General features: G+C 47.3%; 3 protein-coding genes and 1 long non-coding RNA gene across 4 annotated transcripts; 3 read left to right on the forward strand and 1 right to left on the reverse strand.

Annotated features, from left to right (window-relative positions):
* Nucleotides 1-19,008: 19,008 nt before the first annotated feature.
* NPR1 (natriuretic peptide receptor 1) lies at nt 19,009-53,466 on the forward strand. Its single transcript, XM_075192311.1, has 22 exons — nt 19,009-19,716; nt 32,350-32,549; nt 33,365-33,475; nt 34,423-34,558; nt 41,069-41,160; nt 41,260-41,395; nt 41,572-41,656; nt 42,406-42,526; nt 45,117-45,191; nt 45,426-45,503; nt 47,259-47,363; nt 47,862-47,933; nt 49,017-49,176; nt 49,757-49,912; nt 50,001-50,169; nt 50,938-51,084; nt 51,230-51,353; nt 51,755-51,823; nt 51,920-52,094; nt 52,219-52,317; nt 52,472-52,563; nt 52,659-53,466. Exons 1-22 carry the CDS (start codon nt 19,014-19,016, stop codon nt 52,719-52,721), a joined length of 3,168 nt encoding a protein of 1,055 aa, XP_075048412.1. The 5' UTR covers nt 19,009-19,013; the 3' UTR covers nt 52,722-53,466.
* On the reverse strand, nt 46,115-69,719 carry LOC142108612 (uncharacterized). The gene is made up of 3 exons (XR_012680185.1): nt 69,321-69,719; nt 64,413-64,528; nt 46,115-46,208 (listed from the first exon to the last, which is right to left on the reverse strand). It is a non-coding gene; the product is annotated as an uncharacterized LOC142108612 (long non-coding RNA).
* Nucleotides 69,720-69,757: 38 nt separating this feature from the next.
* On the forward strand, nt 69,758-110,197 carry INTS3 (integrator complex subunit 3). Its single transcript, XM_075192313.1, has 30 exons — nt 69,758-70,489; nt 79,163-79,246; nt 79,966-80,049; nt 85,592-85,705; nt 87,103-87,187; nt 87,406-87,472; nt 89,470-89,614; nt 89,962-90,091; nt 91,524-91,621; nt 93,068-93,259; nt 93,618-93,705; nt 95,684-95,763; nt 96,568-96,659; nt 98,476-98,582; nt 99,274-99,405; nt 99,547-99,676; nt 99,875-99,929; nt 100,019-100,122; nt 100,461-100,505; nt 100,621-100,740; nt 101,598-101,751; nt 101,957-102,025; nt 102,633-102,708; nt 104,002-104,115; nt 104,431-104,479; nt 107,240-107,407; nt 108,291-108,391; nt 109,074-109,146; nt 109,424-109,577; nt 109,752-110,197. The coding sequence occupies exons 1-30, from the start codon at nt 70,421-70,423 to the stop codon at nt 109,827-109,829; spliced, it is 3,057 nt and encodes a 1,018-aa protein (XP_075048414.1). The 5' UTR covers nt 69,758-70,420; the 3' UTR covers nt 109,830-110,197.
* Nucleotides 110,198-125,829: 15,632 nt separating this feature from the next.
* On the forward strand, nt 125,830-143,322 carry SLC27A3 (solute carrier family 27 member 3). Its single transcript, XM_075193146.1, has 9 exons — nt 125,830-126,326; nt 139,529-139,897; nt 140,007-140,131; nt 140,290-140,484; nt 140,734-140,824; nt 140,929-141,127; nt 141,204-141,301; nt 141,400-141,530; nt 142,405-143,322. The coding sequence occupies exons 1-9, from the start codon at nt 125,855-125,857 to the stop codon at nt 142,579-142,581; spliced, it is 1,857 nt and encodes a 618-aa protein (XP_075049247.1). The 5' UTR covers nt 125,830-125,854; the 3' UTR covers nt 142,582-143,322.
* The last annotated feature ends 857 nt before the right edge of the window (nt 143,323-144,179 follow it).

Genomic DNA, 144,179 nt, shown 5'->3' on the forward strand with positions numbered 1-144,179 from the left:
TTGCTAAGATAGACAGTATCACAAAAAATGATTATAATGATCTTTAATTTATATTATAGCGACAGCATATTTCACAGGATATGAACTTACAATAACAATTAAGGATCTGCACTAAAAGAGAAATGAAAGGGGCCTTGTCATGGGAGCTCACAATCTAAAGTCCAGTGTCCTGATTTAGATTTACACGTCTCTTGCACTTGCGTGGAGAAGGGGGGGACTGGCATCTCAACGCGCAGTATTGGCGCTAGAAGATGAATTGGACATTGCTGCCTTTTCCTGGGTATGGTCCGGTTCTGCGTATGCGCACAATACGCAACGCTTCGCCATTTGCGCTGCTTAATGAATCAGGCCCACGGTGAGCGACGCGTCATGTTATACAAAAGGTGATTGAATAGTTTACGATTTCCCCTAACGGAGATGCCAGCTAGAGATATCCTGGAGTATAAATCATTGCGACATGTTTATAACCACAATACAGCTGGGTAATTGCAGCTTCCATGTGACTCACGTGGGAACCGCTTGCATGCCACAGGTGTGTGAATATGCATGTTACTGGAGTGCGTGTAATGGGGTTTACCTAATGTACAGCAGCTATAAAATGTTGTAGCAGTTCTGTATTTCAGCGCAACGCTGTGAACAGAACAATTAGCAAACAATGGAAAAGGTTCTCCGTTGAGACATGCATCTGGTGGCGCTTCAGATGCTGGGGAACTACAATTCCCAGCATGGCTGTAGGTTGTCTAACCTTCGTCTCTCATTGGCTCCAGTTTTCACAGGACAGTATCATTCCCCCCGTTGGTGATCTTTACTTTGCAATGTCATTTTTCCTACAATTTGGATTTTTATCTGGATAATTAAAACTACTCAGAATAGAATCCTGTGACAATCACTCCAGTCACTGAACTGCACAAACGTCCCGCTCATCCTATGTGCCCAGGTTTGTCTCAGTTGTGTTCATTTCAACTTGAGCAGCTGTTGACATAGGGATCACTAGTCCCTGTATTAAACGCACTGTCAGTACACACTGAAAAGTTTAACAAACAGTTGACGGACCAGTAATGTAAGTTGTTGTCATGTTTTGTGTGTCAGGCATTCAGAAAAGCGTGTTTGAAAGGAGATGAGGAATGCTATGGGTCTCAGTTACGTGTATGAGAGATGAGGAGGGCTGAGGGTCTCAGTTACGTATAATAGAGGAGATGTAGGCAATGAGTCTGTTACGTGTAGGAGAGATGAGGAGAGCTGAGGGTCTCAGTTACGTGTAGGAGAGGAAAAGAGGAGGACTGGGGGTCTCAGTTATGTGTAGGAGATGAGGAGGGCTGAGGGTCTCACGTGCAATAGAGGAGATGTAGGCGGTGGGTCTCAGTTACTTGTATGAGAGGAGATGAGGATTGAGGGTCTCAGTTACGTGTATGATAGGAGATGAGGAGTAGTGAGTGTCTTAGTTATGTGTATGAGAGGAGACGAGGAGGGCTGAGGGTCTCAGTTACGTGTATGAGAGGAGATGAGGAGGACTGAGGGTCTCAGTTACGTGTATGATAAGAGATGAGGAGTACTGAGTGTCTTAGTTATGTGTATGAGAGGAGATGAGGAGGAGTGAGGGTCTCAGTTACATGTATGAGAGGAGATGAGGAGGGCTGAGGGTCTCCGTTATGTGTATGAGAGGAGAGGAGGAGGGCTGCGTGCCTCAGTTACATGTATGAGAGGAGATGAGGAGGGCTGAGTGTCTCAGTTGCGTGTAGGAGAGGAGATGAAGAGGGCTAAGGGTCTCAGTTACATGTAATAGAGATGGAGGCGATGAGTCTCAGTTATGTGTAGATGAGGAGGGCTGAGGGTCTCAGTTACGTGTAATAGAGGAGATGTAGGCAATGAGTCTCAGTTACGTGTATGAGAGGAGATAAGGAGGGCTGAGGGTCTAAGTTACGTGTCGAAGAGTAGATGTAGGTGGTGGGTCTCAGTTACATGTAGGAGAGGAGATGAGGAGGACAAGGGGTCTCAGTTATGTGTAGGAGAGGAGATGAGAAGAGCTGATTGTCTCAGTTACGTGTAATTCAGGAGATGTAGGCGATGGGTCTCAGTTACGTGTTTAAGAGGAAATGAGGGCTGAGGGTCTCAGTTATGTGTCGAAGACTAGATGTAGGTGGTGGGTCTCAGTTACTTGTATGAGAGGAGATGAGGGCTGAGGGTCTCGGCTACAAATATGAGAGGCGATGAGGAGGGCTGAGGGTCTCAGTTATGTGTAGGAGTGGAGATGAGGAGGACTGAGGGTCTCAGTTCCGTGTATTAGAGGAGATGAGGAGGGCTGATGCTCTCAGTTATGTGTATGAGAGGAGTTGAGGAGGGCTGAGGGTCTCAGTTACGTGTATGAGAGGAGATGAGGGCTGAGAGTCTCAGTTACGTGTATGAGAGGAGATGAGGAGGGCTGAGTGTCTTAGTTATGTGTATGAGAGGAGATGAGGAGGGCTGAGGGTCTCAGTTAAGTGTAATAGAGGAGATGGAGGTGATGAGTCTCAGTTTCATGTAGGAGAGGAGATGAGGAGGGCTGAGGGTCTCAGTTACGTGTAGGAGAGGAAAAGAGGAGGACTGGGGGTCTCAGTTATGTGTAGGAGAGGAGATGAGGAGGGCTGAGGGTCTCACGTGCAATAGAGGAGATGTAGGCGGTGGGTCTCAGTTACTTGTATGAGAGGAGATGAGGATTGAGGGTCTCAGTTACGTGTATGATAGGAGATGAGGAGTAGTGAGTGTCTTAGTTATGTGTATGAGAGGAGACGAGGAGGGCTGAGGGTCTCACTAACGTGTATGAGAGGAGACGAGGAGGGCTGAGGGTCTCACTAACGTGTATGAGAGGAGACAAGGAGGGCTGAGGGTCTCACTAACGTGTATGAGAGGAGACGAGGAGGGCTGAGGGTCTCAGTTGCGTGTCAGAGAGTAGATGTAGGCGGTGGGTCTCAGTTACGTGTAGGAGAAGAGATGAGGAGGGGTGAGGGTCTCAGTAACGTGTATGAGAGGAGACGAGGAGGGCTGAGGGTCTCAGTTACGTGTCAGAGAGTAGATGTAGGCGGTGGGTCTCAGTTACGTGTAGGAGAAGAGATGAGGAGGGGTGAGGGTCTCAGTAACGTGTATGAGAGGAGACGAGGAGGGCTGAGGGTCTCAGTTACGTGTCAGAGAGTAGATGTAGGCGGTGGGTCTCAGTTACGTGTAGGGGAGACGTATGTGGGGTTAGACGTGTGTGATTTCTGCACTAAGTGGGATTTTCTCACAAAGTGGACGAAAATGCACAGTTAGACAACACAGCAACTAATCCTCATCTTTCTCTTCTCTTTTCATCTTCAGGTATGTTCATCCATGCTGCTACTACTACTACTCTGATCATTATTCTGTGAATTTCATCCCTGCAATCTGTGTTTAAGTATGTTCATCCATGCTGCTACTACTACTACTCTGATCATTATTCTGTGAATTTCATCCCTGCAATCTGTGTTTAAGTATGTTCATCCATGCTGCTACTACTACTACTCTGATCATTATTCTGTGAATTTCATCCCTGCAATCTGTGTTTAAGTATGTTCATCCATGCTGCTACTACTACTACTCTGATCATTATTCTGTGAATTTCATCCCTGCAATCTGTGTTTAAGTATGTTATAGGAAACTGTTATCTGTTTAAACTTAGGTTGGCACAGTCTTTTATTGCTGCCTAATTTATGATAGGTATCTGGCCTCTATCCTTTCCCACAAATGTTTTCTTTTCCTTTGATTAGCTGACCAATTAGCACATCTGTAGTGTATTCCTAAATTAGACTGACTACATCTTAGCTTCATTCTATGGGGAGACGTATGTGGGGTTAGACGTGTGTGATTTCTGCACTAAGTGGGATTTTCTCACAAAGTGGACGAAAATGCACAGTTAGACAACACAGGTGGACAAACATTGGACTACATTTGACTTGCTTTTACTCCCAGCAATAAGCAACATCTGCCACAGCCTATTTCTGCACTACTTGTCTATTTATATGGAATACTGCTAAGAGGTAATTCTTAAAATACCCTTGCTTTTTGCTTTTACCCCTTTTATCACAATGTTTCACAAATTGCTTTTCTTAGTCTCATTTCATGGCATGATCTTTAGGACTGTGTCATCTTTCACCCCTCCACCAACACACAAATTTGTTCATATTGCACCTGCATTACTCCACTCACCTCTATTTAACACCCATGAACTGTTGTCCTATTTATTATCTCTAACAAGTACAGCCTCCACCTGTCGCCAGAAAATAAAAGGCCACACATCTTACAATCCCCTTGCCTATCTTTCGCTCACTCTGCTTCTATTAGCTGGTGATATATCACCTAATCCAGGTCCCCCACACTCCTCACACACACATACATCAGAACACTACCGTTCTATAGCAAACCTCAAACACATCACCTGTCTACACTCTCTTCCCAAGTCCTTTAAATGTGCCCTTTGGAATGCACGATCTGTTTGTAACAAACTTACCTCCGTTCATGATCTCTTCCTCTCAAAAAACCTCAACCTTCTGGCAATAACAGAAACATGGCTCATGCAATCAGACACTGCCTCACCTGCAGCACTTTCACATGGTGGCCTCCATCTCACCCACACCTCCAGACCTGAAGGCAGACAAGGAGGTGGGGTTGGACTACTTCTCTCCCCACAGTGCACATACACCGTTCTACCAAATGTCCCATCACTCACGTTCACATCTTTTGAAGTACATGCTATTCGCATTTTTAATCCATTCTCCCTACGTGTTGCGGTGATCTATCGTCCCCCTGGAGCACACCAACAATTTATTGAGGATTTCTCTGCATGGCTCCCTCACTTCTTATCTTCAGACATCCCCACCATCATCATGGGTGACTTCAACATCCCCATTGATAACCCACCTTCCAAAGCTGCTTCCAAACTACTCTCTCTAACATCCTCACTTGACCTCTCCCAGTGGATTGAATCATCTACTCATAAGGATGGCCACTGCCTTGATCTTGTTTTCTCTAGACTATGCTCAGTTTCTAATTTTATTAATACACCCTTCCCCCTCTCGGATCATCACCTTATCAGCTACACTCTCACCCCCACTGCTCTAACCTCTCTACTGTCTAACTCTACCAAGCCTCCTCATACTCGTAGAAATCTTAATTCTATTAATCTTCAACAATTTTCCACCTCTCTCCAACACCTTCTCTCCCCTATCTCTACATTCTCATCCCCTGAGATGGCAGTACCTCATTTTCACCTAACCTTAGCAACGGCCCTTGATCAAGTGGCTCCAGCGACACTTCATACTACACGTCGACTTCGATGTCAACCGTGGCACACCAAAGCAACACGAAATCTTCAAAAACTGTCCCGTAAAGCAGAACGTCACTGGCGTAAATCTCGAAGCTCTAATGACTTCTTCACATATACTTCTGTCTACCACTCCTATCGAAATGCTCTGGACACTGCAAAACAAACATACTTTCAATCTCTTATCTATGCTCAGGCTTCTAACCCCAAACGCCTTTTCAATACATTTAATCATCTTCTCAATCCTCCCACCCCGAACCCTCCATCTACTATCAGTGCTCAGGATCTTGCTTCCTACTTCAAGGACAAGATTGACAAGATCAGACTAGAAATGGTATCCTCCTCCTCAACAAGCCATCAGCTCATTTCCTTCCCACTACCCTCTGACACCCTTTCTTCATTTGACCCCACAAATGAAGAGGAAATTTCTACGCTCTTCTTATCTTCCTACTCTACCTCCTGTCCTCTTGATCCTATTCCCTCGCAAATTGGTAGATCCCTGTCTTCTGTGCTCATTTCACCTCTAACTCAAATCTGTAATCTCTCACTCTCTACTGGCATCTTTCCATCACTATACAAGCATGCAGTGATTACTCCTATTCTAAAAAAACAAAACTCCGACCCAAACTCTCTCTCAAATTACCGTCCCATCTCTCAGCTCCCTTGCCCCTCCAAGCTTCTAGAGAGACTTGCCTACACTCGCCTCACACGCTTTCTTTCCGCAAACAACCTGTTGGATCCTCTTCAGTCTGGCTTTCGTTCTCAACACTCCACAGAGACTGCGCTGACCAAGGTTGTTAATGATCTGATCACTGCTAAGACTGAACGCCATTACTCTCTCCTAATTCTCCTTGATCTCTCGGCTGCATTTGACACCGTTGACCACTCTCTTCTCATACAAACGCTGCAATCCTTAGGTCTTCAAGACACAGTTCTATCCTGGTTCTCATCTTACCTCTCTAATCGCTCTTTCACTGTTAATTTCTCTGGAGCCACATCTGCTCCGCTTCCCCTATCAGTTGGAGTACCACAAGGCTCGGTGCTAGGTCCTCTGCTGTTCTCTATCTATACCGCTTCTCTTGGAAATCTAATAAGTTCCTTTGGCTTTCAGTATCATCTCTATGCGGATGATACCCAAATCTATCTATCCTCTCCTGATATCTCGACATCTGTGTTGTCCCGTGTAACTGACTGTCTTTCTGCCATTTCATCTTGGATGTCCTCTCGTCAACTCAAACTTAATCTTTCTAAAACAGAGTTAATAATATTCCCACCCGCCAACAAGAGCATACCTGACATTTCTATCTCTGTTGATAACATGACCATAAATCCCACCCCACAAGCTCGCTGCCTAGGTGTAATCCTTGATTCACGCCTATCCTTTGTTCCCCACATTGACTCTATATCTAAATCATGTTACATACATCTAAAGAACATTTCCAGAATCCGCACATATCTCACACAAGACACTGCTAAAACCTTAATTCATGCACTAATCATCTCCCGCATTGACTATTGCAATTCCCTCCTTACTGGTCTTCCCAAAAACAGACTCAAACCCCTAAAATCTATTTTGCATGCTTCGGCAAGACTGATTTTCCTTGCAAATAGCTATTCCTCTGTTGAATCACTCTGTATGTCTCTACACTGGCTGCCTGTCTTCTACCGAATCCAATATAAAATACTTTTACTAACCTACAAGGCCATCAACAAAGCTGCACCAACATACATCTCCTCTCTTGTCTCAAAATATCTCCCAACTCGGCAACTCCGTTCTGCAAAAGATCTGCGTCTCTCATCCACCCTCATTACATCCTCCCATTCCCGGTTACAGGACTTTTTTCGGGCTGCACCCACTCTATGGAACTCTCTCCCTCGCACAATAAGACTCTCCTCTGTTCTACAAACTTTCAAGCGTTCTCTGAAAACCTACCTATTCAGACAAGCTTATAATATTCCTCAACCACCATCTTAACCTCACTACCTTTAGCCTGTTACACAATTTCACACAAGACAACTACCCCCGGACCAACATTGTTGTGTGACAGGATCATTTAGCTTATGAGTCACCCTACCTTTGCAGTCTGGCTGGGCCAAGATGCAAAATGTATACTTAACCTCATGTGTCAATCTCCCATTGTCCCATAGATTGTAAGCTTGCGAGCAGGGCCTTCTCACCTCTTTGTCTGTTTTACCCAGTTTGTTTATTAGTTTATTACGTTTGTCCCCAATTGTAAAGCGCTACGGAATATGTTGGCGCTATATAAATAAATGATGATGATGATGATGATGATGAGAAGAGATGAGGAGGGGTGAGGGTCTCAGTAACGTGTATGAGAGGAGACGAGGAGGGCTGAGGGTCTCACTAACGTGTATGAGAGGAGACGAGGAGGGCTGAGGGTCTCAGTTGCGTGTCAGAGAGTAGATGTAGGCGGTGGGTCTCAGTTACGTGTAGGAGAAGAGATGAGGAGGGGTGAGGGTCTCAGTAACGTGTATGAGAGGAGACGAGGAGGGCTGAGGGTCTCAGTTACGTGTCAGAGAGTAGATGTAGGCGGTGGGTCTCAGTTAAGCATATGAAAGCAGATGTGATCTCTGCATACTGGGCTGTGTTTCATGTAGGCTTTTAGTACAAATATAAACACACATTTCAAGGTTACAAATAACACACATTCTGACAGACACTGGGTGCACCCACCACAGCATTCATCCAGTAATCCCCTTGTAAGTAACAATGACCAATATTTAATGTATTACTAATACTAGCATCTGTCATTACTTTAATTCCCCCTCACTCTCCCTTTAATACTCAAATTTTTCATACTGTCTATTTATTTCCCCCACTCTCTTCATCTTTAAAACTCCATCTCTCTCTCACTCTCTCTCTCTTTTTAATACTCCCCACCTCTCTTATTCTCCCTTTAATACTCCCCATCTCTCTCACTCTTTTTAATACTCCCCATCTCTCTCTCTTTTTTCATACTCCCCATCTCTCTCACTCTTCCTTTAATACTCCCCATCTCTCTCTCTCTCTCTCTTTTTTTTTTCATACTCTACATCTCTCTCTCTTTTTAATACTCCCCATCTCTCTCACTCTTCCTTTAATACTCCCTATCTCTCTCACTCTATCTTCAATACTCCCCATCTCTCTCTCTCTCTCTCTTTTTTTCATACTCCCCATTTCTCTCTCTTTTTAATACTCCCCATCTCTCTCACTCTCTCTTCAATACTCCCCATCTCCCTCTCTCTCTTTTTCATACTCCCCATCTCTCTCTCTTTTTAATACTCCCCATCTCTCTCTCTTTTTTCATACTCCCCATCTCTCTCACTCTTCCTTTAATACTCCCCATCTCTCTCTCTCTCTCTCTTTTTTTTTTCATACTCTACATCTCTCTCTCTCTTTTTAATACTCCCCATCTCTCTCACTCTTCCTTTAATACTCCCTATCTCTCTCACTCTATCTTCAATACTCCCCATCTCTCTCTCTCTCTCTCTTTTTTTCATACTCCCCATTTCTCTCTCTTTTTAATACTCCCCATCTCTCTCACTCTTTTTCATACTCCCCATCTCCCTCACTCTTTCTTTAATACTCCCCATCTCTCTCACTCTCTCTTCAATACTCCCCATCTCCCTCTCTCTCTTTTTCATACTCCCCATCTCTCTCTCTTTTTAATACTCCCCATCTGTCTCACTCTTTAATACTCCCCATCTGTCTCTCTTTTTAATACTCCCCATCTCTCTCACTCTTCCTTTAATACTCCCCATCTCTCTCACTCTCTCTTCAATACTTCCCAACTCTCTCTCTTTTCATACTTCCCATCTCTCTCTCTTTTAATACTCCCCATCTCTCTCACTCTTTTTCATACTCCCCATCTCTCTCACTCTTCCTTTAATACTCCCCATCTCTCTTTTTAATACTCCCCATCTCTCTCTCTCTCTCTTTTCATACTCCTCATCTCTCTCTCTTTCTTTTCATACTCACATCTCTCTCTCTTTTTCATACTCCCCATCTCTCTCTTTTTAATACTCCCCATCTCTCTCTCCCTTTAATACTCCCCATCTGTCTCACTCTTCCTTTAATAATCCCTATCTCTCTCACTCTCTCTTCAATACTCCCCATCTCTCTCTTTTTAATACTCCCCATCTCTCGCTCTTTTTTCATACTCCCCATCTCTCTCACTCTTCCTTTAATACTCCCAATCTCTCTCACTCTATCTTCAATACTCCCCATCTCTCTCTCTCTCTCTCTCTCTTTAATACTCCCCATCTCTCTCACTCTTTCTTTAATACTCCACATCTCTCTCACTCTCTCTTCAATACTCCCCATCTCTCTCTCTCTTTTTTCATACTCCCCATCTCTCTCTCTTTTTAATACTCCCCATCTCTTTCTCCCTTTAATACTCCCAATCTGTCTCAGTCTTTAATACTCGCCATTTCTCTCACTCTTTTTCATACTCCCCATCTCTCTCTCTCTCTCTCTTTTTAATACTCCCCATCTCTCTCTCTCTCTTTTCATACTCCTCATCTCTCTCTCTTTCTTTTCATACTCCCATCTCTATCTCTTTCTTTTCATACTCCCCATCTCTCTCAATCTTTTTCATACACCCAATGTCTCTCACTCTCCCTTTAATACTTCCCATCTCTCTCACTCTCTCAATACTCCCCATCTCTCTCTCTCTCTCTTTTATCATACTCCCCATCTCTCTCTTTTTTTAATACTCCCCATCTCTCTCCCTTTAATACTCCCCATCTGTCTCACTCTTTAATACTCCCCATCTCTCTCACTCTCCTTTTAATACTCCCTATCTCTTGCTCTCTTTAGTACTCCCCATCTCTCTCTCTCTCTCTCTCCCTTTAATACTCCCCATCTGTCTCACTCTATCTTTTTAATACTCCCCATCTCTCTCACTTTCTCCCTTTAATACTTCCCATCTCTCTAACTCTCTCTCTTTAATACTCCCCATCTCTCTACCTATCCCTTTAATACTCCCCACCTCTCTCATTCGCCTTTTAATACTCCCCATCTCTTGCTCTCTTTAGTACTCCCCATCTCTCTCACTCTTTTTCATACTCCCCATCTCTCTCTCTTTTTAATACTCCCCATCTCTCTCTCTCTCTCTCTTTTCATACTCCTCATCTCTCTCTCTTTCTTTTCATACTCACATCTCTCTCTTTTTCATACTCCCCATCTCTCTCTCTTTTTAATACTCCCCATCTCTCTCTCCCTTTAATACTCCCCATCTGTCTCACTCTTTCTTTAATACTCCCCATCTCTCTCACTCTCTCTTCAATACTCCCCATCTCTCTCTCTCTTTAATACTCCCCATCTCTCTCACTCTTTGTTTAATACTCCACATCTCTCTCACTCTCACTCTCTCTTCAATACTCCCCATCTCTCTCTCTCTCTTTTTTCATACTCCCCATCTCTCTCTCTTTTTAATACTCCCCATCTCTCTCTCTCTCTTTTCATACTCCTCATTTCTCTCTCTTTCTTTTCATACTCACATCTCTCTCTTTTTCATACTCCCCATCTCTCTCTTTTTAATACTCCCCATCTCTCTCTCTCTTTAATACTCCCCATCTGTCTCACTCTTCCTTTAATAATCCCTATCTCTCTCACTCTCTCTTCAATACTCCCCATCTCTCTCTTTTTAATACTCCCCATCTCTCGCTCTTTTTTCATACTCCCCATCTCTCTCACTCTCTCTTCAATACTCCCCATCTCTCTCTCTCTCTCTTTAATACTCCCCATCTCTCTCACTCTTTCTTTAATACTCCACATCTCTCTCACTCTCTCTTCAATACTCCCCATCTCTCTCTCTCTTTTTTCATACTCCCCATCTCTCTCTCTTTTTAATACTCCCCATCTCTTTCTCCCTTTAATACTCCCAATCTGTCTCAGTCTTCAATACTCCCCATCTCTCTCTCTCTCTCTCTCTCTCTCTCTCTCTCTCTCTCTTTAATACTCCCCATCTCTCTCACTCTTTCTTTAATACTCCACATCTCTCTCACTCTCTCTTCAATACTCCCCATCTCTCTCTCTCTTTTTTCATACTCCCCATCTCTCTCTCTTTTTAATACTCCCCATCTCTTTCTCCCTTTAATACTCCCAATCTGTCTCAGTCTTTAATACTCGCCATTTCTCTCACTCTTTTTCATACTCCCCATCTCTCTCTCTCTCTCTCTTTTTAATACTCCCCATCTCTCTCTCTCTCTTTTCATACTCCTCATCTCTCTCTCTTTCTTTTCATACTCCCATCTCTATCTCTTTCTTTTCATACTCCCCATCTCTCTCAATCTTTTTCATACACCCAATGTCTCTCACTCTCCCTTTAATACTTCCCATCTCTCTCACTCTCTCAATACTCCCCATCTCTCTCTCTCTCTTTTATCATACTCCCCATCTCTCTCTTTTTTTAATACTCCCCATCTCTCTCCCTTTAATACTCCCCATCTGTCTCACTCTTTAATACTCCCCATCTCTCTCACTCTCCTTTTAATACTCCCTATCTCTTGCTCTCTTTAGTACTCCCCATCTCTCTCTCTCTCTCCCTTTAATACTCCCCATCTGTCTCACTCTATCTTTTTAATACTCCCCATCTCTCTCACTTTCTCCCTTTAATACTTCCCATCTCTCTAACTCTCTCTCTTTAATACTCCCCATCTCTCTACCTATCCCTTTAATACTCCCCACCTCTCTCATTCGCCTTTTAATACTCCCCATCTCTTGCTCTCTTTAGTACTCCCCATCTCTCTCACTCTTTTTCATACTCCCCATCTCTCTCTCTTTTTAATACTCCCCATCTCTCTCTCTCTCTCTTTTCATACTCCTCATCTCTCTCTCTTTCTTTTCATACTCACATCTCTCTCTTTTTCATACTCCCCATCTCTCTCTCTTTTTAATACTCCCCATCTCTCTCTCCCTTTAATACTCCCCATCTGTCTCACTCTTTCTTTAATACTCCCCATCTCTCTCACTCTCTCTTCAATACTCCCCATCTCTCTCTCTCTTTAATACTCCCCATCTCTCTCACTCTTTGTTTAATACTCCACATCTCTCTCACTCTCTCTTCAATACTCCCCATCTCTCTCTCTCTCTTTTTTCATACTCCCCATCTCTCTCTCTTTTTAATACTCCCCATCTCTCTCTCTCTCTTTTCATACTCCTCATCTCTCTCTCTTTCTTTTCATACTCACATCTCTCTCTTTTTCATACTCCCCATCTCTCTCTTTTTAATACTCCCCATCTCTCTCTCTCTTTAATACTCCCCATCTGTCTCACTCTTCCTTTAATAATCCCTATCTCTCTCACTCTCTCTTCAATACTCCCCATCTCTCTCTTTTTAATACTCCCCATCTCTCGCTCTTTTTTCATACTCCCCATCTCTCTCACTCTCTCTTCAATACTCCCCATCTCTCTCTCTCTCTCTTTAATACTCCCCATCTCTCTCACTCTTTCTTTAATACTCCACATCTCTCTCACTCTCTCTTCAATACTCCCCATCTCTCTCTCTCTTTTTTCATACTCCCCATCTCTCTCTCTTTTTAATACTCCCCATCTCTTTCTCCCTTTAATACTCCCAATCTGTCTCAGTCTTTAATACTCGCCATCTCTCTCACTCTTTTTCATACTCCCCATCTCTCTCTCTCTCTTTTTAATACTCCCCATCTCTCTCTCTCTTTTCATACTCCTCATCTCTCTCTCTTTCTTTTCATACTCCCATCTCTCTCTCTTTCTTTTCATACTCCCCATCTCTCTCAATCTTTTTCATACACCCAATGTCTCTCACTCTCCCTTTAATACTTCCCATCTCTCTCACTCTCTCAATACTCCCCATCTCTCTCTCTCTCTTTTATCATACTCCCCATCTCTCTCTCTTTTTAATACTCCCCATCTCTCTCCCTTTAATACTCCCCATCTGTCTCACTCTTTAATACTCCCCATCTCTCTCACTCTCCTTTTAATACTCCCTATCTCTTGCTCTCTTTAGTACTCCCCATCTCTCTCTCTCCCTTTAATACTCCCCATCTGTCTCACTCTATCTTTAATACTCCCCATCTCTCTCACTTTCTCCCTTTAATACTTCCCATCTCTCTAACTCTCTCTCTTTAATACTCCCCATCTCTCTACCTCTCCCTTTAATACTCCCCACCTCTCTCATTCGCCTTTTAATACTCCCCATCTCTTGCTCTCTTTAGTACTCCCCATCTCTCTCACTCTTTTTCATACTCCCCATCTCTCTCTCTTTTTAATACTCCCCATCTCTCTCTCTCTCTCTTTTCATACTCCTCATCTCTCTCTCTTTCTTTTCATACTCACATCTCTCTCTCTTTTTCATACTCCCCATCTCTCTCTCTTTTTAATACTCCCCATCTCTCTCTCCCTTTAATACTCCCCATCTGTCTCACTCTTCCTTTAATACTCCCCATCTCTCTCACTCTCTCTTCAATACGCCCCATCTCTCTCTCTCTCTCTTTTTTCATACTCCCCATCTCTCTCTCTTTTTAATACTCCCCATCTCTCTCTCTCTCTTTTTTCATACTCCCCATCTCTCTCTCTTTTTAATACTCCCCATCTCTCTCTCTCTCTTTTCATACTCCTCATCTCTCTCTCTTTCTTTTCATACTCACATCTCTCTCTTTTTCATACTCCCCATCTCTCTCTTTTTAATACTCCCCATCTCTCTCTCTCTTTAATACTCCCCATCTGTCTCACTCTTCCTTTAATAATCCCTATCTCTCTCACTCTCTCTTCAATACTCCCCATCTCTCTCTTTTTAATACTCCCCATCTCTCGCTCTTTTTTCATACTCCCCATCTCTCTCACTCTCTCTTCAATACTCCCCATCTCTCTCTCTCTCTCTTTAATACTCCCCATCTCTCTCACTCTTTCTTTAATACTCCACATCTCTCTCACTCTCTCTTCAATACTCCCCATCTCTCTCTCTCTTTTTTCATACTCCCCATCTCTCTCTCTTTTTAATACTCCCCATCTCTTTCTCCCTTTAATACTCCCAATCTGTCTCAGTCTTTAATACTCGCCATCTCTCTCACTCTTTTTCATACTCCCCATCTCTCTCTCTCTCTTTTTAATACTCCCCATCTCTCTCTCTCTTTTCATACTCCTCATCTCTCTCTCTTTCTTTTCATACTCCCATCTCTCTCTCTTTCTTTTCATACTCCCCATCTCTCTCAATCTTTTTCATACACCCAATGTCTCTCACTCTCCCTTTAATACTTCCCATCTCTCTCACTCTCTCAATACTCCCCATCTCTCTCTCTCTCTCTTTTATCATACTCCCCATCTCTCTCTCTTTTTAATACTCCCCATCTCTCTCCCTTTAATACTCCCCATCTGTCTCACTCTTTAATACTCCCCATCTCTCTCACTCTCCTTTTAATACTCCCTATCTCTTGCTCTCTTTAGTACTCCCCATCTCTCTCTCTCCCTTTAATACTCCCCATCTGTCTCACTCTATCTTTAATACTCCCCATCTCTCTCACTTTCTCCCTTTAATACTTCCCATCTCTCTAACTCTCTCTCTTTAATACTCCCCATCTCTCTACCTCTCCCTTTAATACTCCCCACCTCTCTCATTCGCCTTTTAATACTCCCCATCTCTTGCTCTCTTTAGTACTCCCCATCTCTCTCACTCTTTTTCATACTCCCCATCTCTCTCTCTTTTTAATACTCCCCATCTCTCTCTCTCTCTCTTTTCATACTCCTCATCTCTCTCTCTTTCTTTTCATACTCACATCTCTCTCTCTTTTTCATACTCCCCATCTCTCTCTCTTTTTAATACTCCCCATCTCTCTCTCCCTTTAATACTCCCCATCTGTCTCACTCTTCCTTTAATACTCCCCATCTCTCTCACTCTCTCTTCAATACGCCCCATCTCTCTCTCTCTCTCTTTTTTCATACTCCCCATCTCTCTCTCTTTTTAATACTCCCCATCTCTCTCTCCCTTTAATACTCCCCATCTCTCTCACTCTCCTTTTAATACTCCCCATCTCTTGCTCTCTTTAGTACTCCCCATCTCTCTCGCTCTCTCTTTTTCATACTCCCCATATCTCTCTCTCTCTCTCCCTTTAATACTCCCCATCTCTCTCACTCTTTCTCTTTTTTCATACTCCCCATCTCTCTCTTCAATACTCCCCATCTCTCACAATCTTTTTCATATTCCCAATGTCTCTCACTCTCTATTTAATACTCCCCATCTCTCTCTCTCTCCTTTTAATGCTCCCCATCTCTCTCTCTCTCTCCTTTTAATACTCCCCATCTCTCTCTCTCTCTCATTTTAATACTCCCCATCTCTCTCATCTCTTCCTATTCTAAACTCCCCTCATTAATGCTGCCTTCCCCTCCCCCATGCCATTTCTCATTAATACTTCCTTTCCCAGCTCTCTCTTTAATACTCCGGTTCTCTCTCATTACTACTTTCATTCCGTGTTCCAGAGCTGCCTTCACTGTCTCAGTTCTCCTCTTTCTTTTTAATATTTGTCCCATTCTCTCCTGAGTACTCTTTCCGTCACTGATACTCTCCTTCTTTTTAATTACTACTCACTTCAATATCTTATTAAAAATCTCAATCAACCCCCAGGCATTTATTAATACAATATTATCTCTATAACCATTGTTACCCTCCTGATGTTCTGTCCCTCAGTATAACCCGTCTGCCTCATATGCCCACCCTCCGTATCCTCATTGGAAGTATTCTGCCTTCCTTATATCGATATATATCTCCCAGCCATCCCCCCTCCGCTCTCTCTCCCCATTCATTCCCTACCAGGATACCTGTCTCACTCGTACTCTCTACTCTCCCTCTCTTCTTGTCTTCTCTCACACTAATTGTCACTTTCCCTGCTCCCACAGACTCACCTCTCACTGCACCCCACCTGATCTCCTGCTCCCACAGACTGTCACCTCTCACTGCACCCCACCTGATCTCCTGCTCCCACAGACTCACCTCTCACTGCACCTCATCTGATCTGCTCCCACAGACTCACCTCTCACTGCACCCCACCTGATCTCCTGCTCCCACAGACTGTCACCTCTCACTGCACCCCACCTGATCTCCTGCTCCCACAGACTCACCTCTCACTGCACCTCATCTGATCTGCTCCCACAGACTCACCTCTCACTGCACCCCACCTGATCTCCTGCTCCCACAGACTCTCACCTCTCACTGTACCCCACCTGATCTCCTGCTCCCACAGACTCACCTCTCACTGCACCCCACCTGATCTCCTGCTCCCACAGACTGTCACCTCTCACTGCACCCCACCTGATCTCCTGCTCCCACAGACTCACCTCTCACTGCACCTCATCTGATCTCCTGCTCCCACAGACTCTCACCTCTCACTGCACCCCATCTGATATCCTGCTCCCACAGACTCACGCGTCACTGCACCCCATCTGATCTCCTGCTTCCACAGACTCTCACCTCTCACTGCACCCCATCCGATCTCCTGCTCAGACAGACTCTCACCTCTCACTGCACCCCATCTGATCTCCTGCTCCCACAGACTCACCTCTCACTGCTCCCCATCTGATCTCCTGCTTCCACAGACTCTCACCTCTCACTGCACCCCATCTGATCTCCTGCTTCCACAGACTCACCCGTCACTGCACCCCATCTGTTCTCCTGCTCTCACAGACTCACCTATCATTGCACCCCATCTGATCTTTTGCTCCCACAGACTCTCACCTCTTACTGCACCCCATCTGATCTCCTGCTCCCACAGACTCTCACCTCTCACTACACCCCATCTGATCTCCTGCTCCCACAGACTCTCACCTCTCACTGCACCCCATCTGATCTACTGCTCCCACAGACTCTCACTGCACCCCATCTGATCTCCTGCTCCCACAGACTCACTGCACCCCATCTGTTCTCCTGCTTCCACAGACTCACTTCTTACTGCACCCCATCTGTTCTCCTGCTCCCACAGACTCTCACCTCTCACTACACCCCATCTGATATCCTGCTCCCACAGACTCACGCGTCACTGCACCCCATCTGATCTCCTGCTTCCACAGATTCTCACCTCTCACTGCACCCCATCCGATCTCCTGCTCAGACAGACTCTCACCTCTCACTGCACCCCATCTGATCTCCTGCTCCCACAGACTCACCTCTCACTGCTCCCCATCTGATCTCCTGCTTCCACAGACTCTCACCTCTCACTGCACCCCATCTGATCTCCTGCTTCCACAGACTCACCCGTCACTGCACCCCATCTGTTCTCCTGCTCCCACAGACTCACCTCTCACTGCACCCCACCTGATCTCCTGCTCCCACAGACTCTCACCTCTCACTGCACCCCATCGGATCTCTTGCTCCCACAGACTCTCACCTCTCACTGCACCCCATCTGATCTCCTGCTTCCACAGACTCACCCGTCACTGCACCCCATCTGATCTCCTGCTCCCACAGACTCACCTCTCACTGCACCCCATCTGATCTCCTGCTCCCACAGACTCACCTCTCACTGCACCCCATCTGATCTCCTGCTCCCACAGACTCACCTCTCACTGCACCCCATCTGATCTCCTGCTCCCACAGACTCTCACCTCTCACTGCACCCCATCGGATCTCTTGCTCCCACAGACTCTCACCTCTCACTGCACCCCATCGGATCTCTTGCTCCCACAGACTCTCACCTCTCACTGCACCCCATCTGATCTCCTGCTTCCACAGACTCACCCGTCACTGCACCCCATCTGATCTCCTGCTCCCACAGACTCACCTCTCACTGCACCCCATCTGATCTCCTGCCCCCACAGACTCACCCGTCACTGCACCCCATTTGTTCTCCTGCTCCCACAGACTCTCACTGCACCCCATCTGATCTCCTGCTCCCACAGACTCTCACCTCTCACTGCACCCATCTGATCTCCTGCTCCCACAGACTCACCTGTCACTGCACCCCATCTGATCTCCTGCTCCCACAGACTCACCTCTCACTGCACCCCATCTGATCTCTTGCTGCCATATACAATGACCCTGTATGTTCTTTAATCCCCTATCCTGTAGTCCCCCATTACCTGATGCTATGCTAGAGAACTTTCAGCGCTCCCACCCTGGGGAACCCTCTTTCATGGATTGATTAAACATTTATTTGCTTTTTCTAAAATCCCCGGTAACTGGATAAATATTTGTTGCACAAGAAAAGGCAAATCTCTGGGTTCTGTTTTCCAATTGATTCTGGGAGCCCTCCAAGTTTCAGGGTTGGAGCGAACACCTCCCCCCCCTGAGTCTCTACTAACAGACCCCTCTGTGGATTTAGGGGCTGTGTGATCCACTTGGATGGGGATCACAAGGTTGTGGCTCTCCCACTCTTTGACATCCAGCCCATGAGGGGTTAAAAAGCCGGGCTTATGATAACAACCCTTTTGTCATTGAGTCAGGGGAAGGAAAAGAAGGAACCCAGCCTCCAGATAATAGGAATCCTGTTCTCCAGTCACTTCCAGCAGCGGGAATCTAATGGCTGTGTGCGAGTCTCTCTCTCTCTCTCTCTCACACAGACGGAGAGAGATGATTAACAGGAGCCTGTATGTATCTCAGTATCAGCAATAAGCTTTTGTGACTCAAGTGCTGAGCACCAGAAGGAAGAGGGTGGTCGAAGTGCTGAGGGAGGACCCAGACCTTTCCTGAGTTACCTGTCTTCTGGGGAACATGAGGTCCCTCTGAAAAAGGGTGACATGGTGGCGAAGTGGGCGCTGGTGTTTCTTGCCGGTTTGGCCATCTGTCGCGGTTCTCAAGTGGACGGCAAACTGCAGAACCTGACCATAGCAGTGGTGCTACCCAAAACCAACACCATCTATCCGTGGGCTTGGCCGAGAGTGGGACCGGCCATCCATCTGGCCATCGATCGGATCAATTATGATTCCAATCTACTTCCCGACCTCAAACTCTGGGTTCTCGTTGGAAACAGCGAAGACAGGCACCGGAAGTGTTCGGACGCGGCTGCCCCGCTTGTGGCAGTGGACTTACAGTTCAACTACCACCCAGAAGTCTTTGTGGGTCCTGGGTGTATGTATTCTGCAGCCCCTGTGGGTCGCTTCACGGGCCATTGGAAGGTCCCTCTTATCACCGCCGGAGCTCCTGCTTATGGATTTGGTGAGAAAGTCGAGGGCTACGAGTTCACCACCAGGACTGGGCTCGTCCATATCAAGCTGGGGCAGTTTGTTGTTCACCTCCACCAACAGTACAACTGGAGCAGACGTGCGATGCTTCTGTATGCCGACGACAAGCGAGACGATCGCCCTTGCTATTTCACCATGGAGGGTCCATTCGTGGAATTGCCTAAGTACAACAACATGACGGTGGTCGATATGAACTTAAAAGAAACAGAACTGACCAACTACACCGCCATCATCCAGGACATTAAGCAGAAAGGACGGAGTAAGTAAATCCCTAAAAATCTCCTATTACAGCAGGTGGCAGGGAGAGGGTGGGGTGATAAGGGGTAATAAGAGCAGTCAGCTTGACACTTTCACCTTTTTGTTCTCCTTGTAAAGCTGTATAGCTGTAAGATTGCCTCCTAACCAAATTAATATTGAAGGAAAGTTTTCAAAAACAAATTAACTTCGGCAGTTAATATGGCATTAATGTTTAATGGCAGCTAGTCCCCGCTACCTTCGTTTAAGCGTATTCAAAAAGGGCAACTGAGTCTTGAACGACGAGTTTCATCCAGATGAGGTGACGTTTGTCACATTAACATGAATTTCCACCCTAAGAGGTTAAATCGTAAAGGAAGCGATGGTAAGGGACAGAACTGGCATTAATGAGTTTTAAGACCGACTGGAGGAGTTTCGGGATCAGCAAAATTCCTCACTGACAGGCTGCAGAGTAGAGCAGTGCCGAGTATGCATCCCTAATGGTCTGTTTCTGTATGTAGGGTATTTGCAGGGGTGTGGAGGCTGCAGACAGCATGCTGTAAGGTAGGATTCAGTAACACATGGCTCCCCAGAGGCTGTGGAACTACAAGTTGCAGCAATGCTCTCCCAGGAGTGGAGGCTGCAGTATTTCCTACACAAAGGCAGGGTTAGCCAACCTGTAGGCTTGTAAGCTGTCGTACAACTACAAGTCCCAGCATGCACCGTCAGCGCCTGTAGGTCAGGTCATGCTGAGACTTGTAGTTCTGCAATAGCAACAGCGCTGCCTCTGTTATAAAGAGCTGGTGTTAAGCAGGGGATATATCCCATGTTTTGGGGCATTGTTTAGCCGGTGGACATCCCCCCCCACTTCCTCACAGTCTCTGACTCTCTTTAATCCTGTGAAAGAGTTAAGTGCTAGTTTTGGGGGGGAGTAAACTGGTTACAGATTCAGTAAATGAATAACCAGTTACCATCACCAGAAGCTGTGAACCAGTCAGACAGCCATTTTCTAGCTTACGTTGATAAGGTGGGAGGGGGGGGGGGCATCAGGGGGTGACTGGCATAGAAGCTTCCTGTGACTGCGGGCACCGTGCCAGAGCTGGAGTTAGACTTATTGTTACCAAACAAACAGCCCCAACTTCATCTCCCCCACCCCAGTCCTGAGCACAGAGCTTTGTATGTGTGATCCTAGTTATAATACTGCTTCCCCTCACAGGTCTCTTCTTCATGTGTCCTGCGTTATATAAACCTCAGATGTCTCTTCTTTATATGTCCTGTGCTATATAAACCTCACAGGTCTCTTCTTCATGTGTCCTGTGCTATATAAACCTCACAGGTCTCTTCTTCATGTGTCCTGTGTTATATAAACCTCACAGGTCTCCTCTTCATATGTCCAGCACTATATAACCCTCACAGGTCTCTTCTTCATATGTACAGAATGATAGACCTGTATAAAACCTTATAACATCCACGTTCTGTAACTTGCTGCCATTTCCCCTGTGCCTGAACAATAGATGTTTATGTGACGCTCGCAGCAGATGGAGAGAGAGAGAAACTGAAGTTAATTTTAAAAGTCTCGGTACCTCATCTCTGTCAGATGAGCCAGTTTAGCGCCTACAGTAATGACACGGGTACAACCTACACATGTAAACACAGACTGTAATATAACCTATATAATGAGATAACACACACATTGCTATGGTAACTAATGCTGTATGTGCAGAACCGTATCTGGAAATGTTAGCTCCTGGGTCAAGAAAGAGAACTGACAGACCCGTGCCTGAACCTGTAACGGTCGTTCTCCTGCGCCCCCCGTCAGCGTCACGCCCTGGGCGGCTGCCTCATGCGCCATGTTTATATATATATCTGTCATCACGGTGATAACCTGACAGATATCCCCTCTCACACGTATGTACAAGAACACGTCAAAACATACAACCTCTCACACATCTTATCAACATAGAACCGCTGACATACACACAGGAAGGAAGCCGCACTCGGGATAATTACCTCCCTGACAGCGGCTTCCACCCCTCATCCTGGGGAAGTATTCAGGGCAGTAAGAGGAAGCTGCCCCCTCCCCCTGCACATTCCTCAGGGTTTAACCCCTGCCCTGCTGTCATCTGTACTCTACCTACCCCGCTGTCATCTATACACTACCTACACCTACCTCTCTGTCATCTATACACTACCTACCTCTGTCATCTGTACACCACCTACCTCTGTCATCTGTACTCTAACTACCTCTGCCCCGCTGTCATCTGTACACTACCTACCTCTCTCACCTGTACACTACCTACCTCTGTCACCTGTACACTACCTACCCCTGCCCCTCTGTCATCTGTACACTACATACACCTACCTCTCTGTCATCTATACACTACCTACCTCTGTCATCTGTACACCATCTACCTCTGTCATCTGTACACCACCTACCTCTGTCATCTGTACACCACCTACCCCTGCCCCTCTGTCATCTGTACACTACATACACCTACCTCTCTGTCATCTATACACTACCTACCTCTGTCATCTGTACACCATCTACCTCTGTCACCTGTACACTACCTACCCCTGCCCCTCTGTCATCTGTACACTACATACACCTACCTCTCTGTCATCTATACACTACCTACCTCTGTCATCTGTACACCATCTACCTCTGTCATCTGTACACCACCTACCTCTGTCATCTGTACACCACCTACCTCTGTCATCTGTACTCTACCTACCTCTGTCATCTGTACACCACCTACCTCTGTCATCTGTACACCACCTACCTCTGTCATCTGTACTCTAACTACCTCTGCCCCGCTGTCATCTGTACACTACCTACCTCTCTCACCTGTACACTACCTACCTCTGTCATCTGTACACTACCTACCTCTGTCACCTGTACACTACCTACCCCTGCCCCTCTGTCATCTGTACACTACATACACCTACCTCTCTGTCATCTATACACTGCCTACCTCTGTCATCTATACACTACCTACACCTACCTCTCTGTCATCTATACACTGCCTACCTCTGTCATCTATACACTACCTACACCTACCTCTCTGTCATCTGTACACCACCTACCTCTCTCACCTGTACACTACCTACCTCTGTCATCTGTACACTACCTACCCCTGCCCCTCTGTCATCTGTACACTACCTACCTCTGTCATCTGTACACTACCTACCTCTGTCATCTATACACTGCCTACCTCTGTCATCTGTACACCATCTACCTCTGTCATCTGTACACCACCTACCTCTGTCATCTGTACACCACCTACCTCTGTCATCTGTACACTACCTACCTCTCTGTCATCTATACACTACCTACCTCTGTCATCTGTACACTACCTACCTCTCTGTCATCTATACACTACCTACCTCTGTCATCTGTACACCATCTACCTCTGTCATCTGTACACCACCTACCTCTGTCATCTGTACACCACCTACCTCTGTCATCTGTACTCTACCTACCTCTGTCATCTGTACACCACCTACCTCTGTCATCTGTACACCACCTACCTCTGTCATCTGTACTCTAACTACCTCTGCCCCGCTGTCATCTGTACACTACCTACCTCTCTCACCTGTACACTACCTACCTCTGTCATCTGTACACTACCTACCTCTGTCACCTGTACACTACCTACCCCTGCCCCTCTGTCATCTGTACACTACATACACCTACCTCTCTGTCATCTATACACTGCCTACCTCTGTCATCTATACACTACCTACACCTACCTCTCTGTCATCTATACACTGCCTACCTCTGTCATCTATACACTACCTACACCTACCTCTCTGTCATCTGTACACCACCTACCTCTCTCACCTGTACACTACCTACCTCTGTCATCTGTACACTACCTACCCCTGCCCCTCTGTCATCTGTACACTACCTACCTCTGTCATCTGTACACTACCTACCTCTGTCATCTATACACTGCCTACCTCTGTCATCTATACACTACCTACACCTACCTCTCTGTCATCTGTACACCACCTACCTCTCTCACCTGTACACCACCTACCTTTGTCATCTGTACTCTATCTACCTCTGCCCCGCTGTCATCTATACACTACCTACCTCTCTCACCTGTACACTACCTACCTCTGTCATCTGTACTCTACCTACCTCTGCCCCTCTGTCATCTGTACTCTACCTACCTCTGCCCCTTTGTCATCTGTACACTACCTACCTCTGTCATCTGTACTCTACCTACCTCTGCCCCGCTGTCATCTGTACACTACCTACCTCTGTCATCTATACACTACCTACCTCTGCCCCTTTGTCATCTGTACACTACCTACCTCTGTCATCTGTACACCACCTACCTCTGTCATCTGTACTCTACCTACCTCTGCCCCTCTGTCAACTGTACACTACCTACCCCTGCTCCTCTGTCATCTGTACACTACCTACCTCTGTCATCTATACACTACCTACCCCTGCCCCTCTGTACACTACCTACCCCTGTCATCTGTACACCACCTACCTCTGTCATCTGTACTCTACCTACCTCTGCCCCTCTGTCAACTGTACTCTACCTACCTCTGCCCCTCTGTCATCTGTACACTACCTACCTCTGTCATCTATACACTACCTACCCCTGCCCCTCTGTACACTACCTACCTCTGTCCTCTGTACACTACCTACCCCTCTGTCATCTGTACACTACCTACCTCTGCCATCTGTACACTACCTACCCCTCTGCCATCTGTACACTACCTACCTCTGTCCTGCTGTCATCTGTACACTACCTACCTCTGTCCTCTGTACACTACCTACCCCTCTGCCATCTGTACACTACCTACCTCTGCCCTGCTGTCATCTGTACACTACCTACCTCTGTCCTCTGTACACTACCTACCCCTCTGCCATCTGTACACTACCTACCTCTGCCCTGCTGTCATCTGTACACTACCTACCTCTGTCCTCTGTACACTACCTACCCCTCTGCCATCTGTACACTACCTACCTCTGCCCCGCTGTCATCTGTACACTACCTACCTCTGCCCCGCTGTCATCTGTACACTACGTACCCCTATATACACAGTACTTGCTTACTGCTGTATTTTGTGTAGTTCTCTGGGATCCCCACCAGAGCCGGCCTTTCTCCGCTCTCCCACCCATTTCTTAGTCAAGTTGGCCGGACGGGGGTATTAGTGATGCGTTTCGCCTCGCCACAGGAGGAAGGGGGTGGTTATAGTCAAAATTAGGCGATTTTTGACTCCATTCCCCCTTGCACATTTTTTTTTAAGTGTGCAAGTACCACAGTGGTTATCTATAGGTACAACACCAACATAATCTGCAGCGCCCCCCACTATAAGCGTACAAGAGAGAGAAGGTGACATTGATGCAAGAAATGTAGAATTATGGCCCCAATAGCTGTAAATAATTGATAAGAGAAGAAACAGGAACCTTTGCTTGTCTCTACGTATATCCCTTACGTATCCTACCCGCTCAGCGCACGTACTGATCCCCCCGCTGGTTATCTGCTCGGTGTCTTCATGAAACGCGTCACTCGTGTCACACTATGCCCTATGGGGGTCCCCGGCTACCACAGAACAGCTGGGCAGAGACGGGGAGGGGGGGGGGGGTGTCATCTCTATGTGCCCAGAAGCCATACAGACAGATTGTACACTATATATCATAGTGATATTAACCCATCGCTGGCTGGACAGCTAAATAATAATAAATAATATATTATAATAAAACATTGAGGGCCTCATTCATTAAGGCACACAAAATGAACGTTTTGTGCAATTTATTTAAAAAAAACCAAAACGCAGGTAGTTCTGGCACAGACATGTTCGCAGAACACACAGAAAATAAAATAACATAATTAAGTGTTGTATACACATGAATGAATATTGCCTGGACAGTTCTTAATAAATGAAAAGTCACATGACCAATATAAAATATAATGAAATAAGCAATTCTGCGCTTCTGTTGTTTAGTCCGTTAAAAAGCAAATGGGAAACGTCTTTTTTTCTGCAGTTGTCTAAATGGAACTGTCAATTGGGTAATGTGAATAGACGACGGCAACTTCATATAAAATAGCCTCCATGGTAATGAATTAATTGGTTGGAGGAGTCAGGATGAAATCAGCCCCCCCGAAAAGTGCCTTTATAGATCTGCTAGAAGTCATCATTACAAGAGACTTGGGCCCTAAAAGACATGGGGCTAGATTTACTAAGCTGCGGGTTTGAAAAAGTGGGGATGTTGCCTATAGCAACCAATCAGATTCTAGCTTTCATTTATTTAGTACCTTCTACAATATGACAGCTAGAATCTGATTGGTTGCTATAGGCAACATCCCCACTTTTTCAAACCCGCAGCTTAGTAAATCTAGCCCATGGTCTATTTCATTTCACATTTTTTTAATGTGTCATTTTGGAGACTCTCCTCAATGGACAACTCATCGTCAGAATCATCTGCAACTGGTGAATGTTTTGGAAAAGAGGCATTTTTTCCTGTGGCACAATGAGCCCACGCCGTTTCCTTAGCGCTGCCACCTTGTTCTCACTTGTTCCCTCGTTGTGCTCACTCGCCAGAGTCCGGTTGACCGTCTACTGTCTCTCGTTTTCTCTGCTCGGGGCAGGATCTCGGCCATTTGTGTATGTCTCTGTTTGATCACCTGGATTTGTGCTCATCTTAGAGATGACCAATTCCTCCACTTGATCACGCGGTTTCTCGTTGTCTTTCTGTAATTCAACCCTGAGCTCCAAAGACTCCTCCAGGGAACGGCCCAAGGTCAGAGCTTGAGAGTCTTTATCTGCTAACTACTCAGTCACGTTTTCCTGGAGAACTAGGTGTCTTATCACCCAATAACTATTCCAACTGCTGCTTTCTTGTAGAGATTTATTCTGATAGTTTCATCTCACTAAATTGTTACATTATGATCTGTCTCTAACTCACGCTCCACAAATCTCACTTGTAAGGAATTAATGAAAATATTCTCATCCTTCTAACATCAGAGTTTGATTGGCCACATTTTCCAGTGCACTCTCTGTTTCGTTCTGATGTTCCTTTATGTACTTTTAACCATTTCTATAGAGAGTCAGCACGATCCTGTAGAGACGTTAGCTTAACGTGTTCCATATTTTTTGCAAGCTGTTGGTTTCCCTTCTCTTGTTGGCTCCGCATCTCAGAGTTTTACAATATGAAGGTCCCTGTTCTGCTGATACTGGAGCTGTAACTTATCAGGTTCCTCTTTCAGAGTCTCTACAGCCATTGTCTGTGTTCCTTAACGTACAGCTCACCCTGTATCTTCTGCAAGTCAGCCCTTTCTCAGGACGTTATAGGACTTTCTCAAGAATAGTTCTCCCTGCGCTTTATTCTCCAGGTTTATTGCTCCCTGTTTGTTACCGACTTATCCTTTCAGAGTTACAATCTCTTTCTCCTTTTCTATCAGTTCAGCTGACAGGGTTTTACACTTCCCTATTTGCAGCCCTAACACAACATGGTTTTATATAATAAATCTACTTCATATTGACATAGTTCACTCCAGGTAGCGCCAGGCATCTTCACTGACCAAAACTCTTTAGTTTCCTGTTGTACTTTCAATGTCTTGGTCCTGGATTAAGTGGTGGAAGTGGGGAGCATACAGAGGTATGTCACTTCCCCTACTGCTACATTGTAACACTATCACATTCCAGTCACTTTAATTTTATACATATATGTATATTTCTATATCTATATGTATTAGAGCTGTTCACTGACCCCCTTGTTTTGATTTTTGGTTTTGGATCTGGATTAACTTCGTGTTTTGGTTTTGGCAAAACCGTCTTCGTGTGCTTTGGTTTTGGATCCCTTTTTTTTATTCTAAAATCACATAATTTGGCTCTTTTTTTGCCCCTACATTATTATTAACCTCAATAACATTAATTTCCAGTCATTTCCACTCAAGTGACAAGAACACTGCTACCCCTCCTGTTTCTGTGTGAGCAATGGCACTGAGCAATGTCACTGGAGACTGGAGAGTGACAAGAACACTGCTACCCCTGTTTCTGTGCTGGATCTCCTGGGGAGGGAGGTACTTATGGAATTCAAAATCCGCAAGATCCGACAAAGCGACAATGACGCTTTGCCTCGATTCAGATCCGAGGATGCGCGAAAGTATCCCCTAAGTTCGGGTAGGCTCGGTTTTCAGAAAACCAAGCCCGAGCATCTCTAATATGTATATATATATCTCTATCTATCTATCTATCTATCTATCTATCTATCTATCTATCTATCTACATATATATACACAGTGGTGAAGGTGGGGGGTATACAGTGGCATCATACCCACAATTCTCCTACTGCATTGCCCGTGTGCCCCACAGCAAGAAACGTACCCCAAAATATCCCCTGTCCGCCCCTTTATCTCGTTTCAGTAATCTTGATCCACATATCTGGTTTTTGCTGCACATACTCCACCCTCTCCCCCACTCCTCCCGTTGCCCATTACACCCCCTGCTCCCCCACTGCCACCTTGCTCTATAAGAGGATTTTGCGACCGTCTTATGTTTCCTATACAGGACCCAGTGTGCTGTTTGCAGATGCAGCTTCCTTAGTTAATAATGAATCACTTCTATGTCTAGAAGAACTTGGGAATCCAGGTCAAGAGCTGACAGCTGCCACTAGTGCCCGTCATGGAGAGCTCCCATCAAACACGTCCGCGCACTCCAGCCCTGACACTGTGGCTCTAAAAAGCCCACAGGTACCCAATCCACTACTGAGTGCCTCTGGCGCAGTCCCTGAGGGCTCAATCAAGTGTAAATACATTGTACACATGTATCACATCACATGACGGGATTGCTGAGACCCGGGAACGGAATCTTGTGCAATCTGGCATTAATCGCCCAAATGTCAAATGAAATTAGCAGCTCGCAAGAAAATTGTGCAACATTAGAACACAGGAGAATACTGTCAAGCTGGTTTCAGATATTTTTTTATTTAAGGAGGATTTATACCCTATTCATATTATCCATCTGTTTTTCTATAAATGTCCAGTAAATCATATTGTCATGAGATATTCTCTGTCTGTTTGTATTTATTAATACGATTAGAGGCAGACATCTTATTTACTCCGATGAGCCAATTCAAAATAATATCCTAAAACTCTAATACAGTGCTTACCAACACTGCCCCCCCTTAATCCAACAGTCCAGGTCTTAAGGATATCCATGTTTAAGTAGAGGCGATTTAATTAGTGCCTCAGTCATTTTGCTTTAATCAAATGCTCTCAAGCATGGCTATCCCTAAAACCTGGACCGCTGGGAGGCGGCCAATCCACTTTCTGTAAGAATGGTCAGATTTGTACAAACATAAACGCATGACGTCACAAACCAGCAAAGACATTTTTCATACGTTTGACCTCTGCTGTCTCTTCCTAAGAGCCTGATTATTCAGTAGCTATCTATGGTACTGAAGGCGAGAGATCGCTCGTCATGGCATCACCTGAGATACTGACATTAAACCCTGCTGCCGCCCGTAGGCACCAGCGTGAGTAGTTAGATAAGTGTACATAATGAGGGGGGGTTGTGACACATCCATTATTCATAAGGTAAACATTATGTTCACTATTAGCATTTTAAACACACATCAACCCTGGAGACTCGGAAGGAAAGATGCTGCTGTGCCACCCTAGGGGTGCAGCTGGCGCCTGTTGTGTTTATCCTCCCTGTAGTTCCTTATCGTGTATCTCTCCGCTAATCCGTCACCAGATTATCAGCAGTCACCTGTCTCTGAATCTTCTCTCTTCTGTGTCTGCTATAGACCTAGCTCTTCTGCTGGTGCCTGTTTGGGTCTCTATTTTGGAGTCATGCCTTGTTGGGTCTCTGCCCTCTTCTGTGTCTAGCTGGCTGAACTGTATTTTTTTATGGATGGCAGAATTGTGTGTAATCACTGAATGGCAGAGTTGTGTTCATGTGTATGGTTGGCAACATTGTGTCGGGTCTGTGGATGGCAGCTGTGTGTTGGGTCTGTGGATGGCAGCGGTGTGTTGGGTCTGTGGATGGCAGCGGTGTGTTGGGATCTGTGCATGGCAGCTGTGTGTTGGGTCTGTGGATGGCAGCTGTGTGTTGGGTCTGTGGATGGCAGCGGTGTGTTGGGTCTGTGGATGGCAGCGGTGTGTCGGGTCTGTGGATGGCAGCAGTGTGTCGGGTCTGTGGATGGCATCGGTGTGTGGGGTCTGTGGATGGCAGCGGTGTGTTGGGTCTGTGGATGGCAGCGGTGTGTTGGGTCTGTGGATGGCAGCGGTGTGTTGGGTCTGTGGATGGCAGCGGTGTGTTGGGTCTGTGGATGGCAGCGGTGTGTCGGGTCTGTGGATGGCAGCGGTGTGTTGGGTCTGTGGATGGTAGCGGTGAATAGGGTCTGTGGATGGCAGCGGTGTGTCAGGTCTGTAGATGGCAGCTGTGTGTTGGGTCTGTGGATGGCAGCGGTGTGTTGGGATCTGTGCATGGCAGCTGTGTGTTGGGATCTGTGCATGGCAGCTGTGTGTTGGGTCTGTGGATGGCAGCGGTGTGTTGGGTCTGTGGATGGCAGCGGTGTGTTGGGTCTGTGGATGGCAGCGGTGTGTCGGGTCTGTGGATGGCAGCGGTGTGTTGGGTCTGTGGATGGTAGCGGTGAATAGGGTCTGTGGATGGCAACGGTGTGTTGGGTCTGTGGATGGCAGCAGTGTTTTTGGTCTGTGGATGGCAGCGGTGTGTTGGGTCTGTGGATGGCAGCGGTGTGTCAGGTCTGTAGATGGCAGCTGTGTGTTGGGTCTGTGGATGGCAGCGGTGTGTTGGGTCTGTGGATGGCAGCGGTGTGTTGGGTCTGTGGATGGCAGCGGAGTGTGTTGGGTCTGTGGATGGCAGCGGAGTGTGTTGGGTCTGTGGATGGCAGCGGTGTGTTGGGTCTGTGGATGGCAGTGGTGTGTTGGGTCTGTGGATGGCAGTGGTGTGTTGGGTCTGTGGATGGCAGTGGTGTGTTGGGTCTGTGGATGGCAGCGGTGTGTTGGGTCTGTGGATGGCAGAGCAGCTCTGGAGAATCTCTGCCTTGCTGTAGGGAAGGGGGTAGTGTTATGCATTTGTCTGGTTCTTAGCTGAGGTCTAGTCACAGGTTCTCTTGCATGTCTCAGTGCATGTATAAACTGTCTCTTCAGTGGGTTGTGCCCATGTCCACCTATCTTGGCACGTCCATGTAAATGCAAGTTGGCAAGCTGATGCCCACAAATTTGTACCTAAATGCCTGTGTTTACCCATCATAGTACTACCATCTAGATGTACCACTGTGTGTTCCAGCACAGCTATATTCTCAGTATTGCCCATAGCCAGGATTCATTACTTGTTCCAAACTATTCCTTGTAAATGTTGTACCTGGTTTTGACCTGTTGGATTTCCTTGTTGCTGTAATCTCCTCCCTCTGCCTGTGGCTGTCTGATTTCTCCAAGGTGTCGCAACTCTAGACCTGGTAGCTGCAGTCTATCCTGAAATTATGTAAAGGAAAAAAGGGATAATTGTAGGTGTAACATTGCAGGGAATCTCCATAGTGTAATATCACTGGCAGAGGTTACATCTGAGCATTCGCTCATTATTACCAAATAAAACCTTACAACCCCATTAATCCAAGAGATTTCTAACCCCTTGCTTTTTCAGACCTTAGAACAATGAGAGACTGGAACTGAGAGAGTTGTTACTGTATCCTTGTTGGGTCACTGCCCTCTTCTGTGTCTAGCTGGCTGTGTCTACTGTATCCTGGTATGGGTTAGCTCTGCCACGCCGTGCCAGTGTCTTGGCTTTGGCCAAGATGCAATCTACATGGAGTTTGTACGTTCTCCCACGTTTGCATAGGTTACTTCCAGTTGATCCAATTTTCTTTTACGTCCAAAGCCATAATGGCAGGTTAACTGGCGTCTAACTAAATAGACCCTGGTGTGTTTCCCTGTCCTGTTTAGCTCAACTGGGACATGGACTGAATGGCAGAGTTCTGTTCGTATGTATGGTTGGCAACATTGTGTTGGGTCTGTGGATGGCATCGGTGTGTTGGGTCTGTGGATGGCATCAGTGTGTCGGGTCTGTGGATGGCAGCTGTGTGTCGGGTCTGTGGATGGCAGCAATGTGTCGGGTCTGTGGATGGCAGTGGTGTATCGGGTCTGTGGATGGTGGCGGTGTGTTGACTGTCCTGCGGAAAATGCTGGCTCTGTATAAATAAGGGATATGTATATATCTGAATCATTTTCTGATGCGTTGGTAACCACCAGTGAGTGGCAGTCTCTTGTTCTGATGCGTTGGTAACCACCAGTGACTGGCAGTCTCCTGTTCTGATGTGTTGGTAATCACCAGTGACTGGCAGTCTCCTGTTCTGATGCGTTGGTAATCACCAGTGAGTGGCAGTCTCTTGTTCTGATGCGTTGGTAACCACCAGTGAGTGGCAGTCTCTTGTTCTGATGCGTTGGTAATCACCAGTGACTGGCAGTCTCCTGTTCTGATGCGTTGGTAATCACCAGTGAGTGGCAGTCTCTTGTTCTGATGCGTTGGTAACCACCAGTGAGTGGCAGTCTCCTGTTCTGATGCGTTGGTAACCACCAGTGAGTGGCAGTCTCTTGTTCTGATGCGTTGGTAACCACCAGTGAGTGGCAGTCTCCTGTTCTCAGGCTTGTTCTTCTTCCTTCACCAGTCATCTACACGTGCTGCTCTCCGGACATCTTTCGACAACTCATGCTGCACGCTCTACAGCACGGCCTCTGCTCTGGCGACTACGTTTTCTTCTACATTGATATGTACGGTGCCAGCCTCCAGGGCTCCACTTTCCCAGACTACCAGCAGCCCTGGTATAGAGGAGACAAGCATGACGACCGTGCCAAGGAGGCGTTTAAGGTAAGCACATATCTCCATCTTCTCCCAATAACCTTAAAATCTATGTAACTTACTGAGGACTTGGTTTGGGAATGTTGTGAGGGCACATTGTGTACACTGCTGGGAGGCTATTAGCCGTCTTTCTTCAGTGCTTCTCGATGTTTCTCTGTATCGGGCCCAAGCGTTCTCATATTCACACTTTGGTCCTCACTCATTCTGACAGAAGATGCAGCTTATTCTCCTGTGTCAGGGAAGCGTAGAGGACAGAACAGAGGGGATACTAGGAGGCAGGAGGTGTAACGGTGGGCAATTGGGTAGGGTGAGAACGTCAATAGAGAGGAATTGGATAGAGAGTGCAGACAGAAGGGAGAAGAATTAGTGTTATGAGAAACATAAAAAAGTGGCGAAGAAGATTGAACAAAAACAGAAGCAATAATAGAGAGGTGGTAATAAGAGAGAGGACATGAGAATGAGTTGATTGAGGTTCCCAGATGTACAACATTGCAGCCGCCATAAACATACGCTGACCTGCAGCATCTTATGGCCCTTGACGTCTGAGACGTTGGCAGATGTCGTGGCATCCCGTGTGTGACTTGTCACTCAGGATTACTACATGCCCAAGCATTGACACATAAAACTCATTGAGCTGCATGGTATGTGTTGCCAGCCCCCCCCCCCCCCCCCCCCACCTTGCAATAAAATTTCAGGAAGGGGTTAAATAGATGCTTGTATGATCTGTGAAGCCCCCTTGCCCAATAATAGCGCTCGCTGCTGAGCACTGAGTATCTGTACAGATCCTATGAAAGAGTTACTGATATGTTGTCTCTCCTGGTCAGGCAGTGATGATTATCACATACAAAGAGCCAGAAACCCCGGAATATAAAGAGTTCCTGCACGACGTGGAAAGTTACGCTCATAATTTCAACTTCACAATGGAGAGCACCCTGGTGAGTGGGGATCTGGGGGAGAGTGCCCTGGTTAGTGGGGATCTGGGGGAGAGTGCCCTGGTGAGTGTGGATCTGAGGGAGAGTGCCCTGGTGAGTGGGGATCTGGGGGAGAGCGCCCTGGTGAGTGTGGATCTGAGGGAGAGTGCCCTGGTGAGTGGGGATCTGGGGGAGAGCACCCTGGTGAGTGGGGATCTGGGGGAGAGTGCCCTGGTGAGTGTGGATCTGAGGGAGAGTGCCCTGGTGAGTGGGGATCTGGGGGAGAGCGCCCTGGTGAGTGGGGATCTGGGGGAGAGTGCCCTGGTGAGTGGAGTTGAGGGAAAGCGCCCTGGTGAGTGGAGTTGGTGGAGAGTGCCCTGGTGAGTGGAGTTGGGAGAGAGCGCCCTGGTGAGTGGAGTTGATGGAGAGTGCCCTGGTGAGTGGAGTTGGTGGAGAGCGCCCTGGTGAGTGGAGTTAGGAGGTGGTACCTTTTCCTATGCCATAATTTTATTGCTGGTGAAATTCTCACACACATATTTCCCACTCATTGTTGAGGCTATTATCATGTATTCCTGACGACTCCCAGAAACAGTGTTTTATTATCTGTGGTGCCTCGGGGTGGGGGAGGGGCACTGCCTCCTCTCCTGCTTGGAACTGTTTTGAAGACCTTGGTAATTGTACCACTTGGACCTGATGGGCAATTAATTGTGCACGTCAGCAGGAAATGTTTCATTATCGGAACGTGGGCAAAAGACAAAGAGATAAAAATCTAGGCCACGAGCCAACGTCAGCTCTGAGAGTTCAGAGGATTATGAGTGTTCAGAAATGAGACCGTGCACGCGTATGTTACATTGGACTGGTGGGGTCCCATTACCTGGAATTGTGAGTGTGCAAGGACAATGCGTGAGGAAGTGTGTGTGTGTGTTTATGTGACAGGATGTGTGTTCATGATGTATCTGTGTTATTTACAGATGAACACGGTGGCAGCTGCGTTCTATGATTCGATCATGCTCTACGCTCATGCGGTCAACGAGACGAGGGCCCAGGGTTACAGCATGAAAAATGCTTCTGCAGTCACCAACCACATGTGGAACAGAACATTTAACGGTGAGTCTTAGTTTTTTGGTGTATCCCAAATTGTCAATTGTACTCGTGGTGCAGCCATATAGAATCCCACTTCTCACACCAAGTTCACTTGATAATAAAACCTCTCAGCATCATGCAATCTCAGTATGACATGAGAATCAACAAGATAATAACAGCTGTCTGCGAGTCGGCTTTGTGGTCCCAAACGCATGGTTGGCTGACAGGGAAAAATAAGTTTTAATTTGAGTATGCCTACTTCTAAGTTAAGTGTCATCCTTTATTATTTGAAATAATGCTGGGTGTTAAAACAGCTGGAAGCATATGAATGCTCTTACTGCATTATTACAATATGAAATCTGAGTTTGCAACACAACTCAAAATCAGTTTTGGAAAGCACGACTGATTGAACATAGATTGCTCTGCCAAAGCTCTAAATTTTTGCAGAGCAAGTTGGCTGTGTTTCCGGTGGAGCTCAGGTTGGTTCAGGCCTAGAGGAGTGTTCCAGTGCAATTAATTTCGCAGAGTTCAGGTCTCATCCTAAACTTTTCATGGGATCCACTTTGCACTTCAGCAGAGAAACCCATTTCCAGGTGCACTCTCAGCAATGTATTAAAAACCTTTGAACCATAATGGTACGGCTCACTATCCCACTTCTGACGCCACACCATAAACATCCTTATTCAAACTTCACTAGGCACCCCTTTCTTCATAAAAAGTCCAACACCTATCCCCGCCACTACTTGATCCCCACACAAGTAAAAATACAGTAAATAAGGTGTCAAAGAGAGTTATATAGAGAGACAATGCTCTATATAACACCACAATCACAGTACAAGTCATACTCTATTCTATATGTCTATTCATTTGGGTTCCTGAATTTATAGGAAGCAGCTCTGTGTGTCCGCTTTCTGCTGCCGTTCGCTGTGCTGTCCTTGGTAGTAGGTCAGGTAACATGGAATGAGATTGACACTAATTACAGACGCTAATTACTATATCTAATCCAGTTACATGGCGTTAGAAGCCAGTTCCTCCCAGAAGTAAACAGTGATTTTATTTCGTTCAGATAATTTCGTTCCTCTCTTGGATTTACATGTACATATCTCACAGTATTTATAGTTCTCTCTCTTCCGGAGGCTTTTCCCAATTCCCGAGTCCACTATACTTTTCCCAATTTGGAATATATTTTCCAGTCTTTGGAACTTTCTTCTCCTGCTGCAAAAGCTCTGACTCCCTGTCTACTCTCCAATCCAGTTTATCTTCCATAAATTTATTTCAGAATTGTTTCATCCTCCCCTACCTAGCCACAGTTGTCGGATACAGTCTGTAGTAGAGTGTATCTAGCCTTCCCTGAAACAAGAAACTTTCTTTCTCCTGTCCTGCTGTTTCGGGGGGGAAGGCGCTGTTTTGGGAACAAATGGCACGGTGTATTCAGTGTATTTGAAAGCAGGAAATAGAAGATCCATTGTAGGTAGGGGGTTTAATTGGGAGATATACAAAGGAGTCTTTAATATTTAAATATGTAAAAAAAAAGTCCACAAAGGTGCATATGTCCATCATAGGCTATAGAATTCCCCACAATTTGTTGTCAAATGAACCCCCACCCCCCACACTTTGGGGGTGTCTCCAATCAGATGCTTCGAGGGACCATTAGCGGGATTGCGGTCCAAATGCTCGTGTTAGCAAAAGTAGCCACTTTGCGGAACCCCATTAATTAATTACCACGTTAACACTTTTCTCCTAAAATGCTGGTAATTGGAGCTTTAATTATGTCCTAAATAAGTCCGAGTAGTGAGAGGACACCAGGACTGTCACCGTTTGAAGATACCACTGGTTGAACGTGAATAGTGATGTAGATCTTTGTCAAGATCACCAGTCATATCCACACATGATGCTGCTGGATCTGTCTGGCGCGGGCAGACGGCCCCCGTTATTATCCTCAGTAGTGATATTCAGGTGCACCTGAGACTTTACAATTACAAACCTCATTTTCAGTACTTTGGTTCCCAGCATAATTGTCCTATTCGGGATAATTATCCACTCATTACCCAGCTTATTAGACCATTCTCTCATTGTGTGGACTGCGTACGGTACTCGCATATTTAACCCTTTCTTTAGTGTGGCGAGGAGGGTGGAAAGTATGGGGCAGTTGGTAGGTGTGGGGGTATGTGCACTGGACTGTGCCCTTAAGTGATGTCTTCACCCATCCCAGATAATTCTCTTACGCTTCTTTGAGGTCTGATGTGGTTAATTCGCAATGTATCTTGATGTTGTTGTGTCCATCTTCAATCTTCTTCCTGTTTAATCATCTTGTAATCTTAACAAATTTGACTTCCCTCTGTCATGTATAGTTCTTATATTACCTCCCTCCCCAGGACCATTCCCTCTGCTTTCCTCTGTTCCCCACTGTATCATTATATCCCCCGGCTGCACCTATCTTCTGATCTTATGTCACCCGACTGCCTTATCTTCTCCTCTTATATCCCCCGGCTGCACCTATCTTCTGCTCTTATATCACCCGACTGCACCCATCTTCTCCTCTTATGTCACCCGACTGCACCCATCTTCTACTCTTATATCACCCGACTGCACCCATCTTCTCCTCTTATATCACTCGGCTGCACCCATCTTCTGCTTTTATATAACCCGGCTGCACCCATCTTCTCCTCTTATATCACCCAACTGCACCCATCTTCTGCTCTTATATCACCCGACTGCCCCATCTTCTCCTCTTATACCACCAGACTGCACCCATCTTCTCCTCTTATATCACCCGACTGCACCCATCTTCTGCTCTTATATCACCCGACTGCACCCATCTTCTCCTCTTATATCACCCAACTGCACCCATCTTCTGCTCTTATATCACCCGGCTGCACCCATCTTCTACTCTTATATCACCCGACTGCACCCATCTTCTGCTCTTATATCACCCGGCTGCACCCATCTTCTACTCTTATATCACCCGGCTGCACCCATCTTCTCCTCTTATATCATCTGACTGCACCCATCTTCTACTCTTATATCACCCGACTGCACCCATCTTCTCCTCTTATATCACCCAACTGCACCCATCTTCTGCTCTTATATCACCCGGCTGCACGCATCTTCTGCTCTTATATCACCCGGCTGCACCCATATTCTGCTCTTATATCACCCGACTGCACCCATCTTCTCCTCTTATATCACCCTACTGCACCCATCTTCTCCTCTTATATCACCCAACTGCACCCATCTTCTGCTCTTATATCACCCGACTGCACCCATCTTCCCCTCTTATATCACCCAACTGCACCCATCTTCTCCTCTTATATCACCCAACTGCACCCATCTTCTACTCTTATATCACCCGACTGCACCCATCTTCTCCTCTTATATCACCGGACTGCACCCATCTTCTCCTATTATATCACCCGGCTGCACCCATCTTCTACTCTTATATGACCGGACTGTACCCATCTTCTACTCTTATATTACCCGGCTGCACCTATCTTCTCTTATATCACCCGACTGCACCCATCTTCTCCTCTTATATCACCAGACTGCACCCATCTTCTGCTCTTATATCACCAGACTGCACCCATCTTCTCCTCTTATATCACCAGACTGCACCCATCTTCTGCTCTTATATCACCAGACTGCACCCATCTTCTCCTCTTATATCACCCAACTGCACCCATCTTCTGCTCTTATATCACCCAACTGCACCCATCTTCTGCTCTTATATCACCCGGCTGCACGCATCTTCTACTCTTATATCACCCGACTGCACCCATCTTCTCCGATTATATCACCCAGCTGCACCCATATTCTGCTCTTATATCACCCGACTGCACCCATCTTCTCCTCTTATATCACCCGGCTGGCCCCATCTTCTCCTCTTAGTCTCCACACATTCTCCTTGGTGCCCGCTAGTCATCTCAGACACGGAGAATGGGGTGACAGATGTACCCCTTCTTTCCTCTGCTAGGCAGACGTTGCTCAGACTACTAATTAGTGATCCAGTATTCGGCAGCCAAGAGGAATGTCTGTATGTGACCTGAGTATATTACAGCTCTCAGTAAGAGCATACTATGGGCACATGTCTGTGGTTACACGGAAGAACCAGTACAATGTGCCCCAGAAAATGTTATTATCTGCTCCGAAGCAATGAGCATCAGCAATAATATCCACCATCAATAGCCTCATAACTTCTGACGTGTGGGGGTATTGATTAAGGTTGTGGATCAATAAGATGAAAGCTTAACGCTTAATCCGTTCAACATCTCATTGTGGGTAAAAACCTCCAACACAAAAGAGGCAGATAAATATATGAATAAACAGCAGCCTAAGAACACCCATTAATAGAACGGAGAAAAAATAAAAGTGCGAGGTCAGGACTCAGGATAAGGCATAAGCCTTCTGTGCACAGTATAACTGCTGTAATGTCTGTGTACAGTCCTCAGTGATGATATGATGATAGGGGCTGTGCACAGTATAACTGCTGTAATGTCTGTGTACAGTCCTCAGTGATGATATGATGATAGAGGCTGTGCACAGTATAACTGCTGTAATGTCTGTGTACAGTCCTCAGTGATGATATGATGATAGGGGCTGTGCACAGTATAACTGCTGTAATGTCTCTGTACAGTCCTCAGTGATGATATGATGATAGGGGCTGTGCACAGTATAACTGCTGTAATGTCTGTGTACAGCCCTCAGTGATGATATGATGATAAGGGCTGTGCACAGTATAACTGCTGTAATGTCTGTGTACAGTCCTCAGTGATGATATGATGATAGGAGCTGTGCACAGTATAACTGCTGTAATGTCTGTGTACAGTCCTCAGTGATGATATGATGATAGGAGCTGTGCACAGTATAACTGCTGTAATGTCTGTGTACAGTCCTCAGTGATGATATGATGATAGGGGATGTGCACAGTATAACTGCTGTAATGTCTGTGTACAGTCCTCAGTGATGATATGATGATAGGAGCTGTGCACAGTATAACTGCTGTAATGTCTGTGTACAGTCCTCAGTGATGATATGATGATAGGAGCTGTGCACAGTATAACTGCTGTAATGTCACTGTACAGTCCTCAGTGATGATATGATGATAGAGGCTGTGCACAGTATAACTGCTGTAATGTCTGTGTACAGTCCTCAGTGATGATATGATGATAGGAGCTGTGCACAGTATAACTGCTGTAATGTCTGTGTACAGTCCTCAGTGATGATATGATGATAGGAGCTGTGCACAGTATAACTGCTGTAATGTCTGTGTACAGTCCTCAGTGATTATATAATGATAGAGGCTGTGCACAGTATAACTACTGTAACGTCTCTGTACAGTCCTCAGTGATGATATGATGATAGGAGCTGTACACAGTATAACTGCTGTAATGTCTGTGTACAGTCCTCAGTGATGATAGGAGCTGTGCACAGTATAACTGCTGTAATGTCTGTGTACAGTCCTCAGTGATGATATGATGATAGAGGCTGTGCACAGTATAACTGCTGTAATGTCTGTGTACAGTCCTCAGTGATGATATGATGATAGGAGCTGTGCACAGTATAACTGCTGTAATGTCTGTGTACAGTCCTCAGTGATTATATGATGATAGAGGCTGTGCACAGTATAACTACTGTAACGTCTCTGTACAGTCCTCAGTGATGATATGATGATAGGAGCTGTACACAGTATAACTGCTGTAATGTCTGTGTACAGTCCTCAGTGATGATATGATGATAGGAGCTGTGCACAGTATAACTGCTGTAATGTCTGTGTACAGTCCTCAGTGATGATATGATGATAGAGGCTGTGCACAGTATAACTGCTGTAATGTCTGTGTACAGTCCTCAGTGATGATATGATGATATGAGCTGTGCACAGTATAACTGCTGTAATGTCTGTGTACAGTCCTCAGTGATGATATGATGATAGGGGCTGTGCACAGTATAACTGCTGTAATGTCTCTGTACAGTCCTCAGTGATGATATGATGATAGGGGCTGTGCACAGTATAACTGCTGTAATGTCTCTGTACAGTCCTCAGTGATGATATGATGATATGAGCTGTGCACAGTATAACAGCTGTAATGTCTGTGTACAGTCCTCAGTGATGATATGATGATAGGGGCTGTGCACAGTATAACAGCTGTAATGTATGTGTACAGCCCTCAGTGATGATATGATGATAGAGGCTGTGCACAGTATAACTGCTGTAATGTCTGTGTACAGTCCTCAGTGATGATATGATGATAGGAACTGTGCACAGTATAACTGCTGTAATGTCTGTCTACAGTCCTCAGTGATGATATGATGATAGGAACTGTGCACAGTATAACTGCTGTAATGTCTGTGTACAGTCCTCAGTGATGATATGATGATAGGAACTGTGCACAGTATAACTGCTGTAATGTCTGTATACAGTCCTCAGTGATGATATGATGATAGGAACTGTGCACAGTATAACTGCTGTAATGTCACTATTACTGTGCATCCACGTTACGCTGGGCTTGTGGCATCACTAACGCTCCGCTTGTGTCACAGGGGTGTCCGGCTTCATGAAGATAGATGACAACGGTGACCGGGAAAATGACTACTCTCTGTGGGACTTGTCTGAGACCAGTGGAGACTTCCAGGTAGGGTGCCGGCTATCTGCCCAACCAGCGGGTAAAGGCCAGGAACGTACCCCCCTTCCCCCAAGCATGGCTGGTGAATCCTTCTCTTTCGACCCATAGATTGTGGCTAATTACAACGGGACGTTAAAGCGCCTCACCAAAGTGCCCGACCGGGAGATCCACTGGCCGGGAAACGGGGTCCCAAGTGACGTTCCGGACTGTGGATTTGATGGCAACAACCCAGAGTGCATGAAAAGTATGTATGTGTCCTGTGTATGTGTCGTGTGTGTCCTGTGTGTGTGTGTGTCCGTGTCATCTACGTAGTATGCAAGCGTCACGTTATATCCCCATTTTCTGGGAATATTTTCCGGCTGTATGTTCGCTTCCGACTTGTTAACTATGTGTCCGTATGTCCCCTGTCTTGTCTTACAGCCAGTTTCTCCGTGCTGGAGGTCACCTCTATCGTGATCTGCTTCATCCTGTTGGCGATAGCCATCTCCTCCATCTTCATATACAGGTATACTTCTGTCCTTCCCAACGCGCTTCACCCCGCTCCCTTTCACTTGTCTCCTATTCCTGCTGCCTCGGCTTCACAGCTGCTAATTGAAAACGGCTATTCTCAGGATAGCGGCAGACAGGAGAGGGAGGGAGGGAGCGGTGTCATTAGGTGCCTGCAAATTTGCTTCTTGTTTCCATGAGAGCTGTAAATGGAGGGAGCGCTGTTTGACTTTAGCTTTCACAACCGAGAGGGGAAAGTATGAGGATTAATGGATGATTTCTATGTGCGACTGGGAGTTCTGGCCCTTACGGCAGACGTTGCAGAGAATAATTAAGGCTTTGGTTAATATTTCTGTACAGGAGAAACATACGGGAAGATTGTTACCCTTCATTTATAAAGCGCTGACATATTACGCAGCTCTGTACATTGAGAGAATCATAACACAAATTACATATAATGACCTGGAACAGAAGGTAAAGATGACACTGCCCACAAGAGCTTACAGTCTAAGAGGCGTGGGAATATTTGATATGTAAGGTAGCGGGACAACAATTGCTGGCAGTGGGGATAGAAGGTGTAGTTATTGTAAGGCAGCGACATTATTAGCCGCCAGTATTAATACAGCCAATGGCATTCTGCGATGCGGTACGGTTAGACTGAGGAGAGACGGAACGAAGTATCAGCCAGTAATAGTCAATGTATCCAGGTTTCTATGTCTGTCATTGGTACTTCCCATAGAACGGGTCTCATCGCCTCTGTCCCCACAGGAAGCTGCGTCTGGAGAAAGAATTAGCGGCGGAATTATGGAAAGTGCGTTGGGAGGACATCCAGACCAGCAACATGGAGAAGAACCTGCGCAGGGCGGGCAGCAAACTCACGTTATCACTGGTAACTGCTCCCAAGCCATGTGCCCCTTGCATGCCCGCCTGCCAACCTGCTCAAAATATGGGGTGTAAAGGCTGATGCCCTCGGGGGCCACATTATAACAAGAATATCTTGTTCTCTCTCTCTTCTTATGCATGTGTAGTATGCCTACCAATCATTAGATGTCTAGCGCACAGGTACACAGTGATCGTGACTGACTAGCGGTTTTATTTTACAAGGAGGAAGATGTAAAGCTTGTCCTGATGTTCTGATAGAAGGAGCAGACATAGCGTACCTCTCAACCTTTATAAAGTCAAAATTGGGATAGTTCGGAGGTATAGATATAGGGACGTAGTATTAATGCTCCGTAAACAGGGCCAGTTATAGCAAAGTGGATATATTTAGTGATAAAAGGACAAGGTTATTGTTGGACTTGTTACAAACAGGGTGTAGAAAGCCTTTAGGTTGTGAGTCGGGTCCACATAGATTTGGAAGCACCAAAATGCGTGGGGTTCAACGGCAAATCTAGCAGGCGAGAGAAGAACAAGAGGGTGGTATAGCAGTAGTGAAGATTATAAATACTAGAAGTGTAGAGGACACAGAGTGGCCGAGCAGGGTGTCATTAATTAGGTTTATTGAGGTGCCGCTGTTTGTATTAACTTTTACCGTTCTGTTTTATGTTTCACTTCAAGCCCTCTAATAAATTATTCATTTTACACTCATAACGACTTGACTTTGCATTTTATGCTGCCGATTGGCAGCAAAGGATTTCAGAGAAAAAGTGTAATTCTGTGCCAACTGCACGCAGGTGATGAGACATTTACGGCTGGTGCTGATGTTAGATTGTAAGCTCTCCGGCATTCTGTTTTGCTTTGTTTTTACAACTGCCAAGCTATGTATTTTATTTAACTTAATAATTGCTTTGGCTTCAATCATTGGTAAAAGATCAACGGGTAAACCATAGACTGATAATCAGAACTGATTTGTATATCTCCAAGTTGGAATCCAACCGTAGCCAAACCATATGTATGGAATACTACCTGGAACCAGATGACTACAAATGTTTTTCAATAGAAGAGACACCGTCCCCTCGAGGATCTACCTGGAGGACATCCCACCGTTTACCTCCGTACTCAACCTCTAATGTTTCAATCTGGATGACATAAAAGTATGAGAGACATAATTGGGTGGTGGGTGAAGATAGAATGGAGCTTAGATTTTGGCGATAGAAGTAAAGGGATAGGACACATTTGGCAGCAAAATCTGTTGGGTGAAAACTATGGAGGTTGCCCGTATGTGAAAATAATTTGATCACAGTTGAGTTCTGAAAAAAGCTCATTCATAGGACAGAAGGTCAAGTTCCACCTTGGGCCAAATCTTCATCTCTTTATTCCTACGATACAATCAGGGGCGTCATGAGGTCCTGTATCACAATTGGGGAGAGGGCTACCCTTCCAAAGTCCAGCTTTGGGCCCGATAACGATCTGCGCCACTGCATACAAAATACACCATATTGTTTACTTTTTTAGGTCATTATCATTTTCCATTGTAACTATTGATCTGGTTGTAATTGATATGTAATTCTCTTATACCCATAATCCACAGCTCCTCTTCACCCTTGTTTTATTCATACAATTCTGTTGATCGTCTTTGTGTCAAGTATTCCACGTTTTCATGTCCTCATGACTAATTACTCTCACACTTTCCAATCCCGTCACTCGATATTCTGATGTTTTGTGTCGTCATCTTGTTTGATATTGGTTTCTTCGATCCTCTTTCTTCATCTTGTATCTCCGTATCTACAGACTATCATTCCCATTCTGTCTCAGCCATGAATCCATGATGTCTAATGTTTAATCTCAACGCTTCTACTGTTTTATTCCAACTTTATATCTTCATCGCACTTTCTCTCCATCTATTCTTTTACTCCTCCCAACCTCATCAACCCAACATCTCCACCTCTTTACTGGATATTTGTTATTGCTCATTCCCTTTTCCCACTTCTCCGCGACCTTTATCTACAATGTGGATAAATTTACCAGATGTTTGCAGCTGGCCTGAGATGAGAGATCAGGACTTAACCGGAAAGTGTCCCAATAATTTCTAAGCGATGTCTGGACTCATGTGGTCAAACAACCCCAATTAAGTCATCATGCCCGTAATACTGAGGTATTACTGTCCACTTGATCCTCATTTCCATATCACAAAAGTCTGGACAATATGGTTAAAAGGAGAATCTACTCTGTAAGCCTTTATCCCAACCCAGGGTAACTCCTGCCATATGTTTACAGACTGAGCCATTCCACCAACGTCCGTCCGAATGTCACGGATGAACGAATATAGGTATAATGACATCACAAAGGTCAATCTCAACTATGGTTTCTTTGTAAATAACTTATGATTTGACCTTACCCATAACTCCAGGTCCACCCGCTATATATCTACTCGTCATCGTAGTATCAACTCTTCATCATCCCATTTTAATGTGACTATTCCGACTATCCAATACACATGCCCGTCTCAGCATGTTTTCTACGTATGTGTTCCTGAACACGCTGCAAAACATACATGTTGTATATTCACATGTTCATCATTATCGTTCTTTTATCTCTAGAGGGGCTCCAACTACGGCTCCCTGCTCACCACCGAGGGCCAGTTTCAGATCTATGCCAGGACAGCGTATTACAAGGTAATTCCATGCTTCCACCAATGACGATAATTGCTCAATTTGTCTTCTGATTAACCTGTTACCTCGAATTAAGCTCGCTCCCTTAGGACATATTTTCTCCAGTCTCTAATGTCCCTGTGGGACTATTGAGAACGATTCGTAACGGTGTTATCTCTTTAACGAGCTTTTATTCCCTGACTTGGTCATTCCTGATTTTTATCTGGCTTTTGATTAATCTCTTTTTCTTTTTTGCAGGGTAACGTGGTCGCTGTGAAGTACATAAATCGCAAACGCATAGAACTGACTCGCAAAGTCCTGTTTGAGCTGAAACACGTAAGCAATTTGTGGGCGGAATAGGTGACCACTGAACCATCCAAACATGTTCCCCCCACAGTAATGTCCAGTGATGTTCCCCCTACAGTAATGTCCAGTTGTTCTTCTCAGCCTATCTCGGGCATCTGGGAGTCATCTCCTCTCCCGACACTTCCTTGGCTTCCTAGACCCAGGATAAGCTGCTGACATTACAGAAAACGATCTTGTTAAACAAAAACAGCCTGTTTGTTGTCATTTTTATTGGGTGTGCTGGCCGGAACTCCTCCGCTCTCCACCACTTAACCCGTTTGCTCGATCGCAGCTTCCCTGTCGCATGCCAACGACAATGAAGAGGGACTGTTATCTCCTAATCCTGAGAGCTCGTCCCTTGTTAAACTCTAGAGTGGTGACATTATCGCTCTTGTCTGGAGAGGGTTGAAAATCAAATGCTTATCCGGCGAACCTACTTCTTGAGTGTCTGTCGCTGATTTTCTTTTAATCCTCCTCTTCAAATAAGCAACATAATGAAATTGTAAACAAGAACCAATGATCCCAGCAGGTTACTCATCCTGCTTGAAGACAGGTCATTTTAATAATTGGTTTTTTTTTACATAATAATAAAACAACCCCTACTAGCAAAAATGCATCATTGAACTTTAATGTGAATCCGCAGAACGAGACTAAAGCTGAATCCGTCTCCTCCCTGTCATTGACCGCTGGCAGGAACTAGGAAATGTAGAAGAAATATAAATAAAAAAGAAAAATAACTAAAATAAAGTAATAATTCTGAAACAATTAGCAAGCATGACAAACGTATCACAAAGTAATAAAAGTCATATGTACACGCTGCTATAATTCATATCCTCTCTTTGACAATGATATAACTTGTAGTTTTCTGGTGACTTCTAATGACAAAATAAGCATATAGCCCCCAAAATTCTATCCTATCTACTTGTGAGCTGGAGACTTCAGGAGACGTTTGTAAAGTTTGTGTCAAAGGACAGCAGTCTGAGCTTTCAACAATGTTGTTAACCCGTAGTGCTGAATCTTATAATCGATGGATTAATAACATTTCTCCACACGTTACTTGTCCTCCCTCCTTTCTTCCCAGTTTACACTTCCTCTCTCCCTTATCCATTGTTGTGTATCCATCTCACTGCCGCTCCTTATTTTCTGTCTGCCCTTGTCTATAGAATTCCGCGTCCTTCACTCGATCCCTCTGCTTCGTGAAAACTCCAGATAATTCTATTTTCTCTGCCCTAATATTAATCAAAGCCGGCGCTGACATTTCCGTAATATTTGCAATGTTCAGTCTGGGCAGCTCCCGACTGTCTCTCTGGACGGTTAAGTCAGAAATCATCTCAACATTTGATGCATCTCTCTGATCTGTATCCACCTTTGATTCCCTGGCATTAGCGGATAAGACAGATGACATCAGGGGAAAACATCCATTTGTGTAGGAGAGGCAACACTTGCATGCTATAGAAAAGTGATATATACCATTAATATGGGACTTCAGCATATTTCAGTATAATGTTGTATGAAATATAGGACACTGCTGTATAGGAGATCTGCGTGGTAACAGGCTTTATAGATCTTATTATCAGCAATGGACTTGATTAGATAAGTGTTATTAAAAAGAAAAGACCGTTATGGGTGGGGAAGGATGGAAAATGTTCCTTTTGGCTACAGAATCCCTCTCTGTCCGTATCATCTACCTACTATCCAATGGTCTACCTAACTGTTTTCTCATCCTACCCTCTGTGTGTATTCCAGATGAGAGATGTACAGAATGAACACCTCACGCGTTTCGTGGGGGCCTGTATCGAACCTCCCAACATGTGCATCCTGACTGAGTACTGTCCCAGAGGCAGCCTTCAGGTGGGCTTCATACCCTTTTACCCCAGACCACGATCTCACTATACTGTTACACCACACAAAGCCATGTATCCCTAACGTTTATTGATGAATGATCAGCAATTAACATTCAGCAAAACGCGTGCTACCTACACAGCCAATGAAGAGAAACACATGAAGTCAGACCAGGGAGATAACCTATAAAGACACAACCAAACATATCCCTTCTTTTACAGAACTCCTTTCATCTTTATAATGATGATTTACTAATTATTATATTAATTATTATATTACAGACTTGTGGGTTTCTGTTCCTGCATTTAATTTGTGATGGGAACTCAGTGGCGGAGTGGTCACTTGTTTACACAGCAATATTCCTGCACTTACATTCCCTGTATCCCTCTATTGGATATTTATGGCAGAATACTGGGAATATGAACATAATATAGGCAAAGAACTGACTACCCTGGCGGCGACCATCTTGAATGGTAAATAAAATATGTTTGTTATTGCTCCACCCAGGACATTCTGGAAAACGAAAGCATCACCCTGGATTGGATGTTCCGATACTCACTAATTAATGACATTGTAAAGGTGAGTAAGAGATGGGAGTCTCGCTTAAAAATATTCCATAGGAAGATGAAAGCGGGAATTAATACTTTTTATAAATGTTCGTTAAATATAAGGGAAAGAAGACCCATTGTTTCTCTGTTTATTTGTATATTGCTACACATAGACTCAGATATAAGAAGCATCAGGCAGCATCAATAGATTGCAATTGCTAAATGCTTGCAAGGCTAGACCAAGTAGAAACCCTGGAACAAACCATTTCACAAATATATACTTACCCCTTATATCGGTGTGAGGCCCCAAGGTCAGACCTACACGGAATCGCTCCTGTTTAAAACAGATGGACGTGAGGAGGGTGATTGGCATCGTACTGGCTGGAGGCCCATTTGTGGGATGTAGACAACAGACGACTTGACTTGGAACCCGTCTTCGGGCCAAGTCCGTGTCTTGTGGACTAACTTGAGGATGTTTCAAAATGGTTTAACGAATTAGTCCACTGATGTGTCTGGAAGTAGACCCAGAAGATATGTTCGGGGAGTTGGCCTGAGGGAAAGGTTGAGACCTAGTCGAATAAATGGTGGCATCCTGCTATAGTCTGTCTGTCTTTAATTCTTCACCATCTGTTTGTAGTTCTCCTCGTCTCTCCACAATCTCATACTTCATCATCTATCTGTACATTAAGGTCTGTCCTAGACTTTGGACCATTGGCTCAACTTCATCTTCCATTATGTGCTGCCCTTCCTTTCTCTAATGTTTGTCTGTCCTTCTCAACTCTCAACCATCTCTATTTCTATCCTTCCTCCATCTGTCTCACCTCTCTACTTAATCCTCTAGAATTCTCTTTCTGTTTATTCTACCATCTAAACATACTCTCCCACTTCGTTCTCCACCGTTTGTTGTCCTCTTTTCTTACCTTCTGTCATTTCTTTTCATCTCTACTTGTCCTGTCTCCATTATTCTCCAACACTCACTGTCCTTTCTTCTATTGTTCTGTTGTTTGTCCACTTTCTCTCCTTCTTTCTCAAACCTCTTACAGCTGCTCGTCTGCTTCTTACATCGATTGCCCCGTCTCTACCCACACTTAACTCACAATCTCTGTTCCTTTAGGGTATGCTCTTCCTACACAACAGCGTCATTGCGTCCCATGGAAGCCTGAAGTCATCAAACTGCGTGGTGGACAGTCGCTTCGTGCTGAAGATCACGGATTATGGACTGGCTAGTTTCCGCAGCGCTGTAGACACTGAGGATTCTCACGCTTATTTTGCTAGTAAGAGCAATGAAACTGACTAACAGGTTCACTGAAGTGATAGAGCAGATCAATGGCCACAGTGAGGAGGGTGGTGTGAAATTAGGATGATGCAGAGAAAGATATAGCCAGTATACGATGAGGAAGGCAGGAGGTCGATTTGGGTGAAGATAGCACAGTGAGTGGCTCTGACTACTGTCATCTTCAGAGTAGTCAGTATGCATTGAAGAAGGCAGAGATTGGTCAGCATGGCTTGGGTTTGGTCAGCAACCAGTAAGTAAAGTATTATCCTGTATGCAGTAACCAAATGGTCAACAAAATATTACCATGACCCACCAAGTGCGATTGACAAGGACCGGTCAGCCTTCATTGAGGATGACTGAGGAAAGTCTTTATGCAGTAAGAAGAACAGGAACTAATCAGTGTCCAGTGAAGAGGACAGGTAGAGGTTAGTGTGCAGTGGGTAGAAAGGGGACGAGTCATTATATTATATTAAAGAGGGTCTAGGAGATTTTCTTTGATCACTTTTCAGTTGATCTTCCTTAAATGTATATATGTCAATATATCTCAGATTTTTATCACTGATATCCTTGTGCTATAGAGAAACTATGGACCTCACCTGAGCTCCTCCGAATGGAATGTCCTAATTCCCAGGGTACTCAGAAAGGAGATGTCTACAGCTTTGGCATCATATTGCAGGAGATCGCACTGAGAAATGGGGTGTTCTACATGGACAGTGCAGACTACAGCCCCAAAGGTGGGTCTGACACCGACTTCAGGACTTACCAGGTTTTACCCTGCAATGTGTCCTCCATATGCTCATTATTTCCTTCCTTCCACTCCAGAGATAATAGAGAGAGTCAAGAGCCATGAGAAGCCAAATTTCCGACCCTCCACAAACCTTTACTGCCATATCCAGGAGTTGGGCATCCTCATGCAGCGATGCTGGGCAGATGACCCACTGGATAGACCAGACTTCAACCAGATTAAGGTTCTGCTTCGTAAATTCAACAGGTGATACCCTTTAATGACTAAATAGCTCCCCACCTCATTTATACTCTGTGCCTGACTAAGCAATCTCCTGTATAAAGACCACAACAACATATAACACTCTATTAGTCTACTTTCCCATTCACATACTCTTGCATACTCTCTTCTCTCTCCGACTGAATCCTAACCTTATGAAACGTCCCTCCTGTCTTTCCTTTCCTACCTCCTCTCCTTTTCATCATCTTTCACTCTCTGTAGCCTCTCAGATCTTCACCATCTTTGCATGTTCTTTCTCTCTCCAAAACTCCTAAACCTCTTTAACTTTCTTAAACCCTCAGAGATCCTTGAAACCTTGTTTAGCTGTCTCAGAAAACCCAAGTCCACCTTCTCTCTCAGAGCCACATAAGATACTTTCCCTCTCCCTAGCCTTCTCTCCTGCTAAGACTCTATCAATCTTTTCCATGACCTTGGTAGCCTGTTTCCTCTATCTCAGAACCCTGGATCCTCTCTCTAAGACCTCTGAGAACATGATAGCCCGTTTTCTTATGACCATACTATTCTCTTAGAGTCACATCACCTAATTCCCCTTTTCTCCTCTACTTCTAAAACCTCTTCAGGTAATTTGCTTGTTGGGCTCTGTTCCACTAAGAACATTGCAGACTCCTTTCGTTCTTTCATCTATTTCCCTTATTCAGACACATACAGACTCCTTTCCCACTGTCCACATGACTGTACCTCCTGCACCACACATAGGCAGCATCCTAAATTGTGTGTTTCGTATGTGCCTCACAGGGAAAAGAGCTCTAACATCCTCGACAATCTGCTGTCTCGCATGGAACAATATGCCAATAACCTCGAGGAGCTTGTGGAAGACAGGACACAGGCCTACTTGGAAGAGAAACGCAAAGCCGAAGCGCTCCTGTACCAAATCCTGCCTCAGTGAGTATGAGGAGATGGGTTGTCTAACTGTGATGTTCTCCTACTTTGTTTAACCACCGATCACAACAGAACTCTTACCACCGAGTGGTCATATTCCTGTCGAAATGTCCGAAAAAGCGTTTCAATTGACCCTCTCCGATTTCAGCTCCGTCGCCGAGCAGCTGAAGAGGGGGGAAACCGTTCAAGCGGAAGCCTTTGATAGCGTTACCATCTACTTCAGTGACATTGTGGGGTTCACAGCTCTGTCGGCAGAGAGCACTCCGATGCAGGTACTTGATGGTTCGTAAAAAAGATATCATCAATAAATCTTACATTTCCTACATCGCTTTATATACCTCTTTGCTGCTGGGTCTTTTTAAAGAGACCACCACTAACACCACCTGACTGATACCAATCTACCACCTCCCCCAGTGCCAACGACTCTTGTCCATCTTGAGCTTCCGGTCACAGCCGATTCTCCATATAGACCTAAACCTCTTACACCCTGATTAGAAATCCTAGGACACACATTCACATAATCGCATTAGCTGTATGCACAGATAATTGTCCTCTGGTCTTTTTCTGAACCCCACCTTCTTCATAACATCTCCATCTTCCACTGCTACCAACAAACTGCATTACACATCTGGCCCCTATGGTGGCCTTGTGACAATGTCATCTCCTCTTACAGGTGGTCACTTTGCTGAACGATCTATACACCTGCTTTGATGCCATAATAGACAACTTTGATGTGTACAAGGTGGGAGACCCAGACAAACATTGTCTTTATATGATAAGTATTCTTTTAACATGACTCCTTATCCTTCTGTCCGTCTTTCTTTCTGCATCCACACAGGTGGAGACGATAGGTGATGCGTACATGGTAGTATCGGGCCTACCGGTTCGAAACGGGAAGCTCCACGCCCGGGAGATTGCACGCATGTCTCTTGCGCTGTTGGATGCTGTCAAGACTTTTAAAATCCGCCATCGCCCTGATCAGCAACTCCGGCTTCGGATTGGAATCCATACTGGTGAGATAAGGGAGAGGCTCTGAGATTTAAGTAATCTCCGTCTATGTTCTCACAACCTCCGAGTTGTCCCTCCTACCTCATATTTTGTCCCTCCTACTAAAGCTAGAACCTTGTGTCCCCCTAGGTCCTGTCTGTGCTGGTGTGGTGGGCCTGAAGATGCCTCGATATTGTCTATTTGGAGACACAGTGAACACAGCATCACGGATGGAATCTAATGGAGAAGGTGAGATTATATAGCTTTTATAGTATCCTCACATCTCAGATGTACCCAGACTATGTATCTTCAGTTTTCACAGTCCTGGACCTTTGGAACATATAACGCCGCCCTCACAGTCCTAGGGATATCAGATAAAGTCTTTTTGATGTTTCTATTGTAGCTCTAAGGATCCATGTTTCCCCGGACACTCGGAATGTCTTAGAGGAGTTCACTTGCTTTGAGCTGGAGTTGCGAGGGGACATAGAGATGAAGGTAACAAACATTTTGGATGTAATGCTTGCTCATATTGCATGTGAATTATAAACCTGTTTATCCTCCTGATATCCTAATACTTCATTTCCCTTTAGGGTAAAGGGAAAGTCCGGACATACTGGCTATTGGGTGAAAGGAGCAACAGCATCCACGGGTGACACCACAGTTACCTTCACAGGGGGATATGTGACTTGGGGAACCCTTAATCCTCAAAACCTGTTTATACCTCTGGGATGTGACTAGCGGACGCCTCCACCTCTCTGTGCCCGGACTATGACATTAAAGAGGGTGGTGGAGTAACCTCCACAACGTGGACCAAAGTGGAGAACCTTGACATTCCTCAACTCAGTCATCAACTATAGTAACGTTGGCCAGCACATGCAACAGTGTGGTCACTACGAGTCCTTCATGGATGTGAACAGAGCACGGGACAGTGTGGGACTATGAAGATAGACAGTAGAGAAGGGTATCCAACTTGTTTATCATCTTCCCAACTTCAATGAGCAGACGTGCTTTCAGTCTATAGACTAGTATAGGAAGTCCTCTCCCACATGATAAGATTAAGGCTTAATTACGTAAATAATAGGTGCGGATCCTTTTATGTAGTGACAAAGTTAATTTCAGCTTTTACTTCCATTGAGTGGCAGTACTGTATGAGAACCATTGGCTTTGAGATAATTAAGCCTTGACTTTTCTTGTATTTATTTTCCTTTCACCTAGAGTTTTGTGAGGGTACAAGTGACTGAAATCAATAGACTGAGTTGCTTCTCAAGCCATACCCTTCAGGACACAATAAACATGAGACTTTCAGCCTCCGATGCCCAGAAAAGATTCTACGTCTATGGGCGACAAATGTGAAATGGACATCTATATTTTACTGCTATAAATATTTCGAAATTCTAATCCTGTTTTATTTTCATTTTAGTGTCTTGGGTTAAAAGAAACGCTTTACAGCCTGACCAATGGCTGGACAGGGTTAATGGTCTGCACTTGGGGTGGGGAAGATAAATATTAAGCACCTCGTGTAGAGTTATCGTACGTGTTTTGCTGCGTAAAGTTCGCATTACCGTACTGCACATGCGCACCAAAGACACGTACGCGTACATCTGTATGGGGGGGTCGGTCGCATCTTACACTTGCGACTCCTTGCGCTTAGAGAGGCGACACGGGGGGAGGAGGCGTATCTCTTCTGAAACACACATTGATGAGGATGACGAGCAGCAGGCCCCTAATGATTGGCTGATTGTGTCTTGACTCCTCCCACGGATAGTACTTTATTCATTAGAGTGGCAGCTATATTGTATGAAATTGCGGCAGTCTATTCGCATTACTTAGTAGATATTTCTATTTGGGCTGCAGCTAGAAAGAAGATTCCCAAAGAGGAAAACAACAGATGTTTGTATTTAATATGAATTTAATTTGTACTTTTATTTTGTTTCTGTGTCTGTATTTAATTATATTTTACATGGTAAATGCGACTTTTGCATTTATTAATTACAGTATTCTCTAGTATGTATATGATATATGATACTGCATTATGTTGTGTACTAAACTACCCACTAATACATCAGTACGGAATGATCGACACTGGCAGGAAAGTCTGTACACAACGATACTGTAATAAGTAGGATCTCCAGGTGATATCAGTCCGAGGGTGAGAGACAATCTATTTCACCAGTTAGATGCAATAGCAATTCACCTATTTGGAAATACAATCCGCATGAATACATGGTATATACATCTATCTATACATATACAGGTACTGTATGACCACCGGCATCAAGGCAAACAACCGGAACAATGCACATAGATTGCATACAGTGGACGCTCCCATATTGGAGCCTGAACACTCCTCAGCAAATTCTGTCTCTTTAAGGCTGCAGGTTGCTCTCTGTTATTAGTCGGCTGTTAAGGGTGATTAAGTGAACGAGAGCTGGAGAAATTGGACAATTTGTTCTGATGTTTTTCTGCAGCGGAAATAAAGAGTGAAAGAGAAAAACAGCTACCTCCCTTCTGTCTTCTCCCGAAAACATCTCACGCTCTTATTCTCTCTTTTCATTCTCTCTCCGCTGTACAGATTGTGGCATCTCCTTTGTTTGTATCTCCTCCGTCTCTCCACTCACACTACTAACACTAACTTTGTTTCTCCTCTGTCTCTCCAATCACACTCTCTGCTTCACCTCTGTCTCTCCAATCACACTACTAACACTCTCTCTGCTTCACCGCTCTCTCTCCACTCACACTACTAACACTGTCTCTGCTTCACCTCTGTCTCTCCAATCACACTACTAACACTCTCTCTGCTTCACCGCTCTCTCTCCACTCACACTACTAACACTGTCTCTGCTTCACCTCTGTCTCTCCACTCACACTGTTAACACTGTCTCTGCTTCACCTCTGTCTCTCCAATCACACTACTAACACTCTCTCTGCTTCATCGCTGTCTCTCCACTCACACTACTAACACTGTCTCTGCTTCACCTCTGTCTCTCCAATCACACTACTAACACTCTCTCTGCTTCACCTCTGTCTCTCCAATCACACTACTAACACTCTCTCTGCTTCTCCTTTGTCTCTCCACTCACACTACTAACACTCTCTCTGCTTCTCCTTTGTCTCTCCAATCAGACTACTAACACTCCCTCTGCTTCACCGCTGTCTCTCCACTCACACTACTAACACTCTCTCTGCTTCACCGCTGTCTCTCCACTCACACTACTAACACTCTCTCTACTTCTCCTTCGTCTCTCCACTCACACTACTAACACTCTCTCTGCTTCACCGCTGTCTCTCCACTCACACTGCTAACTCTCTCTCTCTGCTTCACCTCTGTCCCTCCACTCACACTACTAACACTCTCTCTGCTTCTCCTTTGTCTCTCCACTCACACTACTAACACTCTCTCTACTTCTCCTTCGTCTCTCCACTCACACTACTAACACTCTCTCTGCTTCACCTCTGTCTCTCCAATCACACTACTAACACTCTCTCTGCTTCACCCTCTGTCTCTCCACTCACACTACTAACACTCTCTCTGCTTCACCCTCTGTCTCTCCAATCACACTACTAACACACTCTCTGCTTCACCCTCTGTCTCTCCAATCACACTACTAACACTGTCTCTGCTTCACCCTCTGTCTCTCCAATCACACTACTAACACTCTCTCTGCTTCACCCTCTGTCTCTCCACTCACACTACTAACACTTCTTGCTTCTCTGTCTGTTGTTCTAAGCAGTGTTACTTTCATTAGTGTGTCTCCACTTCCTCTTACGCCAATACTACTGTATGACAGGAAAAGAGAGAACATTTTATTAGGAACACTGCGTCTCTTACCTCCATAGCTGGAGTGAGATCCAGCGTCTACAGTTACGACGTACAATAGATCATTTACAAAGCACCAAACGGCCGAGACGCAACATAAAACCATACCTGGCGACGTTGTGCGTGGGCGCTCCTAGCTTTCTGTCAAGGAGCATGGATTTGAGGAGTGAGATGGCGGTTTGGGCAGCGCATCAGATCTGGTGGAAATCGGGTCTTGTCTGCACTTTTATTGAGATGCATTTCGCACCATCCAAACGGACTTCAGAGAAGTAGATGTATTTTGCCCAATATAGAACAATCTTTAAACGCACAATATTGCCACATGTAATAAAAGCCGCCCTAGTGCCACCTTACTCTAATGATTAACTTAAGCACTAAGTGAGTCTAAAACCGAGCAGTATTTTAGCACAAACGCGGTTCCATTTAATGAAAGGAACGGCTGCAAAGTGGTGGTGGTTGCACTATGATGTGACCTTGACATTCTGCCTTGCAGAGGCGTTTCCTGAGAGTGGAGAGCAGACGCGCACCTTGACTTTCAGCCAATCAATTGAAATATTTGCATATAACTTCTTTGTTAGTTAGATACAGTCCGATGTTACATGTGCGTTTGCACCTTGAACAGACTTTGCAATTTTGCAAACCTCTTAAGAGTCACTGCAGCAAGCTTGAAGCTTCCATAACTAACCCTGCTGTCTGTGCAGCCGCCTTCATCTTCAATAAGCTCTGTAGAAGGAGCTTCTGCACTTGTTTGTCCCATACTCCCTGCAGCTCCTCCTCCAACTCTCAAGGGGTGGTGGGAGAGGAACCGCAGGAGCAAGTAGCAGCTTCCTGTCCATGGTGTGGGGCAAAGAAAAGGGTCATTGGGCACTTCCAGCTCTTCCTGTATGCCTTTTAAATGTTTCATTTCAAAGTGTGAGGTTTTGCATTTTGCCATGAAGCTGATATCATCGTCTAGGGGGCTGTTTGAGAGCACTGGTGTTGTGCAATTTCTAATCTCTTCACAGAAATATTTTATTTCTTGGAAAAAAGGGGCCTCAGGATTCTCTGGAGTGTTCTTAGACCATGTGTGTAGAATTGGCTCCTTCCCTACCGATCACTCGACTAAGAGCAAAAAACCTGTGCTCTATACAGATTGTATATGACCCGGTACTGTGTCATGTAAAAACGTCATGATGCTGCAGTGGTCCCAGTGGATGAGTTTTGGCACGGGAGACCTCCGCCCCTTCTCCGTGTGTTGTGTAACAGCCGGGAGAAGCTGTCTCCTCTCATCTGTCAGGCAGAGGTCCACGGACATTGCCTCCCTGACCTGCTGATTGATAACAGGCGTTCACCGGAGATGCAAAGACTGTTGCATGCCCAGAGAGGAAAGAGGGAAAGAGACTGAATGCAGCTGCCATTGAAGAGATGCGTGGCCTAAAGGACGGGCTACAACCGTCGTCTACATTGAGACTCCCATCGAAATCATCCAAATGGTTTAAGGGTTAAATTCAAAGTGGTTAAGATTCTAGCGCAGTCTGATGTGACACATATGTGTACGGGGTCCATGTTTATAATTGACGGAACGCCGGCTGAGGTTTGGCAGGGATTATGTGCTGGTCTGGAGGGGCGGTGGGGGGATTATGTTGGGTCAAGGCCCAGCATTGGAGATAGTCGTCTGTGCCAAAGGGAAACAACAGTCAAAATAAAATGTTTTACAACATAGTGTACAATTAACTGTAGCTAAACATTGCAAATGTGCATCGTTAAGAAACACATGTTTCATGGTTACTTTTAATTTGAGGAAAGTCCTCATACTTGTCCGGGAGACTCACAAAATAGTGGGTGATCTCCCAGACTCTGAGACTGCTATTCACGTCATGACTCTCCCCCCACCACGGAGGAAACGCTGGGGAGAAAAATTGCAAGTGCGGGAGGGCCACGGCCATTTTCCTGTAGCTCTTTATCCTGCTTGGCACATATGACCCTGAATCTCATTTGCTCTAATCTAAACCCAGGACAATCGGAGACGTCCGTTATTTAGAGGGAAAAAATAAAAATAACGTACAGCAACACCTGTCCACATTTATGAGATCGGGCTGCCATTTTCTTGTAGTACATACGGTGGAGAACAACAGTATTTTAAATATACAAAGAATGTAGCAGAACCTACATCTGGCTGGTAACAATGTAGTCACTAGAGTAAAAATTCACAAACACGCTTCTGCTATTACTAGCCACAGTCCTCATCAGCGGCATCCATTTTCTTATAGTCTCCTTACACAGGGTTTAAAATTGGTTTCCTACTCTCCTGAAATGTCTGCGAGACTCCCGAAATGTTGAGAAACGTCCGTAAAGATAGGTCAACCTCCCGGGTCTCCTCTGTACCTCCCATGTGCGCACGTGCACAAGTACGGGCTGGCAGAAGCGCTGGACCTAGTATACACATATTATCTGAATACAGCGCTAGATACGCCATAGACAGGCCCTTTGGCCAGAACAGGACACGCCCCCTTCACTACACCTAGGTGTTACCTTCTCCATCCCCCTAAATGAAGTATGACCCCCCTATCCTTGGACAGATTTCTGTGGCTAGCATGGACAGTGACACCTACAGGTTAAAATTTAATAATAACACCAAAAAATAAAAACTCGTTTTGTAACGAAACAAATGTCAAATTGTAACTATATTCTACACACCATAACAAAAATGAATTATCTTGATGACAGTTTTCCTTCCAGCCTCTGTTCCCGATTCCCAAACTGAAAAACGTTGCATGTATGCATCTCTGTGGGAGACACCGTGGGTCATTTACTAAAGAACATGCTACTGCCACTTTAAGGGCTTGAAAAAAAATTGGGTCAGTGTCCCTTTAAACACTTACAAACATCAGAAGGCTACTGTTGAACATTCGAGGTTAAGGACACCAGGCTTATAGAGTAACGCAAGCAAGAAAATAAATCAGACAAGGCATCTGTACATATATGTGACATATATACATGGGAATTGTAATGACATATTTTCTGCAGTTATCATGATATCGGATCTCCTGCACAGAACAAGGGAACACATATAATAATGTCCGATATTTAACCCATGGCCCTGGAGAGTCAATGCTCCATCCTCCAGGTCTTCCTCACCATCCTGATGGTTCCAATCTCACCCTCCCTTTGATGGGCACACATGGGATCCGAACCAACAGAACTAGGATGAGTTTCAATAGCACCTGATGTGCTCTCCAACATCGGCTTTTGAGGCTTCTCGGGTCCTGATACTGTGGGTGACGGGAAGTAAGGGGGAGCCACACTTTGGAACTTTTGGACTGGTGGCCCTTATCGCCTAGTGTTTGGGTACGGCCCCAAGTCTGCCTGAGCCCCTTGATGTGGATGGCTCTCTAAAGTTGGGAGATAAGGAACTTAAACAAGGGCACTGTCATTATTCCAAAAAGAAATATATATAATTTTCACATGGCGATGTTTAAGAAACTGCGGGGTAGTACCACCAGCATTATTCCCAATAAAAGGGGACCCCCATCTTGTCACAACAGCCACATCTCTTCTCATTAGTGTACTGACTTATGTCCATCCAAACAGGTGTTCCGTTAAACATTCAATAAGGATTCATCTAGAAAAATTAAAAAAAAAAATTTCTTTCTCTTTTTACACTACTAGAATGCTGCTCGATCCGTCTCCTTTCTCTCATTTACACATAAAGCCACTGGCAATAAAGAAAGCAGATGCAAGCAAAGGGCAGGCAAACAATGATATAGATAGTGAGGCACCACTCATATAAAAGGATAATTAATGGAGGTGATTGCACCTCGAGCCCATATGTACGCTCTCAAGATTATTCTGATCAAACAGTCCATGAACTGATCTTCTTTTCAACATAACCTCTTTGCTTTTTCCTCTTTGAAATCCTCTTCGGTGCTTTCTCCAATCGGCAGCCTTGATTTTCACATTAACCCCTCCATGTCCGCCTCCCTCGCACGGCACCTGTCTTCCTTGGCTATTGCCCGTCCATTAGAAACTCTCCGTCTCGCTGCTGGTTTCTCCGTTCTGTACCCAGCTTACATGCAGCTGTCTCTCTCCTGCAGTTTAATTAAAGATAATGGAGGCAGAGGCTGTTTGGTGCTGCCTGGGAGGCTGTAAACAATACTGAGAGGAATGGTGTCTTTGGGTATGTCCCCTACCTCCCTGTGCGGCTGACTGATAAAGCTTTAAATAGCCGGTGGCCAGTAATTCACAGCCTGCTAATCCATCCCAGCTGAAATAGTGTTTATAAAAGATAGAACGTATAGAATTATTCAGGGGGGGGCGAGGAAGAATCAGAGACACCAAACGTGCCTGAGATGTTTTCCATCTTCTGCAGTAAAAACAATCCCAAGGATTCTAGAGGGGATGTCTGGTAATGACCTACAGACGATGTTGGATCTGAAATTCTTAGATGTTGTGCACTAATACCTGAGTTGCCAATCTGAGTACAAATAGGTATACAAGGACACACGCTAGGATTGGCCAGATGTACTGAGTACTGGGATGCTCATCAGGAACATGGAGAGGAGAACATAACTCAGCAAGCAGCTTCTTTCTCTCTCCCAGAAGTGTAGTTTGATGAAGAGACAGGTGACTCCGGGGCACTCTCCAATTCTACAGAATTGGTAGATCTCAATTCCATAGCAATTGCGGAAACCTACTAGGACTGTTGATATTTATATAAAGTAATATGATGATGGTCACAATGGCAATCAGACTAATTTCCAATGATTGAGTTGGTGTTCAAAAGGGTGAGACCATCTTTCATTTTATTATTTTTATTAAATTTATAAAGCGACAACTTATTACATAGAACTGTACATTAGGGGGATCATTATACAAATAAATAACATGAAATAGTAGGTAAACGATGGCCCTGTCCAAATGAGCTTACAATCTTTTCACAGAGCATGACTTTCTCTCATAGACCGTCTTCCAAAAAGTGAGACCACCATTCAATGTATGAGAATGTCTTTCAAAGACACCAACTTTCAAAGAGTGAGACCATCTTCTAACAGAGTGAGAATTATCCTTCAAAGAGACCAACTTTAAAAGAGACACTCTACGACAAAGTGATGATATCTTCCAAAGAATAAGATTATCTTCCAAAGAGTACAATAATTTTCCAAATACTGAGACTGCCTTTCAAAAAGTGAGAATGTCTTTCAAGGAGTGAACCATCTTCCAAAGTTTCAAGAGTAAAAGATATACTGAGACTGTCTTACATAGAATGAAACACAAAGAGTGAACTACTTACAAAGAGTGAGTGAGATTCCAAAGAACGAGACAGTCTTCCACAGAGTGATGCCATATTCTGAAGAGTGAGACTACCTTACATGAGTGAAACCATGTTCCTTTAGTGAGACAATGTTCCAAAGAGTGAAATGATCATCCAAAGAGTATAACTGTCTTACAAAGTGTTAGACCGTCCTCCGAAATGTAGAACTGTCTTCCAAAAAGTTACACCATCTTCCAAAGTGTAGAACTGTCTTCTGAAGGGTCAGACCATATACCATAGTGTAGAATCGTCTAACAAAGATTTACACAATCTTCCAAAGTGTATAACTGTCTTACAAAGAATGAGACCATCTTCCAAAGTGTAGAACTGCCTTCCAAAGAGTGAGACTATCTTCCAGAGTGTAGAACTATCTTCCAAAGATTTACACAATCTTCCAAAGTGTATAACTGTCTTCCAAAGAATGAGACCATCTTCAAAAGTGTAGAACTATCTTCCAAAGATTTACACAATCTTCCAAAGTGTAGAACTATCTTCCAAAGATTTACACAATCTTCCAAAGTGTATAACTGTCTTCCAAAGTGTAGAACTATCTTCCAAATAGTTACATAGTCTTCCAAAATGTAGAACTGTCTTCCAAAGAGTTACATCATCTTCCAAAGTGTAAAACTATCTTCTGAAGAGTTACACCATCTTCCAAAGTGTAGAACTGTCTTCTGAAGAGCTGCACCATCTTCTAAAGTGTACAACTGTCTTCTGAAGAGTTGCACCATCTTCCAAAGTGTAGAACTGTCTTCCAAAGAGTTACACCATCTTCCAAAGTGTAGAACTGTCTTCTGAAGGGTCAGACCATATACCATAGTGTAGAATCGTCTTACAAAGATTTACACAATCTTCCAAAGTGTATAACTGTCTTACAAAGAATGAGACCATCTTCCAAAGTGTAGAACTGCCTTCCAAAGAGTGAGACTATCTTCCAGAGTGTAGAACTATCTTCCAAAGATTTACACAATCTTCCAAAGTGTATAACTGTCTTCCAAAGAATGAGACCATCTTCAAAAGTGTAGAACTATCTTCCAAAGATTTACACAATCTTCCAAAGTGTAGAACTATCTTCCAAAGATTTACACAATCTTCCAAAGTGTATAACTGTCTTCCAAAGTGTAGAACTATCTTCCAAATAGTTACATAGTCTTCCAAAATGTAGAACTGTCTTCCAAAGAGTTACATCATCTTCCAAAGTGTAAAACTATCTTCTCAAGAGTTACACCATCTTCCAAAGTGTAGAACTGTCTTCTGAAGAGCTGCACCATCTCCTAAAGTGTACAACTGTCTTCTGAAGAGTTGCACCATCTTCCAAAGTGTATAACTATCTTCTGAAGAGTTACACCATCTTCCAAAGTGTAGAACTATCTTCTGAAGAGTTACACCATCTTCCAAAGTGTATAACTGTCTTCTGAAGAGTTACACCATCTTCCAAAGTGTATAACTATCTTCTGAAGAGTTAGACCATCTTCCAAAGTGTAGAACTGTCTTCTGAAGAGTTACAACATCTTCCAAAGTGTAGAACTGTCTTCCAAAGCGTTACACAATCTTCCAAAGTGAAGAACTGTCTTCTGAAGAGTTAGACCATCTTCCAAAGTGTAGAACTGTCTTCTGAAGAGTTACACAATCTTCCAAAGTGTATAACTATCTTCTGAAGAGTTACACTATCTTCCAAATTGTGGAACTATCTTCTGAAGAGTTACACCATCTTCTAAAGTATAGAACTGTCTTCTGAAGAGTTACACCATCTTCCAAAGTGTTTAACTATCTTCTGAAGAGTTACACCATCTTCCAAAGTGTATAACTATCTTCTGAAGAGTTACACCATCTTCCAAAGTGTATAACTATCTTCTGAAGAGTTACACCATCTTCCAAAGTGTAGAACTATCTTCTGAAGAGTTACACCATCTTCCAAAGTGTATAACTATCTTCTGAAGAGTTACACCATCTTCCAAAGTGTAGAACTATCTTCTGAAGAGTTACACCATCTTCCAAAGTGTATAACTGTCTTCTGAAGAGTTACACCATCTTCCAAAGTGTATAACTATCTTCTGAAGAGTTACAACATCTTCCAAAGTGTATAACTGTCTTCTGAAGAGTTACACCATCTTCCAAAGTGTATAACTATCTTCTGAAGAGTTACAACATCTTCCAAAGTGTAGAACTATCTTCTGAAGAGTTAGACCATCTTCCAAAGTGTAGAACTGTCTTCTGAAGAGTTACAGCATCTTCTAAAGAGTAGGACCATCTTCTAAAGACTAACTTTCAAAGAGTGAGACTGACTTCAACAAAGTTAGACTGTCTGTCAAAGAGTCAGCCCTCCAATGAATATACAATAATAAATTAACATTTTTTTTGTACTAAATAAGTCTTTCTTTGAAAATATCTGTCTGTGAACTAATCGCCTAGTTACACATGAGAATATATGCTAATGATTAGCTTTCTTTATTTTTTTAAACTTATGAGATGATCTGAAGGAGTGGCCAGTACCAGCGGTTTCATAGCCAGAGTGAGTAAGGTTAGATGGAGAGGTCAGACCTACCTGGTACCTCTGAAATGAGGAAGTTCCAGATGTCATACCATCAATTATAATACAAGCAAACAGATACCTCTTTCCTAACCTCTACACATAGAGACCACCACTATAGAACTCTCTATTATCATGAGAATGTTGGAGATTGCAAAAGAATCTATGACGACTTATATTATACGGATCTACCACAGACTTGATTTACAAAGGTGATGAAACAATTGATGAGAGTCTACAGAGTTCTTTAGTACTCTGTGGAAGTGACCCCGATATTCTATGGGCTAAGAATTGTCCGTATTAAGGGTATTCTTTTCAGGCGCTTCCATCTTCCCAATCCCCGAGGCAGTATATGTCAGCTCTTCTAACATGCATAAGGGAAGAACACGAAAACTTTCTGGGTTCTCCAGAACAGGTCAACAAAACCAGCTTTCATCAAACATGAGTCTCACTGTCCAACTTAGAAGATACGAACAACAACATACATAACAGAGCAATATAAGTTTAACTTGGCAAGAGGATAGCTGCAAATGACAAGAATTGTTTAGCTTATTACTATGGTTAAAATCTCACAGAGGGAAGTAGGGAACCTTTATTGGTGTTATCTAAAGCAGAAGTCAAGTAGAGTCTAGAAACTCTTCTTTACGGTCCCCAGATTGTCATATGCTGCACATTGTAGAATAAATAAAGGGTAGGGATCATCTTACCTTGCTGCTAAAGTGACTTCAGAGTGAGTAACTGTATGTTCTATATTCTCCAACAATCAACACAACGGGTGGTAACTTCAGCAGGGTCTGCTTCACTCACTATGGTCCCTGAAGACCTACAAACAGACCACAACATAGAATCACTTATTTACTGAAGCACCAGAGAATGAGAAGCCGATGACAGCAAATATTTAGGGAGAATTCAAGACATTTGTGTTACAGGATCCTGTTTTTGGAGCAGAGCTGCACCATATGTAATATTACGTATAACAGAGCTTGCTGAAAACTGGAGTGGAACGTCCCCCTCGGAGGAGAGGGATCCTGCACACAGAGGACAGAAGGGAGCACCCTCTCGCTACAACCCAACGCTCCTCCGGGGCTGCCTCAAACTGCTGCACAAATATGGAGGATAGTGCAGAAGTGCTCAATCCCTTCATATTTGCCTTAAACCATTTGTCTCACGTCGATAGAAATGCTGAGTCTGTAGTTAATTCAGTGACTGTGACAATAAGGCCCTGTGTATGAATCACTGCATCCACACATTCTGCAAAGCAAGTCTGCCCGGCTGTCAGTCCCTGTGGAGGTTCTGTAAGAACAGCACTGGATTCACCCCATAAGACACCTGGTGAGGGGACAGTAATGACTGTGACACACAGGGTGGTGAGGGGACAATAATGACTGACACACGGGGTATGAGGGGACAGTAATGACTGACACACGGGGTATGAGGGGACAGTAATGACTGTGACACACAGGGGACAATAATAACAACTGTGACACACAGGGTGGTGAGGGGACAATAATGACTGTGACACACAGGCAGCAAAGGGGACAGTAATGACTGTGACACACAGGGTCGTGAGGGGACAATAATGACTCTGACACACAGGGTCGTGAGGGGACAATAATGACTGTGACACACAGGGTCGTGAGGGGACAATAATGACTGTGACACACAGGGTGGTGAGGGGACAATAATGAATATGACACACAGGCAGCAAAGGGGACAGTAATGACTGTGACACACAGGGTCGTGAGGGGACAATAATGACTGTGACACACAGGGTCGTGAGGGGACAATAATGACTGTGACACAAAGGGTCGTGAGGGGACAATAATGACTGTGACACACGGGATGCTGAGGGGACAATAATGACTGTGACACACGGGAGCTGAGGGGACAATAATGACTGTGACACACGGGATGCTGAGGGGACAATAATGACTGTGACACACGGGAGCTGAGGGGACAATAATGACTGTGACACACGGGAGCTGAGGGGACAATAATGACTGTGACACACGGGAGCTGAGGGGACAATAATGACTGTGACACACGGGATGCTGAGAGGACAATAATGACTGTGACACACGGGAGCTGAGGGGACAATAATGAATATGACACACAGGCAACAAAGGGGACAGTAATGACTGTGACAGAGGGGACAATGATGACTGTGACACACAGGGAGCTGAGGGGACAGTAATGACTGTGACACACAGGGTGGTGAGGGGACAATAATGACTGTGACACACATGGTGGTGAGGGGACAATAATGACTGACACACAGGGTACTGAGGGGACAATAATGAATGTGACACACAGGGTCGTGAGGGGACAATAATGACTGTGACACACAGGCAGCAAAGGGGACAGTAATGACTGTGACACACAGGGTACTGAGGGGACAATAATGAATGTGACACACAGGGTCGTGAGGGGACAATAATGAATGTGACACACAGGGTCGTGAGGGGACAATAATGACTGTGACACACAGGGTGGTGAGGGGACAATAATGACTGTGACACACAGGGTGGTGAGGGGACAATAATGACTGTGACACACAGGGTGGTGAGGGGACAATAATGACTGTGACACACAGGGTGGTGAGGGGACAATAATGACTGACACACAGGGTCGTGAGTGGACAATAATGAATGTGACACACAGGGTCGTGAGGGGACAATAATGACTGACACACAGGGTCGTGAGGGGACAATAATGACTGTGACACACAGGGTCGTGAGGGGACAATAATGACTGTGACACACAGGGTGGTGAGGGGACAATAATGAATATGACACACAGGCAGCAAAGGGGACAGTAATGACTGTGACACACAGGGTCGTGAGGGGACAATAATGACTGTGACACACAGGGTCGTGAGGGGACAATAATGACTGTGACACACAGGGTCGTGAGGGGACAATAATGACTGTGACACACGGGATGCTGAGGGGACAATAATGACTGTGACACACGGGAGCTGAGGGGACAATAATGACTGTGACACACGGGAGCTGAGGGGACAAAAATGACTGTGACACACGGGATGCTGAGGGGACAATAATGACTGTGACACACGGAAGCTGAGGGGACAATAATGACTGTGACACACGGAAGCTGAGGGGACAATAATGACTGTGACACACGGGAGCTGAGGGGACAATAATGACTGTGACACACGGGATGCTGAGGGGACAATAATGACTGTGACACACGGGAGCTGAGGGGACAATAATGAATATGACACACAGGGTGGTGAGGGGACAATAATATGACACACAGGCAGCAAAGGGGACAGTAATGACTGTGACAGAGGGGACAATGATGACTGTGACACACAGGGAGCTGAGGGGACAGTAATGACTGTGACACACAGGGTGGTGAGGGGACAATAATGACTGTGACACACATGGTGGTGAGGGGACAATAATGACTGACACACAGGGTACTGAGGGGACAATAATGAATGTGACACACAGGGTCGTGAGGGGACAATAATGACTGTGACACACAGGCAGCAAAGGGGACAGTAATGACTGTGACACACAGGGTCGTGAGGGGACAATAATGAATGTGACACACAGGGTGGTGAGGGGACAATAATGACTGTGACACACAGGGTGGTGAGGGGACAATAATGACTGTGACACACAGGGTGGTGAGGGGACAATAATGACTGTGACACACAGGGTGGTGAGGGGACAATAATGACTGACACACAGGGTGGTGAGGGGACAATAATGACTGTGACACACGGGAGCTGAGGGGACAATAATGACTGTGACACACAGGGTACTGAGGGGACAATAATGACTGTGACACACAGGGTGGTGAGGGGACAATAATGACTGTGACACACAGGGTGGTGAGGGGACAATAATGACTGTGACACACAGGGTGGTGAGGGGACAATAATGACTGACACACGGGGTACTGAGGGGACAATAATGACCGACACACAGGGTCGTGAGGGGACAATAATGAATGTGACACACAGGGTCGTGAGGGGACAATAATGACTGTGACACACAGGGTGGTGAGGGGACAATAATGACTGTGACACACAGGGTGGTGAGGGGACAATAATGACTGTGACACACAGGGTGGTGAGGGGACAATAATGACTGACACACAGGGTCGTGAGGGGACAATAATGAATGTGACACACAGGGTCGTGAGGGGACAATAATGACTGACACACAGGGTCGTGAGGGGACAATATTGACTGTGACACACAGGGTCGTGAGGGGACAATAATGACTGTGACACACAGGGTGGTGAGGGGACAATAATGAATATGACACACAGGCAGCAAAGGGGACAGTAATGACTGTGACACACAGGGTCGTGAGGGGACAATAATGACTGTGACACACAGGGTCGTGAGGGGACAATAATGACTGTGACACACAGGGTCGTGAGGGGACAATAATGACTGTGACACACGGGATGCTGAGGGGACAATAATGACTGTGACACACGGAAGCTGAGGGGACAATAATGACTGTGACACACGGAAGCTGAGGGGACAATAATGACTGTGACACACGGGAGCTGAGGGGACAATAATGACTGTGACACACGGGATGCTGAGGGGACAATAATGACTGTGACACACGGGAGCTGAGGGGACAATAATGAATATGACACACAGGCAGCAAAGGGGACAGTAATGACTGTGACAGAGGGGACAATGATGACTGTGACACACAGGGAGCTGAGGGGACAGTAATGACTGTGACACACAGGGTGGTGAGGGGACAATAATATGACACACAGGCAGCAAAGGGGACAGTAATGACTGTGATAGAGGGGACAATGATGACTGTGACACACAGGGAGCTGAGGGGACAGTAATGACTGTGACACACAGGGTGGTGAGGGGACAATAATGACTGTGACACACATGGTGGTGAGGGGACAATAATGACTGACACACAGGGTACTGAGGGGACAATAATGAATGTGACACACAGGGTCGTGAGGGGACAATAATGACTGTGACACACAGGCAGCAAAGGGGACAGTAATGACTGTGACACACAGGGTCGTGAGGGGACAATAATGAATGTGACACACAGGGTGGTGAGGGGACAATAATGACTGTGACACACAGGGTGGTGAGGGGACAATAATGACTGTGACACACAGGGTGGTGAGGGGACAATAATGACTGTGACACACAGGGTGGTGAGGGGACAATAATGACTGACACACAGGGTGGTGAGGGGACAATAATGACTGTGACACACAGGGTACTGAGGGGACAATAATGACTGTGACACACAGGGTGGTGAGGGGACAATAATGACTGTGACACACAGGGTGGTGAGGGGACAATAATGACTGACACACGGGGTACTGAGGGGACAATAATGACCGACACACAGGGTCGTGAGGGGACAATAATGAATGTGACACACAGGGTCGTGAGGGGACAATAATGACTGTGACACACAGGGTGGTGAGGGGACAGTAATGACTGTGACACACAGGGAGCTGAGGGGACAATAAGGACTGTGACACACACGGGGTACTGAGGGGACAGTAATGACCGTGACACACAGGGGACATTAATGAGACACTTGCAGGGGATAATAAACAATGTGACAGGTTACCTCTTACAACACCATGTAGAACATTCCTATAACCTGGTGCTGGGGGGACAGAGGTGGTATTCTCTAAGCTGCACTGTCATGTGACTGGTTGCTATGGGTAACAGTAACTTTTCCCTCCACCAGTTGTCCTGGTGTTAGGCCTGTGTGAGGACTACAGAGGGATCAGTGGGGGACATACATGTTACAGGACACATGTTCCCTGCCCCTCACCATGTTCATTCCCCCATATGCCACCTCACCTGCCACAGGACTAAATGGGCACTTTCCCTCACTAAACATGGCGGCCCAGGATGTCCTCTCCACCCTGATCACGTGTGCGGGGCTCACGCTTCCTGCGCACGCCGACAGACCCGCGCTGCCATTGGCGCAGACCCAGAAGTGTCCGTGACGTCACCGCCAGGGGACGGGACGACGGGCTGCCCATCACACGGCTGCCCGCGCTGCGATTGGCGGAGAGCTGGGAGAGAGGGCGGGAGCTTCCGGCCGGTTGTTGGGCTCGGGGATGGCTTCCTCTGTGTGTTAGGAGCGGGGGGTGAGATCTCCCGGTACCGGCCTGATACCGGGACACGCAGTGTAACCCCCACCAGCAGCTCATAGCCCCCCCCAATCTGTACTCTGTATAGGCCCCGCCCCCACCTGTCAGCCTGATGCCCCCCACCCCCCCCAGTACACAGCCTGGGGCCCCCCACTGGTGCATAGCAGCTGCCCCAGCACCCCCATTGTCTCAGCAGCACCCCAATATACAGCCTGGGGCCCCCCACTGGGTCATAGCAGCTGCCTCAGACCCCCAGCACCCCATTCTCTTAGCAGCACCCCAAAATACAATTTGGGGGGACCAATATTGTTCTTGCAGCTCCCCCAAATAAGACACAGCCCCCCCTGTGCTTGTATCTAGTCAGGTGCACCCCAAGATTAATATACACCAGTCAGTGGCCCCCCAATCCTAGCAGCACCCCCCCTCTGGCCGGTGTAACCCCCCCAATACCATAATCTCACAATTTGTTACCCCCCTTATATATCTGCCACTGTGTGTGTGTAAATAGAGAGAGGGGTCACCCCCCCCCCCCCCCCCCACACACACTTTTCCGCAAACCACCAAAATGGAGCAGAAATCCAAAGGCAAGCTGCTGATCTCCACCAGTTTGGATGCCAAGGATGAGCTGGAAGAGGTAACTTATCACCGGGGTGGATGGCGGGGGTTTTGCACCCCTATCTGTGATGGAGGTCTGCCCGTGTACCCCTGTTCTGACTTCATATATCCTCACTACATATCCCCGTTTGTCCAAGTTGTGTCAATACATAAACATCCCCCGTTCCCCCCCTGTCTATATTGTACCCTCAGTATATATAGATACCCCCCATCTCTGACAGCATTATATCCTCGATACATAGATACATCCGCCCGGTCTGTCCGTATTGTATCCTAAATTTATAGATACCCCCCCATCTCTGCCTGCATTATATCCTCAATACATAGATACATCCGCCCGGTCTGTCTGTATTGTATCCTAAATTTATAGATTCCCCCCCATCTCTGCCTGCATTATATCCTCAATACATAGATACCCCCCCCCCCCCTCCCTGTCTGTATTGTACCCTCAGTGTATGTATATATATATATATATATATATATATATATATATATATCTCCGTCTCCAACCCCCCGTCTCTGCCCGCATTATATCCTCAATACATAGATACACCGCCCCCCATCTGTCCATATTGTATCCTGAATTCATAGATACCCCCCCATGTTTTTCCATAATGTGTCCTCAATGCATAAATTCCCCCCCACCCCTGTTATGCCAGTAAGTGGGAGATATCTCTGTAGTTCCCATTGTCTGTGTATGATTCTCCCTCGTCCCCAGTGATTGGATAACTTAAGCTTTATGTTGTCTTCTGTTTGAGCCCACAATATGGCTGCCCCCCGCTTCCTGTACACTTTTCAGGTAGTTCTTTGTTTATCTTCTTATTGCCTCGTTACTCCTATATTCAGACATACAGAGTGATTAAAGCAATATAGAGAAAACTCAACTCTCAGGGATTGTTCACCTTCAAATTACTTTAACTTATTGCTTGGTCTTTTTCCTCCTGCGGTTTGTGTAGCCTGTTGCTTTATCTTCCAGTTTCCTTCTGTGCCTCTCAGTCCTGCGTTACTATCATCAGATGTATACTGCACAGGTCTGCCGTCCTGCCTGCTTTGGATACAGTTACACCCAGGGTAGTGTCCCGGCACAGCCATAATAAACGGGTCTCTCTGATTATTTACAGACCAGGCTGAAAGCACAGCGCACACATAAGAAGCTTTGCATCTAGTAAAAGTTGCAGTTGGGCACACACAAAGCAATACATTAAAGTGATTGGAAGGTAGATAAACCTTTAGGTGCTGGTTTGGCAATTGTAAAGGATCATAAAACCAAAAACAATATTTTTAATTTTATTTCTTTTACGTATATGATTCTTTAACATTTATTTAATTGGTAATGGGTGTTCACAGTAATTAAGAGTGTTGTTTGAAGACAGAATCCTTTATATTAAACTGGGGGTGTGGATTTATACCCGAAATTACCGGTGTTCTCCCCCCAGTGACAAGAGATCGCTCAGTAGCGCTCGGCCACGCCTTCGTATCGCTATACAGTTCTGAATTTAATGAAAACGAAATGCGTGACAGATTGTTGTGACCCACTTAAAAAGCCAAGTGAGAGCCGAGTTTGGAATACGCATGAAGGAAAGAGATGAAAGATATTCCAAAGCTTGACTCGTTTTTCAGCCGTTCTGGGTTGGGGGGGAGGGGGGGGGGGGATGAAGGAAGCCGGATTTTAAAGTAAGGAAGAGTTTTAACTCCTGTAAAAATGTGTATAGGCCATACTGTGTCTGTCTGTGCCGATCATGTGGATTTGATATGGCGAGGATCTGACCGGACAGTTCGATATATAATATAACGGACCTGAGCCACCCGCTGCACATAGAATATGCCTCTCTCAGCTAACAAAACGCGTGGTGGTTATTAACTAAATAAAATCCATTTCATGCAGTGTGTGCCCTGGATCTATCACTCTCTCCCGTAATCACAGTGTATTTAGTGATGTTTGTGTGTTCAGCTGAATACATTATTACATTGCTGCTGAGATTTCCTCCTGCGTTCATATCATGTGAGAAGATGATTCTGTATACCTCGCTTCGGTATTTGTAGGGTACAGCTTAGGAAGAAGTAATACCCCCGAGGTAACATAAACACTGAGCATTGAGTTATGATGGAATACAGTGAAAAAGAGCTGACACTCTAATGGGGCTAGATTTGGAGGGCATAAGAGAGGTGGCGGAGTCTTGTGCTGAATTTATGGGTGCAGCATGGGATGTATATTCCCGACCATAGACGGCAATGGTGGAATAGCTTACATACGAAGCCCAAGAGCTGACTGCGTGGAATAACGGCATTGTGCTGGTTAAAGCATCGGAATGTAGTTAATGATTTGTAAAAGATTTGATCTATGTTGGAGATAATATATGTGATGAAATCTTATCTGCCAAAATGGATCAATAATCTAATCGGATTGGGTAGAAAATTTGCACCCCTCCCCCCAAAGGTTTTATTTGAAGAGTGTATCTTGTAAACTCCAAGTTTTGTTTTTTTTTACACATCTTTAGGGCAATTTGCTGATAAAATTTCATACAGGTCAGAAAGCTGCGACTGGCTTTGCCCCTGTGTAATCCGGCATAGCAAGTCTGTCTAGCTATCAGTCACTCTGTGTCTGCTCTGTTAGCTAAACACCTAACAGGGCAGCTGCGCTAGGAAAGAGAGTCCATTTAGAACAAATCTAGTGTGAGCGCTCCCAAGTATTTCATGTATATTATTCAGATCAGTAGTGTGTGTGTTTATTTTATATATATATATATATATATATATATATATATATATATATATATATATATATATATATATATATAAAAAAAATATGTGTCAGGTGGTGGCTTCTGGATACTCCCCTGTACATTATGTTGCTTATTTTCACGCCCTGACCCTGTTTACTGGGGAAGCAGCTAATTGGGGTAACATATGATGTGTGGATGAATCGTACATTGATCCAGGTGCTAGGGGGTGTCCTTTGAGGGCACTTCAAACCTCATTATTAGTTCTGAACCTTTGTAGTTTTAACTCGGGAGATGATTGAGTATTATAAGGGGAATTATAACAAGTGCTTCCTTCTCGCAATCGCAACAAGCGATTCTGCTGCCAGTATACTGTAAATATTTCCGTTAAAGAGCAATGATATAATATATTACAGCGGTCATTAGGCGCAGTTGACGTCGGCGCCTCCTGGTTTATACGACGCGAGTAGAGAGTGTTAGTCCGAGGTCCTGGCTGAGTGGCACTGAGCCTGGAAATAACTAGAGCAGAGAGTTCTCCTATTATCTGTCAGTACAGGTACCTGCGGGCCCCCAGGGGTCTGGCCGCTGTCACTGCTGCTGACGAGTGGGGGAGCAGTCTGTTATCTCAGACACTCTGACAATACGGAATATCTTGTGTCTTATCCGGGCTGTCTCAGGTCATGTCAGAATGTTACCCCTGGGGATCCGCTGGCGTACAGAGCTTATTGTCCAAAATAAAAGCACAATCTCGTCCTCTGTTACGTGACGTTATCTAGGTCAGTGTTGTCGCCGCGGTGCTGACATTATCCAGTATCTCACGTTATCCTGTGTTGTATACACACAACATTGACAGCCACAAATAATGTATACACATGGCGGGATTGTCATTGCAGGGGACCTGTGCATGGATGAGTGCAAGCTCTGGGGGTTTACGCATTTAAACCTTGTTGTCTTAGATCATACTTCTAGGCTTTAGCTCTTGATTTATAAGAAATAGTTTTAAAAAGGCTTTAAACTCCCCTTATCCAACGTGCGTTGTAATTGACTACTGGCTGGATAATGTCAGTGTTATCCAGCTTCATAGATCGGTTTCTGGATGGAAGTTATGAGTCTTGTGTTCTATTTCTTGTAGTAACAGGGTAGTTGAGTTATCAGGGTACACAAGCAGTATGCATCAGGTTCGGAAGCTCCTCTCCTGGTTAGTTTCTTACGGTGAGTGTGGTGCATTGTGGGAAAGGATGTCTGTGGTATTGGCACCTGGTACGTTTATGTTGCTTCAGCGTCCCTACTTTATCTACTGCTGGAAGAACGATTTTTGATGATAAGATGACTTGGAAAAATTGGTGTTGGTTTGAGACTGTCAACCCAGTACATGGCCCTTATAGTTTCCTTGGCCAGGTCTTGGGTGCAGGTGGTAGAGACAGACTGAGAACTATGACCTGAGTAGTTGGTGCAGATGGAAGAGGCTGAGGGAAGGTCTATGACATAAATGATTGGTGCTGAGGGGAGGAATATGGCATGCATGGTTGATGCAGGTGGTAGCGGCTGAGGAGAGGGCTGTGACGTGCGTCGTTGGTGGTGGAGGCTGAGGGGAGGACTATGATGTGTGTAGTTGGTGGTGGAGGCTGAGGGGAGGACTATGATGTGTGTAGTTGGGGGTGGTGGCTGAGGGGGAGGACTATGATGTGTGTAGTTGGGGGTGGTGGCTGAGGGGGAGGACTATGATGTGTGTAGTTGGGGGTGGTGGCTGAGGGGAGGACTATGATGTGTGTAGTTGGTGGTGGAGGCTGAGGGGAGGACTATGATGTGTGTAGTTGGTGGTGGAGGCTGAGGGGAGGACTATGATGTGTGTAGTTGGTGGTGGAGGCTGAGGGGGAGGACTATGATGTGTGTAGTTGGTGGTAGCGGCTTAGGAGAGGGCTGTGACGTGCGTCGTTGGTGGTGGAGGCTGAGGGGAGGACTATGATGTGTGTAGTTGGTGGTGGAGGCTGAGGGGAGGACTATGATGTGTGTAGTTGGTGGTGGAGGCTGAGGGGAGGACTATGATGTGTGTAGTTGGTGGTGGAGACTGAGGGGGGAGGACTATGATGTGTGTAGTTGGGGGTGGTGGCTGAGGGGGAGGACTATGATGTGTGTAGTTTGTGGTGGAGGCTGAGGGGAGGACTATGATGTGTGTAGTTGGTGGTGGAGGCTGAGGGGAGGACTATGATGTGTGTAGTTGGTGGTGGAGGCTGAGGGGAGGACTATGATGTGTGTAGTTGGTGGTGGAGGCTGAGGGGAGGACTATGATGTGTGTAGTTGGGGGTGGTGGCTGAGGGGGAGGACTATGATGTGTGTAGTTGGTGGTGGAGGCTGAGGGGAGGACTATGATGTGTGTAGTTGGTGGTGGAGGCTGAGGGGAGGACTATGATGTGTGTAGTTGGTGGAGGCTGAGGGGAGGACTATGATGTGTGTAGTTGGTGGTGGAGGCTGAGGGGGAGGACTATGATGTGTGTAGTTGGTGGTAGCGGCTGAGGAGAGGGCTGTGACGTGCGTCGTTGGTGGTGGAGGCTGAGGGGAGGACTATGATGTGTGTAGTTGGTGGTGGAGGCTGAGGGGAGGACTATGATGTGTGTAGTTGGTGGTGGAGACTGAGGGGAGGACTATGATGTGTGTAGTTGGTGGTGGAGACTGAGGGGGAGGACTATGATGTGTGTAGTTGGGGGTGGTGGCTGAGGGGGAGGACTATGATGTGTGTAGTTGGTGGTGGAGGCTGAGGGGAGGACTATGATGTGTGTAGTTGGTGGTGGAGGCTGAGGGGAGGACTATGATGTGTGTAGTTGGGGGTGGTGGCTGAGGGGGAGGACTATGATGTGTGTAGTTGGTGGTGGAGGCTGAGGGGGAGGACTATGATGTGTGTAGTTGGTGGTGGAGGCTGAGGGGGAGGACTATGATGTGTGTAGTTGGTGGTGGAGGCTGAGGGGAGGACTATGATGTGTGTAGTTGGTGGTGGAGGCTGAGGGGAGGACTATGATGTGTGTAGTTGGTGGTGGAGGCTGAGGGGAGGACTATGATGTGTGTAGTTGGTGGTGGAGGCTGAGGACTATGATGTGTGTAGTTGGTGGTGGAGGCTGAGGGGAGGACTATGATGTGTGTAGTTGGTGGTGGAGGCTGAGGGGAGGACTATGATGTGTGTAGTTGGGGGTGGTGGCTGAGGGGGAGGACTATGATGTGTGTAGTTGGTGGTGGAGGCTGAGGGGGAGGACTATGATGTGTGTAGTTGGTGGTGGAGGCTGAGGGGGAGGACTATGATGTGTGTAGTTGGTGGTGGAGGCTGAGGGGAGGACTATGATGTGTGTAGTTGGTGGTGGAGGCTGAGGGGAGGACTATGATGTGTGTAGTTGGTGGTGGAGGCTGAGGGGAGGACTATGATGTGTGTAGTTGGTGGTGGAGGCTGAGGACTATGATGTGTGTAGTTGGTGGTGGAGGCTGAGGGGAGGACTATGATGTGTGTAGTTGGTGGTGGAGGCTGAGGGGAGGACTATGATGTGTGCAGGTGGCAGTGGTCTGTTATATATAACACTGACTATACAGTGTTATACACCCCGGTCTATACACCCGGTCCAGACAGGTGTATGGACCAGGGAAGGCCACAGAGTGCATTGCAGCGTCTGGGGTGTGACGGACGTTAATGGCTGATGATCACCTAGTTGTCGCTGCCATATATATGTCACATATCCTCTGATCTCTGTTCTGCAGTCACATAATATGATGACTTCTAACTCTGTACAGTAAATGTGTGTACAGCCCCCCATGGACCAGCGCCGCCAGCAGCCATATTGTCTGGCCACGTGACGTTTCTACTATATCCATATAGCGTCCCTGTGTGACCCCCTCTATGTCGGGGAGATGTAACACCCTCAGGCATTGTATTATCACACATCTCCCCCTCCCATGCACCTTCCTACTATTCCAATTCTAGCTTCATTGTCTGCAGTGTATTTCCATCCCGTTTAGCGGCCAGAGACAGCAAATTGCTCTGCGGGTACATTGTGTGGTGCTGCCACGTCTAATGGCTCCGTGCGGCTCTTCCATCCCATTAAGACGTGACTGTGAAATTGTTCAGACGAGTCGCAGGCGTTGTGGTTTTATTTAATCCGCCGACCCGGGTGACCCCCTGCGCTGTTTATTCAGCCCTCGGGGACGGCGGCGCGGAAGAAGCGACAGTCGGATAATAACAGCCATATATCTCCCTGGGATGAATAAAGTTATAGGAGTCAGACAAGGCTAAAATAAACTCGTTAAGAAAGTTCTAACAGCGTATCGCGTGGCGGACCCTCCACCAGCGGCTGTCAGGGGGTTATATGTAAGACCCCGATGTCCGCCCATCCGCGTTGACCTCACGTTTAACCCTTTGTTAATGGCTCTACGTTCGGCTCTGACTCTAATGAAAACCGTCTGTGTTGTCTGTTCTGTGATTAATTCACATTATTGTCCTCTCCCCAGTGAGGGGAGTTGCTTAGTACTCATAACAGCAAAACATGTTACATAATACATGTTATTTAGAGCTAGAATCCCTCTGTGTTGCAGGACACTGTACCCCAGTATGTTGGCACGCTAGTTTTATGTTCTGTATTGCGGTGTTATGGATCGGTCCTGTATGTTACCAGCGGTATGAGAGACGCCATGTTTTGTGAGCTGCCGTTCGTCCTTGCGTATAAAGAATTAGCGCACCTACAGCCCAGTCCTTGCTGCCGGCGAGAGGGTTAACTTTGTAAAGCTGTTTTCTGGTTTACACGGAGGCCTCTCGCACGTTATCAGCGAATCTCTTTGTGTAGCTGCTCGAGGGCCCAGAGGGCCGCGTTGGTTTTTACCGTTTGATACAGCTCAAAGAGAATGTGTAATACTTACTCTGCCTACCGCTCCTTAACCAGCCTGCATTGGGGCTTTGTGTGCCGGTGCGGTATAACGAGCGGCCTTTCATGTCGTAACCCAGATATCTGTAACCCCTTCCTGCCAGGTGTGCCTGGTGTCTAATCACCATCCTCATTAGTCTCGTTCCAGGCTCTTGAGATCATTAAATTTACCATATAGAGAGATTATAGTGTGGAGATCGTGAAGGGGGGGTCCAGTAACGTTATCTCTTCTGTCCTAGGAACGTGTTTATGGCGATTACTGTCATTGAGACGCCAGCAATGTGTTCTCCGAATACTAGTGTCATGTATACAGCTTTTATAGAACGGTACGGTCACCGGATTTGTTTCCAATCCCCGTCTTATGTCATGGCCACTTTAGAAAGATGTGTTGCGATAATCGCCCTCCCAAGTTACTGTTATATCTCTCTGTCCGAGATTCTCGGTCTTCGCTTTAACACGCCTTGTTTTCAGGATTTCCCTATGCCAGATCCTGCCGGACAGTTGCCGACTGAGTGAATGGACCCGCGCAGTGGCTATGGACACGTGAAAACGTGGCTTGAGAAGAGACGGTCGCTCTATGCTCGGCATTCAGATTTGCGTTGTGGTTTTTTGACTTGGTTGTAATTATGATTAAAGTGTAAAACAATCATCAACCGCATACTGGGCCATACAAGGAGTTAACGTGTTTTACAGGCTGTCATGTAATAATTCTCCGGGTGACCTGATTGTCTCCAGCTCCTGTTACTCAGAGCGTTATATGAACACGGAGCGTCCGTAGGTATATTGTGCTGTAATGAGAGAGCTCAATCTCCTCTGTAAGTGTTGGACAAGGCGCAAATCACACTCTATACTCTCCCAATATTGCTCTGTATTCATCTGACAGCCGTGACGTCTGCACCTTGTTACTCGATTTCTGCTGTACCCCAATATCCAGCTAGTCCCACTCATCTACTTGTGTTGTGTTATCACCGTTACGCTGCTACGGAGTATGCTAGCGCTATACATATATATATGTTAATCGTTATCTCGTTCTGCGCCTCTCACCTCCTTTGTGCGTTCTCTGTTTTTGTCTTTCAGCGGCTGGAGCGTTGCGTGGGGCTGGTGACCTCTATGACGGCCGGCGTGTCGGAGAGAGAGTCGAACGACGCGCTCAACGCCTACGTAAGTATCCACAGACCTGTTATCTGATCCGTTCCTTCATATCGTTCATGTCTCGTGTCATTTATTACAGCTAGAAAACGGTGCAATCTTATTTTCCTGGCCCGGCGTTAAGATATCGATGGGGTTTTTTCCAGCCAGGGCGGGTCCTGCGTCTTCTGAGAGCAGCCCAAATATGTGATGGCGTCTGCTCTAGGGGTTAATGGAAGCCCCCCCCTGTGATCCCTGTTTCCCTTCTATGTATGGAGTCTGTACTCTGTGGTGGAAGCATTTCCTCAAATCTATTTATTGCTATCACCATAATCTGCATACTTATATAACTGTGATATATATTTAGAGACATCCCCCGGGCACCGTTAATTTATAGAAATTCTGTGCTTAAATTACTAGAACAATGAGCAGCTATAGGAGACTTTCAGGCGATCCTATAAGGCATACGAGAAGGGTCTTCTGGAATATGCCTTGTAAGTCCCTTCTCCTGCACTCATGAGCCCAAAGAAGGCAGAGTCATGCTCTAAAATCCCAGAGCTGTTCTGTACAGCGTTATAGAAGTATTCACCCCGTGTGGCACTTTAGTTTGTTAAATCACGGGAACAAAAAGGACTTATTCCTGGATTCTTATTAGTAACCAACACAAGATTTGCTGTAATGTCAGATACAAATGACTTTATATCTGATGGGTAATATGTCTGACAGTCTCTTCTCTCCGTTTCCTGGTCTAGGTCTGCAAAGGAGCCACTCAGCACGAGGAGGTGTGTTTGGGGCTCTTCACCCTTGTGCTTTCCGAACCGGCCCAGGCCCAGAAGGTGAGTGGAGTACGATCCCGGGAGCGGTCTCTTCAGGCCGCGCCATCAGCGGGTGATTGCTAGCTCCCTGACCCACTGCGCCCATCCCCCCCCCCCACTTCCTGCTGTCCCACAGTCTTATTATTGTACCATACCGAGGCTGGCGAGCAGAGGAGGTGCCCTCCCAAGTTTCTGGGAAACTTTAAGCAAACACAGTCACCCTGGGAGAGGCCGTGACCTGTGGCTGGGCCATTTGTTTTCTTACTGTGCTCTTGGCATATTTCTTCCATAATTACACTTCACACGGAGAGGGATGAAGCTGGATAGGGAACGAGAGCCCAGCTGGAATCCCAGCCGCCTGGCGGCAGAATTAGAGTGACAGCTCTGTTGTACAACTCATCAATTCATTTTATTTGTTTGTTTATTTAATTTTTGCACATAATGAAGGTTTGCTGGACTACAGTGATATTATGTGTTTGTCAGCAGCCTACAGCCAATCAAATCACCGCAGTTGGAAGCCACAGACTGAGAGTTATATAGTGGAAGAAGCAGGGTCCCCCAGCAGCACATAGTATATCAGGAGACGGAGGGTTATATAGTGAAAGGAGCAGGGTCCCCCAGCAGCACAGAGTATATCAGGAGATGAGTGATATGTTAGTGAGGACAGGGGCAGTGACATGATATGAGGAGGGGAATGGAGGCAGCAGGAAGCCACAGACAGTTATATGGTGGAAGGAGCAGGGTCCCCCAGCAGCACAGAGTATATCAGGATACTGAGAGTAATATAGTGGAAGGATCAGGGTCCCCAGCAGAACAGAGTATATCAGGAGATGAATGATGTGTTAGTGAGGACAGAGCTGCATGTGACAGGGGCAGTGACATGATGTGAGGAGGGGAATGGAGGCAGCAGGAAGTCACAGACTGAGAGTTATATAGTGGAAGGAACAGGGTCTCCAGCAGCACAGAGTATATCAGGAGATGGGTTATATAGTGGACGGAGCATGATCCCCCAGCAGCACAGAGTATATCAGGAGACCGAGAGTCATATAGTTTAGTAAGCAGTTTGTATGAAGGAAGTGCCGCATTGAAACGTGACCGCATACCTCCCGACATTTATACATGCAAGATCAGGACCAAATAATCCACACCCCTGATCTTCCGAATCTCTGCCCCCAGTGGATATAGGATAAAGTACCCCATGGCAGTGTATTTAGTGCTTCCCAGTTCCCTTACAGCCAGCAGACCAGTGTCACAGAGCCGGAACGCCCACTGTTGGTTAATCAGTCCTAGATCTCTAGCCGGGCACCAGCACACACAGCGGGCAGCCGGGAGTTAAATTCCTGCTTCTCCGCACCGATCCGTATCATGTTTGTTTAATCTGTTCAGGGCTGGAAACTGGCAGATTGGTTTTATTGGAAATAGTCGTTAGCTAGAAGGGCCGCAGCAGCCGCTAAGTGGAGGAACATTTTTTTTTTTTACTTTCAAGTAGCTAATTACTTTCTCCAGCCGAAGTTTGTGATCAGTGACTGTAAGGTGGGAGGGCGGCGTTTTCCTCCGCCGCTGATTGCTCGGTGCCCTGGTATTTGGGGATGGTTACAAGTCCCGGAGCCCTGTGTAGTGCGAGATGTGTGTGTTTACCCGCTAATTAGCGATCTGGCCTCCCTCCTTTCTGTGAAATGAGAGCGATGCGTTGTGCAGAAATAAATTGAAGCGGTCGCCCACCTTCCGTAGCCTTTATACCGCTGGATTGCGTATTCTCTTGCAACTTTTTTACTAAAGACGTTGCCTTTCCAGCTTACTTACTTTCAGCCATACCGTTCTATCATCAGGCCAGATTCAGTGCGTTGTGTAGCTGGATACAGTTGTACACGACGCGGGTGGAACGGCAGAGCTGGCTCGTATCCCGGGCAACGGCTCTGCCTGATAATCTAATACGTGGCTGAAGGGTGCAGACGTACGCTAGCGATGTGGTCAGGAAAATGGGCAGCGGGTCATATAAAGTTGGAAGCCCCCTTTACCTTGCTCAGGGAGGACATACAGCGACTTTAGGGGAGCAGGGTCCTCGTGAAGGATATACGGGGGACAAGCAAAGCTGGAGACTATGTCACTGTGAGGTTATTACTAGACAGCCCATTATACTGTATAATCCCTCTGACAATAGAACCGTTTAAGTCTCCCTGTCGCCTCCACAAGGTCTGTATTTTAGCGCGCCGGGGGCGGGGAGCGAGCCCACCTTTTACTCCCGTCTCCTGAAACTTTCTCATTAGCTCCTCTCACTGACGCGGCTTTTTGATCCGCCGCTCCGGTTTTGCTGCCGGCTGCTCAGCTCCGGATAATTAGATCTGCCACTTTGATGCCGGAGCCGACGCTCTGCCTGGCACCTGTGTATGAGCCCGCGGGTTAACCCTTTCAGGAGAGCAGTCATTCCTCTGCGTCGTCGCCCCCCCTTCCCCTCCCCGCTCTCCATCGTTATTCAGTACAGTCTCTTTATGTCGCTCTATCTATTCCTCTTGTCATCTTTTATTTATGCGCCAGAGATCTCGGGTCGTTAGCGGGGCCCTTTGCTCACAGGTGTGTCTGTATATCTACACGTGTGTCTTTGACTCTGAAGTGCTGCGCGCTCTTTATACCTTCCTAAGGATTAGTCCCCCCCCGGGAGCGTTATGGTAATTTCTGGTCCCGGCAATTACCGCTCAGCAAACAATAAAATAATATGGAAACAAAATGAGCTGTACGACATAAACGCTACAGAACAGAAGATGAAGTGGAGAAATCTCTCGCCCACCTCTTAACACATTCAGGAGACCGTCTACCTCTAAACCCCCTAATTGCCCTCTTGCGTCGCGCTCCAACAGCTTCACGGTGGGTGGTGGATCCAGCCGTGTGCTCTGTCTTTAGAAAGACCTTTGTGCTCTTTCTTTCTGAACCTTTAACTCTTTACTGTCTTGTCCGTATAGACTTCCACCAGCCGGTGTAGCAAGAGGTGACTGGCATCCTATGTCGGATATATTATCCCGTCCCGTCCCCCCTCCCCTCTACCTCTCATACCGTATGCGGTCTTTGTGTGGGGGGCAGCCATCCATCAGCAATGTAACGTTCTCACTATATCCTGCTATCATCATTTATTTATATATCGCCAGCATATTCTGTAGCGCTTTACCATTGGCGATTGCAATGAGGTCTCTAGGTATGATCTCAACGTCATACCTAGAGATCTCTTTAATCCTCGTCTTTATCTAGACCGCGCCACAGAATCCACAGCGCCGAGCAATCAACAAAAAAAAAAAGGGAAATGAAAAATAAATATAAATAAGGGATGAGAGATTCAATAGAATCAGTAAAAATCAATACAAGAGACTATAGAGAAAGCAACTACAGAAGACATCACTAGAACAAAGGAACATTATAGAGCAGATGAGGAGGGAGAGAGGGCAGACATTGAGGATTGGGGTAAACGGAGATGATAGAGGTGGAGTGAAAGGGGCAGGTGGAGCGTTAGGAGGGAATAGGTTTAGGATGGGGCCGGGTAGAGAAGTGATAAGGTGAGTTTTGATGGAGCGTTTGAAACATTCGAGGTTGGGGGCGAGTCTGATTGGAGGGCAGGGAGTTCCAGATGTACCGAGTAGCACGGTCAAGGTCCTGAGGGCAGGAGTGTGAGGTTGTGAGGAGAGAAGAAGGTCATTGCCACAATGTAGTGGGCGCGTACGGGAGTATTGGGAGAGGAAGAGGACGCCGCAGTCAGCACAGATTTCAAGGGGACAGACGTTTGTCAGGCAAGCCGGAGGGGAGAATATTGCAATAATCAAGGCGGGAGATGACAAGAGCATGGATGATGGTCTTGGTGGCATCTAGGGAGAGGAAAGGGACGAATCTTGCCAACTTTGCAAAGGTGGAGGCGACGGGAATGAGCAAGGGATTGGTTACAGGGAATGCTATTGAGGGCAAAGTCAATGACAACCCCCTGGATAGAGGACAACACCATCAAGCTTACGGGAGATCAGACGAGAGGATGTGACGCTAGGTGGTGGGAAGATGAGCTCAGTTTTGGATATGTTGGGTTTGAGGTAGCCTCCAGTCATCCAGGTGGAGGTAGGTGAGAGGCGTTCACACACACGGGAGAGGAGATTATGGAGGAAATGTCCAGGGCCTTGGGGGAAACCACAACAGATAGAGGGACAGGGGAGGAGCAGCTACCGGTGGAAGAGACACTGAAAGAACAAGAGGTAGGAGGTAAATCAGGAAATGATAGTGCCACGAAGGCCAAGCCAGTGAAGGGTGTTGAGGAGAAGATCAACTGTGTCAAAAGAGGGTAGAGGGGTCAAGGAGCAAGAGCCGGGAGACGTGGCCCTTCCACTGAGCAAAGAGTAGATCATTAGTCACCTAGGTCTCGGTGGATGGAGAAAGCGGAAGCCTGATTGTAAGAGATGAAGGAGGGAGTGAGCAGTGAGAAAGTGGTAAATGGTTTTAGCTGTTCAGGAAGTTTGGAGAGGAATAGGTGTAGGAATACTCTTTAATGTAGAGCTCCGTAGTCTGTGTATTAGGGTTCTACCATCGATGGTGTATTGGGAGCTAAATGGGTAAATGGCTCATTGCACCAATCCTGAACTGCCCTTAGCCAGGGCGAGAATTGACTGGACCGAGGGGCAGATATGTTCTGCTCGTGTGCAGATCATTCCTGTGATAACCTGGCAGGAGAACAGGGCTTTCCTCTTGTAAGTAAGGAGGCTGTCAACACAGCGATATAACATACTGGTTCACTAGTGTAATAATGTCCCTCACTAGCCAACTGTACACAGGAAGAGCCCCTGCCGTTATGGCCAGCAGCCTTAGCAAAAAAGAATGTAGTTGTCAAGGTAACTCCTTCCTCCTTTCATTATGCTCCGAGGATATATTCAATGCACGTGCCACATACTATGGAGTAGACCACCCAAAACATGCTGCGGGCATTGTACATCAGAAATATGTCGGTACAATTTACGTTGTATACCAAAGGAACACTGTGCCAGCAACATAGTTCAGTGGGCACCTGGATATTAACTTATAATAAAGTATTTAGGAAGGGGGACCCAGCCACTGCAGGTGACCTCTGAAGTCTAAAGACATGGAGACGTGAGGATGTCACAGTTTTACCAGTGTTGCTTGGATCTTCCTCTCCTACTGGCCTGATTACTTTGTGAAGGACAAGAGGAGGTTTTATTTATGGCTGTTGGTGATTTACAACAGTCATTCTTAACCACAAAGCTTCAGTTCAAGGTCTCTGTTGTTTGGGCGGACGTCATTTCCTGGCATCAATGGGTTTGTCAGGGTCATTTGTGAACAATCATTCTGCCACCAGTTAAGTGACTTTTTAAATGACCTAGGGGTTGTCGACAGTCAGTGGGATTCCCACCGTGTGGTTGTGTTTCCACATTGTCTTATGTTCCTTCCTCTTCTGTGATTCCTAATCCGATAATAAGTCCCTTGTGAATGTGGCCGGGCGGTGGTCTGCAGTTACGGTGTATGATGGTCCAGGGGCTATTGGTGATGTGTGTACTGACGCAGGGCCCATGTCTCTCCCCTGTAGTGTTACCGGGACCTGGCCCTTGTTAGCAGAGATGGAATGAACATCGTCCTCAACAAAATCAACCAGCTCTTAATGGAAAAATACCTGAAGTTGCAGGACACGTGTCGGACACAGGTTGGAATATCTCAGAGTGTGTGGCTTGTGAGACACGGGTGTGAGAGGTGTGGCTTGTGAGACACGGGTGTGAGAGGTGTGGCTTGTGAGACACGGGTGTGAGAGGTGTGGCTTGTGAGACACGGGTGTGAGAGGTGTGGCTTGTGAAACACGGGTGTGAGAGGTGTGGCTTGTGAGACACGGGTGTGAGAGGTGTGGCTTGTGAGACACGGGTGTGAGAGGTGTGGCTTGTGAGACACGGGTGTGAGAGGTGTGGCTTGTGAGACACGGGTGTGAGAGGTGTGGCTTGTGAGACACGGGTGTGAGAGGTGTGGCTTGTGAGACACGGGTGTGAGGTGTGGCTTGTGAGACATGGGTGTGAGAGCTGTGGCTTGTGAGACACGGGTGTGAGAGCTGTGGCTTGTGAGACACGGGTGTGAGAGGTGTGGCTTGTGAGACACGGGTGTGAGAGCTGTGGCTTGTGAGACACGGGTGTGAGAGCTGTGGCTTGTGAGACACGGGTGTGAGAGGTGTGGCTTGTGAGACACGGGTATGAGAGGCGTGGCTTGTGAGACACGGGTGTGAGAGGCGTGGCTTGTGAGACACGGGTGTGAGAGGCGTGGCTTGTGAGACACGGGTGTGAGAGGCGTGGCTTGTGAGACACGGGTGTGAGAGGCGTGGCTTGTGAGACACGGGTGTGAGAGGCGTGGCTTTGGAGACACGGGTGTGAGAGGTGTGGCTTTGGGGGCACGGGTGTGAGAGGCGCGGCTTTGGGGGCACGGGTGTGAGAGGGGCGGCTTTGGGGGCACGGGTGTGAGAGGGGCGGCTTTGGGGGCACGGGTGTGAGAGGCGCGGCTTTGGGGGCACGGGCGTGAGAGGCGCGGCTTTGGGGGCACGGGCGTGAGAGGCGCGGCTTTTGCGACGCGGGCGTGAGAGGCGCGGCTTTGGCGACGCGGGCGTGAGAGGCGCGGCTTTGGCGACGCGGGCGTGAGAGGCGCGGCTTTTGGGGACGCGGGCGTGAGAGGCGCGGCTTTTGGGGACGCGGGCGTGAGGCGCGGCTTTTGGGGACACGGGCGTGAGAGGCGCGGCTTTTGGGGACACGGGCGTGAGAGGCGTGGCTTTGGGGGCACGGGTGTGAGAGGCGTTGCTATGGGGGCATGGGGTATGTGTCTTTGGAGATAGGCTGCTCTGATGCTGGTTTTGGGGTTGAGCTCAGGTCAGGTGATGTAGGGATGAAGGAGCTCCCCTTGCACAGGTTTCGGGTGTTCCTGTGCCCTTGGTGTGAGGGGTCGCTGACATGACGTAGGTGTGAGGCAGGGGGTCTGAATGTATCATACGCGGTGCTGTCTGAGTGATGCGGGTTGTGGAGGGTGTGTCTCCAGCCTCAATAACTGGCACCGTGGTCTGTCTCGTTGCAGCTGGTATGGCTGGTCCGAGAGCTGGTGAAGAGCGGGGTTCTGGGAGCAGACGGCGTCTGTATGACCTTCATGAAACAGATCGCAGGTGAGTCTAGGGAGGGGGTATTACATTATATTATATTATATTATATGTCTGCTTATACTGATACCGGCAGAGTAAATGCAGCCGGCGCAGCCTCTCAATGTCTCCAACATAAATGTAATCACAGATCCCGTCACCTGGGAGCCCCAGGAACACACATTCGTGTAGATGTAATTACTGAGCTGCTGTAATCTCTCTTTCTCTCATCCCTCCGTCTCCAGGGGGCGACATATCCGCCAAGAATATCTGGTTGGCCGAAAGTGTGTTGGATATTCTAATGGAGCAGAGGTAAGCGGCCTCCTTGGTACGTTATCTTCAGTCCTCCTACATAAAGTATCTGCCCCCACTGTGTGTCGGTGATGAGGACACTTTGAAAGGTCCTGTAAGTCCTTGTGTCACGTAATGGAGAGACGGACATACCCCCGTTTTAGGTTTTTCCGGGACCCAGGACATTGCTCATTGGTTTCTAATTGGGAGATACTGCTGGCACATCTCTGCAGACCTGCAATACTATAGTGAGATTATTATATTATCAAGTTTAATGCATTAAATATCATGTAAGTAAGTTTATCTGTTGCCTTTGTTTTACATTAAAGTGACCTATTACGTCAATCTTTAAACCACACATTTATTTCAGAAGCAGACATAGTAATAATGCTGGTACGTGTACCCTAATGTTTGTTATATAGTACCCTCTACATGCTCCATCCTCTCAAACAAGAGGATTCGGGTTTGTAGTCTGTGTACATGAAACAAGCCCGTTATAACACATTCTTGGGATGCCAAAACACACACACACAGCACCGAGCAGGCCAGATACAGCGCTCTGGGCGAGAAATAAATGTCTTGTGTATTACGGCTGTTTAGAAAGCCTAAAAAAGGCAACGTGTGGAACTGTCTGGTTTGTACAGACCCCTCTATCATATGAGGATCACACGCCTCCCAGCCCCCGGCTCTATCCCCTCCACAATCTCAGGGATATACTTCTACGTCCTCAGGGAGGAATAAGGACATCACCATGGATTGTAAACTGAGGGAAGACATTTCTTGATGCTGAAATATAGATTAGTTGAGCATCCTCCCTCTGCGTTGTAGCGCGCCGGTCCTACGAGGGCCGATATTGGCGACTTTCCTGAGAATAACTGTGTTTATATTAGAACACTCGTAAAACAATGAAGGGACAATAAATCTATCGTACAAATAGGATGTCTTTTCTCCTTGGAGAGGAACGGCCATGAATCTTCAACTAATTGGTCTTTATTTAGAAAGTCAAATATTCCAAAAATGTGTTTTTTGTTAGTTCCCCCCTCCCCCTCCCATGCTAAAAACCCTTTTATGTCCCACATGTCTCAGACTTTAAATGGTCTATATAGATATATCAGAGGCATGGATCTGACATTTCTCTGAATAGGCCATGTGATGCATCTGATATATATGTACAACTGAAATAAAAGACGCTGCAATGAATGGGGGATGGAGAGGGTTTGGATACGAGGAGAGTGGAGGGATGGTACTAAGGACCAATGAGGAAACTGGCTTGATTCTGTCCATTATCTACTATATAAATGCCTAGTGGCGTGTGTGAAAAAAAAAAAAGCTGCAGTGCCACCTGCTGGGCAGAGTTATACACTGACCTATATATTTCTTGAAGGAGAAGTGACAGTTGGGAGTGGTTGGTGGTTGCCGGGGGTGACAGTGGGGAGTTTTTAACACCTTAAGTAGTTTGATGAAGGATGTGGCGATGAAGATGAAGGATGAGGTGATGGAGAAAAAAAGATGAGGTGGTGACATGTGGATAAAACCACGTTAAAAAGGGCGCTTGCGTCGGGAAGTAACGCTCTTCCCCTGAGGAGGCCTGGGCTAGGCCCAAATGCATGACAAGAACCTTTTTAACACCTTAAGTAGCTTGATTTGACTAGAATGCATGAGTATCATGCACGGGTTAACTTGTGTGTGTATGTATATATATATATATATATATGTATATATATATATATATATATATATATATATATATATATATGTGTGTATATCTAGAAGGGTGTATGTGATTGTAAGCTCACGTGTCTCATAGCGATCCGTGTGTTAGATTTAGTAATCGTGTTATCAGTGATTATTCCAGGACTTATGGGCGCCCTCTCTCTGAATCCCCAGGATTCACTTTGTGATTGGTCCAGAAATGAATATATTTAATGTAACTTCCACTAAGTTGACTCGTGTGTCTTTGCCTGTGGTACGATCATTGTTTGCTTACAGTCCCCCTGTTGTTATTGCACCGTCTACAGGGAGTGGGTGATGAAAAGTGGTATACTCATAGCGATGTCTGTGTACACCTACCTGCGGCTGATCGTGGACCACCACAGTACCCCCCAGCTGTCCACCCTGAGGCAGAAAGAGGTGGATTTCTGTATGACGCTTCTAAGAGAGCGGGTAAGTGCTCTTTCCTCCATGTGCTAATACTGCGTGATCATTGGTGGGAGTGACAGGAGAAATGGGGATTACCAATGTCTGTGATTGGGTTAACTCGTGTAGCTCTTACACATTGGGGGGAATGATTGGGCCGAGCATTCTTAGCCACTCCCATAGTGATTCTAGGGGGCGGTATAACATTAATAGACTATGGTGAGCTGGAAAGGACAATCTCAAAGACACAATAAGCCAACGTCCCCCGCCTTCATCATGTAGCCTATGACCGCGGGTTGGTCCCGTTAGCGGTCGGTGTGTGTGTCACATTGTTGGTGTTTATATTGTCATGTGACCTCTCGTTTTTTTCACAGTTCATGGACTGTTTCATGATTGGTCGGGACTTGGTGAGACTTTTGCAGAACGTCGCTCGCATCCCGGAGTTTGATTTATTATGGAAGGACATGCTGCACAATCCACAGGCGCTGAACCCCCAGTTTACGGGTACCCCCCTCCATCCTACTATTGTACATCTTAATGTAGCTGTAATAATACCCAGATCCTAATTTATTGATGACAGACGGTGCCGATCATATGGAGCTCATGCGAAACGCGTTATCGTTTCGTCGCCAAAACGCGTCTAGCGCACAAGTTTGTATTTAGGGGTTTTTACTTTTAGTTTCGGCACATCTGTGAACGAGCCATCGGTGGTAAATCTCTTTAAAAGGTGCCGTCTCTTCCATGCGCTGTTGGCGGTTTTGACACCGGAAGAATGCCTATTCTGGTGTCAAAACCGCCACCAGCATATTGCGTTTTACTCTCCGCTATAGGATTAAAGTTCTGCCTCAGGGAGAATTGTATTTGGAGCTGTTTATCTGAAACCTGCACCAAAGAATTGGTGTGGCTGCACTTTGGACTGGAATTCTCGGGGATCCTGGTAGAACCCACAAACCGTCCGCGTTCACCAACCTGCGCTGTGGTCTTGTAGCCGTCGCCTGGTGACTGCTCTACCCTTCCCCTCTCTCTCCCTGTAATGTAAATATGATTTCCCTGGTCTGAAGATTATTATTGTTGGGGGGGGGTGCTAATGGCACCTCCTCCCTGCCCCCCCTCTATAGACAGGGCCTAATTAGTTCCCAGCTCTCTCGCGCTAGGCTCTGTAGAACATCTATTTATAGACGCTCTCTCCTGAGCTGCCTCCTCTCTCCAATCCACCAGCTACCGTGTGTCAGTGTGCTCACCCCCCTCCTCATTTAACCACTGACCCCTCCCTCCTCCCTATCCACGAGGCAGTGAGCCGGAGGTCTGCGGGGGCCTTGTAGGTATATGTGTGCGATGAGCAGAACTGCCCGCAGCCGAGCTGCCAGATAATGTAATTATTCTGTGGTTTAATCGAAGCTCTGGCAACACGTTAACCGCTTCCCTCCTGCCCGTTAACTCATCGCTTACCCTGTATGTGTGACATCCGGGCGTCCCACCGCCGGTGTCCCTGTAAAACGCCCCAGTTCTTTTCCGTGTCCCTTGACTCCTAAGAAAAGCGTCATCTCCTTTTAGTAACGAACATGTAATAAATAGCAATGGTTTCATTATATTATAATCCTGCACCTCCCGATAGATTCTACATGTTATATTTTGCCTGTGTCATCCGCCTACTGTGTCTCCATCAGACGACTTTGTTTATTTGGAATACCGGTCACCGCCTATGTTACTTATTTGCTCAATAATACAGTTTAAAGCTATTATTGCCACTCTTTATATAGCGCTACCATATTGCACAGCGCAGTACAGAGGATATATAATCATTTACACCCGTCCCTGGCCCAGTGGAGCTTACAATCTAAATTCCCACACACAGGGGGGTTCATTTATTAACAGAACTCTACAGAGATAGTGCCCCGGTTGGAATCGATGACAATGTATTCTCCCCCTTTTGTAGGAATACTCCAGCTTCTGCAGTCTCGTACTTCCCGGAAGTTCCTGGCGTGTCGACTGACCCCCGATATGGAGACTAAGCTGCTCTTCATGACGTCACGGGTACGGAACTGGCGAGATAGGTGGGACGGATGGTCTGCAGCGAGTCTGGACTGTAGTAGAACACAGAACAGTACGATGGGGATAGTTGTACTGGATTGAGAGACGAAAGCTCCATTCTCAAGTGGAGAGAAACATCCATTGGTGGCTTCTCCTTACTCTTTTGTTTCCTGAAATCCATCTCCATTCTTTCACGATTCCCCAGTCTATACGTGACCCCCCAATTGTTCTGCTCTCGCGGCTGAACGAGCGCGAGCAAGGTCTGGTGTTTTGAATGGGATAATTGTCTGCTTTATTTCCAGATCAATAGCCGACAGCCCTGTGCTCGTCTCCCAGGCACTGAGGTGGAACCTATATGTCTGACACCAGCCGTCATTGATTTGTAAATTGTACACGTCTCTGTATAAGAGATGTATAGTGCGGAGGCTGGAGAGATAGCGAGATGTGTGAAACTCATTTCCGTCTCCGCTCTGCTAGAGAGATGTGATTCCTGACAGGCGTATCATCCCGGGGTGCTAGATAGCGGATGTGATTGATACACGTGTGCATATTATGGATTGAGTGTTTATCGCCCTCAAGAACCAAGCTATAATGATGGTATTATCAGTGTTTGGCTAATTATAAATGTATCTGGCACGCCATCGTAGAAGAGAGTTATTATTTAGGGTGACAAGATTTATTTAGTTCCTCCAGGGCTTTTTTGCGGCAGCGGAGGTCCTAGTCATTTAAAACGAGAAGATGGGTTTTAGTTCTCAAGGTCTTGGTAGGTAGATGTGTGGATGAAGTGTCTGACCAGATAAAGACTTGATTAGACACGGTTCCTTGGTATTGTTAAGGGGTCCGGTAGAGGAACGTCTGAGAAGTTATTATGGGTTAAGTAAGACTGGTTCCCGTGGGTTCCTGTTAGAAGATTATAAAGAAGACGTTAACCTTGTTGGGTGGTGGTCAGGTTCTCCAGGTGTTAGTAGGTGGGTCCGATGGAAGAAGTTCTGATCCTTTAGACTGAGATGTCTCAAGTTGGTTCTCCAAGTCTTGTTAGAAGATGAAGAAGACAGATCAGTTCCGATTATTAGGTGATTTATTAAAAGTTTATCAAGTTGAAGGAGGTGGAAGTTCTTATACGTAAAATGACATTGTTTGATTCTCTAGGTGTTGACTGGAGTAGTACAATTCTTATCTGTACTATATAGTCCTTGTAGAAGACCAGGAAGTCCACTTTAATTAGTGCGAGAAGATTTTGGGTTGGTTTTATTTTTGTCTTGCTCTGATGAACAAGCAAAGGAAGTTCTCACCTGTGATTCTGGAATACTTGTGGTCTCTGGTATGGAGGGAATAGGGATTATGGAGTTGTAATCGGAGGGTATTAGGAGGTGATTTTAGGATTCTTTACATTTGGTTACTGGCCATCCTGAGTGTTTCGGATCTAATTGGCGTCTCTCCTCCCCCCAGGTACGCTTCGGGCAGCAGAAGAGGTACCAGGATTGGTTTCAGCGCCAGTACCTCTCCACACCGGACAGCCAGTCCCTGCGCTGCGATCTGATCCGTTACATCTGTGGGGTGGTACACCCATCCAATGAGGTCCTCAGCTCCGACATCCTGCCCCGCTGGGCGATCATCGGATGGCTGCTAACGACCTGCACGGTGAGTGCCCGCCTGATTGTGGACGGATCCAGCCATACAGCGTCTGTTCCTGCTTTCATTCTCTTTATTAATGTTGCCTTATGTGATATGTGGAGCTCTGTAAAATGTGGTTACTCTCACCCCTGAGAGATGCTTCATTCAGAAGTTGTTCTTAGTAAATAGAGCAGAATTTCCACCATTTGTCCACTAGGGGCGCTGTTCTGCTCATTAGATGTCATTTTACCTCAGCAGAGGAGTGAATATGGCGGCTCCCATGCTTAATGCAGAATAGTATATAAATAACGTGTGTAAATAAGATACCGCCAGTAGATATTTGGTTGTGGATTACTGAATGATGGCTGTGACTTCTCTCTTGCAGTCTAATGTGGCGGCTTCCAACGCCAAGCTGGCTCTGTTTTACGATTGGCTCTTCTTCAGTCCGGAGAAAGACAGCATCATGAATATTGGTAAGATGACGTTTGTGGTCGCTCAACCTGCGGCTTCTCTCGCAGTGACGATGCTCTGCAGGCTTAACTGTCACGCAGAGCATCTCTTATCTCCCTGTCCTTCACCCCTCTAACGTCGTCTTTCATCCCTCTGCCCTCCCTTCACCCAGACATTCCTCGCACGGCTCATACACTGTGTGTGCTGGGGGGTCTCTGTTACATCAACACTGCAAAGATGCAGCTAATGCAGAGACTCGGGGGGGTACACAGGCCTGATGGTAATAAGTGATCATTAATTGGTAGTTTTGGGGTTATATTGTATCATTAACCTGATTGCTGTGACAATCAGCTGCACCAGTGATGTCACTGGTTCCTAGTGACTGGATAGGCTGCACTCTCAGTGATGTCACTGGTTCCTAGTGACTGGATAGGCTGCACTCTCAGTGATGTCACTGGCTCCTAGTGACTGGATAGGCTGCACTCTCAGTGATGTCACTGGTTCCTAGTGACTGGATAGGCTGCACTCTCAGTGATGTCACTGGTCCCTAGTGACTGGATAGGCTGCACTCTCAGTGATGTCACTGGCTCCTAGTGACTGGATAGGCTGCACTCAGTGATGTCACTGGTCCCTAGTGACTGGATAGGCTGCGCTCTCAGTGATGTCACTGGTCCCTAGTGACTGGATAGGCTGCACTCTCAGTGATGTCACTGGTTCTTAGTGACTGGATAGGCTGCACTCTCAGTGATATCACTGGTTCCTAGTGAAGGGATAGGCTGCACTCTCAGTGATGTCACTGTCTCCTAGTGACTGGGTAGGCTGCACTCTCAGTGATGTCACTGGTTCCTAGTGACTGGATAGGCTGCACTCTCAGTGATGTCACTGGTACCTAGTGACTGGGTAGGCTGCACTCTCAGTGATGTCACTGGTTCCTAGTGACTGGATAGGCTGCACTCTCAGTGATGTCACTGGTACCTAGTGACTGGATAGGCTGCACTCTCAGTGATATCACTGGTTCCTAGTGAAGGGATAGGCTGCACTCTCAGTGATGTCACTGTCTCCTAGTGACTGGGTAGGCTGCACTCTCAGTGATGTCACTGGTTCCTAGTGACTGGATAGGCTGCACTCTCAGTGATGTCACTGGTCCCTAGTGACTGGATAGGCTGCGCTCTCAGTGATGTCACTGGTCCCTAGTGACTGGATAGGCTGCACTCTCAGTGATGTCACTGGTTCCTAGTGACTGGATAGGCTGCACTCTCAGTGATGTCACTGGTTCCTAGTGACTGGATAGGCTGCACTCTCAGTGATATCACTGGTTCCTAGTGAAGGGATAGGCTGCACTCTCAGTGATGTCACTGGCTCCTAGTGACTGGATAGGCTGCACTCTCAGTGATGTCACTGGTTCCTAGTGACTGGATAGGCTGCACTCTCAGTGATGTCACTGGTACCTAGTGACTGGGTAGGCTGCACTCTCAGTGATGTCACTGGCTCCTAGTGACTGGATAGGCTGCACTCTCAGTGATGTCACTGTCTCCTAGTGACTGGGTAGGCTGCACTCTCAGTGATGTCACTGGTTCCTAGTGACTGGATAGGCTGCACTCTCAGTGATGTCACTGGTACCTAGTGACTGGGTAGGCTGCACTCTCAGTGATGTCACTGGTTCCTAGTGACTGGATAGGCTGCACTCTCAGTGATGTCACTGGTACCTAGTGACTGGATAGGCTGCACTCTCAGTGATGTCACTGGTTCCTAGTGACTGGATAGGCTGCACTCTCAGTGATGTCACTGGCCCCTAGTGACTGGATAGGCTGCACTCTCAGTGATGTCACTGGTACCTAGTGACTGGATAGGCTGCACTCTCAGTGATGTCACTGGCCCCTAGTGAACTGCCCCCCCCCCCCTCCCTGTCTGTCTCGCCCTCTTTCTTCCCACCCACCTCCTTGTCTCTCTCTGTCGCCCCCATATTCACCTCCTAATGACGTTATTCTTCCCTCCCCACAGAACCAGCCATCCTGGTGATGCATCACTCCATGAAGCCACACCCCGCCATCACCGCCACCCTGCTGGACTTCATGTGCCGGGTATGACCACTCCCACCCACAGGGTGACAGCCAGTATAGGGAGAGGAGACCATCAAACTATTGCTGCGAAGCAGACATTCACATATTAGACTGCAAGCTCTTGAGAACAGTGCAGGGATAAAGAGAAAAATCAGTTTATTTGAATGTAGTTTCTGCAACGCTTCCCTCGGCCTCTAGTTACATGTTAGACTTGTGTCCTACATACGTGTCACCTATCTGTCCTATGACTCACCCAGCAGCACACTTCGTACCGCAGCTAGAACCCCCCCCCAGAGACAGAGCAAATGCAAAGAATGTCTCCAATTTTGGAGTTAGGTTTAAGGGTATGTTCCCCCCTCCCAATGTTCCCAGTACTTCCCCCCCACATTGAGTAATTATTTTATTTCCAGTCCAGAATTCTCTCATCCAAATTATTTCTCACTTGCTTTATTGGCTTGTGAGTCCCTGCACTCCTGTACAACGAGCCATAAATCACCCACGACAGGCACATGGAGAACCAAATCCTAGCGTGACCATGTGGCATGTTACACGGCTGCCTCTCTGTGTTCTGTGCACTCTGTGACGTGTTTCATGGTGAGCTGGAGATTCTACCATAGACCATGATAGTCATAGGCTGCACATACGTGTTCTCTACATGTTGTAACAACTGGGTGGTCTAAGGTCTTTAGGATGGCAGAAAATTGGGGTACAAAAGATTTCTCTTTTTTTTTTTTTTTTCATTTTCCTCCACAACAAACTAATAAGTTGAGTTTATGTCGTTGCTTCATTTGTTAACTCTTCATTTGAATTTTTTTTTTTTAATAGATAATACCCAATTTTTACCCTCCTCTAGAGGGCAACGTCAGACAGGGGGTATTTAGTTCACTTACCCACATCATGGAGAAGAGAGTCTTGGCGTAAGTACAAATTTAATTGTGATGCCTCCGGTTTTATAAACTGTATCCTCATTTCCTCTTATTTGTTATGTATATGAGGGTTAAACACATGTCACAGGAACTATCCAAAGCCTTGTGGTGAAACTACTTGTCTATAAACTCTGAGATATATAGTGATCAGATCTATACACCAGATCTCCAGGACACATAGAGGGAGTGATATCACTGTACACATCACTGGTAATATCTCACCTACAGTATAGTGATCAGATCTATACACCAGATCTCCAGGACATAGAGAGGGAGTGATATCACTGTATACATCACTGGTAATATCTCACCTACAGTATAGTGATCAAATCTATACACCAGATCTCCAGGACATAGAGAGGGAGTGATATCACTGTATACATCACTGGTAATATCTCACCTACAGTATAGTGATCAGATCTATACACCAGATCTCCAGGACACAAAGAGGGAGTGATATCACTGTATACATCACTGGTAATATCTCACCTACAGTATAGTGATCAGATCTATACACCAGATCTCCAGGACATAGAGAGGGAGTGATATCACTGTATACATCACTGGTAATATCTCACCTACAGTATAGTGATCAGATCTATACACCAGATCTCCAGGACACAGAGAGGGAGTGATATCACTGTATACATCACTGGTAATATCTCACCTACAGTATAGTGATCAGATCTATACACCAGATCTCCAGGACATAGAGAGGGAGTGATATCACTGTATACATCACTGGTAATATCTCACCTACAGTATAGTGATCAGATCTATACACCAGATCTCCAGGACACAGAGAGGGAGTGATATCACTGTATACATCACTGGTAATATCTCACCTACAGTATAGTGATCAGATCTATACACCAGATCTCCAGGATACAGAGAGGGAGTGATATCACTGTATACATCACTGGTAATATCTCACCTACAGTATAGGGATCAGATCTATACACCAGATCTCCAGGACATAGAGAGGGAGTGATATCACTGTATACATCACTGGTAATATCTCACCTACAGTATAGTGATCAGATCTATACACCAGATCTCCAGGACACAGAGGGAGTGATATCACTGTATACATCACTGGTAATATCTCACCTACAGTACAGTGATCAGATCTATACACCAGATCTCCAGGACACAGAGAGGGAGTGATATCACTGTATACATCACTGGTAATATCTCACCTACAGTACAGTGATCAGATCTATACACCAGATCTCCAGGACACAGAGAGGGAGTGATATCACTGTATACATCACTGGTAATATCTCACCTACAGTATAGTGATCAGATCTATACACCAGATCTCCAGGACATAGAGAGGGAGTGATATCACTGTATACATCACTGGTAATATCTCACCTACAGTATAGTGATCAGATCTATACACCAGATCTCCAGGACATAGAGGGAGTGATATCACTGTATACATCACTGGTAATATCTCACCTACAGTATAGTGATCAGATCTATACACCAGATCTCCAGGACATAGAGGGAGTGATATCACTGTATACATCACTGGTAATATCTCACCTACAGTATAGTGATCAGATCTATACACCAGATCTCCAGGACATAGAGGGAGTGATATCACTGTATACATCACTGGTAATATCTCACCTACAGTATAGTGATCAGATCTATACACCAGATCTCCAGGACACATAGAGGGAGTGATATCACTGTATACATCACTGGTAATATCTCACTACTAGTGATTAGTAATGCTGTATCACTCTTTTCTTTTCCAAGTTCTTATTCTTCCAATTTATGTCTCTGCTCCTTTCAGGCACCTGGCTCCGCTGTTCCACAACCCGAAATTGGACAAAGAGTTGCGGTCAATGCTTAGAGAAAAGTTTCCTGAGTTTTGTAACCAACCATCTCCTGCCTCAGAAAGTAAGGGCTGCACGTGAGTATGTGCTGTGCTAGTCTAACTATCCTTTCTTATGTCTCCGCTCATCTTCTTTTGTCACTTCTCCTTTCCTTTCTTGCTTCCCTGGCGGCTCCTCCCTTTGCTCCCTGGCGGCTCCTCCCTTTGCTCCCGGCGGCTGTTCCCTGGCGGCTCCTCCCTTTGCTCCCTGACGGCTCCTCCCTTTGCTCTCGGCGGCTGCCCCGTGGTGGCTCCTTCCTTTGCTCTCTGCAGCTGTTCTCTCTGCTGTCCTTGCACTTGTGCTCCCCCTCTCTCTTACGGTCTTATTGCTCTCATCCAGTCCTCTCTTGGCTCTATATTGTATCCTCTCTCTCTTCTGTACATCTCATTTTTGCATTGTCTTGTGCCAGATAATTCTCCTGCTTGTCTCTCCACTGACCACAAAGTAATGATCATTTAATTGTGTGAATTATATTTAGAAAATAATGTTTTTTTCTAAATGGAGTAGGATTCACTAATAATGGACAAGGCATTCAGCCAGGATTGGTTCCAGTATATTGATTTATATAGGTAACATGGTGCCATCTACCTAAAGTTACTGAAACAGTGTCTAAAATCAGTAAAATCCTGCCTGGCTCAATACGACCCATCTCAGATCAGGTTTCTTGCCGTATGGTGACCTGCCAGTTACTAAAATGGTTTAATCGCTCTTCTCAGTAAAGACAGAGGAGCCCACGTCCATGGAGATGGAGAACAGTCTGACCGAAAAGGAAGAAAGCTGCTACGACAACGCGGAGGCTGCGTTCAGCGACGATGACGAGGAAATGATTAACAAAGGGGTGGACAATGGTACTGACCCATCTTTTTATAGAACAGTCTACTCTCTAACATTATAATGTAGCCACTAGGGAGGCGGCTCTATATACAGGGTCTGTTCTCCCCTTACCCAACTTTCTCTTTGCCCATATTGTCTCCCAATCCCTCCCACAGGAAAGAAGAGGGAGTTCCGCTTCCACCCCATCAAGGAGCCCATCATCGAAGAGCCGGTGGACATCACGCCATACTTGGAGCAGCTGGAGGAACCTGTCAGGGAAAAGGTCGTCGCTCTTCAGAAGGAAAGGTTTGTAGTGCGGAGAGAGGGATTGCTCCCTGGTGACTGATGTACCCCCACGTTTTCTATGTGACGCCAATAAAATTGTACCTGTGCTACAGTTCACCTCTACGTGAAACCAAGTTCTGACATCCAGCTTTGGTAATGGGGCCTACAAACCGGTCTGTAAGCCTGGATTACATTAGTTGGTGTGCTTGTGTGTTTCAGTGACATGGAATCTCAGTGTGAGCTCATGCAGGACATAGTGGAGCAGATCCTGGAGGTAAGTGAGTGCCGTGCGTATCCGCCATGAGTGACCTCGCTGTCATTCGCCCTCCTCTGACGCACTCCCCCCTTCTTTCACCTCTGCAGGAAGACTTTGACTCGGAGCAGTTATCTGTACTGGCCTCTTGTCTCCAGGAACTATTCAAAGCACACTTCCGAGGAGAGGTCCTTCCAGAGGAGATCACAGAGGAGTAGGTCTTCAGCGAAACTTTGTGTACATTAGCCCCAATGCCTCCTGGTTTCAAGTTGGCTGTCTCTTGTCATATTCATGGAGACGTTCCGTGAAGAGGAGAAGGTGGCTTGGTTAAATCGGTAGGACCAAGCTATGGGCAATTGTGGTTGTAGTGGAATTTATTGAGGATGACGGGTAAGCTAAAGATTTTTGAGGGTTGCTGAGTCTTTGCCGGAGGTGTGGTCGTGCCGTGCTTGACTTTGTTGGGGCTAGAAGGTGACAGCTGATCTAGTGACCTTTGCTGATTCTGTAAATTGTATGAAGTCCTTTTAGTAACAACAATGCTTTTATCTACAGATCTCTGGAGGAGTCGGTCGGGAAGCCTCTTTATCTGATATTTAGGTAATAGTCCTATAAATCACCTCTGTACAGAAAACAGGGCGCAACCCTCTACTGGTTGTTGAGGTTCCTTATCTGGAACCTCAAAAAACTCACCGTGTCCTCCATCTCCTTCCAGAAATCTAATCCAGATGCAGGAGGACAGCAACGGCTTCTCTCTGCTTCTCGACCTCCTCTCCGAGCTCTACCAGAAACAGCCCAAGATTGGCTACCACCTGCTGTACTACCTGAAGGCCAGGTGAGGCGCTATACCAGGACTCGTAGCTGCCCCAGTATTCCTGACCCCCACATCTTGGTTCGGCACTGCTGGAGCTGTTCTCTGGTCATCTCTGATATCGTTAAGATATTCTGTGTGGTTAGGTTATCGCGTGTTAACACTCGGCTACTTACACATATAAATCAAATAGGCATTGTCCACCGACATCTAATTTACTAACCATAATCTGCAATTCGTTCCTAATATCCTGTTTGGGCTGTGGGACCAGAGAGGACGTCTGTGAATCCTGTTAACACCTCACACACTACCTGCGGCCCAGGAGTTTTGGGGACACTAGGACGCACCTGGACAACACACACTCGCCCCCCTCCCTGTGTGCTATGGATGGTTAATCCCCTCATTAACGCGCTCATCCTACTTAATAACATCCAGTCTCTGCTCTCTCCGTCCGGTCTGTTCATTACAGCTAATTAATTAAAAGCCAGAATTCTCCTTCCCTCCTGCCCTGTACTTCAGTAATGGAGAAGTGAGATTTCCTAAACGGCTATGTTTCCTGATCTCCAAGACATCGTATGTGAAGACCCCCTGGTTGTTGTCTGGTGTGTGTGTGCCATCTGTTGTCTCACTATGTGGTGGGGTCCAAGGTCTTGTATTTGGGTCTTGTTTTCTTCCTTAAGCTACACCATGATCCCCTATCCTCTCCCTCACCACTGCCAGTTTCCCCTTTTAAAATCACATACGATGCTCCTTCCTAATTCTGCTGTCCCCCGGCCATCTTGTTCGTACACACTCAAATTTCCCCCCCCCTCCCTGATGCAGAACTGATTCCATGACTCTCCCCCGATCTCTCTCCCCATATACCGGACACCCCACTCCAGCAAGGCAGCGGCCGGAAAGATGAATCTATACGAGTCCTTTGCCCAGGCCACCCAGCTGGGAGACCTGCACACGTGTCTGATGATGGATATGAAAGCTTGTCAGGAGGATGACGTGCGTCTTCTGTGTTATCTCACGCCGTCTATATACAGTGAGGTGAGACTCGCCCACCTTGCCAGGTGACCCTTCCACAGTCGCTCACGTTGGGATGTTGACCACTAGTGTTGGATCTAGAGCTTTGCTCCTGTAATCTGCTTGGTTTAACTGTGGCCCTTTCTGTGTTCATACAGCAGATGCAGGTTGCTCATTATCTGTTGCCTGACGTTGGACATCTAATGATTTCTTTCTTCTCCTCCACCAGTTCCCAGATGAAACGCTTCGGAGCGGGGAGCTTCTCAACATGATAGTAGCAGTGATCGACTCTGCCCAGGTAGATTGTGTTCATTGCAGATCTCTTCTAAACCGTTATATGTAACCACTCTGTTCATCCATCATACATATCTAGCGCTGTGTCCTCTGGGCAATTTACCCACGAGCTCTGATCTGTATGGAAGAAGCTTGACCTTCAAGCTCTGCTTCTTGCATTAGTGGGTAGTCTTCCCCTGGGCTCGGGTTGTCCCGTGGATGTGGCGGGTCTTCCCCTGGGCTCGGGTTGTCCCGTGGATGTGGTGGGTCTTCCCCTGGGCTCGGGTTGTCCCCCTGATGTGGCGGGTCTCCCCCTGGGCTCGGGTTGTCCCCCGGATGTGGCGGGTCTTCCCCTGGGCTCTGGGTGTCCTCTGGATGTGGCGGGTCTCCCCCTGGGCTCGGGTTGTCCCCCGGATGTGGCGGGTCTTCCCCTGGGCTCGGGTTCTTCCCCCAATGTAGCGGGTCTCCCTATGGGCTCTGGTTCTCCCCCGGTGGCGGCGGCGGGTCTTCCCCTGGGCTCTCCTCCCCCGGTGGCGGCGGCGGGTCTTCCCCTGGGCTCTCCTCCCCCGGTGGCGGCGGCGGGTCTTCCCCTGGGCTCTTCTCTATCTAGTAACATTCTTTCTCTTGTTCAGCTACAGGAGTTAGTGTGTCATGTCATGATGGGAAACCTAGTGATGTTCCGGAAGGACTCTGTGTTGAACATTTTAAGTGAGTAGATTACGAAAAATTATTGGTGTTTTGAATGTCCAAATAATCAGTCCTTATTCAAGGGACCGGTCATAATGTTTTGGGAGGGTTGAGTCATTGGGTGATCAGATTCAATCTGGAGGATTAAGTGATACGAGTAATGGCCTGAAAGGGCTGGGTAATGTGAGTGTTAATATGGTCAAACTGTTTTGGTTGAATTGAGTGGTTTAAATTATGGCCTGGTTAGACTGTATCGGCAGGGTTGGGTGATGGGAGTTATGGATCGGTGACTGTATCGGCAGGGTTGGGTGATGGGAGTTATGGATCGGTGACTGTATCGGCAGGGTTGGGTGATGGAGTTGTGGACTGGTTACTGTATCGGCAGGGTTGGGTGATGGGAGTTATGGATCGGTGACTGTATCGGCAGGGTTGGGTGATGGGAGTTATGGATCGGTGACTGTATCGGCAGGGTTGGGTGATGGGAGTTCTGGGCCGGTGACTGTATCGGCAGGGTTGGGTGATGGGAGTTATGGATCGGTGACTGTATCGGCAGGGTTGGGTGATGGGAGTTATGGATCGGTGACTGTATCGGCAGGGTTGGGTGATGGGAGTTATGAATCGGTGACTGTATCGGCAGGGTTGGGTGATGGGAGTTCTGGGCCGGTGACTGTATCGGCAGGGTTGGGTGATGGGAGTTCTGGGCCGGTGACTGTATCGGCAGGGTTGGGTGATGGGAGTTATGGATCGGTGACTGTATCGGCAGGGTTGGGTGATGGGAGTTCTGGGCCGGTGACTGTATCGGCAGGGTTGGGTGATGGGAGTTCTGGGCCGGTGACTGTATCGGCAGGGTTGGGTGATGGGAGTTCTGGGCCGGTGACTGTATCGGCAGGGTTGGGTGATGGGAGTTCTGGGCCGGTGACTGTATCGGCAGGGTTGGGTGATGGGAGTTCTGGGCCGGTGACTGTATCGGCAGGGTTGGGTGATGGGAGTTCTGGGCCGGTGACTGCATCGGCAGGGTTGGGTGATGGGAGTTCTGGGCCGGTGACTGTATCGGCAGGGTTGGGTGATGGGAGTTCTGGGCCGGTGACTGCATCGGCAGGGTTGGGTGATGGGAGTTCTGGGCCAGTGACTGCATCGGCAGGGTTGGGTGATGGAGTTGTGGACTGGTGACTGTATCGGCAGGGTTGGGTGATGGGAGTTCTGGGCCGGTGACTGTATCGGCAGGGTTGGGTGATGGGAGTTATGGATCGGTGACTGTATCGGCAGGGTTGGTTTGGTGATGGGGAGTAAAGTTAACCGCATCTTCTCTTCTAGTTCAGAGTTTAGAATGGGAGACCTTTGAACAGTACTGCACATGGCAGCTCTTCCTCGCCCATAACGTTCCCTTGGAGACTATTATCCCTATCCTACAGCACCTGAAATACAAAGGTGGGTTTACGTGTGCAGAAGGTATTGTCATGTGAGAGGCGCCAGCCCTCACATTCCGAGGTGTCACCCCCTCGCCCCCCACTCTCCGTCTGTCTCTTCTCACATTCCCGTCTTGCCCACAATTTCATTCCTCCCTTTCATTTCTTCACCCACAAAGTATTGTATTCGTGTCTACTGACACTTCTCTACCAGAATAAATCCTATAAAAGAAAGTCTTAAAAATAGTTTTGCTCCTGTCATCTGTAGTGTGTTTGTTGCAATTGCTATTATTCTATTCTCTTTGTTGAGACCTCCACACCCCTCCTCTCATTACAGAACACCCCGAGGCATTATCCTGCCTCCTCCTACAGCTTCGCCGAGAGAAGTGAGTAAACTTTAACCGCAGACCACATTTGGATTGAAGATGTCTCATCCTGTCTGTCTGGGGCAGGAGAGAGAGAGGAGAGAGCACTGTGTGTGTCTGCGGCAGGATGAGAGAGAGGACCGTGTGTGTCTGGGGCAGAATGAGAGAGAGGAGAGAGCACTGTGTGTGTCTGGGGCAGGATGGGAGAGAGAGAGGACCGTGTGTGTCGGGCAGGATGGGAGAGAGAGGACCGAGTGTGTCTGGGGCAGGATGAGAGAGAGGACCGTGTGTGTCTGGGGCAGGATGGGAGAGAGAGAGGACCGTGTGTGTGTCTGGGGCAGGATGGGGGAGAGAGAGGACCGTGTTTGTCGGGCAGGATGGGAGAGAGAGGACCGAGTGTGTCTGGGGCAGGATGGGAGAGAGAGGACCGAGTGTGTCTGGGGCAGGATGAGAGAGAGGACCGTGTGTGTCTGGGGCAGGATGGGAGAGAGAGAGGACCGTGTGTGTCTGGGACAGGATGAGAGAGAGGACCGTGTGTGTCTGGGGCAGGGTGGGAGAGAGAGAGAGGACCGTGTGTGTCTGGGGCAGGATGGGAGAGAGAGAGAGGACCGTGTGTGTCTGGGGCAGGATGAGAGAGAGGACCGAGTGTGTCTGGGGCAGGATGGGAGAGAGAGGACCGAGTGTGTCTGGGGCAGGATGAGAGAGAGGACCGTGTGTGTCTGGGGCAGGATGGGAGAGAGAGGACCGTGTGTGTCTGGGGCAGGATGGGAGAGAGAGGACCGTGTGTGTCTGGGGCAGGATGGGAGAGAGAGAGAGGACCGTGTGTGTCTGGGGCAGGATGGGAGAGAGAGAGAGGACCGTGTGTGTCTGGGGCAGGATGAGAGAGAGGACCGTGTGTGTCTGGGGCAGGATGGGAGAGAGAGAGAGGACCGTGTGTGTCTGGGGCAGGATGAGAGAGAGGACCGTGTGTGTCTGGGGCAGGATGGGAGAGAGAGAGGACCGTGTGTGTGTCTGGGGCAGGATGGGGGAGAGAGAGGACCGTGTTTGTCGGGCAGGATGGGAGAGAGAGGACCGAGTGTGTCTGGGGCAGGATGGGAGAGAGAGGACCGAGTGTGTCTGGGGCAGGATGGGAGAGAGAGGACCGAGTGTGTCTGGGGCAGGATGAGAGAGAGGACCGTGTGTGTCTGGGGCAGGATGGGAGAGAGAGAGGACCGTGTGTGTCTGGGACAGGATGAGAGAGAGGACCGTGTGTGTCTGGGGCAGGGTGGGAGAGAGAGAGAGGACCGTGTGTGTCTGGGGCAGGATGGGAGAGAGAGAGAGGACCGTGTGTGTCTGGGGCAGGATGAGAGAGAGGACCGAGTGTGTCTGGGGCAGGATGGGAGAGAGAGGACCGAGTGTGTCTGGGGCAGGATGAGAGAGAGGACCGTGTGTGTCTGGGGCAGGATGGGAGAGAGAGGACCGTGTGTGTCTGGGGCAGGATGGGAGAGAGAGGACCGTGTGTGTCTGGGGCAGGATGAGAGAGAGGACCGAGTGTGTCTGGGGCAGGATGGGAGAGAGAGGACCGAGTATGTCTGGGGCAGGATGAGAGAGAGGACCGTGTGTGTCTGGGACAGGATGGGAGAGAGAGGACCGTGTGTGTCTGGGGCAGGATGAGAGAGAGGACCGAGTGTGTCTGGGGCAGGATGGGAGAGAGAGGACCGAGTGTGTCTGGGGCAGGATGAGAGAGAGGACCGTGTGTGTCTGGGGCAGGATGGGAGAGAGAGGACCGTGTGTGTCTGGGGCAGGATGGGAGAGAGAGGACCGAGTGTGTCTGGGGCAGGATGAGAGAGAGGACCGAGTGTGTCTGGGGCAGGATGGGAGAGAGAGGACCGAGTGTGTCTGGGGCAGGATGAGAGAGAGGACCGTGTGTGTCTGGGGCAGCATAGGGGGTGCTATGAATGGGGCAGGGTGACATTGAGGGACTATCGCCCCCTGCAGGTGGCCGCTTGGAGGATTGTAATATGTACATACATAGAAGCCGGGCTGCTCTCTGTGCTCCTATGTATACCGTACGGTGGAATGGATGAATGAGTGCATCGTCCTCTTCATCCAGAGGGGCAGACACATCACAATTAGAGCCATGCGAACCCTTAATTATCCCGGAGCCTTATCTGTTCGAAGGCCCTTTATACATTCCCCTCGGTGTAATGAGTTCCCCTATTGTGCAGAGGCCTGGGAGATAAGAGCTCTCTGATGGTATATGTAGAATAGCGAGGCGGGTGTTATACTGCGGAGATGGGGGAGGGGGAGCGCAGGGAACCTGGTGGCGGAATGAGAAGAGCAGGTCGTCAGCGGGCGCTGCTATAAGAGCAGTCAGTAGGAGGAGGTTAAGCAGTAATATTATGACATCAGTAGATCATTTTAGGTTTGCAGTGTGTTGTGTCTTCCGGATGTACGCTGATACATAGAACCTACAGAGATGGCACTAAATCAACAAATAGGCACTTAACACTGTCACACATTACCCTCAGGGAAGATGGCTGAGCGATGTTCCAGCGTGTGCTAATCTCTCACATTCTGCAATATCCTGTACAGCGAGATTGGCCCCACAGATAACTCGTCTCTGACAATTAATGTCCTCGGTCTTCGCAGGGCTTCAAGGCTGGTCCTGGATTATTCAGATTGTGTCTGTTGGGAGAAGTTTTCTCTCCCTCTCTCTGTATTATGTTGCTCTTGTTGACGACACTTCGTCCTGTGCCAGCACCTGAGAGCTCTCCCCCATGATGGTTCTCTCATCCGCAGGCCGACTGAGGAGATGGTAAAAATGGTTCTCAGCCGACCATGTCACCCCGATGACCAGTTCACCACCAGTATACTGAGGCACTGGTGCTTGAAGCATGACGACAATCTTGCGGAACACATCAAGTCTTTGCTCATCAAGAACAACAGTCTTCCCCGGAAACGGCAAAGGTAGGAGACCGTGTTTAGACGTATCCAACAGCCGGACCAGACTTGGAAAGGGATGAAACGGTTATCGTTTTTAGCTAGAACACTTCCACTTTCCATCACATTCAACCCAAGAACTAGGGCCAGAGCTCCTGATGACAGCCACCCCTGGGACCAGGGCAACCAGTAACCATCTTCCCACTCTGAGGACCAGGTCCATCACTAACCCTCTCCCCACCCTGAGGGCCAGGTCCACCACTAACCCTCTCCCCACCCTGAGGACCAGGTCCACCACTAACCCTCTCCCCACCCTGAGGACCAGGTCCACCACTAACCCTCTCCCCACCCTGAGGACCAGGTCCACCACTAACCCTCTCCCCACCCTGAGAACCAGGTCCACCATTAACCCTCTCCCCACCCTGAGGACCAGGTCCACCACTAACCCTCTCCCCACCCTGAGGGCCAGGTCCACCACTAACCCTCTCCCCACCCTGAGGGCCAGGTCCACCACTAACCCTCTCCCCACCCTGAGGACCAGGTCCACCACTAACCCTCTCCCCACCCTGAGGACCAGGTCCACCACTAACCCTCTCCCCACCCTGAGGACCAGGTCCACCACTAACCATCTCACCCAGTCCCCAAGACCACCACGCCCCAGTTTCCTGCCCCGCGGGCCACCACTCGCCTTCTCTCCAAGCCTGGTTAGAGACAAATAGACTAGTGACACATAGAAAGATGAGGCCCAGTTAGAAAAGAGACGAGTGACACATGGAGAGGTGAGAGACCTGGTTAGAGAGATAGATGAGTGACATAGTGCCAAGTCTCCCGGTCAGCGAGCTCTACGTATATACGTACATTAATGTATTCTGGTGGTCTGGATATATAATCTGGTATTTCTTCTTTGCAGTCTCCGGAGTTCGAGCAGTAAATTGGCCCAGCTGACGCTAGAGCAGATCCTAGAACATATGGATAACCTGAGACTCAACCTGTCTAACACCAAACAGAACTGTTAGTATCACGTCTCCTCTCCCTGACCCCACCCAGCCCCGTCTAATCCCTACTGCCAGGTCCCATCTCCTTTACCTCCTCATTCCACGGATCTTCCCACCTACCCTCTTCCTAAATAAATGTCCTCCGATCCTTTCTTGCCTAAACCCAGTTGAACTAATACGAAATCACCACCGGATCTTCAGTGGTAGCATAAAACGAGATCGTTTTATACTAATGACCCCGGGGGTATTTGGCTTTCTCCAAAAACTGGGCTTCGATTGGATGGAGAGATGTGTGACCCGGTTTTATGGTTTTTATTCTAACTTCTATGCAAAGCTTTTTGGAATAAGAAACCACATTTGAATTAAATGTTGTTCAGTGTCCCCTCCTTTTGTGGAGCTGCAGCTCCCCCTGTTGATGAAACAGCGGTACTGCAGTCCTCCTGAATTTGATGGTAATTTTCCATCAATGTGATGGTCATGAATCTCCCCGTTAGGACATTGTTCACCCTGTTGCAGAATTAGACAGCCCAGGGCTCCAGGGAGACATCTGGCATACGGATTTGTTTTCCTGCAGTGTGTGAGAATATTAAAATCCCTAGTGTACGAATTTGTTCCTGATAGTGCTGGGGCCAATCCATCTATCCCCCAATTACATCTCATTAATGAAAACCTCCTCAGTAATGGTATTTTCTCATCAGTTTTCAGCCAGACACCGATCTTACAAGCCCTTCAGCATGTCCAGGCCAGCTGCGATGAGGCGCACAAGATGAAGTAAGTGTCAACCTCAGGGATTTGAAACTTCTTGGTTGCTCATTGCGCCCTACCGTATTTTTGCTGGTGTTGACCCACATCCCGTGTCGGTGCCCTGAATCTTTGTTTCCATCTCGTATTGTAAAGATCTAGTGAATAAGATTGAGTTAATGAGTTACAGCGCCCGTTCGTAGCTTGTAGACGGAGGAAGGGTACCTTCATTGAAAGTATTGGGCCCAGCGGTTTTGAGTAATGGTATATTGGTACATCCAGGTATAATTCTATGTACTGTTATTAGGTTCAGCGATCTGTTCTCCCTGGCAGAGGAGTATGAAGACTCGACCAAGCCCCCCAAAAGCCGGCGGAAAGGTCCCATGACGAGTCCGCGCAGCAGGAAAAACATGGCGCAGCCGACCAACACGGAAGAGGACTCCGCCTCCAGCAGCGCTTCGGTGAGCGAAGGCGGGGACTGCTAGGGTGTGAGGGGATTGGGAGGCTGGGCTTACCTCTTGGGGTCATGTGGTCTGATGGGGCGTGGCCTAGATGGGACTATGTTAGCGGGAGAGAGACTGAATGCTGGAATTTATATCGTTGCCATAATACAGTCCTGACTTTTCCACTTACAGGAGGAGGAAGACGCAAAGCCAAAGCCCAGCAAGAGAAAGAGGAAGGGGTCCGCGGCGGTGGGGTCAGACAGCGATTGATCCCCCCAGTGGTGGATGTTGACGTTATCCGGACCGCGGTGGTCGGAGGACGACGTGGATTATAAATTGGGGACTCCACGCGTGAACGCTGCGTCTGAAACTTTATACCAATCCGCCGTCTTCCCCATCCACGGAGACCGCGCTCCACTGGCGAAATAAAGTGAGCAGACGCGGAGCCCCTCCCGTGCCGCACGGCCAGGAAACGGGACCTTTATACTAAAACAAATCTCATATTTTCTTACTGAACTGTAAATAAATGTCTCCTTACAGGACGAGCTGCTCACTGCTACGTAAATGTACATTTTTTTTTAAGAAAAAAAAATATTTTAAAACACAATAAATGAATTCCAGATACCCCGCCCCTTTTACCTTCTGACCTCATCCTCCTTTATTTGCGGGATGACGGGGGTCTGACGTGGCTTTGTCTGTACTGTGTCCCCTTCCTCCCGAATCCACCCACCGGATCTTTATTCAGTGCCGGGTCACTGTGGTGCTGGTCTGTTTCTGCTTTTCCCACTTATTCTGCAGCTGAAAACAACTGGGAGCAGGTCCCCCAGCAGCACAGAGTATATCAGGAGATGAGTTATGTGTTAGTGAGAACAGGGCTGCATGTGACAGGGGCAGTGACATGATGTGAGGAGGGGAATGGAGGCAGCAGGAAGCCACAGACTGAGAGTTATATAGTGGAAGGAGCAGGGTCCTCCAGCAGCACAGAGTATATCAGGAGATGAGTGATGTGTTAGTGAGGACAGGGCTGCATGTGACAGGGGCAGTGACATGATGTGAGGAGGGGAATGGAGGCAGCAGGAAGCCACAGACTGAGAGTTATATAGTGGAAGGAGCAGGGTCCCAGCAGCACAGAGTATATCAGGAGATGAGTGATGTGTTAGTGAGGACAGGGCTGCATGTGACAGGGGCAGTGACATGATGTGAGGAGGGGAATGGAGGCAGCAGGAAGCCACAGACTGAGAGTTATATAGTGGAAGGAGCAGGGTCCTCCAGCAGCACAGAGTATATCAGGAGATGAGTGATGTGTTAGTGAGGACAGGGCTGCATGTGACAGGGGCAGTGACATGATGTGAGGAGGGGAATGGAGGCAGCAGGAAGCCACAGACTGAGAGTTATATAGTGGAAGGAGCAGGGTCCCAGCAGCACAGAGTATATCAGGAGATGAGTGATATGTTAGTGAGGACAGGGGCAATGATATAAGGAGGGGAATGGAGGCAGCAGGAAGCCACAGACTGAGAGTTATATAGTGGAAGGAGCAGGATCCCCAGCAGCACAGAGTATATCAGGAGATGAGTTATGTGTTAGTGAGGACAGAGCTGCATGTGACAGGGGCAGTGACATGATGTGAGGAGGGGAATGGAGGCAGCAGGAAGCCACAGACTGAGAGTTATATAGTGGAAGGAGCAAGGTCCCCCAGCAGCGCAAATTATTTCACCTTGATGCAAGAAGATTAGAGTAACATACAGCTATGTGAAGCGTATATTATGCAGCTTACCTATTCTGCAGATTATCCAGTACTGTATATGAAAAGATACATCGGGTGATAAAATGCTTTGTGTAATTAGTGCTTGCAAAAGTGAGCTCTGCAGGTAGAAGGAATAACTGCAATTTGTAACCCTTTTTATGAAAATATGATTTCTTATAGCAATGTATAAGTAGACTACAACTGGTTTACACCAGCCAAGTGCTTCCTCAGAACCAATATGGCTTTAGAGATTCTATCGTAGTCTATCCAGTCATTAGGAACCAGTGACATCACTGAGAATGCAGCCTATCCAGTCACTAGGAACCAGTGACATCACTGATAGTGCAGCCTATCCAGTCACTAGGAACCAGTGACATCACTGAGAGTGCAGCCTATCCAGTCACTAGGAACCAGTGACATCACTGAGAGTGCAGCCTATCCAGTCACTAGGGACCAGTGACATCAATGAGAGTGCGGCCTATCCAGTCACTAGGAACCAGTGACATCACTGAGAGTGCGGCCTATCCAGTCACTAGGAACCAGTGACATCACTGAGAGTGCGGCCTATTCAGTCACTAGGGACCAGTGACATCAATGAGAGTGCGGCCTATCCAGTCACTAGGAACCAGTGACATCACTGAGAGTGCGGCCTATCCAGTCACTAGGAACCAGTGACATCACTGAGAGTGCGGCCTATTCAGTCACTAGGAACCAGTGACATCACTGAGAGTGCGGCCTATCCAGTCACTAGGAACCAGTGACATCACTGAGAGTGCGGCCTATTCAGTCACTAGGGACCAGTGACATCACTGAGAGTGCGGCCTATTCAGTCACTAGGGACCAGTGACATCACTGAGAGTGCGGCCTATCCAGTCACTAGGAACCAGTGACATCACTGAGAGTGCAGCCTATCCAGTCACTAGGAACCAGTGACATCACTGAGAGTGCAGCCTATCCAGTCACTAGGAACCAGTGACATCACTGAGAATGCAGCCTATCCAGTCACTAGGAACCAGTGACATCACTGAGAGTGCAGCCTATCCAGTCACTAGGAACCAGTGACATCACTGAGAATGCAGCCTATCCAGTCACTAGGAACCAGTGACATCACTGAGAGTGCGGCCTATTCAGTCACTAGGAACCAGTGACATCACTGAGAGTGCAGCCTATCCCTTCACTAGGAACCAGTGACATCACTGAGAGTGCAGCCTATCCAGTCACTAGGAACCAGTGACATCACTGAGAGTGCGGCCTATCCAGTCACTAGGAGCCAGTGACATCACTGAGAGTGCAGCCTATCCCTTCACTAGGAACCAGTGACATCACTGAGAGTGCAGCCTATCCAGTCACTAGGAACCAGTGACATCACTGAGAGTGCGGCCTATCCAGTCACTAGGAACCAGTGACATCACTGAGAGTGCGGCCTACCCAGTCACTAGGAACCAGTGACATCACTGAGAGTGCGGCCTATCCAGTCACTAGGAACCAGTGACATCACTGAGAGTGCGGCCTATCCAGTCACTAGGAACCAGTGACATCACTGAGAGTGCGGCCTATCCAGTCACTAGGAACCAGTGACATCACTGAGAGTGCGGCCTATCCAGTCACTAGGAACCAGTGACATCACTGAGAGTGCGGCCTATCCAGTCACTAGGAACCAGTGACATCACTGAGAGTGCGGCCTATCCAGTCACTAGGGACCAGTGACATCACTGAGAGTGCGGCCTATCCAGTCACTAGGTACCAGTGACATCACTGAGAGTGCGGCCTATCCAGTCACTAGGAACCAGTGACATCACTGAGAGTGCGGCCTATCCAGTCACTAGGAACCAGTGACATCACTGAGAGTGCGGCCTATCCAGTCACTAGGAACCAGTGACATCACTGAGAGTGCGGCCTATCCAGTCACTAGGAACCAGTGACATCACTGAGAGTGCGGCCTATCCAGTCACTAGGAACCAGTGACATCACTGAGAGTGCGGCCTATCCAGTCACTAGGAACCAGTGACATCACTGAGAGTGCGGCCTATCCAGTCACTAGGAACCAGTGACATCACTGAGAGTGCGGCCTATCCAGTCACTAGGGACCAGTGACATCACTGAGAGTGCGGCCTATCCAGTCACTAGGGACCAGTGACATCACTGAGATTGCAGCCTATCCAGTCACTAGGAACCAGTGACATCACTGAGAGTGCAGCCTATCCAGTCACTAGGAACCAGTGACATCACTGAGAGTGCAGCCTATCCAGTCACTAGGAACCAGTGACATCACTGAGTGCGGCCGATCCAGTCACTAGGAACCAGTGACATCACTGAGAGTGCAGCCTATCCAGTCACTAGGAGCCAGTGACATCACTGAGAGTGCAGCCTATCCAGTCACTAGGAGCCAGTGACATCACTGAGAGCGCAGCCTATCCCTTCACTAGGAACCAGTGACATCACTGAGAGTGCAGCCTATCCAGTCACTAGGGACCAGTGACATCACTGAGAGTGCAGCCTATCCAGTCACTAGGAACCAGTGACATCACTTAGAGTGCAGCCTATCCAGTCACTAGGAACCAGTGACATCACTGAGAGTGCAGCCTATCCAGTCACTAGGAACCAGTGACATCACTGAGAGTGCAGCCTATCCAGTCACTAGGAACCAGTGACATCACTGAGAGTGCGGCCTATTCAGTCACTAGGGACCAGTGACATCACCAAGAGTGCAGCCTATCCAGTCACTAGGAACCAGTGACATCACTGAGTGCGGCCGATCCAGTCACTAGGAACCAGTGACATCACTGAGAGTGCAGCCTATCCAGTCACTAGGAGCCAGTGACATCACTGAGAGTGCAGCCTATCCAGTCACTAGGAGCCAGTGACATCACTGAGAGCGCAGCCTATCCCTTCACTAGGAACCAGTGACATCACTGAGAGTGCAGCCTATCCAGTCACTAGGAACCAGTGACATCACTGAGAGTGCAGCCTATCCAGTCACTAGGAACCAGTGACATCACTGAGAGTGCAGCCTATCCAGTCACTAGGAACCAGTGACATCACTGAGAGTGCAGCCTATCCCTTCACTAGGAACCAGTGACATCACTGAGAGTGCAGCCTATCCAGTCACTAGGGACCAGTGACATCAATGAGAGTGCGGCCTATCCAGTCACTAGGAACCAGTGACATCACTGAGAGTGCGGCCTATCCAGTCACTAGGAACCAGTGACATCACTGAGAGTGCGGCCTATCCCTTCACTAGGGACCAGTGACATCACTGAGAGTGCAGCCTATCCAGTCACTAGGGACCAGTGACATCAATGAGAGTGCGGCCTATCCAGTCACTAGGAACCAGTGACATCACTGAGAGTGCGGCCTATCCAGTCACTAGGAACCAGTGACATCACTGAGAGTGCGGCCTATCCAGTCACTAGGAACCAGTGACATCACTGAGAGTGCAGCCTATCCAGTCACTAGGTACCAGTGACATCACTGAGAGTGCAGCCTATCCAGTTACTAGGAACCAGTGACATCACTGAGAGTGCAGCCTATCCAGTCACTAGGAACCAGTGACATCACTGAGAGTGCGGCCTATCCAGTCACTAGGTACCAGTGACATCACTGAGAGTGCAGCCTATCCAGTCACTAGGAACCAGTGACATCACTGAGATTGCGGCCTATCCAGTCACTAGGTACCAGTGACATCACTGAGAGTGCAGCCTATCCAGTCACTAGGAACCAGTGACATCACTGAGATTGCGGCCTATCCAGTCACTAGGTACCAGTGACATCACTGAGAGTGCAGCCTATCCAGTCACTAGGAACCAGTGACATCACTGAGATTGCGGCCTATCCAGTCACTAGGAACCAGTGACATCACTGAGAGTGCAGCCTATCCAGTCACTAGGAACCAGTGACATCACTGAGATTGCGGCCTATCCAGTCACTAGGAACCAGTGACATCACTGAGAGTGCAGCCTATCCAGTCACTAGGAACCAGTGACATCACTGAGAGTGCAGCCTATCCAGTCACTAGGAGCCAGTGACATCACTGAGAGTGCAGCCTGTCCAGTCACTAGGAACCAGTGACATCACTGAGAGTGCAGCCTATCCAGTCACTAGGAACCAGTGACATCACTGAGAGTGCAGCCTATCCAGTCACTAGGAGCCAGTGACATCACTGAGATTGCGGCCTATCCAGTCACTAGGAACCTTTGACATCACTGAGAGTGCAGCCTATCCAGTCACTAGGAACCAGTGACATCACTGAGAGTGCAGCCTATCCAGTCACTAGGAACCAGTGACATCACTGAGAGTGCAGCCTATCCAGTCACTAGGAACCAGTGATATCACTGAGAGTGCGGCCTATTCAGTCACTAGGGACCAGTGACATCACCAAGAGTGCAGCCTATCCAGTCACTAGGAACCAGTGACATCACTGAGTGCGGCCGATCCAGTCACTAGGAACCAGTGAAATCACTGAGAGTGCAGCCTATCCAGTCACTAGGAGCCAGTGATATCACTGAGAGTGCAGCCTATCCAGTCACTAGGAGCCAGTGACATCACTGAGAGTGCAGCCTATCCAGTCACTAGGAACCAGTGACATCACTGAGAGCGCAGCCTATCCCTTCACTAGGAACCAGTGACATCACTGAGAGCGCAGCCTATCCAGTCACTAGGGACCAGTGACATCACTGAGAGTGCAGCCTATCCAGTCACTAGGAACCAGTGACATCACTGAGAGTGCGGCCTATCCAGTCACTATGAACCAGTGACATCACTGAGATTGCGGCCTATCCAGTCACTAGGAACCAGTGACATCACTGAGAGTGCAGCCTATCCAGTCACTAGGAACCAGTGACATCACTGAGAGTGCAGCCTATCCAGTCACTAGGAGCCAGTGACATCACTGAGAGTGCAGCCTGTCCAGTCACTAGGAACCAGTGACATCACTGAGAGTGCAGCCTATCCAGTCACTAGGAACCAGTGACATCACTGAGAGTGCAGCCTATCCAGTCACTAGGAGCCAGTGACATCACTGAGATTGCGGCCTATCCAGTCACTAGGAACCTTTGACATCACTGAGAGTGCAGCCTATCCAGTCACTAGGAACCAGTGACATCACTGAGAGTGCAGCCTATCCAGTCACTAGGAACCAGTGACATCACTGAGAGTGCAGCCTATCCAGTCACTAGGAACCAGTGATATCACTGAGAGTGCAGCCTATCCAGTCACTAGGAACCAGTGACATCACTGAGAGTGCAGCCTATCCAGTCACTAGGAACCAGTGATATCACTGAGAGTGCAGCCTATCCAGTCACTAGGAACCAGTGACATCACTGAGATTGCGGCCTATCCAGTCACTAGGAACCAGTGACATCACTGAGAGTGCAGCCTATCCAGTCACTAGGAACCAGTGACATCACTGAGAGTGCAGCCTATCCATTCACTAGGAACCAGTGACATCACTGAGAGTGCAGCCTATCCAGTCACTAGGAGCCAGTGACATCACTGAGAGTGCAGCCTATCCAGTCACTAGGAACCAGTGACATCACTGAGAGTGCAGCCTATCCAGTCACTAGGAACCAGTGATATCACCGAGAGTGCAGCTTATCCAGTCACTAGGAACCAGTGTGTACATGGAGCCCGTTACCCTGGATTCTAACCAGAGCGTCTAAGACAATTTGTACTCCTTTGTGGCACAATATGAGGGAACTGGGTAAATGGCGATTAGCAGATTCCTAGTGGTTCTGATAATAATGAGGATAGTTATAGCTCAATGTTCCCTGGACTCTTCGCAGGGATGGAGTTGGCAGAAACTTCCCCTTTATATTAAATGTAACAGTCACAAGTGTATCAGTAAAAGTTCAAGGAAGGAATGTATTGTGTTAAAGCGTTTGATAATGGGGGAAGCTTTTTCTCCTAGGCAGATCCGACTTCCTATCTGTGATCATACCAAAGGATACTAGGGGGAGAATGAATGTCACATGATGGTATAGTGCGGGGACTGATGAAAGCCCAGATTTAGTTGGGGGGGAGGGGGGAAGGTACAGTTGTCTTGCGATGTTCTACACCCCCTGCCCCCGTATGACACCATTATTTAACGTCAGTGTTACTAACAATGCCCAGTAAGACCCCCCGACATTATCCTGCAGCAATGGTGGGTAACGGTCTTGGGGACAGATCTCTTGCTCATATTAGAGAGAGATTTATCTGTTGTGGAACTACAAGTCTCAGCATGATGAACCATAGACGGTCCTGCTATAGCCTGTGCCTGGTCGGTGTAGCAGGGTCAGCAGACACCGATACAGCCTGGAGGCGCAGGTTAAGGTAAGTGGCACAGGGGTAGGTGCCTGGGCAAAGTCTTTACATCTAACGTTGCACCAATCACTTCCTGATAACGCTGATGGCACAGTTGCTTTTCCTGTCTATACAAAGTGTTGCTTTGTATGACATAACTGAGTATCCTGGACCATGAACACTGTACACAGACAGACAGCAACTATAAGATACTGACTGGTACCGTACACCTCTGTAGGACGATCCTGGCACCCTGCGGGTATAATGATATGCAGGGAATTACCAGCAGCTCAGACCTAGGGGGTATAATAGTCCTGGATGGAGGGGGGCACTGACCTGGGGGGATATAATAGTCCTGGACGGAGGGGGGCACTGACCTGGGGGGGTATAATAGTCCTGGACGGAGGGGGGCGCTAACATGGGGGGATATAATAGTCCTGGACGGAGGGGGGCACGAACCGGGGGGTATAATAGTCCTGGACAAAGGGGGGCACTAACCTGGGGGGGAAGGGGGTATAATAACCTGATATAAGTATATGAGGGGGTTCTGTATAAGGGGGGGGGGGGTGCTGCATGCTCCTGGGGCAGAGAGGAGAGGAGTAGGGGGCAGTAACCTGACAGTGTAAAGGGGAGGGGGCAGTGTGATATATGATGGGGGTCAGTATGAGGGGGGGCGGTATTAGGGGAAGGGGCAGTATGAAGGGAGAGGGCAGTATAATATATGAGAGGAGGGGGCAGTATTAGGGGAGGGGTCAGTATGATATATGAGGGGAGGGGTCAGTATGATATATGATGGGAGGGGGCTGTATGTGGGGAGGGGGCAGTATGATATATGAGGGAGGGGTCAGTATGATATATGAGGGAAGAGGGCTGTATGAGGGGAGGGGTCAGTGTGATATATGATGGGAGGGGGCCGTATGTGGGGAGGGGGCAGTATGATATATGAGGGAGGGGTCAGTATGATATATGATGGGAGGGGGCTGTATGTGGGGAGGGGGCAGTATGATATATGAGGGAGGGGTCAGTATGATATATGAGGGAAGAGGGCTGTATGTGGGGAGGGGGCAGTATGATATATGAGGGAGGGGTCAGTATGATATATGAGGGAAGAGGGCTGTATGAGGGGAGGGGTCAGTGTGATATATGATGGGAGGGGGCCGTATGTGGGGAGGGGGCAGTATGATATATGAGGGAGGGGTCCGTATGTGGGGAGGGGGCAGTATGATATATGATGGGAGGGGGCAGTATGAGGTCAGTATGATATATGAGGGAAGGGGGCAGTATGATATATGAGGGGAGGGGGCAGTATGATATATGAGGGAAGGGGGCAGTATGATATATGAGGGAGGGGTCAGTATGATATATGAGGGAAGGGGGCAGTATGATATATGATGGGAGGGGGCAGTATGAGGTCAGTGTGATATATGAGGGAAGGGGGCAGTATGATATATGAGGGGAGGGGGGCCGTATGTGGAGAGGGGGCAGTATTAGGGGAGAGGTCAGTATGATATATGATGGGAGGGGGCCATATGTGGGGAGGGGGCAGTATAAGGTCAGTATGATATATGAGGGAAGGGGCAGTATGATATATGAGGGGAAGGGGGCAGTATGATATATGATGGGAGGGGGCCGTATGTGGGGAGGGGGCAATATGATATATGAGGGGAAGGGGGCAGTGTGATATATGAGGGAAGGGGGCAGTATGATATATGATGGGAGGGGGCAGTATGATATATGATGGGAGGGGGCCGTATGTGGGGAGGGGGCAGTATGATATATGATGGGAGGGGGCCGTAAGTGGGGAGGGGGCAGTATGAGGGCAGTGTGATATATGAGGGAGGGGTCAGTATGATATATGAGAGAAGGGGGCAGTGTGATATATGAGAGAAGGGGGCAGTATGATATATGATGGGAGGGGGGCCGTATGTGGGGAGGGGTCAGTATTAGGGGAGGTGGCCGTATGTGGGGAGGGGGCAGTATGAGGGCAGTATGATGTATGAGGGCAGTATGATATATGAGGGAGGGGTCAGTGTGATATATGAGGGAAGGGGGCAGTATGATATATGATAGGAGGGGGCCATATGTGGGGAGGGGTCAGTATGATATATGAGAGAAGGGGGCAGTGTGATATATGAGGGGAGGGGGCAGTATTAGGAGAGGGGTCAGTATGATATATGATGGGAGGGGGCAGTATGAGGGCAGTATGATATATGAGGGGAGGGGGCAGTATGATATATGAGGGAGGGGGATAGTGTGATATATGAGGAAGGAGGCAGTATGATATATGAGGGGAGGGGCAGTATGATATATGATGGGAGGGGTCAGTATGATATATGAGGGGAGGGGGCAGTATGATATATGAGGGAGGGGGATAGTGTGATATATGAGGAAGGGGGCAGTATGATATATGAGGGGAGGGGCAGTATGATATATGATGGGAGGGGTCAGTGTGATATATGAGGGAAGGGGGCAGTGTGATACATGAGGGAGGGGGCAGTATAATATATGAGAGGAGGGGGCAGTATTAGGGGAGGGGTCAGTATGATATATGATGGGAGGGGGCCGTATGATATATGAGGGGAGAAGGCAGTACGATATATGAGGGGAGGGGGCAGTATGATATATGATGGGAGGGTGCAGTATTAGGAGAGGGGTCAGTATGATATATGATGGGAGAGGGCAGTATTAGGGGAGTGGGAAGAGGGATATATGAGGGAGGGGGCCGTGTGATATATGAGGGAGGGGGCAGTATGAGGGGAGGGTGCAGTGTGATATATGAGGGAGGGTGCAGTGTGATATAAGGGGAGGGGGTAGTATTAGTGGAGAGGGCAGTATGATATATGAGGGAAGAGGGCAGTATTAGGGGAGGGGGCAGTATTAGGGAAGGGGGCAGAGTGATATATGAGGGAGGGGGCCGTGTGATATATGAGGGAGGGGGCAGTATGAGGGGAGGGTGCAGTGTGATATATGAGGGAGGGTGCAGTGTGATATAAGGGGAGGGGGTAGTATTAGTGGAGAGGGCAGTATGATATATGAGGAAAAGGGCAGTATTAGGGGAGGGGTCAGTATGATACATGAGGGAGGGGGCAATATGATATATGAGGGGAGGGGGCTGTATGTGGAGAGGGGGCAGTATGATATATGAGGGAAGGGGGCAGTATTAGGGGAGGGGTCAGTATGATATATGAGGGGAGGGGGCCGTATGTGGAGAGGGGGCAGTATGATATATGAGGGGAGGGGGCAGTATTAGGGGAGGGGTCAATATGATATATGAGGGGAGGGGGCCGTATGTGGAGAGGGGGCAGTATAATATATGAGGGGAGGGGTCAGTATGATACATGAGGGAGGGGGCAGTATGAGGGGAGAGGGTAGTATGATATTATGAGAGGAGGGGGCAGTATGATTGATACATGAGGGGAGGGGGTAGTATGATACATAGCGGAGGGAGCAGTGTGATACATGAGGAAGGGGGCAGTATGATATATGAGAGGAGGGGGCAGTATATGAGGAGGGGGTTGTCTTAGGGGAGGGGGCAGTATAATATATGAGTGGAGGGTGCAGTATGATTGATATATGAGGGAGGGGGCAGTATGATATATGAGGGAGGGGACAGTATGAGGGGAGGGGGCAGTATGAGGGAAGGGTGCAGTGTGATATAAGGGGAGGGGGTAGTATTAGGGGAGGGGGCAGTATTAGGGGAGGGTCAGTATGATACATGAGGGAGGGGGCTGTATGATATATGAGGGAAGGGGGCAGTATTAGGGGAGGGGGTAGTATGATATATGAGGGGAGGGGGAAGTGTGATATATGAGGGAGGGGCAGTGTGATATATGAGGGGAGGGGGCAATGTGAGGGAAGGGGGCAGTAGGAGGGGAGGGGGCAGTATGATATATGAGGGGAGGGGGCAGTGTGAGGGAAGGGGGCAGTGTGAGGGAAGGGGGCAGTATGATATATGAGGAGGGGGCAGTATGATATATGAGGGGGGGCAGTATGATATATGAGGGGAGCAGTGTGAGAGAAGGGGGCAGTGTGATATATGAGAGAGAGGGCAGTATGATATATGAGGAGGGGGCAGTATGATATATGAGGGGAGGGCAGTATGAGGGAAGGGGGCAGTGTGATATATGAGAGAGGGGGCAGTATAATATATGAGGGTGGGGGCAGTATGATATATGAGGGGAGGGGGCAGTGTGATATATGAGAGAGGGGGCAGTATAATATATGAGGGTGGGGGCAGTGTGATATATGAGAGAGGGGGCAGTATGATATATGAGGAGGGGGCAGTATGATATATGAGGGGGGGGGGCAGTATGATATATGAGGGGGGCAGTGTGAGAGAAGGGGGCAGTGTGATATATGAGAGAGAGGGCAGTATGATATATGAGGAGGGGGCAGTATGATATATGAGGAGGGGGCAGTATGATATATGAGGGGAGGGCATTGTGAGGGAAGGGGGCAGTGTGATATATGAGAGAGGGGGCAGTATAATATATGAGGGTGGGGGCAGTATGATATATGAGAGAGGGGGCAGTGTGAGGGGAGGGGGCAGTATGATATATGAGAGAAGGGAGCAGTGTGATATATGAGAGAGGGGGATGTGTGATATATGAGAGAGGGGGCAGTATGATATATGAGGAGGGGGCAGTATGATATATGAGGGGGGGCAGTGTGAGAGAAGGGGGCAGTGTGATATATGAGAGAGGGGGCAGTATGATATATGAGGGGGGGGGCAGTATGATATATGAGGAGGGGGCAGTATGATATATGAGGGGGGGCAGTATGATATATGAGGGGGGGGGCAGTGTGAGAGAGGGGGCAGTATGATATATGAGGAGGGGGCAGTATGATATATGAGGGGGGGCAGTGTGATATATGAGAGAGGGGGCAGTATGATATATGAGGGGGGGGCAGTGTGAGAGAAGGGGGCAGTGTGATATATGAGAGAGGGGGCAGTATGCTATATGAGGGGGGCAGTATGATATATGAGGGGGGGGCAGTATGATATATGAGAGAGGGTGCAGTGTGATATATGAGGGGGGGCAGTGTGATATATGAGGGAGGGGGCAGTGTGATATATGAGGGGGGGCAGTATAATATATGAGGGAGGGGGAGGTATGATATATGAGGGGGGGGCAGTATAATATATGAGAGAGGGGGCAGTATGATATATGAGGGAGGGGGCAGTGTGATATATGAGGGGGTGCAGTATAATATATGAGGGAGGGGGCAGTATGAGGGAAGGGGGCAGTATGATATATGAGGAGGGGCAGTATGATATATGAGGGGGGGGCAGTGTGAGAGAAGGGGGCAGTGTGATATATGAGAGAGAGGGCAGTATGATATATGAGGGGGGGCAGTCTGATATATGAGGGGGGGCAGTGTGAGAGAAGGGGGCAGTATGATATATGAGGGGGGGGGCAGTATGATATATGAGAGAGGGGGCAGTATGATATATGAGGGGGGGGCAGTATGATATATGAGAGAGGGGGCAGTATGATATATGAGGGGGGGCAGTATAATATATTAGGTAAGAGGGCAGTATGATATATGAGAGAGGGGGCAGTGTGATATATGAGGGGGGGCAGTATGATATATTAGGGAAGGGGGCAGTATGATATATGAGAGAGGGAGCAGTGTGATATATGAGGGGGGGGCAGTGTGATATATGAGGGGGGGCAGTATGATATATGAGAGAGGGGGCAGTATGATATATGAGAGAGGGGGCAGTGTGATATATGAGGAGGGGGCAGTATAATATATGAGGGGAGGGGGCAGTGTGATATATGAGGGAGGGGGCAGTGTGATATATGAGGGGGGCAGTATAATATATTAGGGAATGGGGCAGTATGATATATGAGAGATGGGGCAGTATGATATATGAGGGGGGGCAGGATGATATATGAGAGAGGGGGCAGTGTGATATATGAGGGGGGCAGTATAATATATTAGGGAAGGGGGCAGTATGATATATGAGAGAGGGGGCAGTGTGATATATGAGGGGGGGGTAGTGTGATATATGAGGGGGGGGCAGTATGATATATTAGGGAAGGGGGCAGTATGATATATGAGAGAGGGGGCAGTGTGATATATGAGGGGGGGGCAGTGTGATATATGAGGGAGGGGGCAGTATGATATATGAGAGAGGGGGCAGTATGATATATGAGGGGGGGGGCAGTATAATATATTAGGGAAGGGGGCAGTATGATATATGAGGGGGGGGCAGTATGATATATGAGAGAAGGGGCAGTGTGATATATGAGGGGAGGGGGCAGTATATGAGGGAGGGGGCAGTATGATATATGAGGGGGGGCAGTATAATATATTAGGGGAGGGGGCAGTGTGATATATGAGGGAGGGGGCAGTGTGATATATGAGGGGGGGCAGTATAATATATTAGGGGAGGGGGCAGTATGATATATGAGAGAGGGGGCAGTGTGATATATGAGGGGGGGGGGGCAGTGTGATATATGAGGGGGGGGGCAGTATGATATATGAGAGAGGGGGCAGTGTGATATATGAGGGGGGGGCAGTGTGATATATGAGGGGGGGCAGTATGATATATGAGAGAGGGGGCAGTATGATATATGAGGGGGGGGGGGCAGTATGATATATGAGAGAGGGGGCAGTGTGATATATGAGGGGGGGCAGTATAATATATTAGGGAAGGGGGCAGTGTGATATATGAGAGAGGGGGCAGTGTGATATATGAGGGGGGGCAGTGTGATATATGAGGGGGGGCAGTATGATATATGAGAGAGGGGGCAGTGTGATATATGAGGGGGGGGCAGTGTGATATATGAGGGGGGGCAGTATGATATATGAGAGAGGGGGCAGTATGATATATGAGGGGGGGGCAGTATGATATATGAGAGAGGGGGCAGTGTGATATATGAGGGGGGGCAGTATAATATATTAGGGAAGGGGGCAGTGTGATATATGAGGGGGGGGCAGTATGATATATGAGGGGAGGGCAGTGTGATATATGAGGGAGGGGGCAGTATGATATATGAGGGGAGGGCAGTGTGATATATGAGGGGGGGCAGTGTGATATATGAGGGGAGGGCAGTGTGATATATGAGGGGGGCAGTGTGATATATGAGGGGAGGGGGCAGTATGATATATGAGGGGGGGCAGTATGATATATGAGGGGAGGGGGCAGTATGATATCTGAGGAGGGGGCAGTATGATATATGAGAGGGGGCAGTATGATATATGAGGGGAGGGCAGTGTGATATATGAGGGGGGGGCAGTATAATATATGAGGGGGGGGCAGTATGATATATGAGGGGGGGCAGTATGATATCTGAGGAGGGGGCAGTATGATATATGAGAGGGGGCAGTATGATATATGAGGGGAGGGCAGTATATGAGGGAGGGGGCAGTGTGATATATGAGGCGGGGGGGCAGTATGATATATGAGGGGAGGGGGCAGTATATGAGGGGGCAGTATGATATATGAGGGGAGGGGGCAGTATGATATATGAGGGGGGGGGCAGTATGATATATGAGAGGGGGCAGTATGATATATGAGGGGAGGGCAGTATATGAGGGAGGGGGCAGTGTGATATATGAGGCGGGGGGGCAGTATGATATATGAGGGGAGGGGGCAGTATATGAGGGAGGGGGCAGTATGATATATGAGGGGAGGGGGCAGTATGATATATGAGGGGAGGGGGCAGTATGATATATGAGGGGAGGGGGCAGTATGATATATGAGGGGGGGGGGGGGCAGTATGATATATGAGAGGGGGCAGTATGATATATAAGGGGGGGGCAGTGTGAGAGAAGGGGGCAGTGTGATATATGAGAGAGGGGGCAGTGTGATATATGAGGGGAGGGGGCAGTATGATATATGAGGGGGGGGCAGTATGATATATGAGGGGAGGGGGCAGTATGATATCTGAGGAGGGGGCAGTATGATATATGAGGGGAGGGCAGTGTGATATATGAGGGGGGGCAGTATAATATATGAGGGGGGGCAGTATGATATATGAGGGGGGGCAGTATGATATCTGAGGAGGGGGCAGTATGATATATGAGAGGGGGCAGTATGATATATAAGGGGGGCAGTGTGAGAGAAGGGGGCAGTGTGATATATGAGGGGGGGCAGTGTGATATATAAGGGGGGGCAGTGTGATATATGAGGGGGGGCAGTGTGATATATGAGAGAGGGGGCAGTGTGATATATGAGGGGGGGCAGTATAATATATTAGGGGAGGGGCAGTATGATATTAGGGAGGAGTCAGCTCTCTCCGCCCCTCCCCCTCACACCATGTGGATCCTCCTGCTCCCTCTCGGGCTCCTGCTCCTGGCTCTCCTGTGGCCCCGGGGGCCCCGCCGGGCCCGGCTCCTCCTGCAGGACGCCGCCTTCTCCCTCAGGGCCGCCCGGCTGAAGCGCTCGGTCCGGGGCTGGATGGGGTCGGGGGCCGTGTCCCTGCCGGGGCTCTTCCAGCTGCAGCTCCGGAGCCGCCCGGACTCCGTCCTGATCCGGTACCGGGAGCAGCGTGTGAGCTACCGGCAGCTGGAGGCCCGGAGCAACCGGGGGGCCCAGGCCCTGCGGCCGGCGCTGGCCCCCGGGGACACTGTGGCCCTAATGCTGGGCAATGAGCCCCGGTTCCTGGAGGCCTGGCTGGGACTGAGCAAGCTGGGGGTGGTGGTGGCCTTCCTGAATACTAATGTGCGGAGAGGGGCCCTAATCCACTGCCTGGGGGCCAGCGGGGCCCGGGGGCTCCTCACTAGTCCGGGTATGTATTATATTATATATATTGTATGTATATCACCTCCTAGTACACTGCCTGGGGGCCAGCGGGGCCCGGGGGCTCCTCACTAGTCCGGGTATGTGTTATATTATATATATTGTATGTATATCACCTCCTAGTACACTGCCTGGGGGCCAGCGGGGCCCGGGGGCTCCTCACTAGTCCGGGTATGTATTATATTATATATATTGTATGTATATCACCTCCTAGTACACTGCCTGGGGGCCCAGGGGCTCCTCACCAGCCCGGGTATGTATTATATTATATATATTGTATGTATATCACCTCCTAGTACACTGCCTGGGGGCCAGCGGGGCCCGGGGGCTCCTCACCAGCCCGGGTATGTATTATATTATATATATTATATGTATATCACCTCCTAGTACACTGCCTGGGGGCCAGCGGGGCCCGGGGCTCCTCACCAGCCCGGGTATGTGTTATATTATATATATTATATGTATATCACCTCCTAGTACACTGCCTGGGGGCCAGCGGGGCCCGGGGGCTCCTCACCAGCCCGGGTATGTGTTATATTATATATATTATATGTATATCACCTCCTAGTACACTGCCTGGGGGCCAGCGGGGCCCGGGGGCTCCTCACTAGTCCGGGTATGTGTTATATTATATGTATATCACCTCCTAGTACACTGCCTGGGGGCCAGCGGGGCCCGGGGGCTCCTCACCAGCCCGGGTATGTATTATATTATATATATTATATGTATATCACCTCCTAGTACACTGCCTGAAGGCCAGCGGGGCCCGGGGGCTCCTCACCAGCCCGGGTATGTGTTATATTATATATATTATATGTATATCACCTCCTAGTACACTGCCTGGGGGCCAGCGGGGCCCGGGGGCTCCTCACCAGCCCGGGTATGTATTATATTATATATATTATATGTATATCACCTCCTAGTACACTGCCTGGGGGCCAGCGGGGCCCGGGGGCTCCTCACCAGCCCGGGTATGTGTTATGTTATATATATTATATGTATATCACCTCCTAGTACACTGCCTGGGGGCCAGCGGGGCCCGGGGGCTCCTCACTAGTCCGGGTATGTGTTATATTATATATATTATATGTATACCACCTCCTAGTACACTGCCTGGGGGCCAGCGGGGCCCGGGGGCTCCTCACTAGTCCGGGTATGTATTATATTATATATATTATATGTATATCACCTCCTAGTACACTGCCTGGGGGCCAGCGGGGCCCGGGGGCTCCTCACTAGTCCGGGTATGTGTTATATTATATATATATTATATGTATATCACCTCCTAGTACACTGCCTGGGGGCCAGCGGGGCCCAGGGGCTCCTCACTAGTCCGGGTATGTATTATATTATATATATTATATGTATATCACCTCCTAGTACACTACCTGGGGGCCAGCGGGGCCCGGGGCTCCTCACTAGTCTGGGTATGTATTATATTATATATATTATATGTATATCACCTCCTAGTACACTGCCTGGGGGCCAGCGGGGCCCGGGGGCTCCTCACCAGCCCGGGTATGTATTATATTATATATATTATATGTATATCACCTCCTAGTACACTGCCTGGGGGCCAGCGGGGCCCGGGGGCTCCTCACCAGCCCGGGTATGTATTATATTATATATATTATATGTATATCACCTCCTAGTACACTACCTGGGGGCCAGCGGGGCCCGGGGGCTCCTCACCAGCCCGGGTATGTATTATATTATATATATTATATGTATATCACCTCCTAGTACACTGCCTGGGGGCCAGCGGGGCCCGGGGATCCTCACTAGTCTGGGTATGTATTATATTATATATATTATATGTATATCACCTCCTAGTACACTACCTGGGGGCCAGCGGGGCCCGGGGGCTCCTCACCAGCCCGGGTATGTATTATATTATATATATTATATGTATATCACCTCCTAGTACACTGCCTGGGGGCCAGCGGGGCCCCGGGCTCCTCACTAGTCTGGGTATGTATTATATTATATATATTATATGTATATCACCTCCTAGTACACTGCCTGGGGGCCAGCTGGGCCCGGGGGCTCCTCACTAGTCTGGTAATGTATTATATTATATATATTATATGTATATCACCTCCTAGTACACTGCCTGGGGGCCAGCGGGGCCCGGGGGCTCCTCACCAGCCCGGGTATGTGTCATATTATATATATTATATGTATATCACCTCCTAGTACTCTGCCTGGGGGCCAGTGGGGCCCGTGGGCTCCTCACCAGCCCGGGTATGTGTTATATTATATATATTATATGTATATCACCTCCTAGTACACTGCCTGGGGGCCAGCGGGGCCCGGGGGCTCCTCACCAGCCCGGGTATGTATTATATTATATATATTATATGTATATCACCTCCTAGTACACTGCCTGGGGGCCAGCAGGGCCCGGGGCTCCTCACTAGTCTGGGTATGTATTATATTATATATATTATATGTATATCACCTCCTAGTACACTGCCTGGGGGCCAGCGGGGCCCGGGGGCTCCTCACCAGCCCGGGTATGTATTATATTATATATATTATATGTATATCACCTCCTAGTACACTACCTGGGGGCCAGCAGGGCCCGGGGGCTCCTCACCAGCCCGGGTATGTATAATATTATATATATTATATGTATATCACCTCCTAGTACACTGCCTGGGGGCCAGCGGGGCCCGGGGGCTCCTCACTAGTCCGGGTATGTATTATATTATATATATTATATGTATATCACCTCCTAGTACACTGCCTGGGGGCCAGCGGGGCCCGGGGCTCCTCACCAGCCCGGGTATGTGTTATATTATATATATTATATGTATATCACCTCCTAGTACACTGCCTGGGGGCCAGCGGGGCCCGGGGGCTCCTCACCAGCCCGGGTATGTGTTATATTATATATATTATATGTATATCACCTCCTAGTACACTGCCTGGGGGCCAGCGGGGCCCGGGGGCTCCTCACTAGTCCGGGTATGTGTTATATTATATGTATATCACCTCCTAGTACACTGCCTGGGGGCCAGCGGGGCCCGGGGGCTCCTCACCAGCCCGGGTATGTATTATATTATATATATTATATGTATATCACCTCCTAGTACACTGCCTGAAGGCCAGCGGGGCCCGGGGGCTCCTCACCAGCCCGGGTATGTGTTATATTATATATATTATATGTATATCACCTCCTAGTACACTGCCTGGGGGCCAGCGGGGCCCGGGGGCTCCTCACCAGCCCGGGTATGTATTATATTATATATATTATATGTATATCACCTCCTAGTACACTGCCTGGGGGCCAGCGGGGCCCGGGGGCTCCTCACCAGCCCGGGTATGTGTTATGTTATATATATTATATGTATATCACCTCCTAGTACACTGCCTGGGGGCCAGCGGGGCCCGGGGGCTCCTCACTAGTCCGGGTATGTGTTATATTATATATATTATATGTATACCACCTCCTAGTACACTGCCTGGGGGCCAGCGGGGCCCGGGGGCTCCTCACTAGTCCGGGTATGTATTATATTATATATATTATATGTATATCACCTCCTAGTACACTGCCTGGGGGCCAGCGGGGCCCGGGGGCTCCTCACTAGTCCGGGTATGTGTTATATTATATATATATTATATGTATATCACCTCCTAGTACACTGCCTGGGGGCCAGCGGGGCCCAGGGGCTCCTCACTAGTCCGGGTATGTATTATATTATATATATTATATGTATATCACCTCCTAGTACACTACCTGGGGGCCAGCGGGGCCCGGGGCTCCTCACTAGTCTGGGTATGTATTATATTATATATATTATATGTATATCACCTCCTAGTACACTGCCTGGGGGCCAGCGGGGCCCGGGGGCTCCTCACCAGCCCGGGTATGTATTATATTATATATATTATATGTATATCACCTCCTAGTACACTGCCTGGGGGCCAGCGGGGCCCGGGGGCTCCTCACCAGCCCGGGTATGTATTATATTATATATATTATATGTATATCACCTCCTAGTACACTACCTGGGGGCCAGCGGGGCCCGGGGGCTCCTCACCAGCCCGGGTATGTATTATATTATATATATTATATGTATATCACCTCCTAGTACACTGCCTGGGGGCCAGCGGGGCCCGGGGATCCTCACTAGTCTGGGTATGTATTATATTATATATATTATATGTATATCACCTCCTAGTACACTACCTGGGGGCCAGCGGGGCCCGGGGGCTCCTCACCAGCCCGGGTATGTATTATATTATATATATTATATGTATATCACCTCCTAGTACACTGCCTGGGGGCCAGCGGGGCCCGGGGCTCCTCACTAGTCTGGGTATGTATTATATTATATATATTATATGTATATCACCTCCTAGTACACTGCCTGGGGGCCAGCTGGGCCCGGGGGCTCCTCACTAGTCTGGTAATGTATTATATTATATATATTATATGTATATCACCTCCTAGTACACTGCCTGGGGGCCAGCGGGGCCCGGGGGCTCCTCACCAGCCCGGGTATGTGTCATATTATATATATTATATGTATATCACCTCCTAGTACTCTGCCTGGGGGCCAGTGGGGCCCGTGGGCTCCTCACCAGCCCGGGTATGTGTTATATTATATATATTATATGTATATCACCTCCTAGTACACTGCCTGGGGGCCAGCGGGGCCCGGGGGCTCCTCACCAGCCCGGGTATGTATTATATTATATATATTATATGTATATCACCTCCTAGTACACTGCCTGGGGGCCAGCAGGGCCCGGGGCTCCTCACTAGTCTGGGTATGTATTATATTATATATATTATATGTATATCACCTCCTAGTACACTGCCTGGGGGCCAGCGGGGCCCGGGGGCTCCTCACCAGCCCGGGTATGTATTATATTATATATATTATATGTATATCACCTCCTAGTACACTACCTGGGGGCCAGCAGGGCCCGGGGGCTCCTCACCAGCCCGGGTATGTATAATATTATATATATTATATGTATATCACCTCCTAGTACACTGCCTGGGGGCCAGCGGGGCCCGGGGGCTCCTCACTAGTCCGGGTATGTATTATATTATATATATTATATGTATATCACCTCCTAGTACACTGCCTGGGGGCCAGCGGGGCCCGGGGCTCCTCACCAGCCCGGGTATGTGTTATATTATATATATTATATGTATATCACCTCCTAGTACACTGCCTGGGGGCCAGCGGGGCCCGGGGGCTCCTCACCAGCCCGGGTATGTGTTATATTATATATATTATATGTATATCACCTCCTAGTACACTGCCTGGGGGCCAGCGGGGCCCGGGGGCTCCTCACTAGTCCGGGTATGTGTTATATTATATGTATATCACCTCCTAGTACACTGCCTGGGGGCCAGCGGGGCCCGGGGGCTCCTCACCAGCCCGGGTATGTATTATATTATATATATTATATGTATATCACCTCCTAGTACACTGCCTGAAGGCCAGCGGGGCCCGGGGGCTCCTCACCAGCCCGGGTATGTGTTATATTATATATATTATATGTATATCACCTCCTAGTACACTGCCTGGGGGCCAGCGGGGCCCGGGGGCTCCTCACCAGCCCGGGTATGTATTATATTATATATATTATATGTATATCACCTCCTAGTACACTGCCTGGGGGCCAGCGGGGCCCGGGGGCTCCTCACCAGCCCGGGTATGTGTTATGTTATATATATTATATGTATATCACCTCCTAGTACACTGCCTGGGGGCCAGCGGGGCCCGGGGGCTCCTCACTAGTCCGGGTATGTGTTATATTATATATATTATATGTATACCACCTCCTAGTACACTGCCTGGGGGCCAGCGGGGCCCGGGGGCTCCTCACTAGTCCGGGTATGTATTATATTATATATATTATATGTATATCACCTCCTAGTACACTGCCTGGGGGCCAGCGGGGCCCGGGGGCTCCTCACTAGTCCGGGTATGTGTTATATTATATATATATTATATGTATATCACCTCCTAGTACACTGCCTGGGGGCCAGCGGGGCCCAGGGGCTCCTCACTAGTCCGGGTATGTATTATATTATATATATTATATGTATATCACCTCCTAGTACACTACCTGGGGGCCAGCGGGGCCCGGGGCTCCTCACTAGTCTGGGTATGTATTATATTATATATATTATATGTATATCACCTCCTAGTACACTGCCTGGGGGCCAGCGGGGCCCGGGGGCTCCTCACCAGCCCGGGTATGTATTATATTATATATATTATATGTATATCACCTCCTAGTACACTGCCTGGGGGCCAGCGGGGCCCGGGGGCTCCTCACCAGCCCGGGTATGTATTATATTATATATATTATATGTATATCACCTCCTAGTACACTACCTGGGGGCCAGCGGGGCCCGGGGATCCTCACTAGTCTGGGTATGTATTATATTATATATATTATATGTATATCACCTCCTAGTACACTACCTGGGGGCCAGCGGGGCCCGGGGGCTCCTCACCAGCCCGGGTATGTATTATATTATATATATTATATGTATATCACCTCCTAGTACACTGCCTGGGGGCCAGCGGGGCCCGGGGCTCCTCACTAGTCTGGGTATGTATTATATTATATATATTATATGTATATCACCTCCTAGTACACTGCCTGGGGGCCAGCTGGGCCCGGGGGCTCCTCACTAGTCTGGTAATGTATTATATTATATATATTATATGTATATCACCTCCTAGTACACTGCCTGGGGGCCAGCGGGGCCCGGGGGCTCCTCACCAGCCCGGGTATGTGTCATATTATATATATTATATGTATATCACCTCCTAGTACTCTGCCTGGGGGCCAGTGGGGCCCGTGGGCTCCTCACCAGCCCGGGTATGTGTTATATTATATATATTATATGTATATCACCTCCTAGTACACTGCCTGGGGGCCAGCGGGGCCCGGGGGCTCCTCACCAGCCCGGGTATGTATTATATTATATATATTATATGTATATCACCTCCTAGTACACTGCCTGGGGGCCAGCAGGGCCCGGGGCTCCTCACTAGTCTGGGTATGTATTATATTATATATATTATATGTATATCACCTCCTAGTACACTGCCTGGGGGCCAGCGGGGCCCGGGGGCTCCTCACCAGCCCGGGTATGTATTATATTATATATATTATATGTATATCACCTCCTAGTACACTACCTGGGGGCCAGCAGGGCCCGGGGGCTCCTCACCAGCCCGGGTATGTATAATATTATATATATTATATGTATATCACCTCCTAGTACACTGCCTGGGGGCCAGCGGGGCCCGGGGGCTCCTCACTAGTCCGGGTATGTATTATATTATATATATTATATGTATATCACCTCCTAGTACACTGCCTGGGGGCCAGCGGGGCCCGGGATACATGTATCAGCTGTACTTGTGCATTGTATGTATATGGGGCAGATATTTATTGGACAGATTTGATTTTTCAGAGATTAACCCACAGTGATCATTGGTCACTTTAGCGCAGGTGAAGCCAGACGCACTTAAGCCGATGGGATTGGACAGTTTGTGTTGTGCTGGTAACAGATCTGATCTGCTGATGAAGTTTTGATGAAATTAACTTGGTCAGACATAGTATCATCTAATGGGAGAGATTTCTGTGAGCGCGATTCTCTGGTATCATCTCAGGGATCTGGTATTAGGGATCACCTGATAAGATCTGCAGGTCACACAGTACTCTGTGTCTGTACCTACCTCCCCCTCCCATGTTATATGCTGGAGGAGGGGGTGGGAGCTATTACCTCCTTCCTATACCCTCTGCCAGCATCATCATAATACTCCTCTATACCCTCTGCCAGCTTCATAATAATACTCCTCTATACCCTCTACCAGCTTCATAATAATACTCCTCTATACCCTCTACCAGCTTCATAATAATACTCCTCTATACCCTCTACCAGCTTCATAATAATACTACTCTATACCCTCTACCAGCTTCATAATAATACTCCTCTATACCCTCTGCCAGCTTCATAATAATACTCCTCTATACCCTCTACCAGCTTCATAATAATACTCCTCTATACCCTCTGCCAGCTTCATAATAATACTCCTCTATACCCTCTGCCAGCTTCATAATAATACTCCTCTATACCCTCTACCAGCTTCATAATAATACTCCTCTATACCCTCTGCCAGCTTCATAATAATACTCCTCTATACCCTCCACCAGCTTCATAATAATACTTCTCTATACCTCTACCAGCTTCATAATAATACTCCTCTATACCCTCTACGAGCTTCATAATAATACTCCCCTATAACCTCCACCAGCTTCATAATACTCCTCTATACCCTCCACCAGCTTCATAATAATACTCCTCTATACCCTCTACCAGCTTCATAATAATACTCCTCTATACCCTCTGCCAGCTTCATAATAATACTCCTCTATACCCTCCACCAGCTTCATAATAATACTCCTCTATACCCTCCACCAGCTTCATAATAATACTCCTCTATACCCTCTACCAGCTTCATAATAATACTCCTCTATACCCTCTACCAGCTCCATAATAATACTCCTCCATACCCTCTGCCAGCTTCATAATAATACTCCTCTATACCCTCTACCAGCTTCATAATAATACTCCTTTATACCCTCTACCTCCACCAGCTTCATAATAATACTTCTCTATAGCCTCTACCTCCACCAGCTTCATAATAATACTCATCTATACCCTCTGCCAGCTTCATAATAATACTCCTCTATACCCTCTACCAGCTTCAAAATAATACTCCTCTATACCCTCTGCCAGCTTGATAATAATACTCCTCTATACCCTCTACCAGCTTCATAATAATACTCCTCTATACCCTCTACCAGCTTCATAATAATACTCCTCTATACCCTCTGCCAGCTTCATAATAATACTCCTCTATACCCTCTGCCAGCTTCATAATAATACTCCTCTATACCTTCTACCAGCTTCATAATAATACTCCTCTATACCCTTTGCCAGCTTCATAATAATACTCCTCTATACCCTCCACCAGCTTCATAATAATACTTCTCTATACCTCTACCAGCTTCATAATAATACTCCTCTATACCCTCTACGAGCTTCATAATAATACTCCCCTATAACCTCCACCAGCTTCATAATACTCCTCTATACCCTCCACCAGCTTCATAATAATACTTCTCTATACCCTCTACCTCCACCAGCTTCATAATAATACTCATCTATACCCTCTGCCAGCTTCATAATAATACTCCTCTATACCCTCTACCAGCTTCAAAATAATACTCCTCTATACCCTCTGCCAGCTTCATAATAATACTCCTCTATACGCTTTACCAGCTTCATAATATTACTCCTCTATACCCTCTGCCAGCTTCATAATAATACTCCTCTATACCCTCTACCAGCTTCATAATAATACTCCTCTATACCCTCTACCAGCTTCATAATAATACTCCTCTATACCCTCTACCAGCTTCATAATAATACTCCTCTATACCCTCCACCAGCTTCATAATAATACTCCTTTATACCCTCTACCTCCACCAGCTTCATAATAATACTTCTCTATACCCTCTACCTCCACCAGCTTCATAATAATACTCATCTATACCCTCTGCCAGCTTCATAATAATACTCCTCTATACCCTCTACCAGCTTCAAAATAATACTCCTCTATACCCTCTGCCAGCTTCATAATAATACTCCTTTATACCCTCTACCTCCACCAGCTTCATAATAATACTTCTCTATACCCTCTACCTCCACCAGCTTCATAATAATACTCATCTATACCCTCTGCCAGCTTCATAATAATACTCCTCTATACCCTCTACCAGCTTCAAAATAATACTCCTCTATACCCTCTACCAGCTCCATAATAATACTGCTCTATACCCTCCACTAGCTTCATAATAATACTCCTCTATACCCTCTACCAGCTTCATAATAATACTTCTCTATACCCTCCACCAGCTTCATAATAATACTCCTCTTAACCATCCACTAGCTTCATAATAATACTCCTCTATACCCTCTACCAGCTTCATAATAATACTCCTCTATACCCTCTACCAGCTTCATAATAATACTCCTCTATACCCTCTACCTCCACCAGCTTCATAATAATACTCCTCTATACCCTCTACCAGCTTCATAATAATACTCCTCTATACATTCTACCAGCTTCATAATAGTACTCCTCTATACCCTCCACCAGCTTCATAATAATACTCCTCTATACCCTCCACCAGCTTCATAATAATACTCCTCTATACCCTCCGCCAGCTCCATAATAATACTCCTCTATACCCTCTGCCAGCTTCATAATAATACTCCTCTATACCCTCTACCAGCTTCATAATAATACTCCTCTATACCCTCTACCAGCTCCATAATAATACTCCTCTATACCCTCTGCCAGCTTCATAATAATACTCCTCTATACCCTCTGCCAGCTTCATAATAATACTCCTCTATACCCTCCGCCAGCTTCATAATAATACTCCTCTATACCCTCCGCCAGCTTCATAATAATACTCCTCTATACCCTCCGCCAGCTTCATAATAATACTCCTCTATACCCTCCGCCAGCTTCATAATAATACTCCTCTATACCCTCTACCAGCTCCATAATAATACTCCTCTATACCCTCTACCAGCTCCATAATAATACTCCTCTATACCCTCTGCCAGCTTCATAATAATACTCCTCTATACCCTCTACCAGCTTCATAATAATACTCCTCTATACCCTCTACCAGCTCCATAATAATACTCCTCTATACCCTCTACCAGCTTCATAATAATACTCCTCTATACCCTCTGCCAGCTTCATAATAATACTCCTCTATACCCTCTGCCAGCTTCATAATAATACTCCTCTATACCCTCTACCAGCTTCATAATAATACTCCTCTATACCCTCTACCAGCTCCATAATAATACTCCTCTATACCCTCTACCAGCTTCATAATAATACTCCTCTATACCCTCTGCCAGCTTCATAATAATACTCCTCTATACCCTCTACCAGCTTCATAATAATACTCCTCTATACCCTCTGCCAGCTTCATAATAATACTCCTCTATACCCTCTACCAGCTTCATAATAATACTCCTCTATACCCTCTGCCAGCTTCATAATAATACTCCTCTATACCCTCTGCCAGCTTCATAATAATACTCCTTTATACCCTCTACCAGCTCCATAATAATACTGCTCTATACCCTCCACTAGCTTCATAATAATACTCCTCTATACCCTCTACCAGCTTCATAATAATACTTCTCTATACCCTCCACCAGCTTCATAATAATACTCCTCTTAACCATCCACTAGCTTCATAATAATACTCCTCTATACCCTCTACCAGCTTCATAATAATACTCCTCTATACCCTCTACCAGCTTCATAATAATACTCCTCTATACCCTCTACCTCCACCAGCTTCATAATAATACTCCTCTATACCCTCTACCAGCTTCATAATAATACTCCTCTATACATTCTACCAGCTTCATAATAGTACTCCTCTATACCCTCCACCAGCTTCATAATAATACTCCTCTATACCCTCCACCAGCTTCATAATAATACTCCTCTATACCCTCCGCCAGCTCCATAATAATACTCCTCTATACCCTCTGCCAGCTTCATAATAATACTCCTCTATACCCTCTACCAGCTTCATAATAATACTCCTCTATACCCTCTACCAGCTCCATAATAATACTCCTCTATACCCTCCGCCAGCTTCATAATAATACTCCTCTATACCCTCCGCCAGCTTCATAATAATACTCCTCTATACCCTCCGCCAGCTTCATAATAATACTCCTCTATACCCTCCGCCAGCTTCATAATAATACTCCTCTATACCCTCCGCCAGCTTCATAATAATACTCCTCTATACCCTCCACCAGCTTCATAATAATACTCCTCTATACCCTCTACCAGCTCCATAATAATACTCCTCTATACCCTCTACCAGCTCCATAATAATACTCCTCTATACCCTCTGCCAGCTTCATAATAATACTCCTCTATACCCTCTACCAGCTTCATAATAATACTCCTCTATACCCTCTACCAGCTCCATAATAATACTCCTCTATACCCTCTACCAGCTTCATAATAATACTCCTCTATACCCTCTGCCAGCTTCATAATAATACTCCTCTATACCCTCTACCAGCTCCATAATAATACTCCTCTATACCCTCTACCAGCTTCATAATAATACTCCTCTATACCCTCTGCCAGCTTCATAATAATACTCCTCTATACCCTCTACCAGCTTCATAATAATACTCCTCTATACCCTCTGCCAGCTTCATAATAATACTCCTCTATACCCTCTACCAGCTTCATAATAATACTCCTCTATACCCTCTACCAGCTTCATAATAATACTCCTCTATACCCTCTGCCAGCTTCATAATAATACTCCTCTATACCCTCTGCCAGCTTCATAATAATACTCCTCTATACCCTCTACCAGCTTCATAATAATACTCCTCTATACCCTCTACCAGCTCCATAATAATACTCCTCTATACCCTCTACCAGCTTCATAATAATACTCCTCTATACCCTCTGCCAGCTTCATAATAATACTCCTCTATACCCTCTACCAGTTTCATAATAATACTACTCTATACCCTCTACCAGCTTCATAATAATACTCCTCTATACCCTCTACCAGCTTCATAATAATACTCCTCTATACCCTCTGCCTTTACCAGCTTCTTAATAATACTCCTCTATACCCTCCACCAGCTTCATAATAATACTCCTCTATACCCTTTACCAGCTTCATAATAATACTCCTCTATACCCTCTACCAGCTTCATAATAATACTCCTCTATACCCTATGCCTTTACCAGCTTCATAATAATTCTCATCTATACCCTCCACCAGCTTCATAATAATACTCCTCTATACCCTCTACCAGCTTCATAACAATACTCCTCTATACCCTCCACCAGCTTCATAATAATACTCCTCAGTACCTTCCACTTCTATATTTATGATAATGAGCCTCTATATCCTGTACGTCTATATATAAAGTTTATCAGTCTGTATGTAATACTATACTCCCTCGGCCTCTAGTGTCTCTTACAGTGTACGTTGTATCACTGGCCTGCTGGGAGCTCCAGCATCTGATAATTGTCTCCTCTGACCCTGCAGAGCTGTTTGATGCCGTCCTGGAGGTTCTGCCCGAGCTGCAGGCGATGGGAATCACAATCTGGGTGATGGGCCCCGGAGAGTACCCCGACGGGGTCATAAATCTACACGATCTGATGGAAGAGGCCTCGGAGAGCCCCCCACCGGCCCACCTGGGCGTTCCCCAGAACCCGACGGACACGGCCATCTGCATCTTCACCTCTGGGACCACAGGTTTGCCGAAAGCGGCTCGTATCAGCCACCTGAAGACGTTGATGTGCTGCGGGTTCTACCAGCTGTGCGGGGCGACCTCCGAGGATGTCATCTACATGTCGCTGCCCCTCTACCACAAGTCTGGGGCCCTGCTGGGCTTCGGGGGCTGCATGGGCATCGGTGAGTGGTCTGTGGTTGTGTGCAGTGCTGATTCCTCTCGCTGACCGCACACGAGGTGTGTGATCCCTACCCCGAGTTATTGCCTTCATCCGCTCTCCGTCTACCCCAGGGGCATCGCTGGTCCTTAAGGAGCGATTCTCAGCCAGTCAGTTCTGGAGCGACTGCCGCAAGTACAACGTGACAGTGTTTCAGTATATCGGGGAGCTGTGCCGATACCTCACCAACCAGCCACAGGTACTGACGCCTATAGTGCCACTGGTTCACTCTCTGCTATTCCACTGCAGCCACACTACTACTCCAGCACACACCAGTCCTACTGCATTACTCAGTGCTGGCCACCCCCCATATCGCTCTGCTCTCTTACACTCTGCAATTCTCCCTTTGTGATGTAGTGTGCTGAAGAGCGGGGACATAAGATCCATCTGGCCGCGGGCAGCGGTCTCCGTCCTGATGTCTGGAGAGACTTCACCAGTCGATTTGGGAATATCAAAATCTTTGAGACCTACGGTATGACTGAGTTCAACATCAGCTTCTTCAACTACACCGAGAACCCGGGAGCTGTGGGACGCGGCACCTTCATGTACAAGGTATTAGCCCCCGTCCTCTATTGCGGCACACACTTAACCCATGTAAGGCAGTCGTCTATACCCCCCGACAAATATTATATTTATCAGGGGGTAGATGGGACAGAGCAATGTTCTGCAGATCTCTACAAAGGTCAGTAATGTAATAATCTGCAGAATATATCACTTATCTGTCAGGGGGTAGATGGATCCCTGTCCTGGATGATAGACGTCTATAGTGTAATTTGCATTTCTGTATTTTTTCCCATGAAGAGTTTCTGCCCCTTTGATCTGATCCGGTACGACACCCAGCAGGGGGAGCCGGTGAGAGGAGTGGAGGGGAGGTGTGTGCGCACTGACACAGGTCTGTCCTTCTCTTAGTGATGGGATTGTGTTTGACTGTTCTGTATATAGCGCGGAGTCTATTGAGCTTCATACAGTCTTATATGAGTATTTTTGGGTCTGCAGGAGAGACTGGGCTGCTCGTCTCCCCAGTGACCCCCACCTCTCCCTTCCTGGGGTATGTCGGCAGCCGGGAGCTTTCGGAGAAGAAGCTTTTGAGAGACGTCTTCCAGGCTGGAGACTGTTACTTCAATACGGGAGACCTGATGATGCAAGACGATCTGGGCTTTGTGTATTTCCGAGACAGGACCGGGGACACATTTAGGTAAGTAGAGGAGAGTCCCGTCCCTCTCTCCTTACCTTACATCCCCATTGGCCTCTATTGACTTGTGTCTCCGTAGGTGGAAGGGCGAGAATGTAGCCACCACGGAAGTATCGGAACTGATGAGCGGACTGGAGTTCTTCCAAGAGGTCAACGTGTACGGAGTGGCCGTCCCAGGTAGCGCTGCGATTACACCGCTGTCCGTCGCCCACGTTTTAAGCGGCTTTCCGTCACGTGTGTTCTTCACGGCTGTCCCTCCTTGTCTCTCCCACTAGGACACGAAGGTCGGACCGGCATGGCGGCTTTCACCCTGCGCTCCGACCACGAGCTGGACTTGGATCGAGTCTTCATCCACGTGATGGAGTTTCTCCCCTCCTACGCCCGCCCGCGTTTCCTGAGGCTCATGGTTTGTATTCGTGTAGCAGGGATGTTTCCATGTATGACATACGTGTGCTCTATGTCACAGAGAGAAGACCTCACCTCTCTATTCTCTGTAACTCACATCAGGATGAAAGGGGAGAAAAATACGGTACAAATATTAAAGTACTGTAAAGTTGGCTCCAGATTGTACAGATGTCTCTAAACCACATAATTCTGGAGTCTGTTTTCGGTTATGTTACATAGAATGTTGGCCGATCCCATTATTGTCTGGAAGGAGCCTTTTTATTTTGCCTTGCGTGTTAATTTTGTGACAATTTATGAGAGTAGAGTTTTTTTGGGAGTAATTTGAAACCACGCAGGCTTTAGCTGAGTCCCTCATGTATTTGTTTTCCAATACATAAGACCCATCTACCCTGGCTGTGACTACAACTACACTGCTCTTACCATAAAGAACCTTTCCTTTGGTGGGCACTGGAATTACCTTTTCTTTCCTCTCGAAAGCTCAATCTTGCTAACTATATGTATTTTTCAAAGATTGATAAACCTGTTGCACCAAATGAACAGAATAAGTTCCCATGTTGGTTTTACTTTATTGTGGACTTGAAGTCCAAGGTGGAGTTAATTGCCTGAACTTCAGATTCAGGTTTTGTGGGTGTCCCCGGGTGGTACTGACCCTCTACCTCTATGCTGGACGTTGACTGCCCCCCCTGGTGGTACTGACCCTCTATCCCCACGCTAGACGGTGACTGCCCCCCTGCCTTGTGGTACTGACCCCTATCCCCACGCTAGACGGTAACTGTACCCCCCACCTCCTGGTGGTACTGACCCCTATCCCCATGCTAGACGGTGACTGTACTGACCCCCCTTCTGGTGGTACTGACTCTATCCATAACCTGCAGGAACATATGGATTCCACCGGGACTTTCAAACAGCAGAAACAGCGCCTGGTACAAGATGGCTTCTCCCCGTTGACCATTAAGGACCCTCTGTACCTGTTGGATGAGGTCTCCCGCACCTACCTGCCTCTCACCGAAGATCTGTATTCACGGATTATAGCCTCTGAATTCAGACTCTAACGGGGTTATATCCAGAAACGACGACGCCTCTTGACCCCAGAACCGTCCTCATCTGCCCGACCCATCTGTTTCGGACGTGACCAAGATACAGTGGAGCCGACCAGTGAGGCTGCCCGACACCCGAGACTCGCATTCATTATGTCAAATTCTGATACCTGTTACAAATGTTTAGACATCTGGCTCCCGCGGGTCCTGGTCGGGCCGGGGTCTTGTTCATTTTATGGGTCCAAGGTTGTGTCCATACTCTTTGTATTAGACCAGAAAGTATCATTTTCTATACTAGAAATAGAAGTATTTAGAGATAGTAGATCTCGTCGTTCCGAAAGCATTCCAAGTGGGGGAGATGATTGATAGTGGAGAAATATCCATGTTGGTCTATGCACCCGATACCCTACGCTCCTGATTCTGATAGATGGATGTTTATACAGAAAGGAAGCGGGTAAGCAGTAGGATAGAGACCCAGGGTACCAGTGTTATATAGAGACAGAACCAGCAGACCCAGAGTACCACTGTTATAACCTGCAGGAAACTCTAACGCTTTATACAAAGTTCTCATTGTTCCAAAATGTTATCTTGTTACTGAACGCAAAGCAGCTCCTGAAAGATGGCCGGCAACATATTTCTGATGATTGCACACTACAGGGCTGGTCCTGTTTGGAGTCTTGCTGACCTCTAGGTGTTGCTGTCTATGTAGAGGTTTCCTCTCCCATCCCATCCCATCCCATCCCATCCCATCCCATCCCATCCCATCCCATCCCATCCCATCCCATCCCATCCCATCCCATCCCATCCCATCCCATCCCATCCCATCCCATCCCATCCCATCCCATCCCATCCCATCCCATCCCATCCCATCCCATCCCATCCCATCCCATCCCATCCCATCCCATCCCATCCCATCCCATCCCATCCCATCCCATCCCATCCCCAGATCAATACACCAGTGAGGGCCCCTACTCACTACAAGGCAACTTTCTATAAATTTCTAGGTGTAAGAGCGACTCCCGATTGGTGTCGGTAGTCGTCCAATCAGAACCCGCTTCTCATTTCAGCCACAGGGAGGATTTCAGATCCCCTGTTGTGGTCTTGATTAAAATTTTGGTTTCGGAATCAGCTTTGCAATAGTGTCCAAAAGGGACGGACCCATAACTCCATAGACGGCAATTGCAACAGCGACACCTGCAGTACGAGAGAAGTAACTACACTCAAACTGAAAAATATTTCCAATTTCAGAATACATTCCAATATCACTTTAATGCAAGACCTAGAAGCTGCTTTGCCCCCTCCCCTGACTGTACAATGACACAACTTTGTGTCCTGCGACTTTGTGTGAAGCAGCGTGTTACTTTGTTTTTATAGTAATGTCTTTTTATATACATTTTTTTTATGTACTTTTTTTTTAGAACCTATTTTTTACTGCTACAGGGTATCCATTAAAGACTTTTAAAAGAAACTGAACTTGTGTCCACAATTTTATTTTTTTTATCATGTTCTGGCGTCGATTTATCTGATCGATTGCAAGCTCTTGTGTGCCAGGTCCCAGTGTTTCTAATGTGTGTATATTTCTGTGCAGCGCCCTGACCGGTCTCTTAGTTTGG

The sequence above is a fragment of the Mixophyes fleayi genome, chromosome 12 (assembly GCF_038048845.1).
Source record: "Mixophyes fleayi isolate aMixFle1 chromosome 12, aMixFle1.hap1, whole genome shotgun sequence".
In the NCBI taxonomy this organism is placed as follows: Eukaryota; Metazoa; Chordata; class Amphibia; order Anura; family Limnodynastidae; genus Mixophyes; species Mixophyes fleayi.

Excerpts from the sequence above, each read along its gene's own strand:
- NPR1 (XM_075192311.1), top strand. The coding sequence starts at position 19,014 with ATGGTGGCGAAGTGGGCGCTGGTGTTTCTTGCCGGTTTGGCCATCTGT. Across the intron at positions 41,161-41,259 it reads AGACCAGTGGAGACTTCCAG|ATTGTGGCTAATTACAACGG; the intron begins GTAGGGTGCCGG and ends TTCGACCCATAG. Across the intron at positions 47,364-47,861 it reads GTCCCAGAGGCAGCCTTCAG|GACATTCTGGAAAACGAAAG; the intron begins GTGGGCTTCATA and ends TGCTCCACCCAG.
- SLC27A3 (XM_075193146.1), top strand. The coding sequence starts at position 125,855 with ATGTGGATCCTCCTGCTCCCTCTCGGGCTCCTGCTCCTGGCTCTCCTG. Across the intron at positions 139,898-140,006 it reads CGGGGGCTGCATGGGCATCG|GGGCATCGCTGGTCCTTAAG; the intron begins GTGAGTGGTCTG and ends CGTCTACCCCAG. Across the intron at positions 140,132-140,289 it reads ACCTCACCAACCAGCCACAG|TGTGCTGAAGAGCGGGGACA; the intron begins GTACTGACGCCT and ends TTTGTGATGTAG.
- INTS3 (XM_075192313.1), top strand. The coding sequence starts at position 70,421 with ATGGAGCAGAAATCCAAAGGCAAGCTGCTGATCTCCACCAGTTTGGAT. Across the intron at positions 85,706-87,102 it reads AGGACACGTGTCGGACACAG|CTGGTATGGCTGGTCCGAGA; the intron begins GTTGGAATATCT and ends GTCTCGTTGCAG. Across the intron at positions 93,706-95,683 it reads AGACAGCATCATGAATATTG|AACCAGCCATCCTGGTGATG; the intron begins GTAAGATGACGT and ends CCCTCCCCACAG.